Consider the following 109,337-nt stretch of genomic DNA (forward strand, 5'->3'; position numbering starts at 1 on the left):
GCATTGTTAATGGCCGAGTAATCCAGAGAGCGAGGTTACTGCTCTGGGGATCTGGGATAGAATCTGCCTTTGACAGATGGTGAAATTGAAATTAATAAAAGTCGCGAATTAAAAGTCTGATGATAACATTGTCAATTGTTGTAAAAACCCATCTGGTTCACTAATGTCCTTCAGGAAATCTGCTCTCCTTATGTGGCCTGGCCTACACATGACTCCAGATCCACAGCAATGTTGTGGTTGATTTGTAAGTGCCCTCTGAAATAGCCTCACAAGAGTTCAAGGGCAATTGGAATGAGCAGTAAATGCTGGCCCAGCCAGTGACGCCCACCTCCCATAAATGAATAATTTTTAAGAAGACTCTTTTCAATTTGAAGAACGAGTAAGAAACTGTCTCTTTGATTGGATTTGATTTATTGTCACGTGTACCGAGTACAGTGAAAAGTATTGTTCTGTGTACAGTCCAGACAGATCGTTCCATACACAAAAAAACAAAGTGCGGATCTTGGCAGTTTGCTCAGTTCACAAAAAAATTTAATGACTTTGTAGACGCAGATTAAGATTTTAATCACCATCCGAACCATATCCAGACAGCTCATATAGACAGACACAAACGATACTGTAACTGAATCAGAGGAAATGGCAGAGATTTAACTGAACCACATTTTTGAAAGATTCGGCCTTCATGATGGAGAAACAGGAAAAGCCACTCAGGGAGATGAGGAAATCCAGGCTCAGTGTGGATTTGCTGTCAGCCCTCCTTTCTTATACATGAACGGGATTTAGGCTGCAGAATGTTTAACAGCAAAACACAGAGGGGTCAAATATAAGCAACACATAATTCTCAATTCTCGTCCATTTAACTATATTTGACTGTGTTTAAAAGCTGACTGAGATTCATGGGATTTGTATTACCCAGCGACAAGCTTTCTTTTCTTGGTCAGTCATGTTTGCAATTCAATGGTGTATATTTCAGAGTTATTCAGAGTGAAGACGCGAGAGCTATTCAATTCGAAATGAAGTAATTTATAACAAATCAATCTGATGTTCAACGTTGAATAACGAAACAAATATTGAGTAGAATTGATGGAAATTTTCTGTCGGAAGATAAGAATGATGCATTAATGATTGAACAGAGAGCATTGTTCCGTTAGATATTTGCTGAACAAATGCTAAAGTTCAACACAAGTTTTATAGCTTATGGTCTGACAAGTTGAGACATCTGTTTTAAAGGAACAGCTGTCTTCATGTAATCAGTGACCTGGCCTCCCAGCCGAACCATTGAAAGCTGCAGCAAGACTGTGCAATTGAGCGTTGCATAGGGTGATTGGGTACTGTGCTGCCAGCTGTTCCTGCAGCGCAGATGTTATCACATTCACCTAATGCACAAAAGGTGCATGGTTCGAAACTGGCAGAAGCATTAAATGCTTCTCATTTATGATGTGGAGATGCTGGCGTTGGACAGGGGTGGGCACAGTTAGAAGTCTTACAACACCAGCTTAAAGTCCAACAGGTTTGTTTCGAATCACTAGCTTTCGAAGAGGTGTGAATTGTCTCAAGCCAGGGCAGTTGGTAGGATTTTGCAAGCCCAGGCCAGATGGTAAGGGGTGAATAATGTGACGTGAATCCAAGGTCCCGGTGGAGGCCGTACCCGTGTGCGGAACTTGGCCACTAGTTTCTGCTCGCGAATTCTGCATTGTCGCGCGTCCTGAAGGCCGCCTTGGAGAACGCTTACCTGAAGATCAGAGGCTGAATGCCCTTGACTGCTGAAGAGTTCCCGACTGGAAGGGAACACTCCTGCCTGGCGATTGTTGTGCGATGTCTGTTCATCCGTTGTCGCAGCGTCTGCATGGTCTTGCCAATGCACCACGCCTCGAGACATCCTTTCCTGCAGCCTATGAGGTAGACATCGCTGGCCGAGTCGCACGAGTATGTACCGCATATATGGTGGGTTGTGTTCTTACGTGTAATGGTGGTACCCACGTCAATGATCTGGCACGTCATGCAGATATTGCCATGGCAGGGTTGTGTGGTGTCGTGGTCGCTGTTCTTCTGAAGGCTGGATAGTTTGCTGCAATCAATGGTCAGTTTGAGTTTGCGCAGTTGTTTGAAGGAAAGTAGTAGGGGTGTGGGGATGGCCTTGGCAAGATGTTCGTCTTCATCGATGACGTGCTGAAGGCTGCGAAGAAAATGTAGTTTTTCCCCTCCAGGGAATTCATCAGGCGAATGAGGCTCCGGGAGTTCTTCCACAGACCCCAAGAGGCCTACAGCAAACTCAATGAGACAACCAATGAACCGGAATAGCAGACCGAGAGATCTGTGGGACTGGAAGATCCAGCGAGCAGGGAGCACTGGAAAACCCCACCCATTGAAACAATCCGATCAGCTGATTCTGCTGCTCGTCTTCCATGAAACCATTCAGTAAAACTGCCTCGAAAGTCCTTTCTTTTCCAAATTCTGAACTCGCCTCTTTCCCCGTTAAATCCCATCATGCTCTCTCAGTGCTCATCTTGTCTGTGTGACTTACCCTTTGCTCCGATTCTCACGATACTGTTGAACATCCAATTTCCACAATCATAGAATTTACAGTGCAGAGGTAGGCCATTCGGTCCAACGAGTCTGCACTGGCCCTTGGAAAGAGCACCCAACCCAAGCCCACACCTCCATCCTATCCACGTAACCCAGTAACCTCACTTAACCCTTTTGGACACTAAGGGCAATTTAGCATAGCCACTCTACCTAACCTGCACATCTTTGGACTGTGGGAGAAAACCGGAGCACCCGGAAGAAACCCACGCAGACACGGGGAGAATGTGCAGACTCCACATAGACAGTGACCCAAGCCAGGAACTGAACCTGGGACCCTGGAGCTGTGAAGCAGCTTGCTAACCACTGTGCTACCGTGCTGCCCCTGATTGGATCCAAGTTGAAATACAAGCCATAATGAAGTATTTGCCATGGTGGGGTTTGAACCCGCATTCTCAGAGAATTGTGCTGGGTCTCAGGATTACTCATCCAGTGACAATACCACTACACCATCACCTCCCCAGTCAAGCGCTTTGCAGAGCTCGTCCGGGATATGAACCCGGGACCTCTCGTATTTTGGAAACCCCCGAAGCGAAAATCATACCCCACAGTTTCCATGGTGTCTCCATGGAGTCAGTGTCTTTGTCCGTTTCCTCTTCAGACAATCAAGTGAAGCTTGGTCCTCACACAGAACACGTGTATGGTTTCTCCCCTCAGTGAATGGTGTGGTGTTTTTTCAGGCTGTAACTGGTTAAAGCTCTTCCCACAGTCAGTTCACTGGAACACTCTCACTCAGGTGCGTGTGTGTCTCGGTACTTTACCAGTCACACTGATCTGATGTTTGAAATATTTTCCCACAAACATTTTTCATTCCACATTTATAGTCTGAGGATATTTCAGGTCCTGATCAATTGAGTGACACTGTCAGATCTTAATGTGATATTTGGTTTGTGTTTCATGTCTGAAAACGCTTTCCTAATGCCCTGGAAAAGAAGTTTACAAAGGTCACATTATCAGCACAGGATAGAAATTCAGAAGAGTTAATTCCAGTTTCTGGGGAACATATTTTCTCTCTTCTGTCCCCAAAGCTGTAAATCCCCGTCCCACACACTCTCCCTCCTCCCTGGGGCTGAAATCCAAATAAAATATGAGATCATTATTTCTGTATCCTTTTACCAAATTTATATAATTAGAGATAAGAATCTGCTTTATAAGTCACTTCATCCATGACTTGTGACAGACATTAATCTGAATCACCCTGACTGAGCAGACAGAATAACAGATGTTAACCTTGTGTCCAGAACTGACTGTGTGGAGATTTGATGAGCCATCGCGAATGTCGTTTCTCCAAATCTTCCAGGGTTTCCTTTGTTCTTCCTCTCCCTCCCAAGCTAAGTTATACCAGATATCAGACTCAGGGCCCATTCTGGTTCTCTTCCTGCTGACTAAATAACTTCAATCAAATATGGAGAAGACTGAATCCACTGTTCGGTCCCTGCTCCAATCTCCAATCCTCGCATACCGATTCTATCCCTCTCCCTGGCAACAGTCTGAGACTTAGCCAGTCTCTTTGTAAACTTGGTTTCACACTTCATCCAATATGAGCTTCTGACCTCATAGAATTTACAGTGCAGAAGGAGGCCATTCCGCCCATCGAGTCTGCACCGGCCTTTGGAAAGAGCACCCTGGCTAAACCCACAGCTCCACCTATCCCCGTAACCCCCTAACCTTTTTAGATACTAAGGCAATTTACCATCATCATCTCCCGATTCGACTATTCCATTACACACCTGGCTGCTCTCCCACATTCTACCTCTGTAAACTTAAAGCCTTCCAAAAGTCTGCTACCCATGTCTTAATTCACAGCCAGTTCCTTTCCCCTATGATCCCTGTGCTCCGAGACTTGCATTCGCTCCCAGTCAATTCTCATCCTTGTTTTCAAACCCCTCCATGGCCTCATCTCTCCCTGTGTCTGTCATCTCCTCCAGCCCCACAACCCCCTGAGATATCTGCACAGCTCTGATCCTGGACTCTTGTGCACTTCCGATTCTAATTACTCCACCATGGTTTTAAGTTCCCTCGGTCCCAAGCACTGAATTCTCTCCCTAAACCGCCCCGTCTCCACCTCACTTACCTCCTTTTAGATGTTCTTTAAAACTCACCTCTCTGACCAAGTTTTTGGTCAATTGTCCTAATATCTCCTTTTGTGTCTGGGAGTCTCACTTTGTTTTATAATGTTCCTGTGAAGTTGACTGGGATGATTTTTTAAAAAAATATATATTTTATTGAAAATTTTTGGCCAACCATCACAGTACATTGTGTATCCTTTACACAGTAATATAACAATATAAATAACAATGGCCAGTTTTATAAACAAGAAATAAATAGTATATAACAAAAACGAAAACGAAAACTAAATGGCAACTGCCTTGTCCCAGATAAATACTCTCCAAAAATATGATTTATCAGTCCAATATACAATTATCTATAACAACAACCTATACATATTATACATATATATTAACATCCCTGAGAGTCCTTCTGGTTCCTCCTCCCCCCCCCCCCCCACCCCCCCCCCCCCCCGCCCCCCTGGGCTGCTGCTGCTGTCTTCTTCTTTTCCATTCCCTCTACCTTTCTGTGAGGTATTCGACGAACGGTTGCCACCGCCTGGTGAACCCTTGAGCCGATCCCCTTAGGACAAACTTAATCCGTTCCAGCTTTATAAACCCCGCCATGTCGTTTATCCAGGTCTCCACCCCGGGGGCTTGGCTTCCTTCCACATCAACAATATCCTGCGCCGGGCTACTAGGGACGCAAAGGCCAAAACATCAGCCTCTCTCGCCTCCTGCACTCCCGGCTCTTCTGCAACCCCAAATATAGCCAACCGCCAGCTTGGTTCGACCTGGACCCCCACTACTTTCGAAAGCACCTCTGTCACCCCCACCCAAAACCCCTGTAGTGCCGGACATGACCAGAACATGTGGGTATGATTCGCTGGGCTTCTCGAGCATCTCGCACACCTATCCTCTACCCCAAAAAATTTACTGAGCCGTGCTCCAGTCATATGCGCCCTGTGTAACACCTTAAATTGTATCAGGCTTAGCCTGGCACACGAGGACGATGAGTTTACCCTACTTAGGGCATCAGCCCACAGCCCCTCCTCAATCTCCTCCCCCAGCTCTTCTTCCCATTTCCCTTTCAGCTCATCTACCATAATCTCCCCCTTGTCCCTCATTTCCCTATATACATCTGACACCTTACCGTCCCCCACCCATGTCTTTGAGATCGCTCTGTCCTGCACCTCCTGCGTCGGGAGCTGCGGGAATTCCCTCACCTGTTGCCTCGCAAAAGCCCTCAGTTGCATATACCGGAATGCATTCCCTTGGGGCAACCCATATTTCTCGGTCAGCGCTCCCAGACTTGCAAATGTCCCATCCACAAACAGATCTTTCAATTGTGTTACTCCTGCTCTTTGCCATGTTCCAAATCCCCCATCCATTCTCCCCGGGGCAAACCTATGATTATTTCTTATCGGGGACCCCACCGAGGCTCCCGTCTTTCCCCTATGCCGTCTCCACTGCCCCCAAATTTTCATAGTGGCCACCACCACCGGGCTTGTGGTGTATTTCTTCGGTGAGAACGGCAATGGCGCCGTCACCATAGCTTGTAGGCTAGTCCCCCTACAGGACGCCCTCTCTAATCTCTTCCACGCCGCTCCCTCTTCTTCTCCCATCCACTTACATACCATTGAGATATTGGCGGCCCAGTAGTACTCACTTAGGCTCGGTAGTGCCAGCCCCCCCTATCCCTACTACGCTGTAAAAATCCCTTCCTCACTCTCGGGGTCTTCCTGGCCCACACAAAACCCATGATGCTCTTTTCAATCCTTTTAAAAAAAGCCTTCGTGATCACCACCGGGAGGCACTGAAACACAAAGAGGAATCTCGGGAGGACTACCATTTTAACCGCCTGCACCCTCCCTGCCAATGACAGGGATACCATGTCTCATCTCTTAAAGTCCTCCTCCATCTGTTCCACCAACCGCGTTAAATTTAACCTATGCAATGTACCCCAATTCTTGGCTATCTGGATCCCCAAGTAACGAAAGTCCCTTGTTACCTTCCTCAGCGGTAAGTCCTCTATTTCTCTGCTCTGCTCCCCTGGATGCACCACAAACAACTCACTTTTCCCCATGTTCAGTTTATATCCTGAGAATTCTCCAAACTCCCGAAGTATCCGCATTATCTCTGGCATCCCCTCCGCCGGGTCCGCTACATACAACAACAAATCGTCCGCATACAGAGATACCCGGTGTTCTTCTCCTCCTCTGAGTACTCCCCTCCACTTCCTGGAACCCCTCAATGCTATTGCCAGGGGCTCAATGGCCAGCGCAAACAATAATGGGGACAGAGGGCATCCCTGCCTTGTCCCTCTATGGAGCCGAAAGTACGCAGATCCCCGTCCATTCGTGACCACACTCGCCATCGGGGCCCTATACAACAGCTGTACCCATCTAATATACTCATCTCCAAAACCAAATGTCCTCAGCACCTCCCACAAATAATCCCACTACACTCTATCAAATGCTTTCTCGGCATCCATCGCCACCACTATCTCCGCTTCCCCCTCTGGTGGGGGCATCATCATTACCCCTAGCAGCCTCCGTATATTCGTATTCAGCTGTCTCCCCTTCACAAACCCAGTTTGGTCCTCATGGACCACCCCCGGGACACAATCCTCTATCCTCATTGCCATTACCTTGGCCAGAATCTTAGCGTCTACATTTAGGAGGGAAATAGGTCTATAGGACCCGCATTGCAGCGGGTCTTTTTCCTTCTTTAGGACAAGCGATATCGTTGCCTCTGACATAGTCGGGGGCAGCTGTCCCCTTTCCTTTGCCTCATTAAAGGTTCTCATCAGTAGCTGGGCGAACAAGTCCACATATTTCCTGTAAAATTCAACTGGAAATCCATCCGGTCCCGGAGCCTTCCCCGCCTGCATGCTCCTAATTCCTTTCACTACTTCCTCTATTTCGATCTGTGCTCCCAGTCCCACACACTCCTGCTCCTCCACCTTAGGAAATTCCAGCCGGTCCAGAAAGCCCATCATTCTCTCCCTCCCATCCGGGGGCTGAGCTTCGTATAATCTTTTATAGAATGCCTTGAACACTCCATTCACTCTCTCCGCTCCCCACTCCATCTCCCCTTCCTCATCCCTCACTCCCCCTATTTCCCTCGCTGCTCCCCTTTTCCTCAATTGATGGGCCAGCAACCTGCTCGCCTTCTCCCCATACTCGTACTGTACACCCTGTGCCTTCCTCCACTGTGCCTCCGCAGTACCCGTTGTCAGCAAATCAAATTTTACGTATAGCCTTTGCCTTTCCCTGTACAGTCCCTCCTCCGGTGCCTCCACATATTGCCTGTCCACCCTCAGAAGTTCTTGCAGCAACCGCTCCCGTTCCCTACTCTCCTGCTTTCCTTTATGTGCCCTTATTGATATCAGCTCCCCTCTAACCACTGCCTTCAGCGCCTCCCAGACCACTCCCACCTGGACCTCCCCATTATCATTGAGTTCCAAGTACTTTTCAATGCACCCCCTCACCCTTAGGCACACCCCCTCATCCGCCATTAGTCCCATGTCCATTCTCCAGGGTGGACGCCCTTCTGTTTCCTCCCCTATCTCCAAGTCCACCCAATGTGGAGTGTGATCCGAAATGGCTATAGCCGTATACTCCGTTCCCCTCACCTACGGGATCAACGCCCTTCCCAAAACAAAAAAGTCTATTCACGAATAAATTTTGTGGACATAGGAGAAAAACGAAAACTCCTTACTCCTAGGTCTGCTAAATCTCCACGGGTCTACCCCTCCCATCTGCTCCATAAAATCTTTAAGCACCTTGGCTGCAGCCGGCCTCCTTCCAGTCCTGGACCTCGACCTGTCCAGCCCTGGTTCCAGCACCGTATTAAACTCTCCCCCCATTACCAACTTTCCCACCTCTAGGTCCGGGATGCGTCCTAGCATGCGCCTCATAAAATTGGCATCATCCCAATTCGGGGCATATACGTTTACCAAGACCACCGTCTCCCCCTGTAATTTGCCACTCACCATCACGTATCTGCCCCCGCTATCCGCCACTATGGTCTTTGCCTCAAACATTACCCGCTTCCCCACTAGTATAGCCACCCCCCTGTTTTTCGCATCTAGCCCCGAATGAAACACCTGCCCCACCCATCCTTTGCGTAGTCTAACCTGGTCTATCAGTTTCAAGTGCGTCTCCTGTAACATAACCACGTCTGCCTTAAGTTTCTTAAGGTGTGCGAGTACCCGTGCCCTCTTTATCGGCCCGTTCAGCCCTCTCACATTCCACGTGATCAACCGGGTTGGGGGGCTTTTTACCCCCCCCCCCCTTGTCGATTAGCCATCCCCTTTTTCCAGCTCCTCACCCGGTTCCCACGCAGCTGTGTCCCCCCCAGGCGGTGCCCCCCCGCCCACCCCACCCCATACCAGCTCCCCCATCTCCCCAGCAGCAGCAACCCAATAACTCCCCCCTCCCCCCCCCCCGCTAGATCCCCCACTAGCGTAGTTACACCCCCCATGTTGCTCCCAGAAGTCAGCAAACTCTGGCCGACCTCGGCTTTTTCCCCCGTGACCTCGGCTCGCACCGTGCGACGCCCCCTCCTTCCTGCTTCCCTATTCCCGCCATGATTATCATAGCGCGGGAACAAAGCCCGCGCTTCCCCCTTGGCCCTGCCCCCAATGGCCAACGCCCCATCTCCTCCACCTCCCTTCCTCCCCCCACCACCACCTGTGGAAGAGAGAAAAGTTACCGCATCGCAGGATTAATAACATAAAATTCCTCTTTCCCCCCTTTTTCCCCCCCTCTTCGCCCCCCATACTCGCCCCACCACTTTGTTTCAAACATTCTTTTTTAATAACCCGCTTATTCCAATTTTTCTTCCACAATAAAAGTCCACGCCTCATCCGCCGTCTCAAAGTAGTGGTGCCTCCCTTGATATGTGACGCACAGTCTTGCCGGTTGCAGCATTCCGAATTTTATCTTCTTTTTGTGAAGCACCGCCTTGGCCCGATTAAAGCTCGCCCTCCTTCTCGCCACCTCCGCACTCCAGTCTTGGTATACGCGGATCACCGCGTTCTCCCACTTACTGCTCCGAGTTTTCTTTGCCCATCTAAGGACCATCTCTCTGTCCTTAAAACGGAGGAATCTCACCACTATGGCTCTGGGAATTTCTCCTGCTCTCGGTCCTCGCGCCATCACTCGGTATGCTCCCTCCACCTCCAGCGGACCCGCCAGGGCCTCCGCTCCCATTAACGAGTGCAGCATCGTGCTCACATATGCCCCGACGTCCGCTCCTTCTGCACCTTCAGGAAGACCAAGAATCCTTAAGTTATTCCTCCTCGCGTTGTTCTCCAGCACCTCCAGTCTTTCCACACATCGTTTATGGTGTGCCTCATGCATTTCCGTCTTCACCACCAGGCCCTGTATATCGTCCTCGTACTCGGCAGCCTTTGCCTTCACGACCCGAAGCTCCCGCTCCTGGGTCTTTTGCTCATCCTTTAGCCCTTCGATCGCCTGTAATATCGGGGCCAACAGCTCCTTCTTCATCTCCTTTTTAAGTTCTTCCACACAGCATTTCAAGAACTCTTGTTGTTCAGGGCCCCATGTTAAACTGCCACCTTCCGACACCATCTTGGTTTTTGCTTGCCTTCCTTGCCGCTGCTCTAAAGGATCCACCGCAATCCGGCCACTTTCCCCTCCTTTTTCCATCCGTATCCAGGGGGGATTCCCTTCTGGTTTACCGCACAGTGTTTTTAGCCGTTAAAATTGCCGTTGGGGCTCCTATTAAGAGCCCAAAAGTCCGTTCCACCGGGAGCTGCCGAAACGTGCGACTTAGCTGGTCATCGCCGCACCCGGAAGCCGACTGGGATGATTTATGATGTTAAAGGTGTTATATAAATAGAAGTTGTTGTTGTTGACTGTAACCCTGACCTCCTGTTTTACAATATCGCATTGGTTTCACAACAAACTCTATCTCTGATGTTTTGCCCCCTGCGGGTTTGCAGCCTCTATAAAGACGGCGGCCATTAACTCAGGCCTGTCACCGGGAGCAGGCCGCATCTGTCGCCCCGCTCGATGCAAACCCGGGCCCGGAAACTTCTTATTGGGGTTTGGAACCTCCCGGCCGAGCCCAGCATCGGCACTGCGCATGCTCCAGCTCACAATGGGTGATGTTTAAAAGATTCATCTCCTTGCAGACTGAGTGTGTCCAGAAGCACAGTGCTGTTTCTGTGCTGACAGATCTACAGTGAACATGATCTTCTCCACACACCAGCTACAAGGGAAGAGAACAATTGGGATTTGATCTAAAGTGTCAGTGCTGAGAAAGTGAAATGTTCTAATTACTGAGTGAAAGTAAACCTTTCATTGTGAATCACAATTTACTGGTCCAATTGGAAAAGGCACCAAAACGTTTCGATCTCTGAAGATAAACTTCAGCCTTGAAGTTATGTTTCGGAGCTCACAAGCTGTGGGAACCTTTGTGAATGTATCCTCTTCCCTTTTGTGAACAAGCAGAGAAGTTAACCCTTTCCCCTGACAGCACGGCAACAATTTGAAATAAAGACTTTGACTTTTAAAGATTTGGCTTCATCCCATTTGCTGGGGTCATATTTCCGGCCGTGAGAATCTTCGCGGGTGGGTTGGAAATTTGCCGGAATATTTGTTTTTATAATCCTAATTTTTATTGTCACAAGTAGTCTTAAATTAACACTGCAATGAAGTTCCTGTGAAAAGTCCCTGGTCAGCACATTCCGGAGCCTGTTCAGGTACAGAGAGGGAGAATTCAGAATTGTCATGTGAGAGTACCTTTAAGAACTGGGTGTTTATCAAATAGCTGTAGTGGATCTACCTTTAAGAACTGGGTGTTTATCAAATAGCTGCAGTGACGACAGACAGCCCAGCTCCACCCACACTCTGATATCACTACAGCTATTTGATAAACACCCATTTCTTAAAGGTACACACACTACAGCTATTTGATGTGGCGACTAGGGGCTTTTCACAGTAACTTCATTGCAGTGTTAATGTATGCCTACTTGTGACAATAAAGATTATTATATTATAAAGGGACAATTTAGCGTGATCAATCCACCTAACCTGCACATCTTTGGACGGTGGAAGAAAACTGGAGCACCCGGAGGAAACCCACACAACCTCTGGAGTTAGTTGTGAACTTGTGGGTGGTCAGTAGGTTGGCAAACTTAATGATTCCCTCTCCGCACTGAGAGCAGATGAACAGCCTCTCCACAGTGTGAAGTCGCTGGTGTCTCAGCAGTGTGGATGACTGAATGAACCTTTTCCCACACTCTGAGCAGGTGAATAGCCTCTCCCCTGTGTGAACTCTCTGGTGTCTCTGCAGGGTGGATGACTGCGTGAATCCCTCTCCACACTCTGAACAGGTGAATGGTTTCTCTCCACTGTGCGTACGCTGGTGTACAGTGAGATGCGAGAATCGTCTAAAGCCTGTCCCACAGTGTGAGCACCTGAATGGTCTGTCCTCGGTGTGAATACGTTGATGGTACATAAGTTCCTGGGAAGTTTTAAAACACTTCCCACTATCTGGACATTTGAAAGGTTTGTCATCAGTGTGAACCTGCTGGTGTGTCATCAGGTTGGCTGAAAAAATGAAACCCTTCCCACACACGGATCAGGTGAATGGTCTCTCCCCAGTGTGACTGCGCCGATGTGTCAGCAGGTCGGATGACTGAGTGAATCCCTTTCCACACACAGAGCAGGTGAATGGTCTCTCCCCAGTGTGAACTCGCTGGTGTGTCAACAGGTTGGATGACTGAGTGAATCCCTTTCCACAATTGGAGCAGGTGAATGGACTCTCTCCTGTGTGAGTGCGCTGGCGTGTCAGCAGTGTGGATGATTTCGTAAATCCTTTCCATTAGCACTCTTTCCCCTTGACTTCTGTGGCCATTAGCACCCGGTTTCCCTGGGTTTCTGTGCCTTTGACTCATCCTTCATTCTTACTCCACAGTATAAATATTTCCCACTATCTCTGTCTGTTCGCTTTGACAAAGAGTTATCGGACTTGAAACATTAGCTATTTTCTCTCCCTATAGATGATGCCAGACCTGCTGAGATTTTCCAGCATTTTCTCTTTTGCGTGCTGTTAGGTAATTTTGTCATTCTGAATTCTCCCTCTGTGTACCCGAACAGGCGCCGGAATGTGGTGACTAGGGGATTTTCACAGTAACTTAATTGCAGTGTTAATGTAAGCCTACTTGTGACAATAAAGATTAATTTTAAAAAGTGTTGCAAATCTTCCAATAGGCCTGTAGTTTGATTTGTCGGACCCAACGAGTCCTGACTCAGGGATAACCAGAGATAAAAGTAGAAAATGCCAGAAATACTAAGCACATTTGGGAGCATCTTTCAATTGAGCAACAGAGTTAAGTACGACGGTCTGTGCACTGATGCAGTGTAGGTCTGATGGAAAGTCATAGTCCTGAATTCTGAACTACGTTGGGTTCGGCACAGACACAATGTTTCTCATGCCACAGACACTACCAGATCTGGTGAAATTCCAGAGTTTTCTGTTCTCATTTCAGGTTAACAACACTTTTTTTTCTCTAACTGTGGATGTTTGATCGTATAGAACTTATCAGAAGAGTTTCCTGGTCAGTCGAAAGGACAAAGACAGTATATATTCCCATCAGCTACTTTGTAAAATTATTATTTTCTCTATTTTTCAAGATTGACAATTGCTGGTCTGATAAAATTGCTGACTTATGGAAATGTCTGAACTGCTTAAAATCAAACAAAGGCTAACAGCTCACGCCTCCTGGAATGTAACACCGTTGGCATCGTATAAATGTTCCAGCCAAGTCAACATAACGGTTCAACAAACCAGATGCCTGCCTCAGCCAGCTATGACAGTCAGATGTTTGTGACTGCTATTCACCAATCTGGGGTTTATGGTCCGATCACTACCTTCTCCAAAGCACAATAGCTTCAATCAGGGGCCTTATTCGCCGAATCATTCAATGAGAAACAACCTGTCACATGACCGAGGATTGAGCTGTCTGAATTCCTTTAATTATACAGCTTTTGGATCTTTTGTCAGTCTTAATACTAACAATAATCTTTATTAGAGTCACAGGTAGGCTTACATTCACACTGCAATGAAGTTACTGTGAAAAGCCCCGAGTCACCACACTACGTTGCCTGTTCGGGTACACTGAGCGAGAATTAAAACTGTCCAATTCACCAACAATTTGAACTTCAACAAGAAGCAAGAATCCAGGCAGCCACTTGTTTCTGTCTACTATTTTCCATCGTACGTGTAGCAGCAGAATGAGCCCATGCCCAAGTTTGTAATAGCCTGCCCCTCATCTACACTGAACTACTGGAACATTCGAACTTGCAGATTCAAGATTAATTTAACTCTATGTATCTTCTCCCATCATGGAAGTCTTCACTTCTGGAAAGGCGGCTCAGTCAGCCAACTACCCTCTGAAGAAATATGACATCAAATTTTTAATCTGGACTGAGAACCTACGTAAAAGCATGTTTTTATTGTGATCTTGCTCTTTTTTCCCTTTATCTCTCTTTTATTGTATGAGAGCAAAAGGGACAGATATTGCGAAACCCCTTTCCTGTATTTTGTGTGTCTGAAATAAAATAACCATTTTATTTTATTTTATCTTGTTTTTGCTGTGTGAGTTAGAGTCATAGTCATAGAGTTTTACAGCACGGAAAGAGGCCCTTCGGCCCATCATTTCTGCAGCAGCCATCAAGCACCTATCTATTCTAATCCCATTTTCCAAGTCATCATCTAAATGATTCTTAAATGTTGTGAATGTTCCCACCCCTACCAACCTTTCAGGCAGCATGTTCCAGATTCTCACCACCCTCGGCATGAAAATCTTTTCCTCAAATACCCTCTAAACCTCCTGCCGATTTCCTTAAATCTGTATCCCCTCCACTCAGTGGAAAACCTTATTTCTCTCTATCGTATCTATGTCCTTCATACTTTTGTACATCTCAACAGGTCCCACCTCAGCCTTCTCTGCTCTACGTTATTCATAGAGGATTGGATCACTCCAAAATTAAGTGTTAGGGAAAATATACCACTACTTATAAAGAGGGGAATCAAAAATCAAATTCGTCATTCAGTTTACAGACGGGTAGTGAGAGGATAAATCAAGACCATTTAAACGAATTACCCTCCTGCCTGTAACAAGGGTCTGAGATCCCAATGTGAGTTGGAAACTCATGGGTAAAATCGCACCATGAGAAGATCGTTCACCATCTTAATTGCTACATTTTACTGACAAGATGGGGTTTAAATGTTCTGTGTATGGGAAGAAAAAACATTGTTCGCAACACCTACATACACTCCAGTGAGTTCAGATCTGTCAGTGTTTATTCTGTTGTTAATTACACGAGAGCAGAACTATGGCAACTGCACTTGCATTGTCATGGTAATCGACTTAATAATTTCATATCTTGACCCCCTAGCTCCAAGGAAACATTATTTTTGATTCTACCAAATTGTCCCACAATTAATTGCAGGTGTACCCAGCATTCAATGGTCAGTAGAATCTGCTCTATCCTCAATGCAGGAGCGTCCCGCGCAGGCGCTACATTGTGTTACTGGAACATGCGCAATGCGGTTTCTAACGGGAGCATGCGCAGTACGCTCTGTTCCTCGTGCTGTTGGAAGGTGCTGAAATATGTCGAGTGCGGGAGAGTAAATGGAGCCGGTGAGTGGGGAGGAAGAGAGGCGGCAGACTGGGAGGCGAGGCTTCATAAACGTCCAGAAGAGGCCTGAAACCGGAAATAAGAAGCTTCCGATGCCGTGGATGCAGTAATGAGGCGGTGGTAACTGCGGCCCGGGGCCTCCCCATGGAGACGGGACCGAGTTAGCGGCCGCCATTTTAAAGGGGGCAGTATGTAACACGGCGCATGCGCGGTCATACCTGTGTCAGAATCCTGGACCAATGCCCAACATTTGTCAGGGCACCAGACAAGAAGCCCAAATACTCTTACAATTTGTAAAACTGCGAGGAAAGGATACTTTACCCCAGGAGTGATGACTGCCCAGTTAGTATCTGTGGTGTTGGGTGTTCCGATGCATAAATGATCCAACACGGCTGTAGATGGTACAACTCTGTTTTATTGTCTTAAACAATGACAACTACTAACTGCTGGTTTGGGTATGTGCTTCACCAGCTAACCTGTGGACCCAGCCCTATCAATATCTTAGTGAGGCACTCAGCACATGGTCTATGTCTGAGTGGCACGCTGTGAGCTCTGTGCTCTGAGCTATCTCCTGGTAGAATGAGCGGGAACTGTGGTGTTCCCTGTTTTATAGTGCGTGTGCTCTCACTGGTGATTGGCTGCGATGTTATGTGTGTGCTGGTTGGTCCAACTACCTGTCCATCAGTGTGTGTGTGATTGCACCATGATATGCTGATGTGGATATCATGACATTCCCCCCTTTCACAAGGATATGTGCCTACATGCTAATAAATAGAAATGTGTACTGAGTGCATCTGAGTATGTGTGTGCAATATTTACAACATGTACATGAGGCTAAACTGTATACAGAGGAAGGTGTCAGGTGCAACAAAGCAACGAGGTTGTACCAATAACAGAACAAATGCAATCAGCAAACGACGAGAGAAAACTTCTTGAACAATGAACGACAAGAAAAGAAACTCATTAACAGTACTGTAAAACAATTCAGTGAGTCCAATGTGCTAACAGGCTCATAAGTCAAGTCTCTCAGGTGGGTGACAAATTCGGTTTGACAGCCTCAAGGGTGGGTCAGGATCCACCGGCTGAGGAATGGGCCTGGCCATGGGCGATAGAGGAATAGGCATAGTGGCAGGAAGCTCCACAAAGTCGACATCAGGGACAACAGGAGGGCGTGGCACCGGTGCATGATCTCGTAGCGAGCGCGGAACCAGATGAAGGGCCCACCGATTACGGCGGCGAATGGAGCCATCAGGCATGCGAACCAGGAAGGAGCGGGAAGCCACGTGGCGGAGAAACTCAGCGGTTGCCGACCAGCCACCCTCCGGCAGGTGTATGCGTACGTTGTCTCCAGGCGCCAGGGCAGGAAGATCAGTCGCCCGAGCGGCATGTGCCACCTTCTGCTGAGCACGCTGTTGTTGCATCCTTCGCAATACTGGAGCATTGTCGAGGTCAGGAACATGAATGGACGGCACAGTGGTCCTGAGGGTGCAACCCATTAACAGCTGGACTGGCGAGAGACCCGTGGACAGTGTGGCTGAGCGATAGGCCAGCAGGGCTAAACAGAAGTCAGATCCGGCATCAGCAGCCTTGCAGAGGAGCCGCTTCACAATGTGGACGCCCTTTTCCGCCTTGCCATTCGACTGAGGATGCAAGGGACTGGACGTCACGTGTGTGAAGTTGTATGAAGTGGCAAAGGAAGACCATTCTTGGCTCGCAAAGCAAGGCCGTTGTCAGACATGACGGTGAGGGGAATTCCATGGCGAGCAAAGGTTTCCTTGCATTCCCGGATGACAGCTGATGACGTCATGTCGTGCAGGCTTATGACCTCCGGATAACTTGAGAAGTAGTCAATCAGAATAATGTAGTCGCTGCCGAGCGCATGAAAGAGGTCCATGCCCACCTTCGCCCAGGGAGACGTGACCAACTCATGGGGCTGAAGTGTCTCAGGGGGTTGCGCCGGCTGAAACCTTTGGCGTGTGGGGCAGTTGAGCACCATGTTGGCGATGTCGTCGCTGATACCCGGCCAGTACACAGCCTTTCGGGCCCTCCGCCTGCACTTTTCAACTCCGAGATGGCCTTCGTGCAGTTGTTCGAGGACAAGCCGGTGCATGCTGTGTGGGATCATGATCGGGTCCAACTTCAAGAGGACACCATCAATAACGGCCAAGTCGTCCCGGACATTGTAAAATTCTGGGCACTGCCCCTTGAGCCACCCTTCCGTCATGTGGCGAATTACATGCTGTAGAAGGGGGTCAGCCACAGTCTCACGGCGAATGTGGGCCAGACGTGCGTCAGTGGCCGGCAGATTGGCCGATGTGAAGGCTACTTGTGCGTCGACCTGACAAACGAACCCCTCCGAGTCGGGTGGTGTGTTAACCGCCCTGGACAGAGCATCTGCGATGATGAGATCCTTCCCAGGGGTGTAGACAAGTTGGAAGTCATACCCCCAGAGCTTGAGCAGAATGCGCTGGAGGTGAGGGGTCATATTGAGGTCCCTCTGAATGATGCCGACCAGGGGGCGATGGTCGGTCTCCACAGTGAAATGTGGAAGACCATATACATAATCGTGAAATTTGTTGATGCCAGTCAACAGGCCTAGGCACTCCTTCTCAATCTGCGCATAGCGCTGTTCTGTGGGGGTCATGGCCCGCGACGCATAGGCGACCGGGGCCCATGGTGTAGTGTCCCGTTGCAGGAGTACCGCCCCAATGCCAGACTGGCTGGCGTCAGTTGAGATCTTTGTTTCCCGTCTGATATCGAAAAACGCCAGTACCGGGGGCGGTGGTGAGCTTGACCTTGAGCTCCTCCCATTCATTCTGGTATGCGGGCAGCCACTGGAATTCTGTTGTCTTTTTGACCAGGTGGCGAAGAGCAGTCGTGTGCGAAGCAAGGTTAGGAATGAACTTCCCCAGGAAGTTGACCATCCCGGGAAAGTGCAGCACTGCCTTCTTGTCTGACGGCTGCTGCATGGCTGCGATGGCTGCCACTTTGTAGGCATCCGGCCGCACACCCGACCGGGAGATGTGGTCCCCCAAAAACTTTAGCTCAGTCTGGCCAAAAGAGCACTTGGCTCGGTTGAGGCGCAGGCCCTGATCTCGTATCCGTGCAAAGACACACTGGAGACGACTAATGTGCTCCTGTGGTGTGGTGGACCAGATGATAACGTTGTCTACGTAGACGCGTACCCCTTCAATGCCCTCCATCATCTGTTCCATAATGCGATGGAACACCTCGGAGGCCGAGATGATGCCGTAACGGCATCCTATTGTAGCAGTATCTGCCAAATGGAGTGTTGAAAGTGCACAGCTTCCTGCTGGACTGATCCAATTGAATCTGCCAAAAACCCTTTGAGACATCAAGCTTGGTGAATATTTTTGCCCGAGCCATTTCACTCGTGATTTCTTCTCGTTTGGGTATGGGGTAGTGTTCCCTCCTAATGTTGTTATTCAAATCTTTTGGTTCGATACAGATCCGGAGCTCGCCGGAGGGCTTCTTGACACACACCATGGAGCTGACCCATGGCGTTGGCTCCGTGACCCGGGAAAGCACTCCTTGGTCCTGCAGGCCCTACAGCTGCTGCTTGAGACGGTCCTTGAGTGGTGCTGGGCCCCTACGAAGTGTGTGAATGACCGGGGTGGCGTGCGGTTTGAACCGTATTCTGTACGTGTAGGGCAGTGTGACCATGCTCTCGAAAACCTCATGGTTGTGCGCGAGGAGTGGGTGGAGCTGCGCCCTAAAGTCTGCATCCGGGAAATCGGATGTGCCTTCTGGAGACAGAGTGTGTACCCGCTGAACAAGGTGCAGGATCTTGCACGCCTGTGTGCCTAACGGAGAGTCCTTCGAGGATCCAACAATTTCAAACGATAATGTGGCTTTGTGTGAGTTGTGTGTTACCTCGAGCTGGCAGGACCCCGTGGCCGGGATGACGTTTCCATTGCAGTCAACCAGCTGACAGTGGGATGGCAGAATCGGTGGTTTGACCTTCAGGGTCTGGAAGGCTGACCACGCGAGGAGATTGGCAGAGGCACCAGTGTCCAGGTGAAATGTGATGTGTGATCGGTTGACTGTTAGGGTGGCACACCACTCATTGCCCGGATCAATGCTGTGCACTGGCAGCGGCTGGTGGTTCCGACTTGGGGACATCCGGTTCTTGTGGATTACCACAACGCGGAAGGGCTCCCTGTCTTCGGTATCGCTGGTCTGCATACTATCAGGATATGACTCAGTTTAGGGGGGCTGAATCATCCGCACGTCCCTGCAAGGCTGGCGGAATTGTTGGGAGTTGGCAGGTTGAGGTGCTCGACAGCAGGCAGCGTAGTGGCCCACCCTGCCACAGCGGAGGCATTGTCGCGCTTTGGCCAGACATTGCCGCTTTAAGTGGGCGGAGCCACAGTTGCCGCATGTTGTGACGTCATGGCGTTCATTGCGCCACTGCGCATGCACGGTGCCGTCCTGCGTAGAGAGCACCTGCACATCACGTCCCTCTGCGTCACGTCCCCTCTTTTGGCACGTGCAAGCGCGGGAGGCCTCGGAAAGCGCGCAAAATGGCCGCCCTCGTCCGGGCCGCGGGCCGGGAGGAACTCGATCGACTGGACCTGCTCCACCTCGTAGGACCCGTGCCGGGCCGTTTCGGCCGCCTGGATTTGGGAGTACCGGCTGGTCGCGTTCTTATGGAGGACGCAGGTCTCGATGGCAGTCGCTAGGGCGAGGCGCTTTATTTTAAGGAGCTGCTGGCATAGGGTGTCCGAGATGACCCCAAAAACTATCTGATCCCGTATCATGGAGTCGGAGGTGGCCTCATAGCCGCAGGACTGCGCGAGGATACGGAGGTGTGTCAAGTAAGATTGGAAAGGCTGCTGCTGGAAGAGGTACCTCTCGAAGCTCTCATTCACTTCCACGCTGAAGTGGTCCTCGAACTTCAGAAGCACCGTCTTATATTTTGTCTTGTCCTCGCCTTCTGCGAATGCCAGGGAGTTGTAGATGTGGATGGCGCGTTGCCCCGCCATGGAGAGGAGGAGGGCGATCTTCCTGGTGTCCGATGCATTCTCCCTGTCTATGGCTTCTAGGAAGAGCTGGAAGCGCTGTTTAAACAGCTTCCAGTTGACACCAAGATTTCCAGCGATTCGGAGCGGCTGCGGCGGGCTGATGTTTTCCATGGAGCAGGATGGCGGATTTCTGAAAGGGTGCAGTTAGGTCTCACAGTCGCTGGTTAGCTTCCACTACTGGTATCATGTCGTGTTGGGTGTTCCGATGCACAAATGATCCAACACGGCTGTAGATGGTACAACTCTGTTTTATTGTCTTAAACAATGACAACTACTAACTGCTGGTTTGGGTATGTGCTTCATCAGCTAACCTGTGGACCCAGCCCTATCAATATCTTAGTGAGGCACTCAGCACATGGTCTATGTCTGAGTGGCACGCTGTGAGCTCTGTGCTATCTCCTGGTAGAATAAGCGGGAACTGTGGTGTTCCCTGTTTTATAGTGCGTGTGCTCTCACTGGTGATTGGCTGCGATGTTATGTGTGTGCTGGTTGGTCCAACTACCTGTCCATCAGTGTGTGTGTGATTGCACCATGATATGCTGATGTGGATATCATGACAGTATCTGTAACGTTATAACAAACTTTAATTTAAACACAGAACTAGCCACACTTAACATGAAAGAAAATAGCTTTCCAATTATCAGTTAAACAGTTCTTACAGGCGGCACATTGGCACAGTGGTTAGCACTGCTGCCTTACGGCGCTGAGGACCCGGGTTTGATCCCGGCCCCTGTCCGTGTGAAGTTTGTACATTCTGCATGGGTCTCACCCCCACAACCCACAGATGTGCAGGGTAGGTGAATTGGCCGCCATAAATTGCCCCTTAAAAAATGACGGTCTTCCGAGATTCCGGTTTGTGTTTCAGTGTCTCCCCATCTTTATTCCGCGGTCCTTCTTTAAACTGGTCAATAAGGTGATCACAGGCTTTGTATGGGCGGGTAAGACCCTGCGAGTAAAAAAGGGGATGCTGGAGCGGGGGTGGGCTGGCGCTGCCGAACTTTAGTAATTATTATTGGACGACGAATATAGTCATGATTAGGAAGTGGGTGGTGGGGAGAGGGTCGGTGTCGGGGCGAGTGGAAAAAAATAATTGGGTACTCCAAATTTAAATAAAAGTTCTTAAGCAGAAGGAAAAACCTAAACTTAAGCCTTACACCTTCACTAACTCCAAGTAAGCAACACCAATACCAAATACTTCTGTCTTGTCAGAAGCTCCTGCTCATCTTTACAGCATCTGGCAAAACTGCTGTTCAACTTAAAATTCCGAGCAGACTGCAACCGTTCTGAAACTGCATAACTACAGACACACCTGGCTCCTCCCATTAATTGCATTATCTGTATCCGACTATGTTCCATGACCTTGTCTAGCATGGACAAAAAACACACCCCAATAAATTATCGGCACTCCAGGGAATCTCTAGAAATCATAACAATGTTACATTAGGCATCTCTATGAAAACACGTAAATGGTTAGAATGAATAATATCTAACAGAGATATTTGAATCATCGGCAGCCACAGGTGAGGTGCCTGAAGATTGGAGAGGGGCGAATGTTGTGCCCTTGTTTAAGAAGGGCAGCAGGGGAAAGCCTGGGAACTACAGACCGGTGAGCCTAACGTCTGTAGTAGGTAAGTTGCTAGAAGGTATTCTGAGAGACAGGATCTACAAGCATTTAGAGAGGCAAGGACTGATTTGGGGCAGTCAGCATGGCTTTGTGCGTGGAAAATCATGTCTCACAAATTTGATTGAGTTTTTTGAGGGGGTGACCAAGAAGGTAGATGAGGGCAGTGCAGTAGACGTTGTCTACATGGACTTTAGCAAAGTCTTTGACAAGGTACCGCATGATAGGTTGTTGCAGAAGGTTAAAGCTCACGGGATCCAGGGTGAGGTTGCCAATTGGATTCAAAATTGGCTGGACGACAGAAGACAGAGGGTGGTTGTAGAGGGTTGTTTTTCAAACTGGAGGCCTGTGACCAGTGGTGTGCCTCAGGGATCGGTGCTGGGTCCACTGTTATTTGTGATTTATATTAATGATTTGGATGAGAATTTAGGAGGCATGGTTAGTAAGTTTGCAGATGACACCAAGATTAGTGGCACAGTGGATAGTGAAGAAGGTTATCTAGGATTGCAACGGGATCTTGATCAATTAGGCCAGTGGGCCGACGAATGGTAGATGGAGTTTAATTTAGATAAATGTGAGGTGATGCATTTTGGCAGATCGAATCAGGCCAGGACCTACTCAGTTAATGGTATGGCGTTGGGGAGAGTTATAGAACAAAGAGATCTAGGAGTACAGGTTCATAGCTCCTTGAAGGTGGAGTCGCAGGTGGACAGGGTGGTGAAGAAGGCATTCGGCATGCTTGGTTTCATTGGTCAGAACATTGAATACAGGAGTTGGGACGTCTTGTTGAAGTTGTACAAGACATTGGTACGGCCACACTTGGAATACTGTGTGCAGTTCTGGTCACCCTATTATAGAAAGGATATTATTAAACTGGAAAGAGTGCAGAAAAGATTTACTAGGATGTTGCCGGGACTTGATGGTTTGAGTTATAAGGAGAGGCTGGATAGACTGGGACTTTTTTCCCTGGAGCAAGTTGATTCGCGGGTTGGCCTTTCCCCCTTAGGGGTGATCTTATAGAGGTCTATAAAATAATGAGGGGCATAGATAAGGTAGATAGTCAACATCTTTTCCCAAAGGTAGGGGAGTCTAAAACTAGAGGGCATAGGTTTAAGGTGAGAGGGGAGAGATTCAGAAGGGCCAGAGGGGCAATTTCTTCACTCAGAGGGTAGTGAGTGTCTGGAATGGGCTGCCAGAGGTAGTAGTAGAGGTGGGTACAATTGTGTCTTTTAAAAAGCATTTAGATCGTTACATGGGTAAGATGGGTATAGAGGGTTATGGGTCAAGTGCGGGCAACTGGGACTAGCTGAATGGTAAAAACTGGGCGGCATGGACTGGTTGGGCCGAAGGGCCTGTTTCCATGCTGTAAACCTCTATGATTTTATGAATGACTTCACATCTTCTTAATTGCAGCTTTAGCAGACACACAGTCTGGACCTTAACCAAGGTCATTTAATAATATTACTGCAACAAGTAAAAACCCAGGCTTTTAAAAACCTTACTGCACCAGATATAAAATACAATATATATACCAATTTCTTACATTGATCACACATGTAAGCAGGAGGAGAGAATGTTATGAATTTCTATCCTGGACTGACCATGATGGATTTTGGAAACATCTTTTATCGGGATTGGAAGGGGAGGATTTATACACAGCAAACTCAAACTAGGTGAAATGTTTGTTTCTTCTCAATTTCTCTCCTGGACTGACAATGATGGATTTTGTTAAAATTATTTTACATATTTTTAGATGCAGCATATTGACAGATGGGAAACTCAAACCAAACATCACTCAGTTGAGTCAAGTCACTCATTCATCAGGACCTGAATATCTTCAGCCTTTGATTGTGGAAGCTCTCATTAACTGGGGAAAACCAACATTAGTGGTGTAAGAATGGACCTGACCCTGGTAAATTGGAGTCAAAGGGTGGCAGGGGAAACTGTAACTGAGCAATGGGCTGCCGATAAAGAAGAGTTCAATCAGAGTAAAGGAATATCTGACGAAGGAGATAGAGATACAGATAAGAAGAAAAGTGTGCTTATTAGGATCAGCAATGGCGAACAATCAGAGAGTGGGATAGATTATGGTAAACATTCAAAACGTGCATGGGAGAGTGGGGATTTGATAGAGGTATAGAAAATATTAAGAGGGATTGATAAACGTAAGCCAAATGTTCCCCCATGTGGGCAATCTAGAACGAGAGGTCACAGATATAGGTTGAGAGGCGGTAAATTTAAAACTGAGATGAGGAGGAAATACTTCTCGCAGTGGGTGGTGAATTTGCAGTGCGGTGGAGTCTGAGTCATTAAATGGTTTCAATTTTAATTTATGGGATCTTAACCTGTCAAACTACGCCAAGTTTGGGGGAAGCTTAGTTGATGAATCAAGTCCTGGCGCAATACGACAAGTTGTAAGATTTGTAATATTTGTAGACTATGTCAAGTTGTTCGATTCCTTGTATTATTCGACTGTGTATAGTTGAAGGAATTTATATCATCTCTGCTATTCGGTTATCAGTAGCACTTTGCGAATACTGGAACTCAGCAGAAATTTGTAGTATAAACTTCTCAGGTGCCAAAAAATAATTGTTTTATTTGTAGTCTCTTGATTACAATTTGAAAGTCATTTAAAAGGCAATTCGTAGACAATTCGAAGCTTTCAGAGAATTACAGACATTATCTTTCTTTGCTTAGGCAGACAGCTCGAAAGTAACTTTTAAAAGGTCAAAGTCTGGCAATGAAACATGAAGGGAGAGAGAAAGCTAATCTTCAGCTAAACTCAAACTCAAAGTCAAAAGTGGACTAACATCACTGACACAGACTGTTAGACTGACAGAACCCCCAAAGACAAAACTAAAATGGCGGGCGGAAACTTTTCAGTTATACACTTTCATATCTGTCTTAAGTCATCTAATTACACCCCAATATAATCCTAATGGTTTGGGTTAGACTCAAACACATTTGATTTGATGGCAAGCCGTCCATCTTCAATGTGCAACATCAGCTTTTTAATTGTTTCATGTCTACATGTTATGGAATGTGATATTTTGCTAATCTTTTAGCTGGCTTGGCTAATGTAACAATTGAGACTTCATATCGAGAATATATATATGATTCAATGCTCTTACAAACTGCATTGGACTCTTGCCACCTAGTTGCCATGGAACTCAGTCCTTGGCCTTGACAATTAGCACAAGCAGTGTCAATTTGTCTTGCAACTGTGCTGCTATAATCTTATAATGGAATTTTATGCTGTTTCATGTATCATATGGAAGTCATGAATTTATGTGTGCTGAAATTCTCATTTTTAAAAATGAGTACTAAAACAGCTATCTTTTACCTATACTAGTTGTATTTGAAATACCTGGCTTCTACAGGGAGATAGGTACATTTCTGATTTTTTAAAAATGGTTAAAAGGATATGGAGAACAGAAAGGGAGCTGGATTTGAAGCCAAGAAGAGATCAGCCATGATCTTATTGAATGGAGGAGCAGGCTCGAATGGCTGAATTGCCTACTACTGCTCCTTATACCTATGTGCCCATGTAGATGTCCCGAACCCTGGCACCGGGAAGGCAACACAGCCAAAGGGACTCTCGATCCTCCTTGTAAAACATGAGCTTGAGTTGTAGAATTTCTTAAAGGATCCTGAAAGAATTATCCAACTTTATTTGGATTTCAGCCCAGGGATGAGGGAGAGTGTGTGGGATGGGGATTTACAGATTTGGGGGAATAAGAGATGAAAAATGTTTCAGAGAAACTAGAATTGTCTGTTCAGAATTTCTATTCTGCATTTAAAGTAATGATTTTGTAAACTCATTTTACAGGGGGTTAGACTTGCGGATGGTTCACTTGAATCAAACATTACATCAAGATCTGACAGTCACTCGAGTCATCAGGACCTGAATATTATCCACCTTTGAATGTGGATTTAGAGTTTGTCTGTTCGGTCTGTGGATAAAGATTTAAAACATCAGTGTGTCTGGAACAATTTTGAGACACACACATTCTCGAGTGAAAGTGTTCCAGTGAACTAACTATAGAAAGAGTTTTAACCAGTTACACATTCCGAAAGAACCATTCACAGTGGGGAGAAACTGTACACGTGTTCTGTGTGTGGACGAGGCTGCAATTGATCATCCAACCTGGAGAGACACAAGAACACCGTCACCAAGGAGAAACCATGGAAATGTGGTGATTGTGGGAAGGAATTCATTTCTCCATCCCTGCTGGAAATTCATCGGCGAATTCACACCGGAGAGAGGCCATTCACCTGCTCTGAATGTGGGAAGGGGGTTACTCAATTATCAAACCTTCTGATACACCAGCGCATTCACACTGGCGAGAGGCCTTTCACCTGCTCCGTGTGCGGGAAGGGCTTCATCAGTTCATCCAACCTTGGGACCCACCAACGGGTTCACACTGGGGAGAGACCATTCACCTGCTCTATTTGTGGGAAAGGATTCTCTCAGTCACCAGTTCTGCTGACACACCAACTTGTTCACAGTGATCAGAGACTGTTTAAATGTTCTGACTGTGAAAAGAGCTTTAAAAGCTCAACAAATCTGTTGAAACACCAACACATTCATACAGGGGAGAGACCATTTATCTGCTCCGTGTGTGGGAAAGGATTCAGTCAGGCATCTAACCTTCTCAGGCACCAGCGGGTTCACACTGTGAAGACACCTTTCATCTGCTCTGTGTGTGGGAAGGCATTCACTTTTTCATCCAACCTGCATAGACACCAACAGTTTCACTTATGACTACAGGGGTTGGATTGTTGCTGCTGCTGTTTATGTCGTCCAGAACTGAACCATGTTCATTCTGATAGTTGGGTTGGTTTTTAGTTACCAGCGGAGGTGGGAACGGGCGCTGATGTGATGTGAAAATTACTTTCCTGGTCAGTGACACAGGATCTGCAGCCTCTGAGACCGTTTGTAATTTTCAAAAGGCTGGAAGAGAGGAGGGAACGAGAAACCTGCTCATTCCAATAAATAGCAATTTAAGCTCATCGATGAACTTCTTATGGAGCCTGTCTGGAACAAAATGGGATTGTCAATCTGTTTTTTGCATGAAGTTAGACAGTGTGGTGCATGTTAGTGCACTGCTGTCAGTCACCGTGGGTCAAAACATGGTTTGTTTTCATGTGATTTTCTGTGAGATTTGAGGGATAAACTAGCACAGATCTGAGTGCTGCACCTAGATTTGATATCTATGGTCGCATAGTGCGCTCTTTATTCACCTGGCCCTTTCATGAGCTGCCTGCTTCCCTCGGCAAAACAGCAGTCCCCAAAATGGCTGCTGCCTGCATTTGGTGTTGGAGGTGAGCTCAGCTTTTGCTGAATCATTGACAATTTACATTTAACCTGGTGTCACGAGAATGATGCCGTTCAGTTGCAGGGTTCAAACCTGGAATCCATCCAGTATCAGGTTCCCTGACACCACTCTTGGACTCTTGGAGCTGATTTCTGTTGACGTTAGCGACCCCTATAATGGGGCTGGAGTTTAATATTCTAGATATTAATATTAAATGTGAAGTAAATCAGTTTGGTGTCAAACTCACACTGTGTCGAGTATTTGTTTCCTCCAAGGTAAAAAGAGACTAATTGAAATCCCGTTCTCAACTGTTCCACTTCTGGGTCATATCTCCTTTGTCAAAGAAAGATTTGTATTTTTGTCGAGCCTTTCATGAACTCAAGATGTCCTGGCATTTTACAGCCAATTTAATTCCCTTGAAGTGCAGTTAATGTTGTAATGTAGGAAATACAGCAGCTAATTCGTGCACAGCAAGATCTCATAGACTGCAACACGCTCAGACCCAGTGTGTTAGCTTCGTTAAAAAGGCATTGGAGTATAAGAGTCCACTACACTTAAACATGGCAGTGCTGAGGCCTCAGCTGGAGTACTGTGCACAGGTTTTGTCTCCTTACCCAGGGAAGGACATACTTTCTGAGGGGTTGTTAAGGATCGGTTCACTGGACTGGTTCCTGGAGTGAGGGGATTGTCCCATGAGGAGAAATTGAGTTGACTTGGCCATTATTGAGTGGAGATGGTTAGGTTCTGTCTAGTAGGAGATGGTCATTGCCTGGAACTTAAACCAAGTTTTTGATCATCGTTAATATTATCATTTCAGTTCAGCATCTAATTCTGAGTGGACTTTAGGAGTCCTTGTATGTTCACCTTAAGACATAGGAGCAGAATTAGGCCACTTGGCCCATCGAGTCCGCTCCGCCATTCAATCGTGGCTGATATTTTTCTCATCCCCATTCTCCTGCCTTCTCTCCATAACCCCTGATCCCCTTATTAATCAAGAACCTATCTATCTCTGTCTTAAAGACACTCAGTGATTTGGCCTCCACAGTCTTCTGCGGCAAAGAGTTCCGCAGATTCACCACCCTCTGGCTGAAAAAATTCCTCCTCATCTCTGTTTTAAAGGATCGTTCCTTTAATCTGAGATGGTGTCCTCTGGTTCTAGTTTTTCCTACAATGGAAACATCCTCTCCACTTCCACTCTATCCAGGCCTCGCAGTATCTTGTACGTTTCCATAAGATCCCCACTCATCCTTCTAAACTCCAACGAGTACAGACCCAGAGTCTTCAAACGTTCCTCATACGACAAGTTCTTCAGTCCAGGGATCATTCTTGTGAACCTCTGGACCCTTTCCAAGGCTAGCACATCTTCCTTAGATATGGGGCCCAAAACTGCTCACAATACTCCAAATGGGGTCTGACCACAGCCTCAGAAGTACATCCCAGATCACAGTGCCATATAGGTTTTTCTAACTGGCGTCAATAGTCTACCATTAGTAAATTGATCTTTTAAATAATGCTGCTGCCTTATAAAATTGAATGTTGTTAGTCTGAGCATTCGCACACTATAACCATTTTGTATTTAACATACATTAATTCATATTGCATTATGGGCTTGAAAACAACACTTTTTTGTAGCACATGTTCTTGCAAAAGGAATTAGTTATAGTGTGGGATCACCAAAATACAACTAACATCAATGGGTGGACAATGCAATAGTTAGAATTGGAATGCCAGTTCTCAATTCTGGATTTGAGACAAGAATATATTTTTATAACTCAGTGTAGGATATATCTGAAGCTCAAGAATATTAAACGCAACGTAATGTACATTTATAAAACAACTAGTGATGCCACTGATGAGTTTGACTTTGAGAACTTCTGCAGGCAGATATGTTTTATCTTTTGAAGTGGATTTAACATAAGGAACCATTCAAGAAATTGACATTTCTATCATCGCATTTAGTCTGGATAGAGCTTAGGTATTCAAAGTGTTATACACAGAATTATTAAAAAAGATCTATGTACAGTAAGACCTGATGAGAACAAAAATGCGCTGATATGTATTTTAACTAAGGTTATATCAAGTGCAGTATGTTGAATAAAGTCATTACATCTGGATGTTGCATGTTAGTTCACAAATCCCGATATCCACTCCTCCAAGTTTGAGGACTCTGGGTCTGTACTCTTTGGAGTTTAGAAGGAAGAGCGGGGATCTTATTGAGACTTACAGGATACTGCGAGGCCAAGATAGAGTGGACATGGAGAGGATGTTACCACAAGTAGGGAAAACTAGAACCAGAGGGCACAATCTCAGACTAAAGGGACAATCCTTTAAAGCACAGATGAGGAGATATTTCTTCAGAGGGTGGTGAATCTGTGGAACTCTTTGCCGCAGAAAGCTGTGGAGGCCAAATCACTGAGTGTCTTTAAGACAGATATAGATAGGTTCTTGATTAATAAAGGGTCCGAGATTATGGGGCAAAAGTAGGAGAATGGGGATGAGAAACATGTCACCCATGATTGAATGGCAGCAGACTCGATGGGCCGAATGGCCTAATTCTGCTTCTATGTCTTATGGTCTATTCGTTACAAATTACAGTTAAACCTGGGCACATAGTCCTTTCCAGACATGTCTGAATGTAATCAGTTATCCAACAGTTCAGCAACAATCGAGAGAGATATTTCACAGAACAAGTAACATCCAGTGATTCACTGTATATCAGCACTAATGGACCAGAGTCTGAGAAATCGGTGAGTTTACTTTCAGAGTAATTCCTTCAATATCTGAGAAGCTAATAGCTTTGAACAGCCCATCTACCAAATAGCTCGAGCCTACTTGTGATTATAAATACTCAAGAGCTCACACAGCCGCAATCTCGAGTTACAGAACAGATTCTGCTCCTGTCAATGGAGAGCTGCAGGACTGGACTGTGATCTGTTTACTGCTCATCTTCGGTTCAGCGCAGTCTCTGACTAATTTGCATTTAATAGGGTTTGCAGACATAATGCTTTATCCACACATGATGTGATGTGATGGGGTCCCTGCTCAGTCTAACTGACATTAGAGATCAACCCCAAATGTCAGAATAAACATGATTCAGTCTAGGATGTGATTAACAGCAGCAATTCCTGCAAAATCATTTGTGAACTCGCTGGTGTCTCCAGGTGGGACCAGTGAATGAATCCATTTCGACACCCACAGCAAGTGAACAGTTTCCCCGCCGTGTGAATTTGTCGGTGTATCAGCAGATTGAATGACTGAGTTAAAGATAGTTTTTTGAAGAATAAAGGGATTAAGGGTTATGGTGTTCGGGCAGGAAAGTGGAGCTGAGTCCACAAAAGATCAGCCATGAACTCATTGAATGGTGGAGCAGGCTCGAGGGGCCAGATGGCCTACTCCTGCTCCTAGTTCTTATGTTCTTATGAATCCCTTGCCACACTTGGAGCAGGTGAACGGCCTCTCCCCAGTGTGAGCGCGCTGGTGTGCAGTGAGATGAGATGATTGTCTGAACCCAGTCCTGCAGTGAGAGCACCTGAACGGTCTCTCATCACTGTGAACACGTCGATGGTATTGCAGATCTACAGAACCTTTGAAGCATTTCCCAGTCTGGACATTTAAAAGGTCTCTCGTCAGTGTGAATTTGTTGGTGTGTCAGTAGGTGGGGTGATGTCCTGAACCTCTCCCCACACTGTGAGCAGCTGAATGGTGCGTACCCGGTGTGAATGCGCTGGTGCTCCCTCAGTGGGTTTTAAAGCTCTTCTCACAGTCGGAGCATTTAAACTCTCTCTTGACGGTGTGAACTTGCTGGTGTGTCAGCAGGTGGGATGAGAGAGTGAATCTGTTCCACACAGGAATCAGGTGAACGGCCTCTCCCAGTGTGGCTGCATCAATGTGTTTCCAGCTCAGACGGGGATCTGAATCCCTTTCCACAGTCCCACATTTTCCCTGGTATTAACAGGGTTTTTTGCTGCCATGCGTAAAGGTCGATGATATCTGGGTCCTGATGAACAGGGCAACTCTGGCAGATTTTCATGTGATGTTTGGTTTGACTTTCCCCGAGTGTAAATCCTTCTAAAACCCAGTAAAACTATTTGTACAAACAAGGGACATTTAAAGAGAGCCCACCAAAACACAAAAGCAGGTTGTGAAATTGAGCTGAATGAATCTGGTCATTTGTGGGGCCAGTACTGGGAAAAAGTGACCATGAAAACTGCTGGATTGTTATAAAAACCCACTGGTCACTAATTACCTCCAGGGAAGGGAATCTGCCACCCGGTCTGTGCCTGCACAAGAGTCTGGCTTCTATGGGAGACAGAAATCTTATTGGAGGGATTCAAACATTGAGTTCGGGAAAGATGGGTATGGATTTTGGAGTTAAGACAGAATCTGGAGCGGAAATGGTGCATAGAGATGGAGCGGTTGTTTGCAAGGACAGTGGGGTGAAAAGTTGTTTTCATTGAGGAGAGGTGATGATGGCAGATTTGAAGGAAAGAGGTTCAGTCCCTGAAGAGAGAGAACTGTGAACAAAGTCAGTGAACTTGGGGAGTTTGGATTGTCAGTACTTTAATGGGAATAGGGCCATTGGAACAGGAATGGGTCTAATGGATAAGATGAATCCTGATAGGGCATGAGGGGAGATGGGAGTGAAACAAGAGAAAAATGTGGGTTCAGGGAGGGCTCAGGAAAGGGGAAACTTTAGAGACAGTTTGGCCCAGTGAGCTAGTGGAAGGAGGGAAGGGACAGAGATAACTGATCAGATTGTCTCAGACTTAGTGACAAAGAAACTCCATGAGCTCCTCACACTTGGTGTTGAAGGTGAGGATGGAGGAGACAGGGAGACTGCTTCAAAAAAAAGACTTGTGTTAGAGATATTTTGGTAGTTAATACAGAGCTGATTTATTTTCCATTTAACTTTAATTTCCAAAACCCAGTCTTAAAGGGAGACCTGAACAGTCTCTCATCACTGGGAACACCTTGATTATACATGATTTAAAACATCTCTTCACACTGGGAACCCACTGTTGTTTCAGCAGAAACGATGACTAAGTGAATCCATCCTGTCATTCGGGTCAGGTGAACGGTATCTCCTCAGGGAGACCTCGCTGTTGTGTTAGAAGGGTGGCTGTCTGAATTAATCCCTTCCCAAACACAGATAAGGTGAATGGTCTCTTCACACTGTGAGCTCGCTGGTGTCTCAGCAGGTTGGATGACTGGGTGAATGTTTTCCCACACTTGGAGCAGGTGAACGGCCTCTCCCCAGTGTGAACCCGCTGGTGTGTAATGAGGTCAGATGATCGCCTGAACCCAGTCCCACAGTCAGCGCACGTGAACGGCTTCTCATCAGTGTGAGCACGTTGATGGGACACCAAGTCCCAGGAACATTTAAAGCACTGCCCACAATCCGGGCATTTAAAAGGTCTCTCATCAGTGTGAACTTGCTGGTGTCTCTGCAGATGGGATGACCGAGTGAATCCCTTTCCACACATGGAGCAGGTGAATGGTCTCTCCCCCGTGTGAATTCGCTGGTGTGTCAGCAGATCAGACGACAGAGTGAATCCCTTCCCACACTCGGAGCAGGTGAATGGCCTCTCCCCAGTGTGAACTCTCTGGTGTGTCAGTAGGTCGGATGACCGAGTGAATCCCTTCCCACATTTGGAGCAAGTGAATGCCCTCTCCCCAGTGTGAATTCGCTGGTGTGTCAGCAGATTGGTTGAATTAATGAAACCCTTCCCACACTGTGAGCAGGTGAACGGCCTCTCCCCAGTGTGAACTCGTTGGTGTGTCAGTAGAGTGGATGACTGAGTGAATCCTTTCCCACACACGGAGCAGGTGAATGGCCTCTCCCCAGTGTGAATGCGTTGATGAGTTTCAAGCTTCGACTGGTAATTGAATCCCTTCCCACAGTCCCCACATTTCCACGGTGTCTCCCCGTTGTGACTGCATTTATGTTGTGAGAGGTAAGATGACTGGTTGAAGTCTTGTCCACACACACAACACATGTATGGTTTCTCCCCACTGTGAACGGTGCTTTTTCCTTCCTTGTTCAAAATCCAATGATGTTCAGGTTAAATTGGGGATTCTGTCAGATCTGATGTAATGTTCAGTTTGAGTTTCCCAACTGTAAATTCGCTCTAATACCCTGTGAAATTGATTTAAAACAGACAAAAGAGAGTGAGAGAGAACCCACAAATACACAAAGGCAGGTTGTGAAATTGAGCTGAATGAATCTGGTCATTTGTGGGGCCGGCACTGGGAAAAATGACCATGAGAACTGCTGGATTGTCATAAAAACCCAACTGGTTCATTAATCTCCTTCAGGAAAAGGAACCACCCAGCATTCCTAGGCCTACGGAAGGCTGTGGCCTCGATGTGAAGAGGAAAGAGGGGAGTAAGACCAGAAGACATTGGAGTGGAAGTAAGGCCATTCGGCCCATCGAGTCCACTCCACCATTCAATCATGGCTGATTTCAACTCCATTTACCCACTCTCTCTGCATAGCCCTTAATTCCTCGAGAAATCAAGAATTTATCAACTTCTGTCTTAAAGACATTCAACGTCCCGGCCTCCACCGCCCTCTGTGGCAATGAATTCCACAGACCCACCACTCTCTGGCTGAAGAAATTTCTCCTCATCTCTGTTCTAAAGTGACTGCCTTTTATTCTAAGGCTGTGCCCCTGGGTCCTAGTCTCCCCTGCTAATGGAAACAACTTCCCTACATCCACCCTATCTAAGCCATTCATTATCTTGTAAGTTTCTATTAGATCTCCCCTCAACCTCCTAAACTCCAATGAATATAATCCCAGGATCCTCAGACGTTCATCGTATGTTAGGCCTACCATTCCTGGGATCATCTGTGTGAATCTCCGCTGGACCCGCTCCAGTGCCAGTCTGTCCTTCCTGAGGTGTGGGGCCCAAAATGGCTCACAGTATTCTAAATGGGGCCGAACAAATGCTTTATAAAGCTTCAGAAGTACATCCCTGCTTTTATATTCCAAGCCTCTTGAGATGAATGACAACATTGCATTTGCTTTCTTAATTACAGACTCAACCTGCAAGTTTACCTTTAGAGAATCCTGGACTAGGACTCCCAAGTCCCTTTGCACTTCAGCATTATGAATTTTGTCACCGTTTAGAAAATAGTCCACGCCTCTATTCTTTTTTCCAAAGTGCAAGACCTCGCACTTGCCCACGTTGAATTTCATCAGCCATTTCTTGGACTACTCTCCTAAACTGTCTAAATCTTTCTGAAGCCTCCCCACCTCCTCCATACTACCTGCCCCTCCACCTATCTTTGTATCATCGGCAAACCTAGCCAGAATGCCCTCAGTCCCGTCATCTAGATCGTTAATATATAAAGAGAACAGCTGTGGCCCCAACACTGAAACCTGCGGGACACCACTCGTCACCGGTTGCCATTCCGAAAAAGAACCTTTTATCCCAACTCTCTGCCTTCTGCCTGACAGCCAATCGTCAATCCATGTTAGTACCTTGCCTTGAATACCATGGGCCCTTATTTTACTCAGCAATCTCCCGTGAGGCACCTTATCAAAGGCCTTTTGGAAGTCTAGATAGATAACATCCATTGGCTCTCCTTGGTCTAACCTATTTATTATCTCTTCAAAGAACTCTAACAGGTTTGACAGGCACGACCTCCCCTTACGAAATCCATGCTGACTTGTCCTAATCCGACCCTGCACTTCCAAGAATTTAGAAATCTCATCCTTAACAATGGATTCTAGAATCTTGCCAACAACCGAGGTTAGGCTAATTGGCCTATAATTTTCCATCTTTTTCCTTGTTCCCTTCTTGAACAGGGGGGTTACAACAGCGATTTTCCAATCCTCTGGTACTTTCCCTGACTCCAGTGACTTTTGAAACATCATCACCAACGCCTCCACTATTTCTTCAGCTATCTCCTTTAGAACTGTAGGATGTAGCCCATCTGGGCCCGGAGATTTATCAATTTTTAGACCTCTTAGTTTCTCTACAACTTTCTCCTTTGTGATGGCTACCATATTCAACTCTGTCCCCTAAAGTACTTATTCAGTTCCTCGGCTATTTCCTTGTCTCCCATCACAAAATTACCAGCGTCATTTTGGAGCGGCCCAATGTCAACTTTTGCCTCCCGTTTGTTTTTAATGTATTTAGAGAAACTTTTACCATCATTCCTAATGTTACTGGCTAGCCTACCTTCAAATTTGATCCTCTCTTTCCTTATCTCTCTCTTTGTTATCCTGTTTGTTTTTGTAGCCTTCCCAATCTTCTGACTTCCCACTATTTGCCACATTATAGGCTTTCTCTTTTGCTTTGATGCATTCCCGAACTTCCTTTGTCAGCCATGGCTGCCTAATCCCCCCTCTGATAACCTTTCTTTTCTTTGGGATGAACCTCTGTACTGTGTCCTCAATTACTCCCAGAAACTCCTGCCATTGCTGTTCTACTGTCTTTCCCACTAGGCTCTGCTCCCAGTCAATTTTCGTCAGTTCCTCCCTCATGCCCCTGTAGTTTCCTTTATTTAACTGTAACACCTTTACATCTGATTCTACCTTTCTTTCAAATTGAAGATTGAATTCGACCATATTATGATCACTGCCTCCTAAGTGCTCCCTCACTTTAAGACCTTTAATCAAGTCTGGCTCATTACATAACACTAAGTCCAGAATGGCCTGTTCCCTCGTGGGCTCCATCACAAGCTGTTCCAAAAAGCCCTCCTGTAAACATTCAATGAATTCCCTTTCCTTGGGTCCACTGGCAGTATTATTTACCAAGTCCACCTGCATATTAAAGTCCCCCATGATCACTGTCACCTTGCCTTTCTGACATGCACTTTCTATTTCGTGGTGCATCTTGTGCCCCTGGTCCTGACCACTGTTAGGAGGCCTGTACATAACTCCCATTATGGTTCCTCAACTCTACCCACACAGACTCCACATCATCCGACCCTATGTCGTTTAGTGCTATTGATTTAATTTCATTCCTAATTAACAAGGCAACCCGACCCCCTCTGCCCACCTCTCTGTCTTTTCGATAGGTTGTGAATCCCTGGATGTTTAAATGCCAGTCCTGAACCCCCTGCAACCATGTCTCTGTGATACCTACCACATCATACCTGCCAGTCACAATCTGGGCCACAAGCTCATCTACCTTGTTCCGTACACTGCGCGCATTTAAATATAGCACCTTTATATTGACCGTCCCTTTTTGTTTTCTTAGTGTGGTGGACCTTGGTTTACTGAGCCTTTCCATACAGTGTGTCATATTTTGTGGGATGGGGACTATTGTAACCTCTCCTGAGTTCTGTCTTTTCGTGCTTTTTTGCATTCCTAAGCAGCTACGCTTCCCACTGATTACTTCACCTCTTGGTTCCCTGACTTTCCCTTCCCCCCCCAATCTTTAGTTTAAAGTCCTATTGACCACCCTATTTACTCTTTTCGCCAGAACACTGGTCCCAGCTCGGTTCAGGTGGAGACCATCCCAACGGTATAGGTCCCCCCTAAGAGAAAAGAGAGAGGGGAGAGAGAAGGGAGGGAGAGAGGCAGGCAATGAAGCAGAGAGATTGGGTATTTCTCAACCAGAACTTTGACAGATTCTGACTTGGAAATATATCACTGTTCCTTCAAGTTCTTTGGGTAAAAATCATTGAATTCCCTCTTTAACAGCACTCTGGGTGTACCTACCCAACATGGACTGCAGCGATTCAAGAAAGTAGCTCACTACCACCTTCTCAAAGGCAATTAGGGATGGGCAATGAATTTCCTAGCCAGCAATGCCCAAATCTCTTGTATTCATTTAAAAAGAATCAAGACTGCATATTTTCAGCTCAGTAACATTGCCAGCCTCCAGCCTTTTCTTAGCTCATTTGCTTCTGAAACTCTCATCTATTCTTTTATTTCCTCTGGACCCAACTATCCTAATGCACCCTGGGATGAGCGCTCACATTCAACCTCCCTGTAATATTGAGTTCATCCAAAACTCTGCTTACTCACACCAAGACGTGGTCACCCACCTTCCCTGTGCCCACTGACTTATAAAATCTCTCGTTTAAGAAGCACCTTTTCCTCCAGGGTTGTATCTCCCTATCTCTTGTCATCTCATCCAGCCACCGAGATATTTACTTTCATCTAATTCAGGACTCATACTGAGATAGACAATTGTTAATCAGGAAGGGAATCAAGGTTAAGGGGATAAGACAGGAAAGTGGAGTTCAGGATATCAGATCAGCCACGATTTCATGGAATGGCAGGGCAGACTCGATGAGCCGAATGGCCGACTTCTGCTCTGCATCTTACATCTTATGGTCATGAGCATTTGCAATATTAATCACTCTATGACTGGTGGCTGTTCTTTCAGTTGCCTGATAGCCAAGCTCTGGAAATTCTTCCTTAAACCTCTTCTGCTCACTCCTTCACTTTCTTATATTAAGACCCTCCTTAAAACCTACCTTGGAAACAAGCTTTTGGCCATCTGCCCTGATATCTCCCTGAGTGGCTCAGTGTCAATTGGGCGAAACCTGGATGGCTTAGAGAAAAAAAAATGGATCAAATTAAAGCATGTTTCTCTCTTTCAAATCCTCGACATGTTGCATAATTACTCTTGGTGGCTGAGGATGCACCAGGATGTCCATCACCACCTGAACCAGTGTCGCCTCTGCGTCCACATGAATCTAGCTCTGAGAACAGAAAGGTCCCAAAGGAGACACTCCCCTGGTCACCGGGACCGAGGCCCCGCCCACACTATTGCGTCACATAACGGCGCATGCGCTTCACTCCCCACTGATCCAAGGTGGTGCCAGTCACCTGGGCCTGTTCATGGGGAAAAGCCTCGGTGTTCCAAACCCGGGGCCTCCAGGTTCTTATTGAGGTTGTGAGACCTGCACTGGGTTTTTATGAAGCCTCCGCTCCCTCCCCACCCCCACTCCAGCTCCATTCCCCCCTCCGGCCCACCGACTCTCACCCGTTCAGTAAAGCATCTCCCGCACACACAAGGCCTCAAGCAAAATGACACTGCGCATGCTCTACATATAGCCCAGCATTGCGCCTGCGCGGTTGGCTCCTGTGGTGTGAATAGGGCACTTGCACATACACAGGAAATGCTGGGTAATTGCACCGCCACTGAACGGTGAAACTGCAGAGAAAATAAATTTGTTACTCAATTGAGATGAATTGCTTTTCAAAAAATTCAGACAAATTTTTGTGAGTAGGTGCTTGCTTCTATATATATATATAAGACTATAGTGGCGGATAACGGGGGCAGATACGTGATGGTGAGTGGCAAATTACAGGGAGAGATGGTGGTTTTGGTAAACGTGTATGCCCCGAACTGGGACGATGCCAACTTTATGAGGCGAATGCTAGGACGCATCCCAGACCTAGAGACCGGAAAGCTGATAATGGGGGGAGACTTTAACACGGTGTTGGAACCAAGGCTGGATAGGTCGAAGTCCAGGACTGGTAGGAGGCCGGCAGCAGCCAAGGTGCTTAAGGATTTTATGGAGCAGATGGGAGGGGTGGACCCGTGGAGATTCAGTAGACCTAGGAGTAAGGAGTTCTCGTTTTTCTCCTATGTCCATAAAGTCTATTCACGCATAGACCTTTTTGTGTTGGGTAGGGCATTGATCCCGAGGGTGAGGGGAACGGAATATACGGCTATAGCCATTTCGGATCATGCCCCACACTGGGTAGACTTGGAGATAGGGGAGGAAACAAGAGGGCGCCCACCCTGGAGAATGGACATGGGACTAATGGCGGATGAGGGGGTGTGCCTAAGGGTGAGGGGATGCATTGAAAAGTACTTGGAACTCAATGACAATGGGGAGGTTCAGGTGGGAGTGGTCTGGGAGGCGTTGAAGGCGGTGGTTAGGGGGGAGCTGATATCAATAAGGACACATAAAGGGAAGCAGGAGAGTAAGGAACGGGAGCGGTTGCTGCAAGAACTTTTGAGGGTGGATAGACAATATGCGGAAGCACCGGAGGAGGGACTGTACAGGGAAAGGCAAAGGCTGCATGTGGAATTTGACTTGCTGACTACAGGCACTGCAGAGGCACAATGGAGGAAGGCGCAGGGTGTACAGTATGAATATGGAGAGAAGGCGAGCAGATTGCTGGCACACCAATTGAGGAAAAGGGGAGCAGCGAGGGAAATAGGGGGGGTGAGGGACGAGGAAGGAGAGACGGAGCGGGGAGCGGAGAGAGTGAACGAAGTGTTCAAGACATTTTATAAAAAATTGTATGAAGCTCAACCCCCGGATAGGAGGGAGAGAATGATGGATTTTTTGGATCGGCTGGAAATTCCCAAGGTGGAAGAGCAGGAAAGGGTGGGACTGGGAGCACAGATCACGGTAGAAGAAGTGGTGAAAGGAATTAGGAACATGCAGACGGGAAAGGCCCCGGGACCGGACGGATTCCCAGTTGAATTTTACAGAAAATATTTGGACTTGCTCGCCCCGCTACTGACGAGGACCTTTAACGAGGCAAAGGAAAGGGGACAACTGCCCCCGACTATGTCAGAAGCAACGATATCGCTTCTCTTAAAGAAGGAAAAGGATCCGCTACAATGCGGGTCCTACAGACCAATTTCCCTCCTCAATGTGGATGCCAAGGTCCTGGCCAAGGTAATGGCAATGAGAATAGAGGAATGTGTCCCGGGGGTGGTTCATGAGGACCAAACTGGGTTTGTGAAGGGGAGACAGCTGAACACGAATATACGGAGGCTGTTAGGGGTAATGATGATGGCCCCACCAGAGGGTGAAACGGAGATAGTAGTGGCGATGGATGCCGAGAAAGCATTTGATAGAGTGGAATGGGATTATCTGTGGGAGGTGTTGAGGAGATTTGGGTTTGGAGAGGGGTATGTTAGATGGGTGCAGCTGTTGTATAGGGCCCCAGTGGCGAGTGTGGTCACGAATGGACGGGGTTCGGCATATTTTCGGCTCCATAGAGGGACAAGGCAGGGATGTCCTCTGTCCCCATTACTGTTTGCACTGGCGATTGAGCCCCTGGCGATAGCGCTGAGAGGTTCCAAGAGATGGAGGGGAATACTTAGGGGAGGAGAAGAACACCGGGTATCTTTATATGCGGATGATCTGCTACTATATGTGGCGGATCCAGCGGAGGGGATGCCAGAAATAATGCGGATACTTGGGGAGTTTGGGGATTTTTCAGGGTATAAATTGAACATGGGGAAGAGTGAGCTGTTTGTGGTGCATCCAGGGGAGCAGAGTAGAGAAATAGAAGACCTACCGTTGAGGAAGGTAACAAGAGACTTTCGTTACCTGGGGATCCAGATAGCTAAGAATTGGGGCACATTGCACAGGCTAAATTTGACGCGGTTGGTGGAACAGATGGAGGAAGATTTCAAGAGATGGGATATGGTAGCATTGTCAATGGCAGGGAGGGTGCAGGCGGTTAAGATGGTGGTCCTCCCGAGATTCCTCTTTGTGTTTCAGTGCCTCCCGGTGGTGATCACGAAGGCTTTTTTCAAAAGGATAGAAAAGAGTATCATGGGTTTTGTTTGGGCCGGGAAGACTCCGAGAGTGAGGAAGGGATTCTTACAGCGTAGTAGGGATAGGGGGGCGCTGGCACTACCGAGCCTAAGTGAGTATTATTGGGCCGCTAATATTTCAATGGTGAGTAAGTGGATGGGAGAGGAGGAAGGAGCGGCGTGGAAGAGATTAGAGAGGGCGTCCTGTAGGGGGACCAGCCTGCAGGCTATGGTGACAGCCCCATTGCCGTTCTCACCAAGGAACTATACCACGAGTCCGGTGGTGGTAGCTACACTGAAGATTTGGGGACAGTGGAGACGACATAGGGGAAAGACCGGAGCATTGGGGGGGTCCCCGATAAGAAACAACCATAGGTTTGCCCCGGGGGGAATGGATGGGGGATATGGAATGTGGCAAAGAGCAGGTATAACGCAATTGAAAGATCTATTTGTGGATGGGAAGTTCGCGAGTCTGGGAGCGCTGACTGAGAAATATGGGTTGCCCCAAGGGAATGCATTCAGGTACATGCAATTGAGGGCTTTTGCGAGGCAACAGGTGAGGGAATTCCCGCAGCTCCCGACGCAAGAGGTGCAGGACAGAGTCATCTCGAAGAAATGGGTGGGGGACGGTAAGGTGTCGGATATATATAGGGAAATGAGGGATGAAGGGGAGAGTATGGTGGACGAACTAAAAGGGAAATGGGAAGAAGAGCTAGGGGAGGAGATCGAGGAGGGGCTGTGGGCAGATGCCCTAAACAGGGTAAACTCGTCGTCCTCGTGCGCCAGGCTAAGCCTGATTCAGTTTAAGGAATTACACAGGGCACATATGACTGGAACACGGCTCAGTAAATTTTTTGGGGTGGAGGATAGGTGTGCGAGGTGCTCGAGAAGCCCAGCGAATCATACCCATATGTTTTGGTCATGCCCGGCACTACAGGGGTTTTGGATGGGGGTGACAAAGGTGCTTTCGAAAGTAGTAGGAGTCCGGGTCGAACCAAGCTGGGGGTTGGCTATATTTGGGGTTGCACAAGAGCCGGGAGTGCAGGAGGCGAGAGAGGCCGATGTTTTGGCCTTTGCGTCCCTAGTAGCCCGGCGCAGGATATTGCTAATGTGGAAAGAAGCCAAGCCCCCGGGGGTGGAGACCTGGATAAATGATATGGCGGGGTTCATAAAGTTAGAGCGGATTAAGTTCGTCCTAAGGGGGTCGGCTCAAGGGTTTACCAGGCGGTGGCAACCGTTCGTCGAATATCTTGCGGAAAGATAGATGGGGGAAAAAAGAAGGCAGCAGCAGCAGCCCAGGACTTGGGGGTGGGGGTGTGGGGGGTGGGGGGGGGGGGGGGGGTGTGGCCTGAGACAAGGCAGTTGCCAATTAGGGCTAGTTTTTATTTTTATTTTTGTTATTTAATATTTATTTATTTGTTGTTGTTTTCTTTTGTTCTTGTTTAAATAAAAAAGGTCATTATTATCTGTATTGTTATAATGTTGTGTAAAGGATGCACAGTGTACTGTGTTGGTTGACCAAAAATTTTCAATAAAATATTATTTAAAAAAAAATAAAAATTAAACAACTCACTGAAGGAGGATGATCCACAAATATCCCCATCCTCAATGATGGAGGAGCTCAGCACATTTATGCAAAAGACAAGGCTGAAGCATTCGCAGTAATCTTCAGCCAAAAGTGCCGGGTGGATGATCCAGCTTGATCTCCTCCAGAGATCTCCAACATCACAGATGCCAGTCTTCAGCCAATTTCATTCACAACACGTGATATCAAGAAATGGCTGAAGGCAGTGAATACTGCAAAGACATTTTTCCGGCATTAGTTTTGAAGACTTGTGCCATACTCCTAGCAAAGCTGTTCTAATAAAGCTAGAACACCGGCATCTACCCAGCAACTGGAGGGTACACAGTGGTTAGCACTGTTGCTTCACAGCACCAGGGTCCCAGGTTCGATTCCTGGCTTGGGTCACTGTCTGTGCTGATTCTGCACGTTCTCCCCGTGTCTGCGTGGTTTCCTCCGGGTGCTCCGGTTTCCTTCCATAAGTCCCGAAAGACGTGCTGTTAGGTAATTTGGACATTCTGAATTATCCCTCTGTGTACCCAAACAGGCACCGGAGTGTGGCGACTAGGGGCTTTTCACAGTAACTTCATTGCAGTGTTAATGTAAGCCTACTTGTGACAATAATAAAGATTATGTGTTTGTGTATTTTAGGGAACAGGTCAAACTTCCTTGGTTCGACCTGTTGTCCCCTCAGATATTCCATCTGTTTTTGATTAATGTATCTGGAGTCTGAGTTCTTCCAGTCTGTCTCCAATTCTCCTTCCTGTCTCGGGTATAGGGGTCCAGGTAGCTTGGTGTTGTGATTTGTGTTGTTCAGTTGTCTGTCTGTCTCCAGCAGGTATTGTTGTCTCTCAATAATGACTATGCTCCTACCCTTGTCTTCTGGTCTTATGAATATGTCCGTGTTGGATCCAAGCTCCCGGGTTGTCTGTCTTTCACTCTGGGTAAGAGTCTGTTTGGGTCTTGTATTTCACTACTCTGACTGGGCAGAGACCTGATTGAAGGGATTCAAACATGGGAGTTCTGGTAAAGATGAGCAAGGATTTGGGAGGTGACAACATGTTCAAAGAATTTAAAGAGGAGAGGGCGGTTGAAGGTGGGGCACTAATTTGTAAGGATGGCAGGGTCAAGGGTTTGTTTTATTGAGGAGATAGTGATGATGGCTGATTTGAAGGACAGAGGGACAGTACCTGAAGAGAAAGAGAAATGTTGACAATATTCATGGACACAGGGTAGTTGGCTGATCAGTAGCTTAGTGGTAATAGGGTCGATGGAGCAGGAGCTGGGTCTCATGGACAAGATGAGCTCTGAGAGGGCATGAGGGGAGAGGGGAGAGAAACTAGAGAAAGATGTGGGTTCACGGCTCGGGAAAGGATGAAATTTAGAGACAATTTGGTCTGGTGGGCTCAAGGAAGGGAGGGAATCAGCAGAGGCAGCTGATCGGATTTACTCAATGTCAGTCACAAAGAAGCTCAGCAAGCTCCTCACACTTCTTGTTGGAGGTGAGGATGGAAGAGACAGGGGAGAGCGAGAGTACTTCAAAAGGAACTAACTTGTGCCAGAGATATGAAAAAGTTTCAGCACATTGCATATTTCACACAAATCTAATTTATTTTACTTTTAGCCAGAATATTAGCCGCTGTAAATGGGCTGGAATTGTTATCAGCAGAAAGAGACCCAAATGAACATGGTTCAGTCCTGAATGTGACAAACAGCAAAACCCAGTCGCAGTCGTTACTTGTGGCCTCGTTGGTGTCTCAGCAGGTGGGATGAAGTGGTGAATGGTCTCTGCCCAGTGTGAACCCGCTGGTGTGTCTGCAGGTTGGATGATCGAGTGAATCCCTTCCCACACTTGGAGCAGGCGAATGGTCTCTCCCCAGTGTGAACTCGCTGATGTTCAGTGAGGTGAGATGATTGTCTGAACGCAGTCCCGCAGTCAGAGCACCTGAACGGTTTCTCGTCAGTGTGAACACGTTGATGGAACATCAGTTCCCAAGAACCTTTATAGCGCTTTCCGCAGTCTGGACATTGGAATGGTCTCTCTCCAGTGTGAACACGCTGGTGTCTCAGCAGGTGGGATGACTGAGTGAATCCCTTCCCACACTTGGAGCAGGTGAATGGTCTCTCCCCAGTGTGAACTCGCTGGTGTATCTGCAGGTTGGATGAGTGAGTGAATCCCTTCCCACATTTGGAGCAGGTGAATGGTCTCTCCCCAGTGTGACTGCGTCGATGAATTTCCAGCTTGGATGGGGAAGTGAATCCTTTCCCACAGTCCGCACATTTCCACGGTTTCTCCTCCGTGTGACTCCATTTGTGGCTTGTGAGGTCCGATGATCGAGTGAATCCTCGTCCACACACACAACACATGTACGGTTTCTCCCCACTGTGGACTATTTTTCCTTCCATGTTCAAAATCCGCCAATCTTCAGGATATGATAAATTGAGGACTCTGTCAGATCCTGATGTGATGCTTGGTTTGAGTTTCCGGAATTTGAATCCTCCATTCCGAACACCCTGTGAAACTGAATAAAAACAGAAAATAGGGAGTGAGAGAGAACCCACAAAAACACAAAGGCAGGTTGTGAAATTGAGCTGAATGAATCTGGTCATTTGTGGTGCCGGCTCTGGGAAAAAGTGACCATGAAAACTGCTGGATTGTGTATATCTGCAAGACATATTAAGAGAGTAGTTGGCAAAGGATTTTTGACCTTGAGTTTCATAAATAGAAATATGATACTGAAAATATGCTTCTGGTGGCACAGTGGTTAGCACTACTGCCTCAGGGTCCCAGGTTCAATTCCCGTCACAGGTGACTGTGTGTGGAGTTTGCACATTCTCCCCGTGTCTGCGTGGGTTTCCTCTGGGTGCTCCGGTTTCCTCCCACAGTGCGAAGATGTGCAGGTGAGGTGGATTGGCCATGATAAATTGCCCTTAGTGTCCAACGGTGAGTTAGGGGCACTGGTTTACAGGGACAGGGTGGAGGCATGGGCTTAAGCTTAAGTAGGGTGCTTTTTCCAAGGGCCAGTGCAGACCCGTTGGGCCAAATGGCCTCCCTCTGCACTGTAGGAATTCTATGATTCTAATTCTATTCCATGAATCTTTATAAAGCTCTGGTTACCACCCTTCAGGAAGGATGTGAAGGTTCTTGGAGAAGGTGCAGAGGAGATTGCCCAGCAATGGGGTTTGAGGGGAGATTTGATTCAGGGACACAAGATCATGCCAGATTTCCATCAGGTGGACAAAGAAACTCTGTTTCCATTCACTGATCGTACAAGCAGTCGGGACACAGATTGAAAGTTTTGGGTAAAGCCTGGATTGAACTGTACAAGATCCTGAGCGGTCTTGACAGGGTGGATGTGGAGAGGATGTTTCCTCTCGTGGGAGGATCTGGAACAAGGGGGTTACTGTTGCAAAATAAGGGGTCACCCATTTCAGATGGAGATGAGGATTTTTTATTCTCTTGAGGGTTGTAAGACTTTGGAACTCACGTCCTTAAAAGGCAGCGGATGCAGAGACCTTGAATATTTTTTTAAAATTTAGAGTACCCAATACATTTTTTCCAATTAAGGGGCAGTTTAGCATGGCCAATCCACCTAGCTTGCACATTTTTAGGTTGTGGGGCTGAAACCCACACAAACACGGGGAGAATGTGCAAACCCCACACGGACAGTGACCCAGAGCCGGGATCGAAGCTGGGACCTCGGCGCCGTGAGGGCGCAGTGCTAACCCACTGCACCACCGTGCTGCCCGACTTGAATATTTTTAAGGCAGAGCTGGATTGATTCTTGATGAGTAAGGAGGTGAAAGGTCATCGGGGTAGGCAGGAAGGTGGAGTTGGGGTTAGAATGAGTTCAGCCACAATCTTATTGAATGCTGATCAGGCTCGCGGGGCCGAGTGGCCTGTTCCGAGTTTGTATGTAAAAGGTACAGGAGATATGAGGTGATATGAGATGTATGTTTTTACACAGCGAACGGCAATGACCTGAAACTTGCTGCCTATGAGGGAGTTTGAAAATAGGCACAAACGAATGATTTGATTTCAAAAGGAAATTGGAGGGAAATAAACCTGCGAGGATACAGGGATAGAGCAGGAGAATGGCACTGACTGGATTGCCCCAGAGAGCTAGCATGGACTCAATGGGCCGATTGCCATTCTCTGCGCCATCATGCCTCTGACTCTTTTGTGCAGGCTAGTTTTGTAATTTAACCCCGGGGGTTCAGATATCACTCAGATAAATCTGAGCTACACTCCCTCCGAGGCCATTCTATCCTTCCTCAGGTTTGTTGCCCAGAACTGAACACAGTTCTCCGGGTTTGGTCTAACCAGGGTTTGTGAATCTCGGGGCTTTTCCAGTCACACTGAGACTAGAAATCTTCCTTCACAGACAGAACAGTCAAACCTTTTACCTTCCACACCCAGATGCTGCTGAAATTCAGGTTCTGGTGAATCGAGTGATTCTGTCAGATCGCGATGTGACGTTTGGTTTGCGTTTCCCGTCTGTTAAACCTCCACTTCCATTATCTTGGAAATTTACAGAAACCTCACTGTCAGTTTAGGATAGAAATTCACAACATTCTCTCCTCGCCAACTTTGATTAAATATATTCCTGGAGGTTTGATCACATGACCTGCCCCCATCCTCCAGCCATTAATCGGTCAACACATCCATCCTTGTGACACACTGCCTTCCTCGGCCAATTGGGAAGCAAAATGACTCATTCCCTTACAGGACAGTTACTGTCCTAACGATTTTCCGGCACCCAGGTATGAATCTCACCAATGCAGGGAGCGGAGTTGGTGCGAATCCAGGGAGGAGGAGCTTTGGAACAGTAAATATAAATAACTTACCATGGGGATTTATGGCCTAGACAGCAGGGAGCGGATTTGGCCCGAATCCGGGGAGGAGCAGCTTCGGAACAGTAAGTATAAATAACTTAATTCTGAATAAAGCTGATTGGTGGTTGGGAATCTGTACTAAATGTGAGAAACTGGAGTAATTAATTAAGTCGGGGAGTAACGAGGAGATCAGTAACTAGGAGATTGCTGTTTGTATCTATATCAACGATTTGGATGAGAATGTACAAGGCATGATCAGTAAGGTTGCAGATGACACTAAAATAGGTGGTATTGTCGACATTGAGAAAGGTTATCAAAAATTGCAGCAGGCTCTCGATCAGCTGGGGAAGTGGGCCAAGAAATGGAGTTCAGTACAGATATGTGCGAGGAGTTGCATTTCGGAAAGTCAAATCAAGGTAGGATTTTCACAGTGAATGGTAGGGTCTTGGGGTGTATCATGGAACAGAGGGATCTTGGAGTTCAGGTGCACGGTTCTCTAAAGGTGGAGTCACAGGTAGATAGGGCAGCACGGCAGCATAGTGGTTAGCACAGTTGCTTCACAGTTCCAGGGACCCAGGTACGATTCCCAGCTGGGGCACTGTCTGTGCGGAGTATGCATGTTCTCCCCGTGTCTGCGTGTGTTCTCTGGTTTCCTCCCACAGTCTAAAGATGTGCGGGTTAGGTGGACTGGCCATGCTAAATTGTCCTTAGTGTCCAAAAAAAGGTTGAGTGGGGGTTACTGGGTTACGGGAGTAGGGTAGATAAGTAGGCTTGACTAGGGTGCTCTTTGTAAGGGCTGGTGCAGGCTCGATGGGCCGAATAGCCTCCTTCTGCACTGTAAATTCTCTGAAGAAGGCTTTTGGCATGCTGTCCTTCATCAGTCAGGGCATTGTGTATTCAAGTTGGGAAGTTATATTGCAGTTGTACAGGACGTTGGTGAAGTCACACCTGGAGTATTGTGTTCAGTTTTGGTTGCTTTGCCATAGGAAAGATGTTATTAAACTGGAGAGAGTGCAGAAGAGATTTACAAGGATGTTGCCCGGACTCAAGGGACTGAGTTACAGGGAGAGATTGGACAGGCCAGGATATTTTTCTTTGGAGTGTAAGAGACTGAGGAGTGATCTTATCAAGGTGTATAAGATCATGAGAGGCATGGATAGGGTGAATGCACTCAGTCTTTTTCTCAGGGTTGGGAAATCGAGAACTAGAGGGCATAGGTTTAAGTTCAGAGGGAAAATAATTAATGGGAACCTAAGGAGCAACGGTTTTACACAGAGGAAGGTACGTATGAACTGTCGGAGGAAGTGGTTGAGGCAGGGACAGTGACAACATTGAAAAGGTATTTGGAGAGATACATGGATAGGAAAGGTTCAGAGGGATATGGGCCAAACACAGGTAAATGGGGTTCACTTAGATGAGCTTTTTGGTTGGCATGGACCAGTTTGGGCCGAAGGGCCTGTCTCCGTGCTGTAGATTCTATGAACCCCACATCTCTTTGGACACCCACTGTACTTAACCTCTTTCCATTTAGAAAGTACTCAGTTATATCCTTTTTTGGTTCAAAACAGATAACCTCACACTTGTTTACATTGCCACAATCTTGCCCATTCACCTAGTTCGTCAATATCTTCTTGCAATTTAATGCTATCATGTATGCTGTCTACGATGCCACCAAACTTTCATCAGCAACAGTGCAGAAGAGGCCCTTCGGTCCATCGAGTTTGCATCGACACATGATAAACCTGACCCACCTACCTAATCCCATTTATCAGCACTTGGCTCATAGCCTTCAATGTTATGATGTGCCTGTCTTCATCCAGGTACTTTTTTATAGGATGTGAGACAACCGTCTCTACCACCCTCCTCGGCAGTGCATGAAATGAATATGAATGAAAATCGCTTGTCACAAGTCGACTTCAATGAAGTTACTGTGAAAAGCCCCTAGATGCCACATTCCGGCGTCTGTTCGGGGCATTCCAGACCATCACCACCCTCTGGGTAAAAACATTTTTCTTCAGTACGTGTGTCAATAAATCTAATCCCCACTCTCTGCTGGTTAGCCAATCCTCTATCCAAACTAATATCTCTCAACCCCGTGGGATTTTACCTTGATTATTACCTTTTGTGTGACACCTAATCAAATGTATTCTGGGAGTCCAAATACATCTACAGGACCCCATTATCCACTTGGCTTGTTACATCTTCCAAGAACTCCTAAGAAATGAGTCAAACACGATTTACCCTTCACAAAACCACGCTGACTCTGATGGATTGCAGTTTGACTTTCCAAATGTCCGGTTGCTACTTTCTCAATCATGGATTCCAACAGTTTCCCAACAACAGGCTTTAAACTAACTAATTTCCTACTTTCTGCCTTTTTGACCTAATCCAGTGACATTGGAGATTTTCTCAGTGGAGCCTCAGTCACCATCACTGGGCCCAACTTTAAATTCCAGATTTTATTCATTTAATGGATTGGAGCCCATGTCCCCAGAACATTTTCCTGTCTCACTAGGTGACTAATGCAGTGACATTATCACTGGGTCAGTGTCCCCCCCCCCCCCCCCCCCCCGAGGTTGTTTGTGGAGAGAAGCCGGAAGCGGCAGATAGTGAGAGTGGGGAATGTTCATTGTTTCACATTCGGCTCCAGGGCCCCACTGGGGTTTGTAAAGCCCGCCCCCCAACACTGACCTCTCACCTGACACCTCACAATGGTTGACGGCATCGCGCGACCAATAGGAGAAGAGTACGAAGTCTTACAACACCAGGTTAAAGTCCAACAGGTTTGTTTCGATGTCACTCGCTTTCGGAGCGCTGCTCCTTCCTCACCTTGCTTCCTGTTACCCTCACTCCATTCTCACTCTCTCTCCCTTTCCATCAATCTTTTTGATTCTCTCTCTCTCCCCCACTACTCACTCTCTTTCTCTCTCTCACTCTGTTTCTCACATAAAATTCTCTAGCCCAGAGGGTTGTGGATAATAATAACCATTATTGTCACAAGTAGGCTTACATTAACATTGCAATGAAGTTACTGTGACCATCAGTGAGGAAGGAGCAGCACTCCGAAAGCTAGTGACATCGAAACAAACCTGTTGGACTTTAACTTGGTGTTGTCAGACTTCTTACTGTGCTCACCCCAGTCCAACGCCGGCATCTCCACATCATTAGGAGAAGAGTGGGCGGGTTCGGGGGACCGGGCGGGAGTGACTGGTCCTCCAGCCAATCGGAGTGAATCTGGGCAGGACTGGGCCGAGTGAAGCATGCGCAGTGTGATTAATGGCGAAGCAGAAAAGGTTCTTTCTCAGGTGCACAACTCGTGAACGTGGGAATAGCGGGACGGAGGGAGAGCTGGATCATGCGGGTCGTTAGGCACGCTTCGTAAACATGTTAAATAAAGCAAAAATCCGGAAAAATAATCCACCGGTACCTGGGGATCTGAGCGGGGCCTGGAGCTTTCTCACAGACAGGACTATGCGGCCGCCATCTTTGGAGTATAGTGCACACTTGGAGTATAGTGTTCAATTCTGGTCGCCACACTACCAGAAGGATGTGGAGGCTTTAGAGAGGGTGCAGAAGAGATTTACCAGAATGTTGCCTGGTATGGAGGGCATTAGCTATGAGGAGCGCTTGAATAAACTCGGTTTGTTCTCACTGGAACGAAGAAGGTTGAGGGGAGACCTGATAGAGGTATACAAAATTATGAGGGGCATAGACAGAGTGGATAGTCAGAGGCTTTTCCCCGGGGTAGAGGGGTCAATTACTAGGGGGCATAGGTTTAAGGTGAGAGGGGCAAGGTTTAGATTAGATGTACGAGGCAAGTTTTTTACACAGAGGGTAGTGGGTGCCTGGAACTCGCTACCGGAGGAGGTGCTGGAAGCAGGGACGATAGTGACATTTAAAGGGCATCTTGACAAATACATGAATAGGATGGGAATAGAGGGATACGGACCCAGGAAGTGTAGAAGATTGTAGTTTAGTCGGGCAGCATGGTCGGCACGGGCTTGGAGGACCGAAGGGCCTGTTCCTATGCTGTACATTTCTTTGTTCTTTGTTCTTTGTTCTTGTTCTTTATTTGGTACTGGCAGCGGTGCGCATGCGCCGTCTCAAATTGGGTTCCTCGCAGCAGTGCACATGCGCCCTCGGCATCCTTATTTGGATCACTGGCAGCTCACTGCGCACGCGTACCCACCGTCTTTATTGGGGCACAAGCATCAGAGCGCAGGCTCAGTCGCCATCATTGTTGGGGGCAACGTTTTTGAAATGTGTCTTCATGACAGAATGTCCATCCAACTATTTCACTCAGTTACAAATTCCTATTTAGGGGGCAGAATATATGCCGAGGACTGTTACAATAATTCGAATTTATATTATGACTTGAACAGAATAAAACTTTTTCGACTTTCAGAGAAACGTGACAAAATAACAATTGACACTGAGCCACATGACGAGATATTAGATTTTAAGGACAATCTTAAAGGAGGAAAGAGAGTCGGAGAGTTTTAAGGAGGAAATTCCAGAAATTGAGACCTTGGCAACTCAGTAATGGTGGACAGATTAAAATCAGGAATGCTGGAATTAAATGAGTGCAGAAATCTGAAAGGGGTGTGTGTGGAGGAGATTACAGAGATCAGGGTGATCATTACCATGGAGTAAAGCAATGAGAAATTTAAACTTTTTGTGCCTTTTAAAAAGGAAGCATTTGTAGAATTGTGGGCACAGGGGCTGGTGTGAGTAAGCACTTGGGTAGCAGAGCTTTGGAGGGGGTTGTTTAATGTTGGAGTCTGGCTGCGAGAACATTGGAATAATCTGGTTGAGAGGTAACAGAAGAATGGATGATGGTTTCTGCAGCAGATGAACAGAGACGAAGGTGGAGTCGAGCTGTGTTCCTGAGGTGGAAATCGGCAATCTTGGTGATGATGTGGATCTGTGGTCAAGAGCTCATCTAGGGGTGAAATATTTCACCAGGGTTGTGAACAGTCAGCTTCAGCCTCAGACATTTGATAGGGATGAAATTGGTGACGAGGGAATGGAGTTTGTAGAGCGGATGAAAGGGAATGGGTTCAGTCTTGTCAATATTTAAATGGAGGAAAGTTCTGCTCATCCAGCACTGGATGTCAGACAAGATCGGACAGTGTGTCCAATTCCTGTTCCAGCCTCCCCATACAGGCGCCGGAATGTGGCGACTAGGGGCTTTTCACAGTAACTTCATTTGAAGCCTACTTGTGACAATAAACAATTTTCATTTCATTTTCATTTCTTGGAAAGGAACTTGCAGGTGGTGATGTTCACGTACATCTGCAGCCTGTCCATCCAGGTGGTGGGGATTAAGGGTTCAGGAGATTTTGTCAAATTGTGATTCAGTTGTTGGTCCATTGCTTCCTGTTACCCTCACTCCATTCTCACTCTCTCTCCCTTTCCATCAATCTTTTTGATTCTCTCTCTCCCCCACTACTCACTCTCTTTCTCTCTCTCATCTCTGTTTCTCACATAAAATTCTCTAGCCCAGAGGGTTGTGGATAATAATAATCATCATTGTCACAAGTAGGCTTACATTAACATTGCAATGAAGTTACTGTGACCATCACTGAACATATTGAAGGCTGAGATGGTGAGATTTTTGGTCTCTCAGGAAGTCAAAGGACGCAGAGAGCTCACGGGCAAGTGGAATTGAAGATGGAGGTCAGCCACAATCGTGTTCAATGGCAGAGCAGGTTCGATGGGCCGAATGCTCTACTTCTGCTCCTATCTCTTGTGTTCTTGCAGAGGCCCGAGCCTTGTGTGGGCTCAGGCCGGGGGGCAGGTTCCCTTCCCTGAAGGCCATTAACAAACTGGTTCACTTTTCACAAAAGGTTCAACCGTTTTCGTGGTCACTTTTTCCCAGTGCCGACCCCACAAGTTACCAGATTCATTCAGCTCAATTTCACAACCTGCCTTTGTGTTTTGTGGGATCTCTCTCACTCCCTTTTTACTGTTTTAACTCAATTTCACAGGGTATCAGCAGGGAAGGATGTGCAATTGTCCAACCAAACACCACATCAAAATCTGACAGTCGTGTAACTGATTGGAACCTGAATATCATCAGATTTTGAACATGGAAGGAAAAGGAAGTTCACAGTGGGGAGAAACCGTACACGTGTTCTGTATGTGGACGGAGCTTCAGCCGATCATCTGGCCTGTCAAAACACAAGCGCAGTCACAGCAGGGAGAAATCATGGAAATGTGGGGATTGTGGCAAGGCGTTCAATTACCCATCTGACCTGGCAACCCATCGACACATTCGCACTGGGGAGAAGCCTTTCACCTGCCCCGAGTGTGGGCGTGGATTCACTCAGTCATACAGCTTGTTGATGCACCAGCGAGTTCACACTGGGGAAAGGCCTTTCACCTGCCCTGCGTGTGGGTGTGGATTCACTCTTCATCCCAACTGCTGACACACCCGCAGATTCACAATGATGAGAGACCTTTTAAATGCAGAAAATGTGGGAAGTGCTTTATAAGTTCTCGGGATCTGGGTCGTCATTCTCCGCCGGCGGGAGTCTCCGTTTTGCCGGCGCCCGGGGGCTTCCCGACGGCGTGGGGCTGCCCCACAATGGGAAACCCCATTGACCGGCCGGTGTAACGGAGCATCCCGCCGGCGGGTCGGGGCAGAAATGTGGCGGGGCGGGATGGAGAATTTCGCTCCAGGTGTCCCATCAAAGAGTTCACACTGACGAGAGACCGTTTAAATGCCTAGACTGTGAGAAGTGCTTTAAAAGTTCCGGGGAACTGGTATCCCATCAACATGTTCACACTGACGAGAAACCATTCAGGTGCTCCGACTGTGGGACTGGGTTCAGACAATCATCTCAACTCACTCTACACCAGCGGATTCACACTGGGGAGAGACCATTCACCTGCTCCCAGTGTCGAAAGGGATTCATTCATTCAGGCAACCTGCTGAGACACCAGCGGGTTCACAAGTAACTGCTGTGATTGGATTTTGCTGTTAATCACATCCAGGACTGAACCATGTTCATTGGACTCGGGTTTGACTCATATTTATAAACGCTAACCCAGTTATAAGGGATAATATTCTGGATAAAAGTCAATTATTTAACACAAGTTTGTCGAATCTTTTAACATCCCATCACAAGTTTGTTCTGTTTCAAGGTCTCTCCCTCTCCCCTGTCGCCTCCATCCTCACCTCAAGTGTGTGGAGTTCATAAACGTCTTTCTCACTGAGATTGAGACAATCTGATCAGCTGCCTCTGCTGCTTTCCTCTCTACCACTGGGCCAACCTGTCTCTAAAATTCCACCTGGTCTGAGCTCTGAACTCCTCTTTCCCCAGTTTCTCTCCTACCCTCCATCTTCCTCAGAGCTCATGTTGTCCATTAGACCTGCCACCTGCGCCAGGGTCCTGGGTTCGATTCCCGCCTTGGGTCACTGTCTGTGTCAAGTCTGCACGTTCTCCCCATGTCTGCGTGGGTTTCTTCCAGGTGCTCCAGTTTCCTCCCACAATTCCCGAAAGCCGTGTTTATTGGGTGAATTGAACATTCTGAATTCTCCCTCTGTGCACCCGAACAGGCGCCGGAGTGTGGCGACTACGGGATTTACACAGTAACTTCATTGCAGTGTTAATGTAAGCCTACTTGTGACAAAGATTGTTTGATTATTATTATTTAACCACATTCTCACAACACTGCTGACCATTCAAGATCTCCATGTTGTGTGATTTTGTTCATAGTTCTGTCTCTTGGTCCTGTCGCTCATCTTTAAACGCACCCTTCCTAAAACAATATTTTACCCCACCATCATTGCAAACTACCACATCAAAACCTCCCTTTCCTCTCCAAGTCCCTGTACTCTGTGTTCCCCAAGGATCTGTCCTCGGCCCCTCCTATTTCCCATCTACAAGCTGCCACGAGGTGACATCATCCAAAAACACCGTGCTAGTTTTCACATGTCACTGACAACACCCAGCTCTACCTCACCCCCATCCCTCTCCATTCCTCCTCTGTTACTAAATTATCAAACTGCTTATCTCACATCCACCGGATGGGCAGAAATTTCCTCCAATTAAAAATTGGAAAGACCAAAGCTATTGTCTTCAGTCACCATTAGAAATTCCGTTCCCTAACTCCCGAGTCCATCCCTCTCCCTGGGAACTGTCTGAGGCTGAACCACACTCTGCACAATCTCCGTGTTAGATCTGACCCCAAGATGAGTTTCTGAACACATTTCCACACCATCACTGATACCAATGTCGCCTGTGTCCACCACTCCCCAGCTCATCTGCTGCTGAAACGCTCATCCGTGCTCCTGTTACCATAAGACCATAAGACATAGAAGCAGAATTAGGCCACTCGGCCCATCAAGTCTGCTCCGCCATTCAATCATGGCTGATATTTTCTCATCCCCATTCTCCTGCCTTCTCCCCATAACTCCTGATCCCCTTATTAATTAAGAATCTATCTATCTCGGTCTTAAAGACACTCAGTGATTTGGCTCCACAGCCTTCTGCAGCAAAGAGTTCACAGATTCACCACCCTCTGGCTGAACAAATTCCTCCTCATCTCTGTTGTAAAGGATTGTTCCTTGAGTCTGAGATTGTGTCCTCCCTTTGTTACCTTTAGACTTGATTCCAATACATTCCTATCCAGCCTCTCTCATTCACCGCACCCGCACACGGAAATATGAGATCATTCAAAGTCCTGTTCACCATCACCACTGTGCTCATTGACCTACTCAAGCTCTGATTAAGCAATGCCTCCATTATAAAATTTGTATTCAGGTTGTCAAATCCCTCCATGGTCATGAACATCGTCAGCCTTTAACCATGGAAGCAAAAAGCCCCGTTTAATGTTGGGAGAAACAGTTCACCTGTTCTGAATGTAGATAATGTTTTAGCCGATGATCTGACCTTTCGAACGGTATGTAGTCACGCTGGGGAGAAGCTTTGGAAATCTGGGGTCTGTGGAATAGATTTAATCAGACCTGGAAATTAATCGGCCTGTTCACACTGAGGAGTTACTGTTAATGTTCTCCGTGTGTGGGAAGGGATTCACTCAGATCACCAGCCTCACTTCTTCATGGTCAATCTGAACTGGACTGTTGCCAAGTGCAATATATATTTCCTGAGGTTTGGTGCCCAGTATGGAACACAGTTCATGCAGCAAGTGAGGAAAAGACAGCAGGAGTTTCTCTCATCTGTGATTTACAAGGACACATTCTCGGGTTCCCACCAGTTACGTTTCTTCTGTAATTTCTTCATTTTCCCTAAACTACCCTGCCTGTTGATTCTATTATTCTGATAATTTCATTACTGTAGCTATAAACATCACAGATTAGAATTTAATCTGTTCCATTATTTACTCTGGTTTAAGTTTATGTTGAGGTTAATAACAGACAAACTCTGTCCTCTTCCCAATCCAATTAGAGTTTCCAATGAGTCGATTCTGTGGAATGGAATGTCTTATCAGCGTTTCCACGATGACCTGTCTGCAGTGAAGGAATGTCTTAACAACATTTCCACGGTGACCTGTCTGCACTGAAGCACCTGCTTGAGTTTCTCATTCTCCCTAAACTACGGATGCACGATCAATTGGACAAAGACGAGAGTTGAATACAAATGAGGCTTTATTACTCTAAGATGTGTGGCCTCCCACAGCAGCTGGCAAAATGGCTGCTGTACGGAGGACACACATATTTATACTCTGCCTACTGTGCGGAGCCAGCAGGCAGGGACTCCTGCTGTACCTGTAGTACAGGGTCTTACCATACATATCCTAATATATGTACAACAGTGGTTTACCACATTCACCCCCTGTTAAAATTGAGTCCGGCGGGGGTGCTGGAGAACTATATACAGAAAGTTTGAGTTTAATGTACAGCATTGCAAAAAAATGTTGAAGTCCAGAGGTTAGGCAGTCCTGAACCAGTTATAAATTTAGTCGGTCCGTGGCCTTGATGTGCCACTTGGAGTGACGCAGTGGTGGCGGCGATAATTCCGATGTCGGTCTGGTCCTCGGTGACTCTGGGAGCATGCCAAAATCCTCTTCATCCTCAGGCGTGGGCAGGGGAAGGACGGATGGTCCTGGGGTGGTTGCTTCTGGGAGCGCTCGGAGAGGGTGGGGTGGAGCCAGGCCAGAGGTGTGTGTGTGTGGAACCTGCTGGTGTCAGGTCCCTGAGGGAGACAGTATCCTGGCGGCCACCGGGGTATGCTACGTAGGCAGACTGGGGGTTCGCGAAGGGAGCAACTGCACCCTTTCTGCCAACGGGTCCGGCTTGTGGAGTCGGACGTGCCTACGGAGGAGTACGGGTCCTGGAGCTGCGAGCCAAGTCGGGAGTGACACCCCAGATGTAGACTTCCTGGGGAAGGCAAAGAGACGTTCATGGGGTGTGTCGTTAGTGGCGGTGCATAGTAGTGACCGAATGGAATGCAGTGCATCGGGGAGGACCTCCTGCCAGCGGGTGGCCGGGAGATTCCTGGACCGTAGGGCCAGTTTGACAGCCCTCCAGACCGTCCCGTTCTCTCTCTCTACCTGCCCGTTTCCCCGGGGGTTATAGCTGGTCGTCCTGCTGGAGGCGATACCCATGCTGAGCAGGTACTGACGCAGCTCATCACTTATGAATGAGGATCCCCTGTCACTGTGGATGTAGGCGGGGAAACCGAACAGAGCAAAGATTGTGTTGAGGGCTTTGATGACGGTGGCAGATGTCATGTCGGGGCATGGGATGGCGAAGGGGAATCTGGAGTACTCATCGACCACACTGAGGAAATACGTGTTACGGTCGGTGGAGGGGAGGGGCCCTTTGAAATCCATGCTGAAGTGTTCAAAGAGGCGGGAGGCCTTCACCAGGCGTGCACAGTCCGGCTGGTGGAAGTGCGGTTTGCACTCCGCACAGATCTGGCAGTCCCTGGTTGTCTGCACTTCCTCGACGGAGTAGGGCAGATTGCGGGCCTTTATGAAATGGTACAACCATGTGACTCCTGGGTGACAAAGGCTGTCGTGCAGGGTCCGGAGTCAGTCTTCTTGGGTGCTGGCACATGTACCTCGGGATAGGGCGTCTGGGGGCTTGTTGAGCTTGCCGGGGCGATACATAATCTCGTAGTTGTATGTGGAGAGCTCGATCCTCCACCTCAAGATTTTATCATTTTTGATCTTGCCCCGCTGTGTGTTATTAAACATGAAGGCTACCGACCGTTGGTCAGCGAGGAGCGTGAATCTCCTGCTGGCCAGGAAATGCCTCCAATGCCGCACAGCTTCAACGATAGCTTGGGCCTCTTTTCCGACGGAGGAGTGCCGAATTGAGGAGGCATGAAGGGTGCGGGAAAAGAATGCCACCGGCCTGCCTGCCTGTTTGAGGGTGGCCGCTAGGGCGATGTCGCATGCGTCGCTCTCCACTTGAAAGGGCAGTGTCTCGTCTACTGCGTGCATCGCGGCCTTGGTGATATCGGCTCTGATACGGTCGAAGGCATGTAGAGCCTCGGCTGTCAGGGGAAAATGGGTGGACTGGATGAGTGGGCGGGCCTTGTCCGCATGGTTTGGGACCCACTGGGCGTAGTATGAAAAGAACCCCAGGCAGTGTTTGAGGGCCTTGGGGCAGGTTAGCAAAACCATCCCTGGATGCAAAAGCTCGGAGAGACAGTATGGAAGGTATGGCAAGCTGGGACTCTTAAATTCGAATTTGGGATTCTCAGATTACCCACAGAATGGAGTGGGGGAATGGGGTTAGATCAAGCTGACAAGTGATTTTATTTATTTTTATCTTTTAAATAAATTTAGAGTGCCCAATTCATTTTTTCCAATTAAGGGGCAATTTAGCATGGCCAATCCACCTACCTGACACATCTTTGGGTTGTGGGGGCGAAACCCACGCAAACACGGGGAGAATGTGCAAACTGCACACGGACAATGACCCAGAGCCAGGATCGAACCTGGGACCTCGGCGCCGTGAGGCAGCAGTGCTAACCACTGTGCCACCGTGCTGCCCAGCTAACGAGTGATTTTAAAGTAAGAAGCATGTCTTATGTTTTTCACCAGCAAGCTGCAGTGAGATATTTCTTCATAAGATTTCAATAATATTAATTATTTTTAAACTATTTTAGATTATACAACAACTTTCTTGCAGATCTCACTATTATGAATAGAAAACATCCGTATTGACTTCTCACACAGAAAATAGCAGGAGGCGGCCATTCGGCCCTTTTGAGCCTGCTCCACCATTCATTATGATCATGGCTGATCATCCAACTCAATCGCTTGATCCTGCCCCCCCCCCCCCCCCGCCAATATTCTTTGATCCCCTTCGCCCTAAGTGCTGTATCTAACTGCTTCTTGAAAACATACATTCTACATAAACATACATTCTACATAATTGGCCTCAACTACTTTCTGTGCCAACGAATTCCACAGGCTCACCACTCTCTGGATGAAGATATTTCTCCTCATCTTTGTCCTAAATGGGCTACCCTCATATCCTCAGACTGTGACCCCTGGTTGTGGACACACCCACCATCGGAACATCCTTCCTGCAACTACCCTGTCCAATCCTGTTAGAATTTTATAGGTTTCTATGAGATCCCCTCTCATTCTTCTAACTTCAGAGAATAAAATCTTAATTGATTCAATCTCTCCTCATACATCAGTCCTGCCATCCTGGGATTTGGTCTGGTAAACCTTCGCTGCACTTCCCCTCGAGGAAGAATAAAGATAAGGAGACCAAAACTGCACACAATATTCCAGTTGTTGCCTCACCAAGGCCCTGTATAATTACATCTGCCATTCATTTGCCCACTCACTCAACTTGTCCAAATCACACTGAAGGATCTCTGCACCCTCCTCACAGCTCACCCTCCCACACAACTTGATGTCATCTGTAATTTTGCAGATATTACATTTTGTTCCCTCATCTAAATCATTTATATATATATTGTAAATAGCTGGGGTTTGATCAGCAATCCCTGTGGTAGTCACTGCCTACCAATTTGAAAAAGACCTGTTAATTCCCATTCTGTTTCCTGTCTGCCAACCAGTTTTCTATCCATACCAATACACTACTCCTAATTCCATGTGCTTCAATTGTAAAAGCTCATCTCCTAAGGAGGACTTTGCCAAAAGCCATCTGAAAGTCCAAATGCACCACATCCACTGGCTCTCCCTCGTCAACTCCACCAGTTACATCCTCAAAATTCCAGTAGATTTGTCAAGCATGATTTTCCCTTCATAAATCCATGCTGACTCTGTTCGATCCTGACACTGCTTTCTAAGCGCTGAGCTATAAAATCTTGATAATGGATTCTAGACTTTTCCCCACTACCGATGTCAGGCTTACTGGTCTATAATTCCGTTTTCTCTCTTGCTCTCTTTTTAAATAGTGGAGTTACATCAGCCACCCTCCAATCCGCAGGAACTGTTCCAGAGACTATAGAATCCTGGAAGATGATCACCAATACATCCACTATTTCGAGAGCCACTTCCTTAATTACTTGCCGATGCAGATTATTAGACCCTGGGGATTTATCAGCCTTCAATCCCATCATTTTCCCCAACACTATTTTTCTACTAATATTGATCTCCTTCAGTTCCTCCCTCTCACTAAATCCTGCATTCCCCAACATTTCTCACAGTGAATTTTGGCTAATCCAGCTTTTTATAAGCTCTGAGACTGTGTCTAATCAAATTATTCCTTTCCAGATGATTATACATCCTATCTCTTATAAACCTTTCCAAGATTTTGCCCACAACAGAAGTAAGGCTCACTGGTCTATAGTTACCGGGGTTGTCTCTACTCCCCTTTTTGAACAAGGGGACATTTGCGATCCTCCAGTCTTCTGACACTATTCCTGTTGACAAAGATGACTTAAAGATCAAAGCCAAAGGCTCAGCAATCTCCTCCCTAGCTTCCCAGAGAATCCTAGGATAAATCCCATCCGGCCCAGGGGACTTATCTATTTTCACCCTTTCCAGAATTGTTAACACCTCCTCCTTATGAACCGCAAGCCCTTCTAGTCTAACTAATCACTAATGGTTAGTGATTTGGAGGGGAACCTGGAGGTGACGGTGTTCCCAGGTATCTGCTGCCATTCTGCTTCTAGATGGTGGTGATCCTGAGTTTAGAAGGTGCTGCCTAAGGAGCCTTGGTGAGTTACTGCAGTGCATCTTGTAGAAAGTACACACACCTGCCATTTTTCATATGTGGTAAAGGGAGTGAATGTTTGTGGATAGGTTGCCAATCAAGTGGGTTACTTTGTCCTTCTTGAGTGTTGTTGGATCTGCACCCATCCAGACAAGTGGGGAGTATTCCATTACATTCCTGATTTGTGTCTTTTAGATAGTGCACAGGTTTTAGGGAGTCAGGAGGTGAGTTACTCGCCGCAGGATTCTTGCCTTTGATCTGCTCTTGTAGCCACCATTTATGGCTAGTCCAGTTTGGTTTCTGGTCAATGGTAACCCCCAGGATGTTGACAGCGAGGGATTCAATGATGGTAATGCTATTGAATGTCAAGGGGCAATTGTTAGATCCTCTCTTGTTGGAGATGATCATAGTCTGGCACTTGTGTGGCACAAATGCAACTTACCACTTGTCTGTATAAACCTAGATAGTATCTCGCTGCATTTGGCCATGGACGCTTCAGTAACTGAGGAGTCGCAAATGGTGAACATTGTGCAGTCATTAGCAAGCATCCCCACTTCTGACCTTATCATGGGAGGCCGGTCATTGATGAAGCATCAGCTGAAACTAGTTTGGCCTAGGACACAGTTTGAGCATGTCTGGGATTCATTCTTCAGTGAATTACACAAAGCATTTCTGAATAAGTTATTTTACATTTGACAAATCACAGCTGCACACTCAGTGATATCCTCACATGAGGCTACAAGGGCTCCATCCAATGCAGACAATTCAGAGACTTTCAGGTGATCTCATATTAAAATATAGAATTATGTAAGTCTAATTGCAATCAACCAATCCACCAGTGTTTGTAAATAGTTTGCTCGATTGTTTTAGTTTGAACAAGACTTAACGATTAGGAAGGACAGGAATTTCAGATGGAAAATTGAAATTAATTTATTTAAAATAAAGATACATAGCGATACAGAAGGAAAAGGGTAAACTGATCGATACAAAACAGACTTTTACCATTTCTCTTGGTTGATCAGGCTGTAAAAACATAATCCCTCTTGTACCCCTTCTTTGACAACAGCTCTTGATGGGAATCTTGCTTTGGGGATTCCAGTACTTGGCTGGCAACAGACCTTCTCCTCGGGTTTTAAATCCCTCAGTCGCTCTTACCTCAGTTTGAATAAACTGATTAGAACTCAATGGTTGGTCAATTTCATACCTGAATCAATTTGATTGTTTTTTTAACCATTTGGGTAAATGTCTCAGATCAGGATACAATGGGAATGTTTAATGTATCCCTCCCATCATTGTGTGACCTTCCAGTTACAAATAAGGTTACCAAGTGTATGAAGACTTGTTGCTAACCATCATATCAGATCATACATTCCTTCTCACAGAAGCTGTAATATAGAATTTAAAACAGGCTTACAGTTTTAGGTACAACCAAGTCTTTTAACACAACCACTTCCAGATTATTAAATCTTCAATTAAAATCAACTGAGGCACACTACTTAATTAATAATTTGTTTCTGACTAGTGAATAATTAATACACATCATTGACTAATACAATAGATCAATTGCCGAATACAAAATGCCCTTTTCATTTAAATGTTAGTTTCAAAATGGCTTCCTTGATCTTATTAGCTTACTTCAGTAAATATAAAATGTAGCTCACCTGAAAATGAATCATTTCTACTGAAACTTACTGCCTAGTCCCACTTATATGTATCTGTAAATATCTTTGCTCATCTCCCCCTGAATGCTTCAATGTCTCGGCAGTGGCCAGTTTATCAAATGCAATTCTCTTTGAACGTTTATCCACAACGATGCAAACATCTCCAAGAGAGCCATCAATTTATTAGTCTCATCTACACTTTGCTTTCATTAAAATATCCATCAATACCACATTGATATATTCCACTGAACTACACCCACAGTGAGGTATTCCAATTCCCATTTAGTGGAGTTATTTTTCCTTAACTTTATTCTGTGCTCAATCACTTCCTCTTATACAATTTTACATATCCCATTAGATATCTCATTCATGAGGCTGAAACATTACTGTCCAGTACTCCTACTACCTTTAAAACAGGAATCAGACTTTCCAATTTGATTCCAGGTATCAACAGTTTAGATGTTTTTATTTTCAAAATTATTTCAAATTCAATTTGCAGTATTGTGGGGCTGGCGGGTTTTCTTAATCTTCAATTTATTTCCCAAAAGGAAACCTTCTTTTCCGATTCCCGGGAACCACCCAGACCGTTTGTCATCAGGTTTTGTTCTGAATATTTGATAATCCCCCTCAGCTTCAGGTAAATTTCCATTTAGAAGTTTGAAATAGCAAAGCTACAATTTTACTTTATCAATTTTGGCAACAATTACTCTGACTTGCTGGTTATAAATTGTATTTTTACATCAGAATCAGGAGTCTTGGCAATTGGTTTGGAGGCAAGTTCCATCTCTCCCATCTCAAGCTCTTTCTCTCAGAAAGTAGCAAATGGCCTGAATGGTTAAGGCCAAAGTCTCTGAAAGGCAAAGCCTTGAGTTCAAATTGTCACCATGTTGTGATATTTGATGCCAGTTCTTGAATTCAGAAATAAAAACCTTCTCGATCTCTTGCTGTAGCATCAGCACAAACCCTGGAAACCTGTTGAATCCACTTGGATTTGTCCAAGAGCCCAATCGATTAATGTGTTCAGGAGAGCAACCAAGGATGAGAGAGCGGAAATAATCTCGAGTTAACGATGAGGTGTTATTGTTCAGTGGTTATGTTCCCATCTGAGTCAGGATGATGTGGGTTCAATTTCAGCTCCAGAAACCTGACCATAAAATCCGGCTGGTATTCCGATGCTGTACTGAGGGAATACAGCACTGTACTGAGGGAATACTGCACAGTACTGAGGGAATACAGCACTGTACTGAGGGAATACTGCACTGTCTTTCAGACGAAACCTTCCACTATAACCCCATCTGCTCTTGCAGCTAGATGTAAAAGTTCCCTTGATGATATTTCGAAGGAAGTTCTCTCGAATGAACTGCTCAATATAAAGCCCTCGGTGAAGAGCACTGAACAGATAATCTGGTCATAATCAAGAAAGTGAGTTCTGTTTTGAACTCACTTTCTTGCTTCACAGATGCTGCCTGACCTGCTGAGTATTTCCAGCATCTTATTTGTGATTGTAGGAGCCTGTTGTACACAATCTGGCTGCTGCATTTCCTACATTACAACAGTGACTATACTTCAAAAGAACCTCAGTGTCTGTAAAGCACTTTGGGACATCCTGGAAGTTTTGAGCGGTGCTACATAAATCCAAGTGTTCCATTAACAAAGGAGAAAAGACCCAACAATGGAACAGTCGGTAACAGGACATCAATCAGTCTCCTCTTATCTTAGAGAAATCAAGGACTCCAACACTGTGTTTAATGCAATTCATGTCTATTCTGATAATCCCATTAACTGGGCTGGAGTTTAACATCAATGGAAATAAATCTGAACTGTCAGAATGAACATGGTTCATTCCTGAGTGTAGGAATCCAATCCCTGTAATCACATGTGAACTCTCTGGTGACTCAGACGAGCGGATGGCTGAGTGAATCCTCTGCCACACACGGGGCAGGTGAACGGCTTCTCCCCCGAATGGATTCGCTGGTGGTTCATCAACTCCCTTCTGCTTTTAAAGCTCTTCTCACAGTCAGAACATTGAAATGGTCTCTCATCAGTGTGAACAAGTGTATGTGTCCTAAGCTGCGATTTTGCAGCGAATCCCTTCCCACACTCAGCACAGGTAAAGGGTTTCTCTCCATTGTGAATTCGCTGGTGATTCTGAAAATTAGGTAAATTAGTGAAACTCTTCCCACACTCAGTGCAGGTGAAGGCTTTCTCTTCAGTGTGAACACGCTGGTGTCTAAGAAGATGTGATAATCTAATAAATCCCTTCCCACACACAGAGCAGACGTATGGCCTCTCACTAGTGTGGACACGCTTGTGTAGAATGAGGTGGGAAGAACAAGTGAATCTCTGCCCGCACTCAGAGCAGTGGAATGGTCTCTCCCCAGTGTGAACCCGTAGATGTTCAGTGAGGTGGGATGAACACCGGAAGCTCTTCCCACACTGAGAGCAATCGTATGGTTTCTTTCCAGTGTGAACTTGCTGGTGTGTCATTAGGCTGGATGACTGAGTGAATTCCTTTCCACAGTTGGAGCAAGTGAACAACTTATCTCCAGTGTGACTGAGTTTATGAGTTTCCACTGCAGATGGGGAGCTGAAACCCTTCCCACAGTCCCCACATTTCCACGGTTTCACCATGGTGTCACTGGATTGGATAATCAGTTAAAGCCTCGTTGACACAAAGAATAATTGTACAGTGTCTCCCCGCTGTGAATGATGTGATGGTTTTTCAGGTTGTGTAATAGTTTCTCTCACTCGGGTGTGTGTCGGTGTGGGTCTCGGTGCTTTCCCAGTCACACTGATGTTTCAGATCCTTTCCTACATCAAAGGCTGGTGATCTTCAACTCATCGTGAATGTGTGACATCCTCTCCTTCCAATCCCCTGTAAAAGGAGTTGACTGTGTCAGTATCACTGTCTGCCCAAGATAGGAATTCAGAACAAATAATTCTAATTTCAATGGAATATTCTTCTCTCTCTTATTTCCCCAAATATGTTGCCCAATCAAAGGAAAAGAAGGCAAAATCACAACAAAAACAAGGAAAACTTTTTAACTAAACCAGAATGTTGTTTTCAGTGTCTCAGAAGCACTCTGCACCCTGAGGTACCAACCGTTGTGGAAGGTGTCAAGTGTACTGGAGGACACCTCATGTTTCCGTTCCAGGGCTACCTGAACATGGACAAGACCACGGAAGAGAGGCGAGCAGCCAGAGGAAGCCCTACATTCTCCCCCCATAGGGCTCCAATCTGGATCTACAAATTGGTGTTTTAAACAGATCAGGAGCAGACCTTCCACTCCGACTAGCCCAAACCCCTCTGTGCAGCAAAGCTGACCTTCTCAAAGAACATCCTGCCTCAGCCCACTCCCCCACCGAACCTGCAGATCTTTTGGTTGTGGGAGGACAGCAGAGCACCGGAAGAAACCCAGGCAGAAACGGGGAGAATGTGCAAACTTCACAACGACAGCCACCCAAGTTCGGATTCGAATCCGGGTCTCAGTCGCTGTGAGGCAGTTCCAATTAACAACTTTAAACTATACTGAATAATGTATCCGGGCACTAGGACCCAGTTGGAAAAGAGACCCTGAAGGTTCTGCCCATTCTCTCCTACGTCACCCAGACGCCATCGCATGCGCTCTTCCTTTCTCTGAACCATCATGGCGGCCGTTCACCTGGCCCTGATCCCAGGCTCAGGAACCGGAGCCACAAACTCGCTCCGGCAGCGTCTTATTTAGGGTTCACTGAGGAGTTGAGAAACTCTCCCCGTCCAGAGCTGGCTCCATCACTCCCGCTGGATTCCACATCCTGACCAGTTTACTGCAGCCCATCTACACCACCGCTTCCCGGTCCTCTCCGACTCGGAACAGAGGAGCCATCCAGAATGCCCCGCGGCTGGCTGGCCCTGGAGCATGCGCACTCAGCACCTGCGCAATGAGTCAGTTGGATCGAGCGGTGTCTGGGCCGCGGGGGATTGTGGGAACAATGGCCACCATTCATCAGCTCTAGTAGGGAAATTTTAATTTAAAAAAATAATCTTTACTGTCACAAGTAGGCATATATTAACAATGCAATGAAGTTACTATGAAAAGCCCCTAGTCGCCACACTCCGGCGCCTGTTCGGGTCACAGAGGGAGACTTCAGAATAGAACAAAGAACAAAGAAAAGTACAGCACAGGAACAGGCCCTTCGGCCCTCCAAGCCCGTGCCCACCATGCTACCCATCTGAACTAAAATCTTCTACACTTCATGGGTCCGTATCCCTCTATTCCCATCCAATTCACCTAACAAGCACGTCTTTTGGGACTTATGGGAGGAAACATTAGTACCCGAAGAAACCCACGCATACATGGGGAGAACGTGCAGACTCCGCACAGACAGTGATCCAAGCCAGAAATTGAACCCGGGACCTTGTGAAGCAACAGTGCTAACAACTGTGCGACCGTTCATTAGGCTGCAAGTGATGTTTTTAGCCTCGATGAGTCCATGGGCCAAGTATTTGTTCAATGTGAAAGGTTGCAGCCCCTGTATAGTTACCTGAAGGGACTGCTCCTCAATATTTGGTTAATTTTGGTCCCGAAAGATGTGCTGTTAGGTAATTTGAACATTCTGAATTCTCCCTCTGTGTCCCCGAACAGGTGCCGTAGTGTGGTGATTGGGGGCTTTTCACAGTAACTTCATTACAATGTTAAGGTAAGCCTACTTGTGACAACAAAGATTATTATTATTAAATAGCCTGGCAAGGTGGGTGGGGGGTCTTGTGGAGCAGTGTGGTTGCCTCTGAGCCAGAATCTCCGGATTTGAGTTCTACCCCAGGGCATGATGGCCAAGGAAAGTATGTTCATAACCCGGTCAAACAGGTTGAGTGTGTCAACCTGCAAATGCTTCTCAGCACACCAATGTCTGACGGCAAGAGTGGGAGAGAGTCCTGGTCAGCCACGTGTTGCATGTGAGCCTCTCAAGTTATAAACCCTTGGTAACAGACTAGTGACCAGTTCCAGGAATTGCTCGCTATGGAAACAGATGAATGTCTACCTTAGTTAACCACGAGTGAGAAAATAATTAAATTGATGTTTTTGTCAGGCGCAGGACCCGGGTGGGAACATGTGCTGAAGCCGCGCCCACCATATTTTACATCTCCAAAATCCGGCGCAAATGCTCTCTCCCCGTTAAATCAACAGTTAACCTTGGGCTTTTGGGGGGATAAAGCCCGGAGCTGCAAATGAGGGACCCGCAGGTTCATATTCGGGGTTTGAGGCATTCACCAGGTGTTTAGAAACCCTCCACGTCCACCCACCAGCTCCATTGCTCCCTCCGCATTCCACATCTTCACCAATTTGGCGATATGACAGACAAGAGACTTGCCATCGCTATCACTGCACATGCTCCAGACACCGGGCGGTACTGCGTTTGCGCACTACTCTCCTGTGGTGTGAATGGAGGACATTCCCCACCGCGGGGATACTGGGTATAAACACTGCCATTGAATGTTAAAACCAGTGAACAGTGAATTGTTTTGATATCATGTGGCGAATGGGTACGCTGGGACGGGAATCAATAAAATTAAGAATCAAATTATACACCTACCTAAGGAAACCTTTCCTTTAGATAATTTGGATATTCTGAATTCTTCCTCCGTGTACCCGAACAGGTGCCACAGTTACATCATTGCAGTGTAGTGTAAGCCTACTTGTGACAATAATAAAGATTATTATTATTGTGCATAAGCCAGTGGTTCTTTCTATCCAGGGGTCTTTTAATGCTCCTGAGTCAGGAATCTGACCTGAACTCGATTGTGTAATAATAATAATAATGATTATTATTGTCACAAGTAGGCTCTGAGAGGTCTATGAAATGCAGGAGAGATTAAATGGTGAAAGGGATGCAAGGCAAAATGAAATGGCAATTGGGAATATAGAAAGATTTCTAACACTGATAGTGGCCATTCTGCAGGGTCGACGATTCAGTGATTCGAGAATGATTAGAGTGTGGTGCTAATAATGCCAGGGTTACAGGGTTGATCCCCGTGCTGGCTGTCCAAGTTCCCCTGTGTGCAGGTTGCTGCATTCTGTTATGATTCTTGGATTTGGATTTATTGTCACGGGTACCGAGGTACAGTGAAAAGTATTGTTCTGTGTACAGTCCAGACAGATCGTTCCATACATGAAAACATAGTACATACTATGGATTACCTCCAGAGTTGACAATTCGAATGTACTCCTGACAGCTCTGCCACATTCTCCCATCTATAAAATTGAGGTCATTCAAAATTCTGCAGACCAATGTCTCAACTTGCAGACAGCCATCTATTTACTCAACCCCCCCTCCTCTAATTGTGGCCCCTCTTGCCCCCCATTTCAATTGTGCACCATTGGTGGCCCTGCTCCTTCAGTTGCCTCGACACAAAGCTCTGGAATATGTTCTACCCACTCCCACACCTTGTCAGCATGCTGAGATTTGAAGCCGTGCCCCCAGATCATTCGCCTGAGCCTCTGTATAACTAGTCCAGATGACATGACCACTACACCATATTCTCCCCTCAACTTGGGGTGAGAAAAGGGCAGCATGGTGGCGCAGTTATTAGCACTGCTGCCTCACAGTGCTGGAAACGGGTTCGATCCCGGGTCACTGTACATTGGAGTTTGCACATTCGCCCCGTGTCTGTGTGGGTCTCACCCCAACAACACAAAAGATGTGCAGGATAGGTGGATTGGCCATGCTAAATAGCCCCTTAAGTGGAAAAATTAATAAAAATGAAATAGATTTGGGGTGGGAAAGCATATGAGCAGCAAGAGTTTTGGATGATTTCAGCTTTCCAGGTGCTGGGAAGCAGGATCAATGAGAGAGGCTGGTCAGGAATGCATTGGAATTGTCAAACCTCAAGTTGACGTGGGTTTGAATGAGGATTTCAGCAGCAGACAAGCTGGGGCAGGCTGGAGACAGGTAACGTTACAGAGGTGGAATTCCGTGGTGTTTCCGATGGTGTAGATATGTGATCAGAAACTCGTCGGATTTAAATCTGACATGGAGATTGTGCAGAGTGTGGTTCAGCCTCAGACAGTTCCCAGGGAGAGGGATGGGCCCGGGAGTTAGGGAACGTAATTTCAAATGGTGACTGGAGATAACGGCTTTGATCTTCCCAAATTTTAATTGGAGGAAATTTCTGCTCATCCAGTGGATGTGGGATAAACAGTTTGATAATTTAGTATCAGTGGAGGAATGGAGAGGGGTGGTGGTGAGGTAGGGCTTGGTGTTGTCAGTGTCCATGTGAAAACTAACACGGTACTTTTGGACAGCGGGACAGTGGATAGCATTGCTGCCTCACAGCACCAGGGACCGGGTTTGAATCTGGCCTTGGATAACTGTCAGTATGGAGTTTGCGCATTCTCCCCAAATCTGTGTGGGTTTCCTCCGGGTGCTACCACAGTCCAAAGATGTGCAGGTTAGGTGGTGTTATGGGGATAGGGTGAGGTTATGGGCCTTGCTAGTGCGCTCTTTCAGGCGTATAGTGCAATCCTGAGCGGTCGAATGGCCTCCTTCTGCACTTTAGGGATTCTATGGATTCTAGTGCCATCATGTCGATGGGAAATAGGAGGGGCCAAGGATAGATCCTTGGGGGACACCATGTTGGAGAGGAAAGGGAGTTTGGAGATGGGGTGGTACTTTGCAGGAAGTTAGGGTCAAAGGTTGTTTTCTCAGGAAAGGTGAAGATAGTGTATTTAAAAGTGAGAGGGCCAAAGCCAGAAGAGAGAGAGAACTGTTAACGATATCAGTTAATGTGGGGAAGTTGGATGGTCAGCGGTTTAGTGAGAATTGGGTCAAGGGAGCAGAAGGCAGGTCTCGTAATCAAGATGAGATTGAACAGGACATGACAGGAGATCGGAGAGAAACCAGAGATAGATCCGAGTTCACACTCAGACAAGGGGGATTTTTAGAGACAGTTTGGCCCAGTGGAGCTAGTGGAATGAGGGAAGCAGCAGAGCAGCTGATCAGATTGTCCACTCACTGTAATTACTTGTGAATTCGCTGGTGTCTCATCAGGTTGGATGACTGTGTGAATCTCTTCCCACACTTGGGGCAGGTGTATGGCCTCTCCCTAGTGTGAACTCGCTGATGTGCCAGCAGGCTGGATGACTGAGTGAATGTCTTCCCACACTGGGAGCAGGTGAACGGTCTCTCCCCAGTGTGAGTTCGCTGGTGTACAGTGAGGTCAGATGATGTCTTGAACCCAGTTCCGCAGTAAGAGCACCTGAAAGGTTTCTCGTCAGTGTGAACACGTTGATGACGCATCAGTTCCCCGGAACTTTTAAAGCACTTCTCACAGTCTTGGCATTTAAAAGGTTTCTCATCAGTGTGAACACGTTGATGGTGGAGCAGTTCCCGGGAACTTTTGTAGCACTTCCTGCAGTCTGGGCATTTAAATGGTCTCTTCTCATTGTGAACACTCTGATGATTCAGCAGAGTGGATAACTGAGTGAATCCCTTCCCACACTCAGAGCAAGTGTAAGGTCTCTCCCCAGTGTGACTGCGCTGGTGTGTCCGCAGGTTTGATGACCTACTGAACCCACTGCCGCACGCGGAGCAGGTGAAAGGCCTCTCCCCAGTGTGAGTGCGTTGGTGTTCACGGAGTTGAGATGACTGCTTGAACCCAGTCCCACAGTGAGAGCATCTGAACGGTCGCTCGTTGGTGTGAGCACGTTGATGGAGTATCAGGTCCCGGGAACTTTTATAGCACTTCCCACAGTCTGGACATTTAAATGGTCTCTCGTCCGTGTGAACCCGCTGGTGCGTCATCAAGTCAGATGACCGACTGAATCCCTTCCCACACTCTGAGCAGATGAATGGTCTCTTCCCAGTGTGAACTAGCTGGTGTCTCAGCAGGTTGGACGACTGAGCAAATCCTTTCCCACAGAGGGAGCAGTTGAATGGTTTCTCCCCGGTGTGCACTCGCTGGTGTTGCAGCAGGCTGGATGATCGAGAGAATCTCTTCCCACAATCAGAGCAAGTGAATGGGCTCTCCACAGACTGTCTGGGATGATGAATTTCCAGTTGAGATGTGGATCTGAATCCCTCCTCACATTCCCATGGTTTCTCCTCACTGTTAACGGAGCTTTTGCCTTCCATGTTCAAAATTCACCGATATTCACATTACAACAAATTGAGCGATTCTCAGATCCTGATGTGATGTTTGGCTCGAGTTTCCTGAATGCAAATCTTCCCCTTGTAACACTCTGTCAAATTGATTTAAAACAGAAATATGGAAGTGAGAGACAACCCACAAAAACACAAAGGCAGGTTGTGAAATTGAGCTGCATGAATCTGGTCATTTGTGGGGCCGGCACTGGGAAAAAGTGACCATGAAAACTGCTGGATTGTTATAAAACCCAACTGGTTCACTAATGTATTTCAGGGAAGGCAACCTGCCACCCAGTCTGAGCCCACACAAGACTTGGCCTCTGCAAGAATACAATAAACAGGAGCAGCAGTAGACCATTCGGCCTGTTGAACCTGCTCTGCCATTGAACACGATTGTGGCTGATCTTGGTCTTCCTTCCCCTTTCCCGCCAGCTCCCCATCTCCTTGACTTCCTGAGAGACCAAAAATCTCACCATCTTAACCTTAAATATATTCAATGGTGGATCATCCACAATCCTCTGGGCGAGGGAATTCCATGTGACAAGAAAGACAGAAAGGGAGAGAAAAAGAGAGTGAGTCGTGGTGGAGAGACAGAGAGGGAGAGACAGAAATGATGAGAGAAAGAGAGAGAGAGAGAGAAGGAAGTGGGAGTGACAGGAGCAATGGAGAGACATTTTCTCAACTGACAACTGAATCACAATTTGACAAAATCTCCTAAACCCTTAACCTCCACCACCTGGATGGACCAGGACAGCAGATGTATGAGAAAACCATCAAGTTTCACTCCAAGACACACACCATCCGAACTTGTCTGACATCCAGTACTGGAGGAGCAGAAATTTCCACTATTTAAATATTGAGAAGACTAAACCCATTCTCTTCGTCCCCTCGACAAACTCCACTCCCTTGCCACCAACTCCATCCCTGTCAAATGTGTACGGCTGAAGCAGCCTGTTCACAACGCTGGTGAAATATGTGACACCTGATGAGGTTCCAAACACATATCCACATCACCACCAAGATCACCTATTTCCACCTCAGTAACGCAGCCTGACTCCACCTTAGTGTCTTCTTATCTGCTGCAGAAATTATCATTCATACCTTTGTTACCTCTCGGCCAAATTATTCTAACACACTCCCAGCCAGCCTCCAACAACCCCCCCCCCCCCCCATCCCATCCAAAACTCTGCTACCCATGTGCTTACTCACAACAAGTCTTGTTTATCCATCCCCTGTGCTCTCTGATCTACAAACGATTCCTTTTAAGAAGCACCGAAAGTTGAAATTTCCCATTCTTCTTTTCCTCTAGTTGTGATCATCCTGATCTCTGTAATCTCCTCCACACCCCTTTGAGATCTCTGCACTCATTTAATTCCAGCCACTATAGCATTCCATATTTTAACCTCTCTACCATTACTGGCCTTTTATCATTTGACTGCTGCGAGTACCCAATTAAAAAGGCTTGTGCGCATGCGGATTTCTGGGAAGGCGCAAACAAGATGGCGGCCGGTTAGTTCTGTCTGTGACAAAGCTGCAGCCACCGCTCAGGTCACCGGGTACCGGTAGGTTTTTTTTCTGGTTTCCTGTTTCTATAACATGTTTACGAACCGTGTCTAACGACCCAGCTGATCCCTCCGTCCCGCCATTCCCACCTTTACTGATTGCGAATCCGAGTAAGAACCTTCTTCACGTCGCCATTAATGACACTGCGCATGCTTCACTCAGCCCAGTCCCGCCCCTGATTCACTCCGATTGGTTGGAGGACCAGCCGCTCCTGCTCGGTCCCCCGGTTCCGCCCCCTCTCCTCCCATTGGCCTGGAGTTGGCGTCAATCACCCGCGAATTGTGAGGTGTCAGGTGAGAGGTCAGTGTCGGGGGGCGGGGTTGACTAACCCAGTGCGGCCTGAGAGCCGAATGTGTAACAATGAACATTCTCCACTCTCACTATCCGCCGCCTCTCCACAAACAACCTCACAGAGACCAGGGGGGAGACACTGACCCAGTGACAATGTCACTGCATGAGAGGAAAAGTCTAATGTAACCCCTCTTGTTCAAAACGGCAGAAAGTAGGAAACTAGTTAGTTTAAAGCCTGTTGTTGGGAAACTGTTGGAATCCATTATTGAGGAAGTAGTAACTGGACATTTGGAAAGTCAAACCGCAATCCACCAGTCAGTGTGGTTTTGTGAAGGGTAAATTGTGTTTGACAAATTTGTTGTGAGTTCTTGGAAGATGTAACAGGCCAAGTGGATAATGGAGGTCCTGTGGATGTATTTGGACTTCCAGAATACATTTGATAAGATGTCATATAAAAGATAATAAACAAGGTAAGATCCCATGGTGTTGAGAGGTAATATATTAGTTTGGATTGAGGATTGGCTAAACAACAGACAGCAGAGAGGGCATTATATCATATTAGATTTATTGACACGTACTCCGGTATAGTGAAAAGAATTGTTCTGTGTACAGTTCCATACATGAAAGACATAGGACATAACGATAAATCCACAATGTAAATGCATAGACATTGGATGAAGCATCTGGAGGGTAGTACTACATCTTCAGTACAGAAGATACGTGGAGAGATCAGTTCAGTCCATAACAGGGTGGTTCAGGAGTCTGGAAACAACATGGAAGAAGCTGTTTTTGAATCTGTTCGTGCGTGTTCTCAGACTTTTATATCTTCTGCGCGATGGAAGAGGTTGGAAGAGAGAATAGCAGGTGTGAGGGGACTTGGATTATGCTGATCTGTCTTTTTCTGGTTGGCAAGTTGTAACTAGTGGTGTGCCACAGGGTTCGGCCCTCAGGCCCCAACTATTTACAATCCAAGTTAATGACTATGGGACAGATAGAATGTACGAGAGCCAAATTTACAGCTAACACTGAAATGGGTGGGAAAGCAAGTTGCAATGAGGAAATAAGAAATAAACTAATGGTTAGGTGAGTGGGCCAAAATGTGGCAGATGGAATTTAACGTGCATAAGTGTGAGGTTATTCATTTTGGTCAGAGGAATAAAAAGGCAACTTCTTATCTAAATGGAGAGAAACTTCATAATGCTTTTGTACAGCGGGATCTGGGTGCCCTCGTGCACGAATCACAGACAGTCTGCAGGTGCAGCAGGTAATAAGGAAGGCAAATGGAATGGTGGCGTTCATTGGTAATGGAATAGAGTATAAAGTAGTGCAGTGCTGTTGTAACTGTGTAGCGCGTTGGTGAGACCACATCTGGAGTACTACAGTTTTGGTCCCTTACTTGGACAATGACATAAATGTATTTGAGGCGGTTCAGAGAAGGTTCGCTAGATTGATTGTCAAGTGGAGAGAGATTTGAGCAGTTTAGGCCAATACTCACTGGTGTTTAGAAGAATGAGAGGAGATGTAACTGAGGTACATAGATGCTAAAGGGGATTGATGGGGCAGACGTAGAGCGGATGTTTTCCCTTGTTGGACATTATAGAAGGAGAGGCCATAGTTTGAGCCTAGTCCTGCATATTTTATTTCAAGGGGGCTGAAGTATAAAAGTGAAGAGGTGTTGCTGTAACTACAAGCTACCAGTGAGGCCACATTTAGAACATTGTGTACAGTCTTGCTCCCGTTATTTAACAAAAGATATGTTATCATTGGAGGCAGTACAGAGGAGGCTTACTGGGATGCTTCTGGGTATGGAGGGACTGCCAATTGAGGAAATAATTTCTTTGACCCCAGGAAATGTGGAGGCCGAGTCCTTGATCAGTTGCAAGGCTGAGATCGATATGTTTTTAATCAGTAGGGGAATTAAAGGTAACACAGATAAGTTAGGAAAGTGGACTTAGTGAGTGTTAGATCATAGAACATACAGAGCAGAAGGAGGCCATTCGGCCCATCGTGTCTGCACTGACCCACTTAAGCCCTCACTTCCACCCTATCACCCTAACCCAATAACCCCTCCTAACCTTTTTAGACACTAAAGGCAATTTAGCATGGCCAATCCACCTAAACTGCAAGGCTTTGGACTGTGGGAGGAAACCGGAGCACCCAGAGAAAACCCACGCAGACATGGGGAGAACGTGCAGACACTGCACAGACAGTGACCCAGCAGGGAATGGAGCGCGAGACGCTGGCGCTGTGAAGCCACAGTGCTAACCATTGTGCTACCGTGCTGCCCAGCTGTGATCTCACTAAATGGTGGAGCAGCTCAAAGGGCAGAATGAGTGATTACTGTTCCTATTTCTTCTGGTCTGTTTGTAGGTAAAGATTTCCGGAATCTGTGTGACTGGAGAAGCACTGAGATATATAAAATTCTGGTTAGACACCACCTGGACTGCTGTGATTTTAGACAAGAATGCAAATGCTGGAAATCTGCAGGATTTCGGACAGCATCTGTGGAGAGAAACAGAGTTAATGTTTCAGGTCAGCATGATCATTCATCAGATCATGAATAGTGTTTCCATTTGAGATCATGGGGAAACCTGTGAGTGGAGCCAGAGGATATTGGTTGGGTGTTGAATGAACACTTTACATCTGTCTTCACTGAAGGAATCTTTTAATATTATTGGACTACGCCAAGTTGTTAGATTCCTACTATTATTTGACTGTAAAGTTGAAGGAATTTCTAGTATTCCTACTATTCGGTTACCAGGAGCACTTTGCGATTATTGGACCTCAGCAGAAATAGCAGTTAAAACGTCTCGGGTGCCAAAAGGAATTCTTTTATTTTTCTTCTATTGATTACAATTTGAAAGTGATTTAAAAGGCAATGCGTAGACAATTTGAAGCTTTCAGAGAATTACAGACATTATCTTTTTGCTTAGGCAGACAGCTCGAAAGTAACTTTTAAAAGGTCAAAGTCTGAAAATGAAATATGAAGAGAGAGAGAGCTAATCTTCAGCTAAACTCAAACTCAAAAACACTACATCACTACAAAGACAGACTGACTAAACAGACAGACTGACTAGACAGGCAGACTGACTAGACAGGCAGACTGACTAGACAGGCAGACTGACTAGACAGGCAGACTGACTAGACAGGCAGACTGACTAGACAGGCAGACTGACTAGACAGGCAGACTGACTAGACAGGCAGACTGACTAGACAGGCAGACTGACTAGACAGGCAGACTGACTAGACAGGCAGACTGACTAGACAGGCAGACTGACTAGACAGGCAGACTGACTAGACAGGCAGACTGACTAGACAGGCAGACTGACTAGACAGGCAGACTGACTAGACAGGCAGACTGACTAGACAGGCAGACTGACTAGACAGGCAGACTGACTAGACAGGCAGACTGACTAGACAGGCAGACTGACTAGACAGGCAGACTGACTAGACAGGCAGACTGACTAGACAGGCAGACTGACTAGACAGGCAGACTGACTAGACAGGCAGACTGACTAGACAGGCAGACAGACTGACTAGACAGGCAGACTGACTAGACAGGTAGACTGACTAGACAGGCAGACTGACTGACTAGACAGACAGACTGACTGGACAGACAGACTGACTGGACAGGCAGACTGACTGGACAGGCAGACTGACTGAACAGGCAGACTGACTGAACAGACAGACTGACTGAACAGACAGACTGACTGAACAGACAGACTGACTGAACAGACAGACTGACTGAACAGACAGACTGACTGAACAGACAGACTGACTGAACAGACAGACTGACTGAACAGACAGACTGACTGAACAGACAGACTGACTGAACAGACAGACTGACTGGACAGACAGACTGACTGAACAGACAGACTGACTGAACAGACAGACTGACTGGACAGACAGACTGACTGAACAGACAGACTGACTGAACAGACAGACTGACCGAACAGACAGACTGACCGAACAGACAGACTGACCGAACAGACAGACTGACCGAACAGACAGACTGACCGAACAGACAGACTGACCGAACAGACAGACTGACTAGACAGACAGACTGACTGAACAGACAGACTGACTGACTGACTGAACAGACTGACTGACTGACTGAACAGACTGACTGACTGACTGAACAGACTGACTGACTGAACTGACTGAACAGACTGACTGACTGAACAGACTGACTGACTGAACAGACTGACTGAACAGACTGACTGACTAAAAATGGTGGGGCAAAACTTTTTCAGTTATACCCTTTCATATCTGTCCAAAGTCATCTAATCACACCCCAATATAATCCTAATTGGTTTGGGTTAGACTCAAACACATTTGATTTGACGGCAAGCCGTCCATGTTCAATGTGCAACATGAGCTTTTAATTGTTTCATGTCTGTATGTTATGGAATGTGATATTTGATCCAATGTTTTATCCATTAAAATGTTTTGGCCTAATAAGCAATGGAATGTGGTTCACGCTGTAATCACTAATGGCCTAAAAAGAGAACAATAGAGCTTTAGTTACTGGCCTCTTGTCACCTCGTTGCCATGGAATTCAGTCCTTGACAGCAGCATAGTGTCAAACTGTCTTGCAACTGTGCTGTTTTAATCTATGATGGAATTGTGCTGTTTCATGTATCTATTGAAGCTATATGTTTTGAGATGAACTGAGGTTATGGGTGCTGAAATTCTCATTTTTAAATGGGTATTTAAAACTGGGGCTAAATATTTATGCTTAAACAGGTATCTTTTACCTATACTAGTTGTATTAGAAATACCTGGCTTCTACATTCACCCAAGAGAATGAGGAGGTAGATATGGAACTCGGGCAGAGAGACTGAAGATCCTGAGCAAATTGACATAGGGAGTGACATGGTATTGGAGGTGCTGGCAGGTTTAAAACTGGACCGGATGAGTTGTGCCCTAGACTGCTGTGGGAGGCGAGGGAAGATATTGCAGGGGCTCTGACCCAAATTTTTAATTCCTCTCTGGCCACGGGGGAATTGCCAGAGGAATGGAGATCAGCTAATGTGCTCCTACTGTTTAAGAAAGGTTGTAGAGATAAGCCAGGGAACTGCAGACCAATGAGTCTCACATCAGTGGCAGGGAAAATATTGGAGAGAATTCTGAAGGAGAGAATCTACTTGCCTCTCCAGGCAAGATTTGATCAGAAATAGCCAGCATGGCTTTGTTAGAGGGAGGTCATGCCTAACAAATTTGATTGAATTTTGTGAGCAGGTGACGAGTATAGATGTAGTTTACATGGACTTCAACCAGCCTTTGACTTGTAAGAACATAAAGACATAGGAGCAGAATTAGGCCATTCGGCCCATCGAGTCTGTTTTACTGTTCAATCATGGCTGATATGTCTTCTCCCCATACACCGGATCATGTTATTGATCAAGAACCTATCTATCTCTGTCTTAAAAACACAGTGATTTGGAGAGCACGGTGGAGTAGTGGTTAGCGTTGCTGCCTCACGGCGCCATGGTCCCAGGTTCAATCCCGACTAGGTCACTGGCCATGTGGGGTTCTCCCCATGTTTGTGTGGGTTTCGCCCCCACAACCCAAAGATGTGCAGGGTAGGTGGATTGGCCATGCTAAATTGCACCTTAATTGCAAAAAATGAATTGGGTACTCTGAATTTATTTTAAAATTAAAAAAAATAATGACAGTGATTTGGCCTCCTCAACTGACAGTGAGGTTTCTGTAAATTTACAGGATACTGGAAGTGGAGGTTGAACAGACGGGAAACGCAAACCAAACGTCACATCACGATCTGACCGAGTCACTCAGTTCATTGGAAACCAAATTTCAGCAGCATCTGGGTGTGGAAGGTAAAAGGTTTGTCTGTTCTGTCTGTGAGGGAAGATTTCAGGTCTCAGTGTGACTGGAAAAGCCCCAAGATTCACAAACCCTCGTTCGGCCAAACCTGGAGAACTGTGTTCAGTTCTGGGCAACAAACCTGAGGAAGGACAGAATGGCCTCGGAGGGAGTTAGCTCAGATTTACCTGAGTGATATCTGAACCCCCCGGGGTTAAATTACAAAATTAGATTACACAACAGAGTCAGAGACATGATGGCACAAAGAAGGGCATTTGGCCCATTGAATCCATGCTAGCTCTCTGGAGCAGTCCAGTCAGTCCCATTCCACTGCTCCCTGTATCCTCGCAGGTTCATTTCCCTCAAATGTCTATTCAATTTCCTTTTGAAATCAAATCATTCATTGTTTCTATTTTCAAACTCCCTCATAGGCAGCAAGTTTCAGGTCATTGCCGCTCGCTGTGTAAAAACATACATCTCATATCACCTCCATTTCACTTTAGTAATGGAGAGGGATAGGTGCGTGCAACAGGGCAAGATTTACAATTGGGGGAAGGGTAAATACGATGTTGTCAGACAAGAATTGAAGTGCATAATTTGGGAACATAGGCTGTCAGGGAAGGACACAAGTGAAATGTGGAACTTGTTCAAGGAACAGGTACTACGTATCCTTGATATGTATGTCCCTGTCAGGCAGGGAAGAGATGGTCGAGTGAGGGAACCATGGTTGACAAGAGAGGTTGAATGTCTTGTTAAGAGGAAAAAGAAGACTTGTGTAAGGCTGAGGAAACAAGATTCAGACAGGGTGTTAGAGGGATACAAGATAGCCAGGAGGGAACTGAAGAAAGGGATTAGGAGAGCTAAGAGAGGGCATGAACAATCTTTGGCGGGTAGGATCAAGGAAAACCCCAAGAGACATAGATATGTGAGAAATATGAGAATGACTAGAGAGGGTAGGTCCGATCAAGGACAGTAGCGGGAGATTGTGTATTGAGTCTGAAGAGATAGGAGAGGTCTTGAACGAGTACTTTTCTTCTGTATTTACAAATGAGAGGGGCCATATTGTTGGAGAGGACAGTGTGAAACAGACTGGTAAGCTCGAGGAGATACTTGTTAGGAGGGAAGATGTGTTGGGCATTTTGAAAAACTTGAGGATAGACAAGTCCCCCGGGCCTGACGGGATATATCCAAGGATTCTATGGGAAGCAAGAGATGAAATTGCAGAGCCGTTGGCAATGATCTTTTCGTCCTCACTGCCAACAGGGGTGGTACCAGGGGATTGGAGAATGGCGAATGTTGTGCCCCTGTTTAAAAAAGGGACTAGGGATAACCCTGGGAATTACAGGCCAGTTAGTCTTACTTCGGTGGTAGGCAAAGTCATGGAAAGGGTACTGAAGGATAGGAATTCTGAGCATCTGGAAAGACACTGCTTGATTAGGGATAGTCAGCACGGATTTGTGAGGGGTAGGTCTTGCCTTACAAGTCTTATTGAATTCTTTGAGGAGGTGACCAAGCATGTGGATAAAGGTAAAGCAGTGGATGTAGTGTACATGGATTTTACTAAGGCATTTGATAAGGTTCCGCATGGTAGGCTACTGCAGAAAGTAAGGAGGCATGGGATAGTGGGAAATGTGGCCAGTTGGATAACGAACTGGCTAACCGATAGAAGTCAGAGAGTGGTGGTGGATGGCAAATATTCAGCCTGGATCCCAGTTACCAGTGGCGTACCGCAGGGATCAGTTCTGGGTCCTCTGCTGTTTGTGATTTTCATTAATGACTTGGATGAGGGAGTTGAAGGGTGGGTCAGTAAATTTGCAGATGATACGAAGATTGGTGGAGTTGTGGATAGTGAGGAGGGCTGTTGTCGGCTGCAAAGAGACATAGATAGGATGCAGAGCTGGGCTGAGAAGTGGCAGATGGAGTTTAACCGTGAAAAGTATGAGGTTGTCCATTTTGGAAGGACAAATATGAATGTGGAATACAGGGTTAATGGTAGAGTTCTTGGCAATGTGGAGGAGCAGAGAGATCTTGGGGTCTATGTTCATATATCTTTGAAAGTTGCCACTCAAGTGGATAGAGCTGTGAAGAAGGCCTATGGTGTGCTAGCGTTCATTAACAGAGGGATTGAATTTAAGAGCCGTGAGGTGATGATGCAGCTGTACAAAACTTTGGTAAGGCCACATTTGGAGTACTGTGTACAGTTCTGGTCGCCTCATTTTAGGAAGGATGTGGAAGCTTTGGAAAAGGTGCAAAGGAGATTTACCAGGATGTTGCCTGGAATGGAGAGTAGATCTTACGAGGAAAGGTTGAGGGTGCTAGGCTTTTCTCATTAGAACGGAGAAGGATGAGGGGCGACTTGATAGAGGTTTATAAGATGATCAGGGGAATAGATAGAGGAGACAGTCAGAGACTTTTTCCCCGGGTGGAACAAATCATTACAAGGGGACATAAATTTGAGGTGAATGGTGGAAGATATAGGGGGGAATGTCAGAGGTAGGTTCTTTACCCACAGAGTAGTGGGGGCATGGAATGCACTGCCTGTGGAAGTAGTTGAGTCGGAAACATTAGGGACCTTCAAGCAGCTATTGGATAGGTACATGGATTACGGTAAAATAATAAAGTGTAGATTTATTTGTTCTTAAGGGCATCACGGTAGCATTGTGGATAGCACAATTGCTTCACAGCTCCAGGGTCCCAGGTTCGATTCCGGCTTGGGTCACTGTCTGTGCGGAGTCTGCACATCCTCCCCGTGTCTGCGTGGGTTTCCTTCGGGTGCTCCGGTTTCCTCCCACAGTCCAAAGATGTGCAGGTTAGGTGGATTGGCCATGATAAATTGCCCTTAGTGTCCAAAATTGCCCTTAGTGTTGGGTGGAGGTGTTGACCTTGGGTAGGGTGCTCTTTCCAAGAGCCGGTGCAGACTCAGTGGGCCGAATGGCCTCCTTCTGCACTGTAAATTCAATGATAATCTATGATTAATCTAGGACAAAGGTTCGGCACAACATCGTGGGCCGAAGGGCCTGTTCTGTGCTGTATTTTTCTATGTTCTATCTCCTGTACCTTTTACATACAAACTAGGAACTGGCCACTCGGCCCCTCGAACTTGCTCAGCATTCAATACGATTGCGGCTGATCTCATTCTAACCTCAACTCCACATTCCTGCCTACCCCTGATGACCTTTCACCCCCTTGCTCATCAAGAATCTATCCAGCTCTGCCTTAAAAATATTCAAGGACTCTGCTTCCACTGCCTTTTCCGGCAGGCGTTCCAAAGTTTTCCAACTCTCGAGAAAGAAATCCTCATCTCCATCTTAAATGGGTGACTCCTTATTTTGCAACAGTGATGCCCTCGTTCTAGATTCTCCCACAAGAGGAAACATCTTCTCCACATCCACCCTGTCAAGACCCCTCAGGATCTTCTATAATTCAATCCAGGCTTTACCCAAACCTTTAAATCTGTGTCCCGACTGCTTGTACGACCAGTGAATGGAAATAGAGTTTCTTTGTCCACCCGATGGAAACCTGGCGTAATCTTGTGTCCCTGAATCAAATCTCCCCTCAACCTCCTTTGCTGGAACCATTCTGGGAAACCTTCTCCAAGAACCTTCACATCCTTCCTGAAGAGTGGTGACCAGAGCTTTATAAAGATTCATAGAATAGAATTAGAACCATAGAATTCTGCAGTACAGAAGGAGGCCATTCAGCCTATCAAGTCTGCACCTATTCTCTGAAAGGTCGATGCTACCACTCCCACGTCGACGCTACCACCAAGAAAGCACAACAGCGCCTATACTTCCTCAGGAAACTAAGGAAATTTGGCATGTCCACATTAACCCTTACCAACTTTTACAGATGCACCATAGAAAGCATCCTATCAGGCTGCATCACAGCCTGGTATGGCAACTGCTCGGCCCAGGACCACAAGAAACTTCAGAGAGTCTTGAACACCACCCAGTCCGTCACACAAACCTGCCTCCCATCCATTGACTCCATCTACACCTCCCGCTGCCTGGGGAAAGTGGGCAGCATAATCAAAGATCCCTCCCACCCGGCTTTCTCACTCTTCCAACTTCTTCCATCGGGCAGGAGATACAGAAGTCTGAGAACATGCACGAACAGACTCAAAAACAACTTCTTCCCCACTGTCACCAGACTCCTAAATGACCCTCTCATGGACTGACATCATTAACTACAGCCTGTATGCTTCATCCGATGCCAGTGCTTGTGTAGTTACATCGTATATCTTGTGTTGCCCTATTATGTATTTTCTTTTATTCCCTTTTCTTCCCATGTACTTAATGATCTGTTGAGCTGCTCGCAGAAAAATACTTTTCACTGTACCTCGGTACACGTGACAAACAAATCCAATCCAATCGAAAGGACACCCTGCCTAGGCCCACACCCCTACCCTCTCCCTGTAACCCCATAGCCCCACCTAACCTGTACATCCCTGGACACTAAGGGGCAATTTATCAAGGCCAATCCACCGAAGTTGTCCTTCTTTAGACTGTTGGAGGAAACCTGAGCACCGGGTGGAAACCCACACAGGGAGAAAGTGCAAACTCCAGACACACAGTCACCAAGGTCGGAATTGAACCCAGGTCCCTGGCGCTGTGAGGCTGCAGTGCTAATCACTGTGCCACCAGAAGCATAGTTTTGGTATCAATATTACTGTTCATGAAGCTCAAGATCGAATTTGCTTTGCCAACTACTCTCTTAATATGACTTGTAGATACACAAAATCCCTCTTCACCTCTTTCTCTCTCCTCCCAAAGAGGCCAGTTGTGTTTTATGACAATCCAGTTTTCATGGTCACTTTTTCCCAGTGCCGGCCCCACAAATGACCAGATTCATTCAGCTCAATTTCACAACCTGCCTTTGTGTTTTTGTGGGTTCTCTCTCACTCCCTATTTTCTGTTTTCAATCAGTTTCACAGGGTGTTCGAAGGGGAGGCTTCAAAGTTTGGAAACGCAAACCAAGCATCACATCAGGTTCTGACAGAGTCCTCAATTTATCATATCCTGAATATCATCGTACTTTGAACATGGAAGGAAAAAGCATCGCTCACAGTGGAGAAAAAGCGTACATGTGTTGTGTGTGTGGACGAGGATTCACTCGATCATCAGGCCTCGCAAGACACAAATGCAGTCACACTGAGGAGAAACCGTGGAAATATGGGGACTGTGGGAAAGGATTCATTTCCCCATCCAAGCTGGAAACTCATTGATGCAGTCACACTGGAGAGAGACCATTCACCTGCTCCGAGTGTGGGAAGGGATTTACTATTTCAGGCCACTTGCTGTGTCACCAGCGAGTTCACACTGATGAGAGACCATTTCAATGTCCAGACTGCGGGAAGTGCTATAAAAGTTCTGGGGAACTGATGCGCCATCAACGTATTCACACTGATGAGAGACCGTTTAGGTGCTCTCACTGCGGGACTCGGTTCAGACAATCATCTCACCTCACTGTACATCAGCGAATTCACGCTGGGGAGAGACCATTCGCCTGCTCCAAGTGTGGGAAGAGATTCACTCAGTCATCTGACTTGCAGAGACACCACCCAGTTCACACTGATGAGAGACCATTCAGATGCTCTCACTGCGGGACTGGGTTCAGACAATCCTCTCACCTCACTGTACATCAGCGAATTCACACTGGGGAGAGGCCGTTCACCTGCTCCGATTGTGGGAAGGGATTCACTCAATCATCCAACCTGCTGAGTCACCAGCGAATTCACACTGGGGAGAGACCGTTCACCTGCTTCGAGTGTGGGAAGGGATTCACCACTTCATCCCACCTGCAGAGACACCAACGAGGCCACAAGTAACCACAGTGATTGGATTTTGCTGTTGCTCACATTCAGGACTGAATCATGTTCATTTAGGTCTCTTTCTGCTGATAACAAACTCCGGCCCATTTACAGAGGCTAATATTCTGGCTAAAAGTCAAATAAATTAGATTTCTGTTAAATACGCAGTGTTGAAACTTTTTAATATCTCTGACACAAGTTAATTCCTTTTGAAGTACTCTCGCTCTCCCCCGTCTCTTCCATCCTCACCTCCAACAAGAAGTGTGAGGAGCTTGTGGAGCTTCTTTGTGACTGAGATTGAGTAAATCCGATCAGCTGCCTCTGCTGCTTTCCTCCCTTCCACGAGCCCACCGGACCAAACTGTCTCTAAATTTCATCCTTTCCTGAGCCCTGAGCCCACATCTTTCTCTAGTTTCTCTCTCATCTCCCCTCATGCCCTCTCAGAGCTCATCTTGTCCATGAGACCCAGCTCCTGCTCCATCGACACTATTCCCACTGAGCTACTGATCAGCCAACTACCCTGTGTCCATGGATATTGTCAACATTTCTCTCTCTTCAGGTACTGTCCCTCTGTCCTTCAAATCTGCCATCATCACCCCCTCAATAAAACAAACCCTTGCCCCTGCCATCCTTACAAATTATTGCCCCAACTTCAATCTCCCTCTCTTCTTCAAACCTTTCAACATTTTGTCATCTCCCAAAGCCTTGTCCATCTTTCCCAGAATTCCCATGTTTGATTCCTTCAATCAGGTCTCTGCCCTGTCACAGTGAAATACAAGAGACAAACAGAATCTTACCCGGAGAGAAAGACAGACAATCCGGGAGCTTGGATCCAACACGGATATGTTCATAAGACCAGAAGACAAGGGTAGCAGCACAGTCTTTATCGAGAGACAACAATACCTGCTGGAGACAGACAGACAACTAAACAACACGAATCACAACACCAAGCTACCTAGACCCATATACCCGAGACAGGAAGGAGAATTGGAGATGGACCGGAAGAACTCAAAGACTCCAGAAACATTAACCAAAAACAACAGGTACAACCAAGGAAGTTCTACCTGTTCCCTAAAATACCCAAACACATAGACTGTACCAGGGAAATACCCCCAGACAGACCCACCGGATCAGACGGAGAGCGAAAGTCCAACAGAATCATAGAATTTACAGTGCAGAAGGATGCCATTCGGCCCATCAAGCCTGCACCACCCTCGGAAAGAGCACCCTACTTAAGTCCATGCCTCCACCCTATCCCAGTAACTCCACCTAACCTTTTTTTGGACACTAAGGGGCAATTTAGCATAGCCAATCTACCTAACCTGTACATCTTTGGATGGTGGGTGAAAACTGGAACACAACGGAGGGAACCCACGCAGACACAGGGAGAATGTGCAAACTCCACATTGAATTGAACCCGGGACCCAAGCACAAAATGCTGCCAGGAATCAGCAAGTCAGTTTAAGTCTGTGTGAAACTCAAACTTCATTCACACAAAGCCCGCAGTGTGATTGGCTGGAGGACCAGAGTCCATCCGGTCCTCCAATCCTTCCCATTGGTCAACACATCTCAGGCAGGAAATGAGGTTTCGGAACCCGCGCCCACGTGGCCAATGGGAAGAACTCAAAGGATGCAGAGTCTCAGCCAATGAGGGAGATCCAGATCAGTCCCGCCCCACATTCACTCTGATTGGCTGGAGGATCAGCCGCTCGTGCTCGGTCCTCCAGTCCCGCCCCCTGTTCTATTGGTCTGGAGTCGCCCTCAATCACCCCCGGGCATTGTGATCCGGAGCACGCGCAGTGCGGCTGCTGGACATGGATTTCGCCACTTGTTTGTCCCGGAGAAGCAGAGTCGGCGTCAGGCGGTGGGTGGGAGGATTTGGAAACACTTTGTGGATCCGCAAACCCTTCACAATCATTGTCAGCTCCCTGGTTTGCAGCTGCGGGGCTTCTCCCTCCCTCCCGGGAACAGGCCCAGGTTAACGGGCACCATCCTGCTTCAGCCACTGGAGGATGGTTCACACCAGAGGATGGGGGAGGAAGGGTAATAAATAAAAGCTTCCACTTTGCACTCAAATCAATGAGGACTCTGATCTCTGGCAAGGAAGGAAACCCTGGGGGGTGGACGGGGCCGATTCACAAACACCCGCTGGAGGCCCCAAACCCCCAATAAAGAACCTGCAGCCCCTGGATTTCCAGCTCTGGGGGATTGGTGGCTTCAAGTGCAGCCATCTTGGTAAAGGAACATAGAGTGGGTGGGGCTTCAGGGTCCCAATGACCAGGAGGCAAAATGATGATTGATTAATTGATTTTATTCTCACTTTGCACAGAGGGGGTTGAGAACTGATCCCAGCCAGAGGGGAGGGAGGGGGTGAGCTGTAAGGAAAAGAATTGTGAAGGTGGTGTGCAGGATTTGCCGGGCTGACCAACTCTCATGGTGAAAATTAAGGTCCAGCCTGCACTGAAAGGCTGGCGTTCTGCCAGAGCTGGGACCAGTCCGCCTGGCTAAGTGTCTGCCAGAGCTGTTGGAACACAGAAACAGTAAGGAACATGATCCTGTGCATTGAGAAAGGTACAATTTGTATGACAGACAACATCCAGGCAGCATGCAGCCTGGGACAGAGGACACAAATACATTCAGTAAAATATGGGACTGTTAGTCACCCTGGGATTTGCATCCAGCAAGGGAGGTGAGAGAGTGCATGGGATTAGGATTTACTGCTTTACAGGTACAAATGAAGAAAATATCTTTCATGGAAAATAGAATTATATGTTCAATATTTCTCAAGTTTTGTGAACTCCTTTTCCAGGGTAATAGATTTGGTAGATTTACAAACAGGAAGCTCGAACTGCATGGTCTGACAAAGTCACTGAGTCACCACGGCCTCAATATCATCAGAAATTGAATTCCGGAGGAGACATGTTTGTGTGTTCTGTCTGTGCGACACCATTTATAACATCTTTGACTGGAAAAGCATCAAGACAAACACTGGAGTGAGTGTTCCAGTACACTGACTGTACAAAGAGCTTTAAACAGTTAAACCGCCTGTTAAAATCATCGCACGATTTGCAAAGGGAAAGAAGCGTACTCGTGCTGTGTGTGCGGACAAAGCTTCAACTGATTGTCCAAACTGGAGAGATACGAGGAAACAGGCGCCATGGAGAAACCGTGGAAATGTGAGGACTGGGGGAAAGGATTCAGTTCTTCATCCCGGCTGGAAACCCATTGACGCGTTCACACTGGGGAAAGGCCATCTGTTCTGTGTGTGAGAGGAGATTCACTCAGTCCCAACACCGCTGAGACACCAGCGAGTTCACAAGTGAGTGCAGGGACGGGAATCTGCTGTTTTGCTGCTGCTAATCACATCCAGGATTGATAGTCTGACAATATCTGGTTTGATTCTGCTGATGTTAACAATCTCTTCAACTGGCTGCAGTTTAATATTCTGGAGATGTCACTGATTTTAAAAATGCCCCTTTTTAAAAGCAGCGCCTGTGATTTTTCTCCTTAATTCAAGAACTCTCAACAGGAGCACCTTTACAGTAAAATTATGAACTTGTACTTCAATCCTAAATTGATCTTTGATGCAAATCCGTGTCTGAACGGTTCCACTGATCAACATCTCCAATCAGCAGGTTAATCTTTCCTGACAATTCTTACTGACTTCGTCAGTGTTATGTCCATTAGGAAATTAAATTGTGAAGGAAGCAAAACAAAACAGTTAAATATTTTACAGGCACTGTGGAAATGTATATAATCACTGAACATCAACATTGTTATTGATGAAGTTTGGATCACGGAGTTGAATCATTTCTGACACAGCAGCAGCAACATTTGGTAACGGTGGAACAAAGAACAAAGAAAAGTACAGCACAGGAACAGGCCCTTCGGCCCTCCAAGCCTGTGCCGACCATGCTGCCCGACTAAACTACAATCTTCTACACTTCCTGGGTCCGTATCCCTCTATTCCCATCCTATTCATGTATTTGTCAAGATGCCCGTAAATGTCACTATCGTTGCTGCTTCCACCACCTCCTCCGGTAGCGAGTTCCAGGCATCCCCTACCCTCTGTGTAAAAAAACTTGCCTCGTACATCTACTCTAAACCTTGCTCCTCGCACCTTAAACCTATGCCCCCTAGTAATTGACCCCTCTACCCTGGGGAAAAGCCTCTGACTATCCACTCTGTCTGTGCCCCTCATAATTTTGTAAACCTCTATCAGGTCGCCCCTCAACCCCCGTCGTTCCAGTGAGAACAAACCAAGTTTATTCAACCGCTCCTCATAGCTAACGCCCTCCATACCAGGCAACATTCTGGTAAATCTCTTCTGCACCCTCTCTAAAGTCTCCACATCCTTCTGGTAGTGTGGTGACCAGAATTGAACACTATACTCCCAAGTGTGGCCTAACTAAGGTTCTATACAGCTGCAACATGACTTGCCAATTTTTATACTCAATGCCCCGGCCAATGAAGGCAAGCATGCCGTATGCCTTCTTGACTACCTTCTCCACCCGTGTTGCCCCTTTCAGTGTCCTGTGGACCTGTACACCTAGATCTCTCTGACTTTCAATACAGACTGGTTTGAGAGCCACTTAACAGAGATGACCTGTCATTGAAGCAAAAAGTAAAGCTGACCTGATGTACAACTTAAACCTAACAGCCAGAACAGTGTTTTTCAAACTTTTTTTCCAGGGACCCATTTTTACCAACCGGCCAACCTTAGGGACCCACGCCGGCCGACCTTCGCGACCCACCATTTTCTCTTACCTTGTTTGCTGCTGACAAAATGGAGGACTCTCAATCGGGCCCAAAGCACGTGAGGTCGGCATTCGGGGGGCGTGACCTGCTCTCTACCTCCCTTCAGGCAGGAAGATTACATAGAATTTTTTTTAAAAAATCTTCTGTGACTCCGATTGCACAAATGCATGGGCAAAAGCCGCAGCAGCCAGCTTTTAACAATGTTGGCTGTGAGCGGCCTTCAAAAAGACCGTGACCATATTTTTAAAAATGCAGGCGCACTGCATGTGTGTGCCTGCTTATCGGTGCGCGTGAGCAAACTTCTCCGCTTGCGTACCGATGAGCGGGGACGCATGGGCAGTGACGCATGGGCAGTGTGGTCTCTTTTTTTATATGGTCGTGGCCTTTTTGAAGGCCGCTCGCAGCTGGCATTGTTGAAAGCCGGCTGCTGCAGCTGTTGCCCACAAATCTGCACAATCGGGAGTGCCGCGACGGACGGCTCCGTGACTCCCCCACCCGCGGTCACGAAAATGCCTGAGCTAGAACACCATCTCGTGAAAGTAGCCAATTTAGTTCTGTAAAAGACAGGGAGAATGTGTGAAATAATCGCTGGATCAGTCTACATCACAAAATGTGAATTGCCTCTGAAATCTACTGTGTTTGATGGGATCAAGACATCACTTGTTTCTGCTTTCACCAAGGTTGCCCACCTGAAATCAGCAGATGGTGAAGTTCTCACTGCCAGAAGTAAACAGATGTCCCGTTGGGTTGAACATGACTGTGAGCTGTACTCCTGTGAGACGGACACCTCCCAGTCTCTGTTTGACTCTCTTGCAGCTTCCTGTCCTGGTTGAGTTGGACAAGGAACCCTCATCACTTGAGCTGGAAAAGGCCCTTGGTTACGAAGCAAGCAGAAAGGCATCCGGCAAAGTTGGAATTCCAGCTGAACTGCTCACACACAGAAAGTTCCATCGAATATCACACCTTCCTTACCACAGCCGTCTCTTGGGAGGTAGAATCCATTTCATAGAAAATGTGTGACGCAAAAATCATCACATTTTCAAAAACAGCAGTGACAGTGGAGACTGCAACATCTGCAGGGCCATCTCACTCCTTAACAATGCTGAGAAGACCTTCACTAAAGTCATGTTTAAAAGATTCATCGACGTGCAGACTGAGTGTATCCAGAAGCACAGTGCAGTTTCTGTGCTGATAGATCTACAGTGAACATGATCTTCTCCACACACCAGCTACAAGAGAAGAGAACAATTGGGATTTGATCTAAAGTGTCAGTGTTGAGAAAGTGAAATCTCAGCAGGGTGGATGACTGAGCGAATCCCTTGCCACACACACAGCAGGTGAATGGTCTCTCCCCAGTGTGAACACGCTGATGATCCAACAGTTTGCATAACTGAGCGAACGTCACCCCACACTCAGGACAGGTGAATGGTTTCTCTCCAGTGTGCATTCTCTGGTGTATCAGAAGGCTGGATAACTGAGCAAATTCCTTCCCACACTCGGAGCAAGTGAACGGCCTCTCCCCAGTGTGAACTCGCTGGTGTGTCAGAAGATTAAATTTGTTTTTAAAGCTCTTCTCACAATCGGAACATTTGAAAGGTCTCATGTCAGAGTGAACAAGTTGGTGTGCAGTTAGATGTGTTAGTCGAGTGAATCCCTTTCCACACTCGGAACAGGTGAATGGTCTCTCCCCAGTGTGACTGCGGTGATGAGTTTCCAGTTCAGAAGGGTAACTGAATCCCTTCCCACAAACCCCACATTTCCAGTTTCTCAATGGTGCTGGCGTCCTTGTGTCTCTCCATTTTGGACGATCAGTTGAAGCTTCTTCCACACACAGGACACGTGTACAGTTTATCCTCACTGTCAGGGTGTGATGTTTTTCAGGCTGTGTAACTGGTTAAAGCTCTTTCCACAGTCAGTTCACTGGAACACTCTCACTCGGGTGTGTGTGTCTTTGTGCTTTTCCAGTCACACTGATGGTTGAAATATTTTCCCACAGACAGAACAAACATTTATCCTTCCACATTCAAAAGTTGATGACATTCAGATCCTGATCAATTGAGTGATTGTCAGATCTTGATGTGATGATTGATTTGAGCTTCCAGTCTGTCAATCCATTCCTTGTAACCCTGTAAAATCAGTTTACACAGGTCAGAAATTCAGAACAGATAATTCTCGTCCCTGGGGAGTAATTGTTTCTCTCATTTCCCAAAGCTGCAAATCCCAGTCCCACAGTTTCCCCTTCCCACAAACTCACCACAATGGTTTCAAGGTCATTAATACGGAATGGAGTTTTGAATTTCAGATTATTCACTGAATTTAAATTCGACCATCTACGTTACATCAGTGTGAGTGCAGGATAGAAATTGCCCCCATTCTCTCCTCCTGCTCCAGGATCAGTAAAGTGAGTTAAAGATAATTTCTCCTGAACAAATCCATTGCTGCATTTCCTTCCTGAAGCCACATTTGTCCACTGGGGCCTGGCACCGGGAGAAAGCGGCAGCTGCCGTTGTGTTGGGTGTTGAGGCGGTGCCGCCAGTTTGTTAATGGGGGTGTTGAGGCCTCCACTGGGTGTTTGTGAAGCCTCCCCTCCCACCCACTGCCCTTAACGCTGCCTCCGCTTATCCGCCTGAAGATGCGACAAAGAAGAGTCTGTCCCTGGACATGAGCCTCACTGCGCATGCTCCACATCACAATGTCAGGGGTGTGGTTGATAAAGCTTTGGGCCAATAGAAAGAGGGGGCGGGTCTGGAGGACCGAGCGGGAGAGGCTGATCCTCCAACCAATCGGATTGAATGAGGGGGCGGGGCCGGGCTGTGAGTGACGCAGGTGCAGTTACGGTTATGGTGATGTGGTAATGTTGACGGTTTTTTCTTCGGTCCGCGACCGGTAAACGGAAAATTGCGGAAAGCAGTCACCGATTGATCTGCCAGGTGTGTGGAGTATTTTTGTATACATGTTGTGCAAGCACAAACTTCGGAAAAAGTCTTCCCAGTCTCCCATTTGAACAGAGCTGGTCCTCACCTGCCCGGTTTAAAGACCGCCATCTTTAATAGGGGCAATCTGCAGGAGGACGCATGTGCAGTCACCATCTTTGTACGGGGCAATGTTTTCAATGAATGGGGAGTGTATTCTTATAGCGAAAGTGAGATCATTGTAATCACATTAAAGAATCCCGACAGTGCAGAAGGAGGCTATTCGGCCCATCGAGTCTGCACCGACTATCTGAAAGACCACTCGACCAAGGCCCACGTTACCTTTGGGTACTAAGGGTCAATTTAGCATGAAGCAAATCCTGCTCTGTGACTCCCACTCCCTCTTCGGATGTCCTGCCCCATGTGTCCAAAAAACTGCAGGTCTGTGCAGTCACATGAAGACCCATGGCAAAAACACAGACCCTGAGTAGACATCATCCTCAAATCGAGAGACTGCTGATGACTACGGGAAATGTGCAACAGGGAGTATGAGCAGTCATCCTGGACCAGACAGCCAGAGGAAATATTGTGAATTTCTCTGCTTGACTGACCGCAGTAGTGGGAGACGACTATGAGTCAAAGAACAAAGAAATGTACAGCACAGGAACAGGCCCTTCGGCCCTCCAAGCCCGTGCCAACCACGCTGCCCGACTAAACTACAATCTTCTACACTTCCTGGGTCCGTATCCCTCTATTCCCATCCTATTCATGTATTTGTCAAGATGCCCCTTAAATGTCACTATCGTCCCTGCTTCCACCACCTCCTCCGGTAGCGAGTTCCAGGCACCCACTACCCTGATTATGGGGTAGTCATTAGGAGAGTTCAGTCCCGAGGTATCAGAAGAATGGATGACAATCTCAGCAGCAAATGAGCTGAGACTCAGATAGAGTTGAGCGATGTTACTGAGATGAAAATAGTGATAATGTAGATATGTGGCTGGTAGCTCAGTTTGGGTTGAAATATTTTGCCATGACTGAACAGTCTGGTTCAGACTCAGTTACCAGGGAGCGAAATGGAGTCATTGGTGAGGGTATGGACTTTGTAGATGGGTCTGATGACAATGGCTTTGGACTTCACAATATTTATTTGGAGGAAATGTCTGCTCATCCAGTACTGGATATCACAGAATCAGGATGGTGTGTGAGATGGAGAAAAACTAGAGGTGATGGTTTCCACATACACCTGATACCGTGATCCTCTGGGTGGTTAGATTGAGGGTTTGTCAAAATTCTCTCAAGAGATAAATAAAATCCCTCTCTTTTGCCCATTGGTTCTTACACACTGCCCCTTCTCTCTCTTGTCCTCTTCTCCCACATATTGGCCAGAATCCTGTGTGGGCCAAGACTGTGTAGCAGATTTTCTTCCCTGAAAGACATTAGTGAACCAGTTGGGTTTTTTATGATAATCCAGTTTTCATGGTCACTTTTTCCCACTGTCGGCCCCACAAATGACCAGATTCATTCAGCTCAATTTTACAACCTGCCTTTGTGTTTTTGTGGGTTCTCACTCACTCTTTCTGTTTTATATCAATTCCACAGGATATTAGAAGAGGAGATTTGCAGTTGGGAAACTGAACCCAAACATCACATCAGGATCAGACAGAGTTGCCCATTTTATAGGGACCGGAATATTATCGGATTTTGAACATGGAAGGTAAAGGAATCATTCCCAGTGGAGAAGAACTGTACACGTGTTCCGTGTGTGGACGAGGATTCAGACAATCATCTGACCTGTTGATACACAAGCGCAGTCACAATGGGAAGAAACTGTGGAAATGTGCAGTGTGTAGGAAGGGATTCCGATCTCCATCTCATCTTGAAAAGCATTGCCGCATTCACACGGGGAAGAAACCATTCACCTGCTCCGACTGTGGGAAAGGATTCACTCAGTCATCCAACATGCTGAGACACCAGCGAGTTCACACTGCGGAGAGGCCATTCACCTGCTCTGAGTCTGGGAACAGAATCCCTCACTCATCCAACCTGCTGAGACACCAGCGAGTTTACTCTGGGAAGAAGCCATTCACCTGCTCCAAGTGTGGGAAGGGATTCTCAAGGTCATCTAACCTGCTTGCACACCAGCGGGTTCACACCGACGACAGACCCTTTAAATGTCCAGATTGCGGGAAGTGCTATAAAAGTTCTGGGGAACTGATGTCCCATCAACGTGTCCACACTGACGAGAGACCGTTCAGGTGCTCTCACTGTGAGAGTGGGTTCAAGACATCTTTCGCCCTCACCAAACACCAGCGCACTCACACTGATGAGAGACCGTTCAAGTGTTCTCACTGTGGGACAGCGTTCAGGCAATCGAGTGACCTCTCTGTACACCAGCGAACTCACACTGGGGAGAGGCCATTCACCTGCTCCCACTGTGGGAAGGGATTCTCTCACTCATCTAGCATGCTGAGACACCAGCGAGTTCACACTAATGAGAGACCTTTCAACTGCTCCCAGTGTGGGAAGGGATTCAATCAGTCATCCATCCTGCTGCGACACCAGCAAGCTCACACCACTGAGAGACCATTTAAATGTCCAGACTGTGGGAAATGCTACAAAAGTTCTGGGGAACTGATGCGCCATCAACGTGTTCACACTGACGAGAGACCGTTCAGTTGCTCTCACTGTGGGAATAGGTTCAAGACATCGTCTACCCTCACTGCACACCAGCGCACTCACAGTGAGGAGAAACCTTTTAAATGCCAGGACTGTGAGAAATGCTATAAAAGTTCCAGTGAACTGATACGCCATCAACATGCGCACACTGAGGAAAGACCTTTTAAATGCTCAGACTGTGGGAGGTGCTTTAGAAGTTCCACCAATCTGATGTCCCATCAACGTGTTCACACTGACGAGAGACCGTTCAGGTGCTCTCACTGTGGGACTAGGTTCAGAGAATCAGCTCATCTCACCGTACACCAGCGTACTCACACGGGAGAGAGACCGTTCACCTGCTCCAATTGTGGGAAGGGATTCAGTCATTCATCCAACTTGCGGGCACACCAGCGAATTCACAAATGACGACAGTAATTGGATTTTGCTGTCAGTTACATCCAGACATGAACCATGTTCATTGTGCTCTGTTTTTGCTGATGTTAGCACGGTAATATCCGCTGATGGCAGCACGGTAATATCTGCTGATGGCAGCACGGTAGCACAAGTGATTAGCACTGTGGCTTCACAGCACCTGGGTCCCAGGTTCGATTCGCTGCTGGGAATGTCTGCGTGGGTTTCCTCCAGATGCTCCGGTTTCCTCCCACAGTCCAAAGAAATGCAGGTTAGGTAGATTGGCCATGATAAATTGCCCTTAGTGACCAAAAAAGGTTAGGAGGGATTATTGGGTTACAGGGATAGGGTGGAAGTGAGGGTTTAAGTGGGTTGGTGCAGACTCAATGGGCCGAATGGCCTCCTTCTGCACTGTATGTTCTGTGTTAACAAACTTCAGCCGAGTTAATATTCTACATAAATGTGAAATAGGATTTGTGTTAAATGCACACTACGGTCCTTCCTTAAAGGTCTCTCCCTCTCCCCAGTCTCCTCCACCCTCACCTCCAACAACAAGTGTGAGGAGCTCATGGAGCATCTTTGTCAGTAAGAATGAGACAATCTGATCAGCTGCCTCTGCTGCTTTCCTCCCTTCCACTAGCCCACAGGTTAAAACTCTCTCTAGTTCCCCCTTGTCTGACTCTGTGAGCCCACTGCCCGTATCGTTAAAAGCTCCATAGAGTCAGGGATTGTTCCGAGATTGGAATATAGCTCACGTCGTTCCCGTTTTCCAAATCAGAGCCAGGGAATGACAGGTTCAGCAGTGTGACCTCGATTACAGGGAAGGTGCTTGACGGGATGCTTGGAGATATTGTTTCTCATCACTGGGGAAGAGAAGGAACCACTAGAGATGTTCTAGTGACCAATTCACTGAGCAAGTCTTGAGACCTGTTCTTCAGCCCAGACTCACTATGCACATCCGCATGTTAGTTAATCCACGCCTAATAAATAAATCTGTCCACTCACACTGGTATCCCATTATCATGCACACGTTCCCTATGATTACAACCCATTCATAGACTTTCAGGTGATCTTGTCAAAAGTTCAAGGTGGTGTCTGTCTCGAGATCTTTGTTTATCTTAACGGGTTAGAGGGATATGAGGAACATGTTGACAGGTGGATTTGAAACCAGGAAGAGATCAGCCATGATCTGACTGAATGGTGGAGCAGGCTCGAAGTGCTGAATTGCCTGCCTCTGCTCCTAATTCCTATATTCTATCTCCCTCTGAATGGTCCCAGTCTCTTGGGCAGTGGCCAGGCTCACTGTAACAAATGCAGGATTTTGGATATATTAGATTATAAGTATTTGGCAATTTAAGGGTTAACAGCTAGGGTTACAGTGTGTCTGACTGCTGTAGTCATGTTTTTAAAAAGAATCTTGTTTTGCAAGACCAGAAAGTTTTAGGAGCCGGAGGTGAAATTAACCAGTGGAATGTGTTTTCAGTCTGGGGTAATGCAATGTTGTTTGACTCGGGAGAAGCCCTGGGGAGTTAATGTGTTTTCAGCCTGGGGTAATGCAATGCTGTTTTATGAGGGGGAATCCCTGGGGACTTAATGTGTTTTCAGCTTGGGGAGTTAATTTGTTTTTAGCTTGGGATATGATGTCATTGCTGGGTGGAGCTACGGTATTCAAGACATTTTGCGAAAGCATTTTGAGTTGAGGTCTGATCTGGCTACCATTTGGACCACAAGAAAGGTATTTTGCTCTCACTGTAAGATAGTTAAAGGAGAATAATAGTATTTAATGCACGCAGAATTGTATGAGGACAAGGGAAAACAAACCATTTGAAACAGCTTTTTGAAGATTTCCTGCCAGAAGACATCCAGCCAGGCTGACACGGTGGTTAGCACAGCTGTCTCACAGCGCCAGGGACCCGGGTTCAATTCTGACCTTGGGTGACTGTCTGCGTGGAGTTTTCACTTTCTCCCCGTGTCTGTGTGGGCTTCCACCGGGTGCGACAGTTTCCTCCCACAGTCCAAAGATATGCAGGTTCAGTGGATTGGCCACGCAAAAATTGCCCCATGGTGTCCAGAGATGTTCAGGCCAGGTGGGGTTACAGGAATAGGGCAGGCAAGTGTGGCTAGGTAGGGTGCTCTTTCAGAGGGTTGGTGCAGACTCATTGGGCTGAATGGCCTCTTTCTGTACTGTGGGGATTATATAATAGAGTCTGCAGGGTTTCTAACAGGAGTCAAATCTGTTCTGGAAAACTAATATTACTCTGTGCCATTGGCATGTGGGATGGATTGAGAGCTGTAGGGTTTTCCTTTCTTGTTATTTACTTGGGAATATAGATGGTAATTAAGGGTATTTATTGTGTTGAGTAATGTTGTTTACGGGGTCATTGGAAGCTATTTTTGGGTGTGATGTTAAAGTGTTTAATGTTGTGTTAATAATAAAGTTTTGTTTTAAAACACCAAATTTCTATTTCTTTGTGCAATCACTCCTGGTGCAAAGTATTCTTTTTGCACAACCTTACAAAATAAACTAAAATATTGGGGCTTTGGTCCAGTACACTAGCGACTGCTGGGGTCTGGTCTGGGATTGTAATATAACAAATGTAGTTTCCTTTTAAAAATGATCAATGACAAAGATACAAACTTCTTCAAAAGAATGCTGTCAATTTATTCATCTCATTTACACTTTCCTTTCACTAGAACGTACATTAATACCGGATTGAGATGTTACATTGAATTACGTTCATTTGCTGCTGTGATTTCCTGTCTCTTCCCCTATCCTCCCTCACTTCTTCTCAATCTGAGACATCTCATTAATTCCCACCCTCTCTCATTGATGAGCTCTGGATAAACATTCCTGTCCACAACAATATGCTCAGAAAACCTTGAGATCAGAGATCCAACATTCCCATTGATTCCAGGCATTAATATATTTTGTTTGTTTATTTTTCACTTTAACCCATTGTAAAAGCTCCTGATGTTTTATCATTTCAAAATGATTCCAAATTCAAACAGGATTTCTGCCGGACATCCTTCAAGGCTGAAGCTTATCCTTTGGGAATCAAACATAATCCTTTTCACAGTTGTAATTTTACTGTTTAATTTTTCTCAACACAAAAGCTGTCAGTATTTTAGATTAAATAACAATTGTTTCCAAACTTCTTCCTCAAATCAATTTATTTTTGAATTCTTGCTGTTTATGTACAACACACTTCTTAAACAATGGCCGAACGGTGTTTTGAGTGTCTGTCGTACTCTCAGCAGGGAGAGGGTCCTGTTTCATGGGACACTGTGTCGGTCCGCTTATATCTTTGAGTTTGGACACGTCTCCATAACCATGTTTATGGATTGTGAATACACCCGGCACAGACTCGAGAACTGCCGGTACCTCAGGATCATCAGAGGTGACTGGTTCACACTCTGCTGCAAAGCCTGGGAAAACCTGGACCTCAGGATCATCAGCGGTGACTGGTTCACACTCTGCTGCAAAGCCTGGGAAAACCTGGAGCTCAGGATCATCGGCGGTGACTGGTTCACACTCTGCTGCAAAGCCTGGGAAAACCTGGAGCTCAGGATCATCAGCGGTGACTGGTTCACACTCTGCTGCAAAGCCTGGGAAAACCTGGAGCTCAGGATCATCAGCGGTGACTGGTTCACAGTCTGCTGCAAAGCCTGGTAAAACCTGGAGCTCAGAATCATCAGCGGTGACTGGTTCACACTCTGCTGCAAAGCCTGGGAAAACCTTGAGCTCAGGATCATCAGCGGTGACTGGTTCACGCTCTGCTGCAAAGCCTGGGAAAACCTGGACCTCAGGATCATCAGCGGTGACTGGTTCACACTCTGTTGCAAAGCCTGGGAAAACCTGGACCTCAGGATCATCAGCGGTGACTGGTTCACACTCTGCTGCAATGCCTGGGAAAACCTGGACCTCAGGATCATCAGCAGTGACTGGTTCACACTCTGCTGCAAAGCCTGGGAAAACCTGGACCTCAGGATCATCAGAGGTGACTGGTTCACAGTCTGCTGCAAAGCCTGGGGAAACCTGGAGCTCAGGATCATCAGTGGTGACTGGTTCACACTCTGCTGCAAAGCCTGGTAAAACCTGGAGCTCACCATGGGGTCAGGGTGAGGATCGTAGATGATGGTGGTGGGGGAGTAAGAGTCGACTAATATTAATTGCTGATGGCCGCCTTTGTGGGAATGGTGAAGCAACTCATTCCAGGGCATCGTCATAATGTTATAAATGCTCAACATGCTACAGACTCATGGCTGGAGCCCTTTCAGAAAGAGAGTCTTGAAGCTCAGGGAGTGAGAATGGTTTACCAGTCCCAGAGGACAGACAGACAGATGCTGCAGAGTGAGAGCTGGTCTCTGTAGCTGGTGGCGGCCGTCTCCTCTGAATTTTTAACTGGCAGAAGCCAGTGTGTTGGTGTTGGGCTGAAGCTCATCTTCCTGGCAAAGTGGTATTTTTCCTTGCGAAAGCCAGTTTTAACCTTTACAGAGTCAAACCACAGATAGTTGGTTTACTATGGGTCATGAGATCCAATTGTATTCAGGTTAGAAATTACTTTTTCAGGGCCTGTGCGAGAGACATGTCCTTAGAATACAGACCTATCCTGTATTTGTCGGCCAGCAAGCTACTCTGGAATCTGTCTTCATAAGACCATAAGACGTAGGAGCAGAATTAGGCCATTTGGCCTGTCGAGTCTGCCCCATTCTCCCGCCTTCTCCCCATAACCCCTGATCCCCTTATTAACCAAGAACCTAGCAATCTGTCTTAAAGAGACTCAGTGATTTGGCCTCCACAGCCTTTTGCAGCAAAGAGTTCCACAGATTCACCACCCTCTGGCTGAAGAAACCCCTCCTAATCTCGAAGGATCATCCCTTCAGTCTGAGGCTGTGCCCTCACGTTCTAGTTTTTCCTACCAGTGGAAACATCCTCTCCCCCTCCACTCTACCGAGGCCTCTCAGTATCCTGTAAGTTTCAATAGGATCCCGCTTCATCCTTCTAAACTCCAATGAGTAACACCCAGAGTCCTCAGCCGCTCCTCATATGACAAGCTCTTCTGGAGAGTGAGAGAGAGAGAGAGCTATTTCAATAATATTCAATAACGTTCTGAAGATTTCATAAGATTATTAGACGGTGATTTCTTACAGTCCAGTACTTGAATTGAACGTGTCTCCATTCCTGTCCTCGGGGGTTTCTGTACCAGGCGGCAGGGGTAACATTTGGAGACTCTCGATTCTCCACCAATTCCCATTCTCCTTCTTCCTGCTGGATAATGGAGGTGTCGCTGTGTGTAATGTACAGACCAGTAAGAATTGTCAGCAATGATCAATCAGCACTTTCTAATTGGAGATGTTCATCAGTATAATCTTCCAAATCTTGGATTATAAATGTATCAAAGATCAATTTTACAAGTGAAGTAAAAGTTTGTCTAAACCCATTTCTGATGAAAGTTCCTGAATTATAGGGAAGGTCACAGACAGCGGAACTGCAGCCCCAGGAACACAACCAGCCCAGTTACTGAGAGTATTAAAACAGCAGAAACAAATATGAACTGTCACAATGAGCATGTTTCAGTGCTGGGTGTGATTAAGAGAAGAATCCAATCTCTACAATCACTTGTGAATTTGTTGGTGCGCCAAAAGGTTGGACGAATTAATGAAACTCTTCCCACACTCTGAGCAGGTGAATGGTCTCTCTCCAGTGTGAACTCGCTGGTGTGTCAGCAGGTTAGATGACTTTGTGAATCCCTTCCCACACTCAGGACAGGTGAATGGTCTCTCTCCGGTATGAACACGTTGGTGTGAAATGAGGTGTGATGAACTCCTGAACCTCTTTCCACAGTATGTGCAGCTGAATGGTCTCCTCAGTGTGAGTTCGTTGGTGTGACAGGAGGCAGGATGAATCAGTAAATCCTTTACCACATGCGGAACAGATGAATGGTCTCTCCCCAGTGTGAACCCGCTGGTGTATCAGCAGGTGGGATGGCCGACTGATTCCCTTCTTACACACAGAGCAGGCGAACGGCCTCTCCCCTGTGTGAACCCTTCGGTGTGTAATGAAGGTGCCTGACTGCCTGAAGCTCTTTCCACAGAAAGTGCAGCTGAATGGCTTCTCCTGAGTGTGAATGAGCTGGAGACTGGATAACTCGGTGAATCCCTTGCAACACACAGAGCAGGTGAATGGTCTCTCCCCAGTGTGACTGCGTCGGTGAGTTTCTAGCGTGGATGGGCATTTGAATCCCGTCACACAGTCCCGACATTTCCACGGTTTCTCCATGGTACAGTTGTCCTTGTGTCTGTCCAGGTTGGATGATCAGTTGTCCCATCCACACACAGAACATGTGTATGGTTTCTCCTCACTGTGAATGGTGTGATGTTTTGTCAGGCTGTGTAACTGGTTAAAGCTCTTTTCACAATATGTTCACTGGAACACTCTCACTCAGGTGTGTGTGCGTCTTGATGCTTTTCCTGCCACATTGATGTTTTAAATATTTTTTTCAGATAGAACAATTGTTTCTCATTCCACATTGAAAAGCTGATAATATTCAGGTCCTGATGGAATCTCTTTCAGAGATTGTTTCGTTTTAGTTTCCTCGCTCAATCTATAAAAGGAATTTACAAAAGTCATCACTGTCAGTCCAACATAGGATAGAAATTTTGAAGAGACAATTCTCGTTCCTCTGGAACATCTTTTCCTCTCTTGTTCCCCCAAAGCTGTAAATCCCCGTCTCACACACTCTCCCTCCTCCCTGGGCTGAAATCCAAACCCATCTCACCATCTGCACCATTTCTTTCCTCCACTCCCAGTTTTCTCCCTCCCTCTCCTCTGCCTGGATTCAGTTCTCCAGCTCCTGTCAGCAGACTGACAATAAAATCAATGGGTTTTATTGGGGGTTTGGGGTCTCCAGCGGGTGTTTGTGATTCCTCCCCGCCCACCTGCCAGGGTTTCCTTCCTTGCCAGAGATCAGAGTTCTCATTGATGATTTGAGCCCAACCTGGAACCATGCTAAATTGCTCCTTTATTGGGGGAAAAAAAATTACATGATTTGCGGCTCCACAAAGTGTTTCCAACTACTCCCACCGATCTCCTTAACAGGTTGATGCATTTATTTGACTGACTAAAAGGATGGCACAGTGCTTAGCACTGCTGCCTCGTGGCGCTAAGGACCCGGGTTAGATCCCGGCCCCAGGTCACAGTCCGTGTGGAGTTTGCACATTCTTCCGTGTCTGCGTGGGTGTCACCTCCGCCACCCAAAGATGTGCAAGGTAGGTGGATTGGCCTCGCTAAATTGCACCTTAATTACAAAAAAAACAATTGGTTGCTCTAAATTTATTTCAAAAACGGCTTGTCTCTTTCCTAATGTTCACAATTAAAGGGGTGGGTTCCCCAGGAGATGGCTGACATTTCAGGGCAATTAAATTAATAATGGACAGAGAAATGTCTAGTGTTGTTACGTGGTACAGATTAGATATATTATTTACCGTTCTGTAATAAAGTAAATGTATTATTATTTCTCGTCTTGTAATAAAAGACTGTAGCTACGTTATGGATTTCCAGTCATCTCTTGCTCAAAGGGTTGTGAGTCTTTGGATTTCTCTTCCACAGGGACCAGTTGTACCTGGGGGTCATTGAATATATTGAAGCACATGTTTGACAGATATTTTATTGACAATGGAGTTAAGGGTTATGGGGAACAGGTAGGAAAGTAGAGTGAAAGCTGAGATGAGGAGGGATTTCTTCACTCGAGGATGTGGTGAAGCTTTGGAATTCTCTACCCCAGAGAAATGTGGAGCCTCAGTCATCAGGTATGTTCAAGACAAATATTGATATGTTTCTAGATATTGAAGATATTAAGAGATATGGGGATCATGTGGAAAAATGGTGCTGAGGTAGATCGGCCAAGGATCGCATTGAATAGTGGAGCAGACTCGGTGGGACGAATGGCCTACCCTTGCTCCCATTCTAATCTCTGTGTCCTGGTCAGGAAGCAGTGAGCTGAGCTTGGATCTGTCAATCAACATGAATCAGGAGAATTGGGAGGGTGAATATTAGATACAGCAGAGTGAGAATGGAGGGAGATTGTGTGGGAAGGAGATTTACAGCTTTTGGAGAACGAGAGAGGAAATAATGTTCCATAGGAACGAGAATTGTCTGTTCTGAATTTCTATCCTGTGCTCACTCATGACTTTTGTAAATTGTTTTTAAAGGATATTGAAAGAGGAGGAATTATAGACAGAAATCTCAAACATCACGTCTCGATGTGACAAACTCACTCGATTCCTTCTGACCTGAATATCATTGGGCTCTGAATATCATTGGCGAGAAGGAGAAATGTTTGTCCAATCTGTCGGCTTCAAAAGATTTTAAACGTGAGCGTGACTGGAAAAGCACTGAGACCCACACAACACACACCCGAGTGAGAGTGTTCCAGTGAACTGGTTGTGGAAAGAGCTTCAACCAGATACACAGCCTGAAACAACATCACACACCATTCACAGTGAGGAGAGACAGTGCACATGTTCTGTGTTTAGAAAGGCTTCCACTAATTGTCCAAGCTGGAGAGACGTTATGAGACCCAAAACATGGAGAAACCGTGGAAGTGTGGGGACTGTGGGAAGGAATACAGATTCCCATCTGAGCTGGAGATTCATCGATGCAATGTCACTGGGGAGAGGCCATTCATCTGCTCCGAGTGTGAGAAGGGATTCACTCAGTTATCCACCCTGTGGAAACACGAGTGAATTCACACCGGGAAGAGACCATTCACCTGCTCTCAGTGTGGGAAGGGATTACATAGAAATATAGAAAATAGGAGCAGGATGAGACCATTTGGCCCTTCGCACCTGCTCTGCCATTCATTATGATCATGGCTTATCATCCAACTTAATAGCCTATTGGTGTCTCCTTCCAGCCCTGATTAGCCTCAACATTTGAAACTGTATGAAAACGGAATTGTACAGAATCAGATAAAGGAACTGTATGAAACAGTTCAATTGTATTCCTGTCTAAGGTGGTGTCAGGAATTGGAGATTCAAGTAAATTAAACTATTGACCAATGGTCATGTTACAACAGGCCCAACTCTGACATGAGGTAATGGTCACTTTGGGGAGAAAGGTCGATGTTCCGAAAGTCTTCCTTGCTGGCCAAGTACTTAAGACTCGAGGCCGAGTTCCAAGGAAATTACTGTCAAAGATGAAGCCAGAGAGTGTTACGCTCCACCGCCTTGAAGTTGCAAACGCCACTGTCTTCAAGTTGTTCAGTAAACTTTTTCTTTTAATAAACTTTTTAAATTGACTATCCAGAGAATTCTGCCTTTTCTTTAATTGGTTAAAATTCTTATCCGAAGGCAGCACGGTGGCACAGTGGTTAGCACTGCCTCACGGTGCCGAGGTCCCAGGTTCGATCCCGGCTCTGGGTCACTGTCCATGTGGAGTTTGCACATTCTCCCCGTGTTTGCTTGGTTTTCACCCCCACAACCCAAAGATGTGCAGCGTAGGTGGATTGGCCACGCTAAATTGCCCTTAATTGGAAAAAATGAATTGGGTACTCTAAATTTAAAAAAACAATTCTTGTCCGAACCAAAGCAAATTTATTAAATGGGAAGTTGGGGATCGCTGAAATAAATTTAGGATCAGAAAACATTAATCTTCAATTTAAAACTTTCACTTCTGTAGTGCCTTTCATTACCACAACATGTCCCAAAGAGCTTCTGAAGTGTGGTCACTGTTGTCGGAAATGCAGCAGCCAATTTCAACAAAGCAAGATGCCACACACAGCAATGTGGCAATGAGCAGATGATCGGATTTTGGCGATGTTGATTGAGGGATAAATATTTGCCAGGACACCAGGGTTTATGGGCTGGTCTAGCTCAGTGGACTAGACAGCAGGTTTGTAATGCAGAACAAGGCCAGCAGCGTGGGTTCAATTCCCGAACCGACTTACCCGAAAAGGCGCCGGACTCTGGCGACGAGGGGCTTTTCACAATAACATCATACTTGTGACAATAAAAGATTAGGGCCGGTTTAGCTCAGTGGGCTAGACAGCTGGTTTGTAATGTAGAACAAGGCCAGCAGCACGGGTTCAATTCCTGTACCGGCCATTTCTGTATCCAACTTGTCAGCTCACCTCTGATCCTGTGCGACTTCATCTTCTGTACCAGTCTGCCATGAGGGACCTACCTTGTCAAAGCCCTTACTGAGGTCCATGTAGACAACATCCACTGCCCTACCCTCATCAATCATCTTGGTCACTGCCTTGAAAACTCGATCAAGTTCATGAGACACGACCTCCGCTTCACAAAACCATGTTGCCTCTCACTAATATGTCCACTTATTTCCAAGTGGGAGTAAATTGTGTCTCAAAGAATCCCCTCCAATAATTTCCCTACCATTGACGTTAATATAAACCTACTTGTGACAATAAAGATTATTAAAATTAAGAAGACTTGGGATTTTCCTTAATCCTGCTGGCCAATTACTTTTTGTGACCCCTTTTAGCCCTCCAGACTCCTTGCTTAAGTTTCTTTCTACTTTCCTTGTACTCCACACTTGCTTTGTGTGTTCCCAGCAGTAGAGTGAGGGATTATGCTGGCCTATAGCAAATGTTGTCACCTTGTTCAAGAAGGGGTGTCGAGACAACCCCGGTAACTATAGACCAGTGAGCCTTACTTCTGTTGTGGGCAAAGTCTTGGAAAGGTTTATAAGAGATAGGATGTATAATCATCTGGAAAGGAATAATTTGATTAGAGATAGTCAACACGGTTTTGTGAAGGGTAGGCCGTGCCTCACAAACCTTATTGAGTTCTTTGAGAAGGTGAGCAAACAGGTGGATGAGGGTAAAGCAGTTGATGTGGTGTATATGGATTTCAGTAAAGCGTTTGATAAGGTTCCCCACGGTAGGCTACTGCAGAAAATACGGAGGCATGGGATTCAGGGTGATTTAGCAGTTTGGATCAGAAATTGGCTAGCTGGAAGAAGACAAAGGGTGGTGGTTGATGGGAAATGTTCAGACTGGAGTCCAGTTACCAGTGGTGTACCACAAGGATCTGTTTTGGGGCCACTTCTGTTTGTCATTTTTATAAATGACCTGGAGGAGGGCGTAGAAGGATGGGTGAGTAAATTTGCAGATGACACTAAAGTCAGTGGAGTTGTGGACAGTGCGGAAGGATGTTAGAAATTACAGAGAGACATAGATAAGCTGCAGCGCTGGGCTGAGAGGTGGCAAATGGAGTTTAATGCAGAAAAGTGTGAGGTGATTCATTTTGGAAGGAATAACAGGAAGACAGAGTACTGGGCTAATGGGAAGATTCTTGGTAGTGTGGATGAGCAGAGAGATCTCGGTGTCCATGTACATAGATCCCTGAAAGTTTCCACCCAGGTTGAGAGAGTTGTTAAGAAGGCGTACGGTGTGTTAGCTTTTATTGGTAGAGGGATTGAGTTTCGGAGCCATGAGGTCATGTTGCAGCTTAACAGAACTCTTGTGCGGCCGCATTATAGGAAGGCATGCTGTTAGGTAATTGGTCTTTAGTTACCGGGGTTGTCTCGACACCCCTTCTTGAACAAGGGGACAACATTTGCTATAGGCCGGCATAATCCCTCACTCTACTGCTGGGAACACACAAAGCAAGTGTGGAGTACAAGGAAAGTAGAAAGAAACTTAAGCAAGGAGTCTGGAGGGCTAAAAGGGGTCACAAAAAGTCATTGGCCAGCAGGATTAAGGAAAATCCCGTCTTCTTAATTTTAATAATCTTTATTGTCACAAGTAGGTTTATATTAACACTGCAATGAAGTTACTGTGAACAGTCCCTAGCCGTCACATTCCGGTGCCTGAGGGAGAATTCAGAATGTCCAAATTACCTAACAGCATGCCTTTATTGTATTGCGTACAATTCTGGTCGCCGCATTATAGGAAGGATGTGGAAGCATTGGAAAGGGTGCAGAGGAGATTTACCAACATGTTGCCTGGTATGGAGGGAAGATCTTATAAGGGAAGGCTGAGGGACTTGAAGCTGTTTTCGTTAGAGAGAAGAAGGTTAAGAGGTGACTTAATTGAGGCATACAAGATGATCAGAGGATTAGATAGGGCGGACAGTGAGAGCCTTTGTCCTCAGATGGTGATGTCTAGCACAAGGGGACATAGCTTTAAATTGAGGGGAGATAGATATAGGACAGATGTCAGAGGTAGGTTCTTTACTCAGAGAGTAGTAACGGTGTGGAATGTCCTGCCTGCAACAGTAGTGGACTCGCCAACACTAAGGGCATTCAAATGGTCATTGGATAGACATATGGACGATAAGGGAATAGTGTAGTTGGGCTTTAGTGTGGTTTCACAGGTCGGCGCAACATCGAGGGCCGAAGGGCCTGTACTGCGCTGTAATGTTCTATGAGGTTTGATTGTAATTGAGTATTAGGCTGCTGATGGCCACAGCACCTCTGAAAATGAAATGAAATGAAAATCGCTTATTGTCACAAGTAGGCTTCAAATGAAGTTACGGCGACTAGGGGCTTTTCGCAGTAACTTCATTTGAAGCCTACTTGTGACAATAAGCGATTTTCATTTCATTTCATTTTCATTTCTTGGATACCCTGTTTTTATCGAGATGTGTTCTGAATCTACCCCATTTAGCACAGTGATAGTGTCACACGTGACAATGGAGGGTATCCTCAGTGTGAAGATGGGGTTTTGTCTCATAAGATCACAAGAATATTGTTTTTTCTATTCTTCCTGCCAAACTGGACAAGTGAAATACATCCCATGGCCTGAGGCCAGGACAAAGTTACACTTTAATGGTTTAATTACAGGGCAATTGCTGTGAATCCCATAAAGGTTCGGTGAGCAAAGGTCTGGAACCGTTAAACTCTCCTGCCATTGAAAATTAACAGTTATACATCAGTTTGAGTGAAGAAAACTGTGAGGTTGTGTGAAGAAAACTGAGATTTCAAACCTTCAGCCTTGTATCTTAAATTAGTTTAACCTTTAACTTGCAGTTTCTGGAAAGAAGCAGTCACTTTCTGTCACACTATCGAACCACCTTT

The 109,337-nt window shown here is 46.6% G+C and overlaps 4 protein-coding genes, 1 long non-coding RNA gene and 2 pseudogenes across 8 annotated transcripts; 3 read left to right on the forward strand and 4 right to left on the reverse strand.

The window, feature by feature from the left end:
• Nucleotides 1–23,876: 23,876 nt before the first annotated feature.
• On the forward strand, nucleotides 23,877–27,168 carry LOC140422613 (uncharacterized; annotated as a pseudogene).
• Nucleotides 27,169–32,165: 4,997 nt separating this feature from the next.
• LOC140422614 (uncharacterized) lies at nucleotides 32,166–50,650 on the reverse strand. The gene is made up of 3 exons (XM_072507621.1): nucleotides 50,598–50,650; nucleotides 44,111–44,856; nucleotides 32,166–33,347 (listed from the first exon to the last, which is right to left on the reverse strand). The coding sequence occupies exons 2-3, from the start codon at nucleotides 44,738–44,740 to the stop codon at nucleotides 32,364–32,366; spliced, it is 1,614 nt and encodes a 537-aa protein (XP_072363722.1). The 5' UTR covers nucleotides 44,741–44,856; nucleotides 50,598–50,650; the 3' UTR covers nucleotides 32,166–32,363.
• An 11,553-nt stretch (nucleotides 50,651–62,203) lies between these two features.
• LOC140418440 (uncharacterized) lies at nucleotides 62,204–66,832 on the reverse strand. Its single transcript, XM_072501916.1, has one exon. The coding sequence runs from the start codon at nucleotides 65,579–65,581 to the stop codon at nucleotides 64,823–64,825; it is 759 nt and encodes a 252-aa protein (XP_072358017.1). The 5' UTR covers nucleotides 65,582–66,832; the 3' UTR covers nucleotides 62,204–64,822.
• LOC140418437 (uncharacterized) lies at nucleotides 65,667–73,821 on the reverse strand. 3 transcript variants are annotated; one of them, XM_072501914.1, is made up of 3 exons: nucleotides 73,682–73,821; nucleotides 70,944–72,168; nucleotides 65,667–65,825 (listed from the first exon to the last, which is right to left on the reverse strand). In XM_072501914.1, the coding sequence occupies exon 2, from the start codon at nucleotides 72,059–72,061 to the stop codon at nucleotides 70,949–70,951; it is 1,113 nt and encodes a 370-aa protein (XP_072358015.1). In that variant the 5' UTR covers nucleotides 72,062–72,168; nucleotides 73,682–73,821; the 3' UTR covers nucleotides 65,667–65,825; nucleotides 70,944–70,948. The 3 variants fall into 3 exon arrangements, with proteins under 3 accessions (XP_072358015.1, XP_072358012.1, XP_072358013.1); XM_072501911.1 differs by having other exon boundaries at nucleotides 65,699–65,825; nucleotides 70,953–72,168; XM_072501912.1 differs by having other exon boundaries at nucleotides 65,699–65,825; nucleotides 70,953–72,168; nucleotides 73,726–73,781.
• LOC140418438 (uncharacterized) lies at nucleotides 73,552–85,723 on the forward strand (annotated as a pseudogene).
• On the reverse strand, nucleotides 74,502–91,131 carry LOC140418441 (uncharacterized). 2 transcript variants are annotated; one of them, XR_011945041.1, is made up of 3 exons: nucleotides 91,010–91,131; nucleotides 86,360–86,468; nucleotides 74,502–74,689 (listed from the first exon to the last, which is right to left on the reverse strand). It is a non-coding gene; the product is annotated as an uncharacterized lncRNA (long non-coding RNA). The 2 variants fall into 2 exon arrangements; XR_011945040.1 differs by having other exon boundaries at nucleotides 86,360–86,465; nucleotides 91,010–91,128.
• A 1,849-nt stretch (nucleotides 91,132–92,980) lies between these two features.
• Nucleotides 92,981–98,756, forward strand: LOC140418436 (uncharacterized). Its single transcript, XM_072501910.1, has 2 exons — nucleotides 92,981–93,250; nucleotides 94,832–98,756. The coding sequence occupies exon 2, from the start codon at nucleotides 94,940–94,942 to the stop codon at nucleotides 96,311–96,313; it is 1,374 nt and encodes a 457-aa protein (XP_072358011.1). The 5' UTR covers nucleotides 92,981–93,250; nucleotides 94,832–94,939; the 3' UTR covers nucleotides 96,314–98,756.
• The last annotated feature ends 10,581 nt before the right edge of the window (nucleotides 98,757–109,337 follow it).

Source organism: Scyliorhinus torazame, chromosome 5 (genome assembly GCF_047496885.1).
Source record: "Scyliorhinus torazame isolate Kashiwa2021f chromosome 5, sScyTor2.1, whole genome shotgun sequence".
Taxonomy (NCBI): Eukaryota; Metazoa; Chordata; class Chondrichthyes; order Carcharhiniformes; family Scyliorhinidae; genus Scyliorhinus; species Scyliorhinus torazame.

Excerpts from the sequence above, each read along its gene's own strand:
- LOC140418440 (XM_072501916.1), bottom strand. The coding sequence starts at position 65,581 with ATGGTGAAACCGTGGAAATGTGGGGACTGTGGGAAGGGTTTCAGCTCC.
- LOC140422614 (XM_072507621.1), bottom strand. The coding sequence starts at position 44,740 with ATGGAAGGAAAAATAGTCCACAGTGGGGAGAAACCGTACATGTGTTGT. Across the intron at positions 33,348-44,110 it reads CTGGGCAGAGACCATTCACC|TGGATTTTGAACAAGGAAGG; the intron begins ACTTCATCCCAC and ends CCTGAACATCAT.
- LOC140418436 (XM_072501910.1), top strand. The coding sequence starts at position 94,940 with ATGGAAGGTAAAGGAATCATTCCCAGTGGAGAAGAACTGTACACGTGT.
- LOC140418437 (XM_072501911.1), bottom strand. The coding sequence starts at position 72,061 with ATGGAAGGCAAAAGCTCCGTTAACAGTGAGGAGAAACCATGGGAATGT. Across the intron at positions 65,826-70,952 it reads AGACACCAGCGAATTCACAA|GGGATTGGAAGGAGAGGATG; the intron begins GTAATTACAGTG and ends CTCCTTTTACAG.